A 144,179-nucleotide genomic window follows, 5' to 3' on the forward strand; every position below is an offset into this window, starting at 1 on the left:
AGTGTTGGACACGATACTCGATTAGCAGTATCATTCAAATCAGTTTTTTATTTATTTTAACGGTTTAAGTTACTCTTTAAGTATTTAATTGATAATTTAAATCACCAGAATTCATCATTCCAAAGATCTAAAAGAAGTATTGCACAGAGGTTTAATCTTTTGTACACTGAACGGAATATAATCTAAACAAATCGGTGCAGCGGTAGAGTTGCTGCCTTAGAGCGCCAGAGACCCTGGTTCCACCCTGACTACGAGTGTAAGGAGTCTGCACACTCTCCCTGTGACCTGCGTGGGTTTTCTCCGGGTGCTTCGGTTTCCTCCCACACTCCAAAGGCGTGCAAGTTTACAGGTCAATCGGCTTGGTATAATTGTAAATTGTCCTTACTACTACGTGTAGGATAGTGTTAGTGTGCGTGGATCGCTGGTTGGCATGGACTCGGTGGACTGAAGTCAAGTTCAAGTCAAGTCAAGTTTATTTGTCACATACATATACAAGATGTGCAGTGAAATGAAAGTGGCAATGCCTGCGGATTGTGCTAAACTACAAAACATATAACATATAACAACTACAGCATGGAAACAGGCCTGTCCGGCCCTACCAGTCCACGCCGACCATTCTCCCTGACCTAGTCTCATCTACCTGCACTCAGACCATAACCCTCCAATCCCCTCCTATCCATATACCTATCCAATTTACTCTTAAATAATAAAATCGAGCCAGCCTCCACCACTTCCACCGGAAGTCCATTCCATACAGCCACAACCCTCTGAGTAAAGAAATTCCCCCTCATGTTACCCCTAAACCTTTGTCCCTCAATTCTGAAGCTATGTCCCCTTGTTGGAATCTTCCCCACTCTCAAAGGGAAAAGCCTACCCACGTCAACTCTGTCCGTCCCTCTCAAAATTTTAAAAACCTCTATCAAGTCCCCCCTCAACCTTCTACGCTCCAAAGAATAAAGACCCAACCTGTTCAACCTGTTCAACCTCTCTCTGTAGCCTAAGTGCTGAAACCCAGGCAACATTCTAGTAAATCTCCTCTGTACCCTCTCCATTTTGTCGACAGAAGAGAAAACAGAAGAGAAAACAAAAATTTTAACACAAAAAATAAATGAATACAGTAAATTAAAGGTCCTGTTTCCGCACTGTATCTCTAAACTAAACTAATAGTAAAGAAAGCAAACTCATTGCTGGCATTTATTTCAAGAGGGCTTGTATACAAAAGAAAGATGTAATGCTGAGGCTCTACAAGGTGCTGGTAAAGCCGCATTTGGAATATTGGAGCAATTCTGGGCACCATATCTGAGGATGGATGTGCTGGCTCTGGAGAGGGTCTGGAGGAGGTTTACAAGAATGATCCCAGGAATAATTAGGTTAACATATGATGAGCGTTTGTCGGCACTGGGCCTGTACTCGCTGGAGTTTAGAAGGATGAGGGGGGACCTCATTGAAACGTACAGAATAGTGGAAGGCCTGGATAGAGTGGATCTGGAGAGGATGTTTCCACTAGTGGGAGAGTCTAGGTCTCGAGGTCATAGCGTCAGAATTAAAGGACGTTCTTTTAGGAAGGAGATGAGGAGAAATTTCATTAGTCAGAGGGTGGTGAATCTGTGGAATTCATTGCCACAGAAGGCAGTAGAGGTCATAGTCAATGTCTATTTTTAAGGCAGAGAGTTTTGATTAGTACAGGTGTCAGAGGTTACGGGGAGAAGGCAGGAGAATGGGGTTTAAAAAGAGGGAGAGATAGATCAGCCATGATTGAACAGCACAGTAGACATGATGGGCCGAATGGCCTAATTCTACTCCTATCACTAATGTCCTTATGACCTAAGAATCGCAGCCAATTCACGATCTTAACATTGTCTCCCTGGCACTTTTATAGAGTAAGGTTAACGAGCTGTGCAGTTCCGTTTGCTCTGCGTTTGTTAGTCGTTTACAAACTTCCTTCCAGAAAGGTTAATGCGACATGGGTGAGATATCTGTCTCAAAATTTATTTCTAATCATTGGCCTCAAAAGATCATACGGGCGCTGTCTGTACGGAGTTTGTACGTTCTCCCCGTGACCGAGTGGGCTTTCTCCGGGTGCTCCGGTTTCCTCCCACACGCCAACGACGTACAGGTTTGTAGGTTAATTGGCTTCGGTAAAAGATTGTAAATTGCCCCTAGTGAGTGTTGGATAGCGTTAGTGTAATGGTGTACGGGGATCGACGGTCAGCGCGGACTCGACGGACCGAAGGGCCTGTATCTGCGCTGTATCTCTAAACTGAACTAAACTAAACTCAATTAGCCAGGAGGTGTACCAGGCACGATGTCGAGTCGAGTCGAGTTGCGCAAATAAAGATTCAGCCACCATCTCCGTTTGTTCAAATGACTCTTGGTGTGTTCAAAACGGTGACAAGCAAAGGCTTAATGTCCTCAGGAAGTGGGTATGAAACATCTGTGCAGTTGGAAATGTTCTGTATGGCATCTTTGCAGTTAAGCCGCGTTAGAAAGCTTCACATTAACCGTGCAGAGTCCCTGGTGAGAAGTATTGACCTTTTTGCAGAGGAGCCTCATTTCATTATCACTGGATATCTTTGAGCACAGAACAATACTAATGTGAAAATCCTAACCTTATCCACCTGGGAACCCCCCATAATCAGATCTGTTGCCCATTTGTCACCCAGCCTGATGCTTTATTAAAATCAATTTTGGCGATGAATCAAAGGTAGACACAAAATGCTGGAGTAACTTAGAGGGGTCAGGCAGTAGTTTAGTTTAATTTAATTTAGAGACACAGCGCGGAAACAGGCCCTTTGCCCCACCGCGTTCGCGCCGACCAGCGATCCCTGCACATTAACACTACCCTAAGCACACACTAGGGACAATTTACACATACACCAATATACAAACACAAGCCAATTAACCTACATACTTGTACGTCTTTGGAGTGTGGGAGCAAACCGAAGATCTCAGCGGAAACCCGCGCAGGTCATGGGGAGAGCGTGCAAACTCCGTACAGGCAGCACCCGTAGTCAGGATCGAACCGGCAACTGTGGCCCTTCAAGTGCTGTAAGGCAGCAACTCTACCGCTGCGCCGTGTATCTCTGGAGAAAAAGAATAGGTGATGTTTCAGGTCGACATGCCACCTATTCTTTTAGGCCAGGGATGCTGCCTGACCCGGTGAATTAGGCTTAGAGTCATAGAGTCATGCAGCGTAGAAACAGGCCCGTTCGGCTCAGCTTGCCCACACCGGCCAAATTGTCCCAATTCTACATGACACAAAATACTCTAGCATTTTGTGTCCGTCTTCGGTATAAACCAGCATCTGCAGTTCCTTCCTAAGCATTGGGCGATATATTCCCATCTTTCAGGTTGTATGCTTTAAAATCTATTGTCCAGTCAGTAAAAGGGATTCTTTTATCTATTCATTGTTTTCATGCATGTGCGGCATCGGGGAATAAAAATCCCGACATTTTAATCCTGGCTATTCAAGCTCAGATCTGAACCAAACCCAGGAAAGGGTGAGATGGGTCTCGACGCAAAACGTCACGCCATTCTTTCTCTCCAGAGATGCTGCCTGTCCCGTTGAGTTACTCCAGCATTTTGTGCCTATCTTCGGTGTAAACCAGCATCTGCAGTTCCTTCCTACACAAAGGGTTAGAGTGGTTCAGTATATATTAAATCAGTTTTATTCCTAAAGCTTTCAGAGGAATAGGGGGGGGGGGGGTCAGTCATTCAGGGTCCATCGAAGGGTGACTATACATGCCTACAGGGAGAAAAAGAAAATGCTTATTATTTAGATTTCTTTAGGGTTTCTGCCGGACTCCCAAACTATACGAGGAATGAGGCACGGTGGCGCAGCGGTAGAGTTGCTGCCTTACAGCCCTTGCAGCGCCGGAGGCCCGGGTTCGGTCCCGACTACGGGCGCCGTCTGTACGGAGTTTGTACGTTCTCCCTGTGACCTGCGTGTGTTTTTATCCGACATAATAGACAATGGACAATAGGTGCAGGAGGAGGCTATTCGGCCCTTCGAGCCAGCACCACCATTCAATGTGATCATGGCTGATCATTCTCAATCAGTACCCCGTTCCTGCCTTCTCCCCATACCCCCTGACTCCACTATCCTTAAGCGCTCTATCTAGCTCTCTCTTGAGATCTTCGGTTTGCTCCCACCCTCCAAAGACGTACAGGTTTATAGGTTTAATTGGCTTGGGTTTGTATATTTGGGAAAAGTGTAAATTGTCCCTCGTGTGCGTGTGCTTGTGTTAGTGTGCGGGGAGCGCTGGTCGCTGCCGACTCGGTGGGCCGAAGGGCTTATTTCCACGCTGTATCTCTAAAACAAAAAAAAACTTATACTAAAAACCCTGGAAAAGAAGCCCAGTTCCATTCATGAAGTTGATCACAATCTCCTTTGTCTTGCTGACGTTGAGGGAAAGGTTGACACAAGTTGCTGGAGTAACTCAGAGGGTCAGGCAGCATCTCTGGAGAACAGGAATAGGTGACGTTTTGGGCCGCACCTGGTCACGAGGTTGTCAATCTCCTCTCGGGACTCCGTCTCATCGCTATTTGACAACCGGCCCGCTACGGTGGTGAGGTGTGCAAACTTGTATGGGGGATCGTTGGTCGGCGCGGACTCAATAGACAATAGACAATAGACAATAGGTGCAGGAGGAGGCCATTCGGCCCTTCGAGCCAGCACCGCCATTCAATGTGATCATGGCTGATCATTCTCAATCAGTACCCCGTTCCTGCCTTCTCCCCATACCCCTTGACTCCGCTACCCTTAAGATCCCTATCTAACTCTCTCTGAAGGCCCTGTTTCCACGCTGTATCTCTAAACTAAGTTAAACTATGCAGTGTTAGCATCGCAGTGCGTCGATGAGATGCACTGACCTCCAAGTAGGCTGGATTGAGCAACGAAGGACTGGAGACTGGTGAGCTGGAAACCACGGCTCCAAACTCCAGCGGTGGCCTGGACTGATAAACGTTGAATTTATTTTGCAAAAGAAAATCCATGTATGGATTGAATTGCATGGAATGCCTGGGAATATGCGAGGAATCTGAGGAATGTTTGGGCATTCCCCATCCTCGATCCGATCAGAGATCATTTGCTGAACAATGTGTGGATGGCCGGGGCAGGCCATGATTAGTGGCACCCACAGCAGAAGGCACACGCTGGTTCCAAGCCAGCTAGACAAATCCCCATGGGTCTCGCCACCTTCCCTGTGTCCATTCATGGAGGTCAGTGTGAGGCACCGTTCCCATCGTAAACCACAAATTCACTTTGAACGATACTCGGAAGTTCACAAGTGATAGGAGCAGAATTAGGCCATTCGGCCTATCCAGTCTACTCCGCCATTCAATGGTGGCTGATCTATCTCTCCCTCTCAACCCCATTCTCCCGCCTTCTCCCCATAACACCAGTACTAATCAAGAATCTATCTGTCTCCGCCTTAAAAATGTCCACTGACGATCTCCACAGCCTCCAGTGGCAAAGAATTCCACAGATTCACCACCCTCTGTCTAAAGAAATGATTCCTCATTTCCTTCCTAAAGGAACGTCCTTTAATTCTCTCTGGTCCTAGACTCTCCCACTAGTAGAAACATCCTCTCCACATCCACTCTATCTAGGCCTTTCACTGAATATTGGTCCTAGTTTAGTTGAGTTTAATTTATTGTCATGTGTACAGAGGAAAAGTGAAAAGCTTTTTGTTGCGTGCTATCCGGTCAACGAAACGGCTACACGTGATTACAATCGAGCCGTTCACAGTGTACAGATGCAGGATAAAGGGAATAACGTTTAGTGCAAGATAAAGTCCACTCATATCCGATTAAAGATAGTCCAAGGGTCTCCAATGAGGTAGGTGGTAGTTCAGGACTGCTCTGTAGTGGTGGTAGGATGGTTCAGTTGCCTGATAACAAGTGGGAAGAAACTGTCTCTGAAACTGGAGGTGTGCGTTTGCACGCTCAATTCTTCTGTCTGAAGAAGGGTTCTGACCCGAAGCATCGGTGCTGGCTCGAACGGCCAAATGGCCTCCTCCAAATGCACTTATTTTCTATTTTCTATCACCTTTCCATGTTCTATAGAGGTGCGGCTAGACTCGCTGAGTTTCTCCAGCGCTTTGTGTCTATTTTTGTTCTCTTCTCCATTTGTGCTTTCCATTCACATGAGGTGCTTCAGCTGAAGTAGGTGACTGCTGTAATTGAGCAAAGATGGCGGCAAATTGCAGGCAGCAGATTGCAACCAATTGCCATGCGATACGGGTCAGACACGTGCTGACATGCAGAATGTTTCCAGCCCTCTCCACCTTTTTTGCTTGAGTTCATGGCCAGGAGTGTTTTCGTGACGTTTGATGGATGAACATTGGCCAAGACCGAGGATGTTCTCACCACCTCTGAAGATGCTGATTGCCGGGGAGTGTAATGGGCATCAGATCTGCCATTCATTTCGTCTGGAAGATAGACACAAAAAGCTGGAGTAACTCAGCGGGACAGGCAGCATCTCTGGAGAGAAGGAGTGGGTGACGTTTTTGGTCGAGACTCTTCTTCAGTTCTATATCTCCCTGACTCTCGGTCTGAGGAAGGGTCTCAACCCAAAATATCACCCGTTCCTTCTGACCAGAGATGCTGCCTGTCCCACTCACTTACACCAGCATTTTGTGTCTATCTGTGGTATAAACCAGCATCTGCAGTTCCTTCCTGAACGTAACTAGGAATCTCTAGTTTGTAATTCTGATAATGACATTCAGTTCACCACATTGTACACCCTCTACGCTACACTTTTTTCCCTTGGACTTTGATTTCTCCTTTTCACACCTTACCCTTCCATATCTCTCTCTCTCTTTCTCTCCCTCAATAGACAATAGGTGCAGGAGGAAGCCATTCGGCCCTTCGAGCCATTCAATGTGATCATGGCTGATCATTCTCAGTCAGTACCCCGTTCCTGCCTCCCCTGACTCTCAGTCTGAAGAAGGGTCTCGACCAGAAACGTCACCCATTCCTTCTCTCCAGAGATGCTGCCTGACCCACTGAGTTTCTCTACCATTCTGTGTCTATCTTCGGTGTAAACCAGCATCTGCAGTTCCTTCCTACGTATGGTACACCCTTGTTCAATATTCCTTCTTACGTGCCAGCTGATTTTACATGTAAGGGAAAACCAAACGGTGGTCATTTAGATTGCTATTATCACCAGAGGTCAGTTGATTTTAAGCTGTGAACACCTTTGACAGCAATAGGACGAGATGGGATTCCCACTTGTAATTCACTGACTGAAGCCTAGCATGATATTCGATATTCGTGTAGAATAAATCATACAATATATTTTAATAACTAGCGTGAATGTAATCAGCTTAATGGGATCTCGGGTTTGGCTTTTGAATGACAAGATGCCCATAAAACAAAGACATTAAAAAAAAGGCAAACCTGTCGATGAAGAAAATAATGTGTCCATCTGCATAAAAAGACATTTTAAGTCGTGTTGAAATCTCAATTCGTGCTTTTCTTCCATTGGCAAGCGAAAGTGAAATAACAGTAGACAATTAAAAGTCAGTACTGAGGCAGAACTGGATTCTCATCCTCAAAGTAAAATTCTGGCCAATGCAAGGATCAATGGAATCGATGCTTCTCTGAATCTTTCAAAGTGAAAGGCAGCACACTTGCAGCGGCTGTTTCTACAGTTGGGATGCCCTTACTCACCGTCGGAAACACACACACACACACACACACACAGCCTTGCATCTGCCTCTGCCGACCCAACCCCTCCTCCCAACGGGAGAGGGAGATTGTGTTGCGTGTGTGTGAGGGAGAGAGGGAGGGAGAGAGAGAGAGAGAGAGAGAGAGAGGGAGGGAGAGAGAGGGAGAGAGGGAGAGAGGGAGGGAGAGAGAGGAAAAGGAGAGAGAGGGAGTGAGTGAGAGAGAGAGAGAGAGAGAGAGAGAGAGAGAGAGAGAGGGGAGAGAGAGGGGGAGAGATAGAGAGGGAGAGAGACTGAGGGAGAGAGACTGAGGGAGAGAGAGAGGAAGAGGAGAGAAATGCAGTGAGTGAGAGAGAGAGGGGGAGAGAGAGGGGAGAGAGGGAGGGAGTGAGAGAGAGAGGGAGAGAGAAAGGGAGAGAGAGATAGAGAGGGAGAGAGGGAGAGGAGGGAGAGAGAGAGAGGAAGAGAAGGTGAGAGAGGCAGTGAGTGAGTGAGAGAGGGGGAGAGAGGGAGGGAGAGAGGGAGAGAGAGAGAGAGAGAGAGAGAGAGAGAGAGAGAGAGAGAGAGAGAGAGAGAGAGGGGAGAGAGGGAGGGAGAGGCAGTGAGTGAGAGAGAGAGGGGAAGAGAGGGAGAGAGAGAGAGGGAGAGAGAGAGAGAGAGAGAGAGAGAGAGAGAGAGAGGAAGAGAAGGACAGAGAGGCAGTGAGTGAGAGAGGGGGAGAGAGGGAGGGGGAGAGAGAGAGAGAGAGAGAGAGAGAGAGAGAGAGAGAGAGAGAGCAAGCAAGCTGAACTGATCACACAGCGCCAGCCAGCAGACTATTTGAAATCTTAGCAGCTGCATCAGGAATCTTTTGCGACTTCTCCTCCCATTCCCAGCCAGCTCTGGGTGCCTGTGGCTGTCTGCCTGCAGATCTTGGATGTCTTTCATTTGAATTTATTATTTATCAAAAGGAAAGAGCTGCTCTCAGTGAAGAGTAACATAAGCAAACGACAAAGAGAGAGGCACACTCATTCACACACACACACACACACACTCTCACACCACACACTCACACACACACACACACACACACACACACACACACACTCACACACACTCTCTCACACCACACACTCACACTCACACACACACACACACACTCATACACACTTACACACACACACACATACACACACACACACCTACAGCCAAGAAGGACAGAGTCAGGTGTACTGGTGGACTCGTTGTTGAGAAGGACAAGGGGGAAAAAGCCAGACTTCAACACTTTTTGGGGGGCTGTTGTGTTGAAGCGAGGGGTGAACCCGGGACCTAGAACACACTGTGTTGCCAAGCCCGCCTGCCCTGGCCTGAGCTGTGATCACAGAGTCCCCTGCCAGCACTGCTTTGATCTGTCCATGTCAGCTTTGCAACCTGGAACACCCACAACTCACAGCTGAGCCATCTTTCAGGGCTGTCCCGTTTGATTCCGCACTCCCTTGCAACTGGACGTGGACCAGAAATGGATTAAGAAGATCATCAGGAAGATTTTTTTTTTTAAAAAAGAAGCTCAATTCACAGATTTCCCGAGGTACCATTTCAGACAGCAGCCAAGCTACAGCCTCGACTATCAACAACTTAACGCTAACAGGTACTGACATTTTTTCTTTTGTCCTTTATTGAAGCTTTTTCCCCCCTTGTCTTATTGTGCTGTGAAACTGCTTCTTCTGCCAACTACCAGAGATTGTTGCCGTGGTGATGGGAGTGTAGTTATTGGGTGACAAAGTTTACCCAAGTAAGATACATTATCTCCTCTTAACATAGGCATGCAGTCTGGCTGGGACGCTGCAAACTGTACAAGACACAGGCTCCGGGTAAATCTCTATCGCAGTTTGCTGTCTATTCTTCGTGGAATTTACATGACTGTCGCCTCAAACACCCATAGCCCCCTGTTTGGTGACACCTCAATCAGAGTTGCCTTGTCTGAAGTCTACAAATGGTGCCTGGTATGATGTGCTAATTGGTGGAGTCCTTGATTCCTGTCTACGTTTAGAATCTCTCTGTGCTTTTACAGAACTATCTCTCTCAGAGATGTAACATATGTGGGATGGGCTGGGTTCACTTTCTGTTGTTGTGTAGGTTTTGTATTCAGTGGCTTATAGTACGTTTAAAATCTGTTTTCTGTGCCTTATAAGACCCACAGAGGGGTGTCTAGTATGTGTAGGAAGGAACTGCAGATAGTTTGTTATTTTTACACCTTTCATTCATTTTTTCTTTATATCTTATCATATCCCTAGTTACCCTCTCCCCTGACTGTCAGTCTGAAGAAGGGTCTCGACCCGAAACGTCTCCTATTCCATCTCTCCAGAGATGCTGCCTGAATGCTGAGTTACTCCAGCATTTTGTGTGTAACTAATATTGGATGGATTTATACCCTGTTGCATTCGGAGAATATAAATTAACTCAATGCTCTTTACAAAGGATCGCATTTTTGATTTAAAGTGTAGTTAGAATTAGACATTGGATGTGAAGCACAAATAAAATCCATGGCTATTTGAGAGGGATGGAGGGGAAAGTCTGAAGAAGGGTCTCGACCCGAAACGCCACCCATTCCTTCTCTCCAGAGATGCAGTGTAAACCAGCATCTGCAGTTCCTTCCCACCCATGGGGAAAACAGATGCGTGTAGTGATGCAGGTTACATGAGGAGCAATCAAAGGAACCAAGTGGGTTGCTATGAAGCAGTTGGGGGGGGTTCTTCAGGTGGGGGGTTTAAGTGCTCTTTCTAGGAGTCAGAATGATGCTCAGTGTACCGCTTCACAAACTGGATTTAGTGTTTCCAATCTTCCAGATCTGACAACAATGTTGGAGGCGGGGACACTTTGGGAGAATACCCAGCCTGGTTTAAAACATCCTTCACCGCAGTGATCACTGAACGGAAATAATGCTCTTGAAAAACATGTTCAACAACAATCCCTTTTCAAGGCTCCCCCTGGGTCACATCTGGTGACCCGCACGTTATCATCAACGACTAACATGAGGGGAATAGATTGGGTAGACGCAACCGAGTCTCCTGCCCAGAGTAGGGGAATCGAGGACCAGACGACATAGGTTTAAGGTGAAGGGCAAAAGATTTCATAGGAATCTGAGGGGTAGCTTTTCACACAAAGGGCGGTGGGTGTATGGAACAAACTGCCAGAGGAGGTAGTTGAGGCAGGGACTATCCCAACGTTTAAGAAACAGTTCGACAAGTCTGAAGAAGGGTCTCAACCCAAAACGTCATCCATTCCCTCTCTCCAGAGACGCTGAGTTACTCCAGCATTTTGTATCTATCTTTGGTTTAAACCAGCATCTGCAGTTCCTTCATAGACAGGTACATGGATAGGACAGGCCTGGAGGGGTATGGAACAAACGCGGGCAGGTGGGACTGGTGTAGCTGGGACAAGTTGGCCGGTATGGGCAAGTTGGGCCGAAGGGCCTGTTTCCACGCCTTATCACTCCAAGACTCTATGATCCTATGACGGCAATTATGACTTAACAATGACTTAACAATTATTATTATGGAGTGCTGATCACTGCATTTAGAATGGAGGAGGACACTAACAGCTGCTCTCTTGATAAATGTCTAAATATTTCCTTTCACAACAGAAAGTTGAAGTAAATTGTAACTCCTCAATACTGCTAGACCACGTCCCATTTTCCTTGAACCTCATCCCCTTTGATCCCTCGTTTTCACACCTTGCACCCTACCATTCCATATCAATTCAACCCAGTCATTGGGGTTTATTTAGATAAGGTAGATGGTACGGTAGTAAGTAAGTCTTCTAAACCAGATATTATCATGATAGACACAAAAAGCTAGAGTAAATCAGCGTGTCAGGTAGCATCTCTGGAGAAAAGGGTGACATTTCGGGTCGAGACACTTCTTCGGACTCGACCCAAAACGTCACCCGTTCCTTCTCTCCAGAGATGCTGCCTGACCCGCTGAGTTACTCCAGCATTTTGTGTCTATCTTCGGTGTAAACTAGCATCTGCAGTTCCTTCCTGCACACCAGGTATTTTCATGACAGAAACAACTCCGGAACAGACAGCCAAGCAGAAGAATCTGAAGGTTTTGCCTGCACTGTGCTCAGGAAAATAGTCGCCATCTCCCAGCGCCGTTAGCAACCAGGCTGTCAATATTCAAGGTGAACCACTATAATCTAGCTCAGGAGGTGACCATCCATGCACTGCTATGAAAAATATATTGTCACCGCGAGATGTGAAACAAATGAGGCCGCCAATTGTGAGGAGACACGAGTTGGAACAACAAAGAACTTTGAGGGGAGCGAACTGATATTGTAAAAGAGACATTGGAAATCTGATCTTGTTTCACGTTTTTTTTGTACGATTGACTTGCGCTACACAAACCTGGTGATTGTTTATGCGGCAACACAGTGACGTAGCCCAGACCATCGCACAAGCCAACCTCCCTTCCATTGACTCCATCTACACCTCACGCTGCCTCGGCAAGGCCAGCAGCATAATCAAGGACCAGTCTTACCCCGGCCACTCCCTCTTCTCCCCTCTCCCATCGGGCAAAAGGTACAGAAGTGTGAAAACGCACACCCCCAGATTCAGGGACAGCTTCTTCCCAGCTGTTATCAGGCAACTGAACCATCCTACCACAACCAGAGAGCAGTCCTGAACTACTATCTACCTCTTTGGTGTCCCTCGGACTATCTTTGATCAGACTTTACTGGTTTTACCTTGCACTAAACATTATTCCCGTAACATGTATCTATACACTGTGAATGGCTCGATTGTAATCATGTATTGTCTTTCCGCTGACTGGTTAGCACGCAACAAAAGCTTTTCACTGTACCTCGGTGCACGTGACAATAAACTAAACTAAACATATCTCTATGTCTCCCTCATTCCTGACTCAGTCTGAAGAAGGGTCTCAACCCGAAATGTCAGCTGTTCCTTCTCTCCAGAGATGTTGCCTGTCCCGCTGAGTTACTCCAGCATTTTGTGTCTACACAATAAGATCTTCCAGAGTATAAGAGTTGTGCGATACCTGTACATATGAGTAACCATTACAAAATTAGCTTAATTAAATTACACAGGTGAGTGGGAAGGGAGTTGAGACAGAAGACTGGCTGAATTGTATGGAGAAGCTCAAAGGTTAAAGATTGTATCAAATACAAATCCAGTGTGCGGGGATCGCTGGGCGGCGCGGACTCGGTGGGCCGAAGGGCCTGTTTCCGCGCTGTATCTCTAAATCTAAAAATCTAGAAAAAAATGTAAATCAATCAGCATGAAAACTGTAAAGTTCCCAATCTTTTTAAAAAATACACTAAATAATCTTTCACTCAAAGTTCCTGATTCAAACTACAAAGTATATGGCAAAGAGGTATTCAAAGACACTGGAATATGTTTAAATGCTTCTGGGCTAAGCATTTGATTCAGGAATAGTTCAATTACATCTTTATTTTCATTATCACTTTACCCCATTTCCTTCATTATCATTGCTTTCCGCATATCTTTCATTCATTTGTCCGAAGTACCATCTATATCTCCCATTCACTTTTCCCCTGACTCTCAGTCTGAATGGATCGACTGGGCTTGTATTCACTGGAATTTAGGATGGGAGTGGATCTTATAGAAAGATATAAAATTCTTAAGGGTTTGGACAGGCTAGATGCAGAAAAAATGGTCCTCATGTTGGGGGGAGTCCAGAACCAGGCGTCACAGTTTACGAATAAGGGGTAGGCCATTTAGAACTGAGATGAGGAAAAACCTTTTCACCCAAAGAGTTGTAAATGTGTGGAATTCTCTGCCACAGAAGGCAGCGGAGGGCAATTCACTGGATGTTTTCAAGAGAGAGTTAGATTTAGCTCTTAGGGCTAACGGACTCAAGGGATACGAGGAGAAAGCAGGGGTGGGGTACTGATTTTGGATGATCAGCCATGATCATATTGAATGGCGGTGTTGGCTCAAAGGGCTGAATGGCCTACTCCTGCACCTATTTTCTATGTTTCTATGAAGAAGGGTCTTGACCCGAGACATCGCCTATCCCTTTTCCCCAGAGATGCTGCCTGTCCCGCTGAGTAACTAGAGCTTTTTGTGTCTAATATATTTGTTTTGTCAGTTTTAAAGATTATTAGTATGGAGAGTCAATAGTATTTTACTGTCATATGTCCCATATTGAACAATGAAATTCTTACTTGCAGCAGCACACCAGAATATGTAAACATAGTGCACTGTAAACAATGTAATAAAGGAGAGAAAAAAGTGTGTGTGTGTATATATGCACATGCTCAATAAACATATCTGTACACAGATAGATATATATATCTCTATATATTTTTATACACGCACACATAAAAACAAACCAACAATAATAGTACAATATTATAGTATAGATATTATAGTTACTAGTATTACTAGCATTGTATGCATTATATCCAATATAACTATCAATAGCCATCATAGTGAGCCTGCTGGCTTCAGTAACTGAGCTGTGGTTTTTACAAAATGTCTTCCTTGTATTCATGAGATGTGACCTAACAATGAGCTAATCAGTTCACAATGAACCGAAACAGTTTAATCCTCGATATCAATGCATTCCCATGATATGTAGAATAGCAGCCTGGAGTTTTAAAGACACCCCTTCTGCTTTCAGAAATTCAGAGTAGATGCAGAATGAACAGGATCGGGCCACCCCTGCCTAGCTCTGCAAGGATTCAATTGTAACTCCTCTCTTGCAGCCTACAGAGGGGAACGCAGTGATGTTGGGTCATCTAACTCAATAAGATCACTCTACACGACAAGCACACAAAAAGTTACTTCTTCACATTCGGCTTATTCTACACTGAGAATCAGCTTTAGACAATAGACAATAGGTGCAGGAGGAGGCCATTCGGCCCTTCGAGCCAGCACCACCATTCAATGTGATCATGGCTGATCATTCTCAATCAGTACCCCGTTCCTGCCTTCTCCCCATACCCCCTGACTCCGCTATCCTTAAGAGCTCTATCTAGCTCTCTCTTGAATGCATTTAGAGAATTGGCCTCCACTGCCTTCTGAGGCAGAGAATTCCACAGATTCACAACTCTCTGACTGAAAACGTTTTTCCTCATCTCCGTTCTAAATGGCCTACACCTTATTCTTAAACTGTGGCCCCTTGTTCTGGACTCCCCCAACTTTGGGAACATGTTTCCTGCCTCTAACGTGTCCAACCTCTTAATAATCTTATACGTTTCGTTTAGGGAGAGAGCACGGAAACAGGCCCTTCGGCCCACCGAGTCCGTGCCGACCAGCAATCACCCCGTACACTAGCACCATCCTACACACACACTAGGGACGATTTGCGATTTTTTTACCAAAGCCAATTAACCTCCAAAACTGCACGTCTTTGGAGTGTGGGAGGAAACCGGAGCAACCGGAGAAAACCCACGCAGGTCATGGGGAGAACATACAAACCCCGTACAGACAGCACCCGTAGTCAGGATCGAACCCGGGTCTCTGGCGCTGTGAGGCAGCAACTCTACCGCCGTGCCGCCTGAAAAAGTGCTGAGAATCTTAGAGTAGAAAGGAAGAACTGTAGATGCTGGCTTACAAAAAAAACCCCACACAAAGTGCTGGAGTAACTAAGGGGGTCAGGCAGCATCCCTGGAGAACATGGATAAGGTGATGTTTCGGGTCAGGGACCCTTCTTCAGAAGGTGGATCTTAACTTTTCCACAGAGGAAACCAACAGTCAATTTTTCTCCGAGATTACTATTCAAATTTGTGTTAATAAGAATGACACTGCCAGGATCAAGGTAAAATAAAGTGGGCCAAGTAGCTCCAGGGTGAGAGATGAATCCATCAACAAAATTATACTCTGCATTGTTCAGCAGTGAGTGAAACTCCGGGAATACAGAAGCAATGCACAACTATGAATTTAGTTTAGTTTAGGTCAGCTTAGAGATACAGCGCGGAAGCAGGCCCTTTGGCCCACCGAGTCCGCGCCGACCAGCGATCCCCGCACACGAACACTATCCCACACTCGCTGGCAACAATTTACAGTTTTACCAAAGCCAATTAACCTACAAACCTGCATGTCTTTCGAGTGTGGGGAGGAAACCGGAGCACCCGGAGAAAACCCACGCGGTCACGGGGAGAACGTACGAACTCCGTACGGACAGCACCCGCAGTCAGGATGGAACCCGGGTCTCTGGTGCTGTGAGGCAGCAACTCCACCGCTGTGCCACTGTGCCGCGTGAATGGCTCACGGTCTTGATATTTTCCCATATCCCTGCACCCAATGATGTTAATTCATAATATTTTTTATCGCGTCAAAATCCAGAGCTTTGTCCCATTAATTGCCAGCTTGTGGAAGCCGAGTAGTTGCCTCATTGTGTTGGAATGATAATCATATCATATCATATATATACAGCCGGAAACAGGCCTTTTCGGCCCTCCAAGTCCGTGCCGCCCATTGATCCCCGTACATTAACACTATCCTACACCCACTAGGGACAATTTTTTTTTACATTTACCCAGCCAATTAACCTACATACCTGTACGTCTTTGGAGTGTGGGAGGAAACCGAAGATCTTGGAGTAAACCCACGCAGGTCACGGGGAGAACGTACAAACTCCTTACAGTGCAGCACCCGTAGTCAGGATCGAACCTGAGTCTCCGGCGCTGCATTCGCTGTAAAGCAGCAACTCTACCGCTGCGCTACCGTGCCGACATAATGAGCTGACAAGGGAGATTTGTTGTGTTCGGTTTCAAGCGCTTTATAGTATTCTCTGGTAAAATGGTTTCCTGGGGAATTCTAAAGCGACGGTGTTGCAATGACTCACCCTGTAGCTTTATAACAGCCAGAAGCATGTGGTGCCTCAGTCACTGGTGATCACCTTGCTCCTTCAATAGAACATTTTTTATTCAACACGGAAGGCCAGCTGTTCTGTTTTAATGGAACGATGAGAAGTACATTACCATCAGGTCAGAAGGATTTGACCTTCCGTGGTCCATTGTCTCTCGTGTGTAGAATAGCGCTAGTGTACGGGGATCGCTGGTCGGCGCGGACTCGGAGGGCGGAAGGTCATAAGGCCATAAGGGATAGGAGCAGAATGAGGCCATTTGGCCCATCAAGTCTACTCCGCCGATCAATCATGGCTGATCTATCTCTCCCTCCTAAACCCATTCCCCTGCCTTCCCATAACCCCTGACACCCATGCTAATCAAGAATCTATCTATCTCGGCCTTAAAAATATCCATTGACCTGGCCTCCACAGCCTTCTGTGGCAATGAATTCCACAGATTCACCACCCCCTCCCCCCCCCACCTTACCTTGAAAAGGGACCACATGTAGAAGGCTTGATTGTCATCATGTATAGTTTTTCCGCTGACATAAAAGCTTTTTACTGTACCTCGGTTACGTGACAATAAACCAGCCTAAACTACCACTACGCCTGTGCTGCTGTGGTGGAGTAGCAGTTGTTCAGTCTTTTGTCATATGTACCGAACATTGAAGTTGCAAAAAGTAATGGGTGGCACGGTGGCGCAGCGGTAGAGTTGCTGCCTCACAGCGCCAGAGACCCAGGTTCAATCCTGACTATGGATGCTGTCTTTATAGAGTTTGCACATTCTCCCCGTGACCGGGTGGGTTTTCTCCGGGTGCTCTGGTTTCCTCCTACAATCTAAAGACGCACAGATTTGTAGGTTAATTGGCTTTGGTAAAATTGTAAATTGTCCCTAGTGTGTAGGATAGTGCTAATGTACTGGTCGGCACGGACTCAGTGGGCCGAAGGGCCTGTTTCCGCGCTGTATCTCCAAAGTCTAAAGTTTAAAGAGAAAACGATGGAGAGTCAGGAAATACAACCTCGTCGTGGGGAGGAAGGAACTGGTTTAAACAAAAGGTAGGCACAAACTGCTGGAGTAACTCAGCGGGTCAGGCAGCATCTCTGGAGAAAGAGAATAGGTGATGATTCGGATCGAGACCCTTCTCCAGACTGAGAATCAGGGGAAAGGAAAACGGGAGATATAGACGGTGATGTAGAGAGACATAGAACAAGGTCTGTCAGGCTTGACGCACACTTACCTAAGCTGAGAAGTCACAACGAAAGACCTTCCACCCCACATTTCTCTTCCCATGGATGTTGCCTGACTCACAGAATATTTTCCGCCATCTTCCCCTTGTATTTCTGATTTGTGCTACACCCAGGTCAACCTCAATTCTAGATGCACAGAGTCTCTTCCCCAGTGTAGGGGAACTGGGCACCAGACAAAGGTTTAAGGTGAAGTGGACAAGATTTAATAGGAATCTGAGGGGTAACGTTTTCACACCTGAGGGGTGGTGGGTGGATGGAACGAGCTGCCAGAGGATGGAGGTAGCCTGGGCAGCTTGCAGCCCAATGGTATGAACATTGACTTCTCCAACTTTAGATAGTTCCTCTGTCCCTCTATTCCCCTCCCCCTTCCCAGATCTCCCACTGTCTTCCTGTCTCCACCTATAATCCTTCCTTTGTCCTGACCCCCTGACGTCAGTCTGAAGAAGGGTCTCGACCTGAAACGTTGCCCATTCCTTCTCTCCTGAGATGCTGCCTGACCTGCTGAGTTACTCTAGCATTTTGTGAATAATGAGCTGCCAGAGGAGGTAGTTGAGGCTGGGACTATCCCAACGTTTAAGAAGCAGTTAGACAGGTACATGGATAGGACAGGTTTGGAGGGATATGGACCAAATGCAGGCAGGTGGGATGAGTGTAGCTGGGACATGATGGCCGGTGTGGGCAAGTTGGGCTGAAGGGCCTGTTTCCATGCTGTATCACTCCATCATAGAGAAATAGCAAGGCTTCTGTGGCTGATCGATGGTGACCAAAAGACAGTGGCTGAGGGCATAATCGCACTCAGCTGCCTGCCTTCAGGATTCAACACAATCAAAAATGAGAAGAAAAGAAAACTTCAAAGAGCGATGATGGTAGAGATCTGAGAGTCAGATTATACCAACATCAAATGGTCCCGTTTCTATCATCAGGACTCTTCATCAGACGGCAGTCAGGCACAATATATCTCAGTATTTAAAGTCTTTCAGGAGAGATCTCTTTGTCATTATTTCCGAATGTGCCTCTTATTCCATGAAGCCTGCAGATGCAATCAATCCTGGTGTTTTGTACGTGAGCGGGGACTATAGAAAGTGGCTACAGCGTGTGTAGGCAAGTGTTAGTGTGTGGGGATCGCTGGTCGGCTGTATCTGAACTATATGATTCTACGACTCTATAAACTTTACAGCCCAGTGGTATGAATATTGATTTCTCTCACTTCAGCTAGCCCCAGCATTCCCTCTCTCTCTATCCCTCTATCATCGTTACTTTTTTGTTTTTTATCTCTCTACATCGCCTATATCTCTCGTTTCCCTAATCCATAGCCAGTCTGAAGAAGGGTCTCGACCCGAAACGTCACCCATTCCTTCTCTCCAGAGATGCTGCCTGTCCCGCTGAGTTACTCCAGCCTTTTGAGTCTATCTTCGGTTTAGAAGCATAGAAACATAGGTACAGGAGTAGGCCATTCGGCCCTTCGAGCTGGCACCACCATTCAATGTGATCATGGCTGATCATCTAAAATCAGTACCCCGTTCCTGCTTTTCCCCCATATCCCTTGATTCCTTTAGCCCGAAGAGCTAAATTGAACTCTGCCTTGAAAACATCCAGTGAATTGGCCTCCACTGCCTTCTGTGGCAGTGAACTAAGTTGGAATTGGAACAGGAATTTAAAGTGACTTTGGGAATAAAGTGAGTTAATGGCACTACCTTTGACAGGGAGAGGGACAATTACTGAGGAGAAAGAACCATTTTCGGTACATCTTGCATGGAGGTGGCAGAATGGGGAGCTGATGTGGCCAGGAATTTACTGGGAATGTAATTGTGCCAAAGAATTTGGTGGGAATCATAGCAGATGAAATTAGAATGGGGAGGGAAGATTCAGGGACAGTTTCTTCCCAACTGTTTATCAGGCAACTGAGCCATCCTACCACAACCAGAGAGCCGTGCTGAACTACTATCTACCTCATTGGTGACCCTCGGACTATCCTTGATCGGACTTTGCCGGCTTTACCTTGTACTGAATGTTATTCCTTTATCAAGTCAGGCAGCATTTCAGGAGAGAAGGAATGGGTGACGTTTCGGGTCGAGACCCTTCTTCATTCTGAAAGAAACGTCACCCATTCCTTCTCTCCTGAGATGCTGCCTGACCTGCTGAGTTACTCCAGCATTTTGTGAATAAATACCTTCGATTTGTACCAGCATCTGCAGTTATTTTCTTATATTATTCCTTTATCGTGCACCTGTACACTGCAAATGGCTCGATTGTAATCGTGTATTGTCTTTCCGCTGGCTGGTTAGCACGCAACAAAAGCTTTTCACGGTACCTCGGTACACGTGGCAATAAACTGAACTGAACTGAGATGGGAAAGAAACTGGAGAGAGACATGTGGTGCTTTCTAGGTCAGGGACCCTGAGAGGAGGTTGTGAGGGAATGCTTTAGATAGACCATGTTGGCAAGCAAAGAGAAACTACTTTCATTATACATTCACAGCTCTGAAGTCGTAAAGGTAGCTGAATATTTCAGCTCTTGACTAGAAAGGCTGTGAATCTGATTCCCATGGGAAGCTGCCGCAAGAGTAGTTTGAGTGACGTTGCCATTTCTGTGACTTGGGTGTAAAATGCGTGAATAGGTGACATGTTTCATTCAAAGTAGGGAAGGGGGGAGAAAAGGGATTAGGACCCACTCATTATTTTTGTGCCTCTTGAAACTTCGTTTAGTTTAGGTTAGTTTAGAGACAGGCCCTTCGGCCCACCGAGTCCGCGCCGACCAGCGATCCCCGCACACTAACACTATCCTACACTCACGAGCCTAAGTTTAGTTTAGAGACACAGCGGGGAAGCAGGCCCTTCGGCCCACCGAATCCGCGCCGACCAGCGATCCCCGCACAGTAACACTATCCTACGCACACTAGGGATAATGTACAATTTTACCGAAGCCAATTAACCTGCAAACCTGCACGTCTTTCCAGAACAAGGGGCCGCAGTTTAAGAATAAGGGGTAGGCCATTTAGAACTGAGATGAGGAAAAGCTTTTTCAGTCAGAGAGTTGTGAATCTGTGGAATTCTCTGCCTCAGAAGGCAGTGGAGGCCAATTCTCTGAATGCATTCAAGAGAGAGCGAGATAGAGCTCTTAAGGATAGCGGAGTCAGGGGGTATGGGGAGAAGGCAGGAACGGGGTACTGATTGAGAATGATCAGCCCTGATCACATTGAATGGCCGTGCTGGCTCGAAGGGCCGAATGGCCTCCTCCTGCACCTATTGTCTATTGTCTATTGTCTATTGAGTGGGGGGAAACCGGAGCTCCCGGGGAAAACCCACGCAGGTCACGGGGAGAACGTACAAACTCCGTACAGACAGCGCCCGCAGTCAGGATCGAACCCGGGTCTCTGGCGCTGTAAGGCGGCAACTCTACCGCTGTGCCACCTGGAACGCTGGAAAGATCTGAGCACAATTCAGATGAAGTCTTTAATTCAAAGGCTGGCAAGGGCCAACATTGACATATACAATGCAGACACCCACTGGGCTGGGCTTTGGATGTTCCCTGTGTCTCTCCATGTCACAATCACGGCACAAAAACATTGCTGCTGACACTGAGCACAACAAGCCTTGGCTGATATCTCGAGTCAAACTCCCAGGCCACGAAACACAGCACAGAACGTGAATTAATTTAATTGCACAGTTTAATTTAGCTGTTAGAGTTACTTGAAATTTGTTTGCACTGAACAGGGACCTTGCAAATAACATTTTGTTCTTAAACAAGCTATTTGTGCATACATCATTTAAGACCTGGCGTGGTTTTTTTTAAGTATACAAAATACGGTTCATCGCATACAGAAGGTGAGAGCATTAGGAAACTGCTGGTCCACAAGTACATGACAGCCAAGCGGTATTAATATTAACCTTCTCCAACTTCAAGTAATGCTTGCCTTCCCTCTCTCTCTCCATCCCTCCCCCTTCCCACTTCTCCGACCAGTCTGACTGTGCCCGGTTACCTTTTATCTCAGTTTGCTTTGTTGTCACCTTCTAGAAACATAGATAGAAAATAGGTGCAGGAGGAGGCCATTTGGCCCTTCGAGCCAGCACCGCCAATCATTGTGATCATGGCTGATCATCCACAATCAGTCACCCGTGCCTGCCTTCTCCCCATATCCCTTGATTCCACTAGCCCCTAGAGCTCTATCTAACTCTTTTAAATCCATCCAGTGAATTGACCTCCACTGCCCTCTGTGGCAGAGAATTCCACAAATTCACAACTCTCCGGGTGAAAAGGTTTTTTTCTCACCTCAGTTTTTAAATGGCCTCCCCTTTATTCTAAGACTGTGGCCCCTGGTTCCGGACTCCCCCAACATTGGGAACATTTTTTTCTGCATCCAGCTTGTCCAGTCCTTCTCCTAGCCAACAATGATCTATTCACCATTTTCCTTAATCCGCATCTCTTTTGATGTCTCGTTTTCACACCTTACCCTTCCTTATCTCTGTGTCTCCCTCTCCCCAGACTCTGTCTGAAGAAGGGTCTCGACCCGAAAGGTCACCCATTCCTTCTCTCCAGAGATGCTGCCCGTCCTGCTGAGTTATTCCAGCACATTTGTGTCTGTCTTTGGTGTAAACCATCACTGCAGTTCCTTCCTACACATAAACGTGACATTTTTGTTCAGTATTCCCTCAGTGCGGTCTTGGCTCAGGATAATGGACTCCAACAATTATTCAAATCAGCACCTTCGATGTGAATTGTTCTGAAGGGTGTTTTTACAATCCTCTCATTTGATAGAGGCATGGAGCCAAAGATATCAGAGTCCCAGTGCTAAGTCTGCTCTGTGCTGAAGTAATCGATCAAAGAAGTTGTAGTGCGCCATGGTGGTGCAGTGGTAGAGTTGCTGCCTTACAGCCCTTACCGCACCTGAGGCCCGGGTTCTATCCCGACTACGGGTGCTGTCTGTACGGAGTTTGTACGTTCTCCCCGTGACCACGTGGGTGTTCCAATGTAATAGTGCCCCTAGTGTGTGTAGGATGGTGTAAGTGTGTGGGGATCGTTGGTCGGTGGGGTCTCAGTGGGCCGAAGGGCCTGTTCCACACTGACTCTCTAAACTAAACTATACTAAACTAAACTATGCTCGTCTAAATCTCCTCTCAGATCTGTCCATTCTCCAATCCCGAGACTGCCAGACCTACCACCCACCTCATTGGGAACCCTCGGACTATCTCTGATCAGACTTATCTGGCTTGATCTTGCACTAAACGTTATTCACGTTATTCCCTGTATCAGGTATCTGTACACTGTGAATGGCTCGATTGTGATCATGCATTGTCTTTCCGTTGACTGGTTAACACGCAATAAAAGCTTTTCACTGTACCTCAGCACACGTGACAATAAACTAAACTCAACAAGGAGGATGGCTATCTGGGTGGGTTCTTGAAATCATCCCAAAGTCACAAGAACCCTGTTCTGGTGGGGATCAGTTTAGTTTAGTTTATTATTGCCACATGTCCCGAGGTACAGTAGAAAGCTTTTCATTGCGTGCTACCCAGGTCAAAGAAAAGACGATACATGAATACAAACAAGCCTTCCAGAGTGAACAGGTAAAAAGTACATCAGTTAAAAGATATAACATTCAAGTCAGGTAAAGTTCAGATAACAGCCCCACCTCCTTCTGTCGTAGGGTAGACTGAGACTGACTCCCCCCACCCCCAATCTTTGCCCATCTCCAAATCCTTTGTGGGCCGGTATCTCGGCGGACTACGCGGAATGTTCCGGTACCGTTGGCCTCTTCTCGGAGGCCGTGACCTCTGTTGGTCCGGCAAATCGGATAATCCGGAAAGGCTCTGGAACCAAGGGTGCCGGAAAATCGGTGGTGGACCTGGATTATCCTTTCATTTATTCCAAAGTAATTCTAGAATGCCGGGACTGTCATATGTTGAAAGACTGGAGCGACTAGGCTTGTATACACTGGAATTTAGAAGGATGAGAGGAGATCTTATCGAAATGTACAAGATTATTAAGGGGTTGGACACGTTAGAGGCAGGAAACATGTTCCCAATGTTGGGGGAGACCAGAACAAGGGGCCACAGTTTAAGAATAAGGGGTCGGCTATTTAGAACTGAGATGAGGAAAAACTTTTTCAGTCAGAGAGTTGTAAATCTGTGGAATTTTCTGCCTCAGAAGGCAGTGGAGGCCAATTCTCCGAGTGCATTCAAGAGAGAGCTGGATAGAGCTCTTAAGGATAGCGGAGTCAGGGGTTATGGGGAGAAGGCAGGTACTGGTTGAGAATGATCAGCAATGATCACATTGAAGGGCGGTGCTGGCTCGAAGGGCTGAATGGCCTCCTCCTGCACCTATTGTCTATTGGAAATAATTTTGAGCTACGGACCTCCGCACGTCCAGCAGAGGCCAACAGCATGAGAAACATCAACCGTTTGCTGTCTGCACAATATCTACGTGAATTATTTGAACAAAATTCTAAGAATTGGATTGCAGAGCAACAGCACCGAGCTGGGTCACGTTAAACTAAAGATAGACACAAAAAGATAGACACAAAAAGCTGGCGTAACTCAGCGGGACAGGCAGCATCTGTGGAGAGAAGGAACGGGTGACGTTTCGGGTCGAGACTCTTCTTCGGAATGAGAGTCGGTGGGGGGAAGCAAAACGAGAGGCATAGATGATGAGGTAGAGAGAGATATAGAACAAATAAATGAAAGATATGCAAACTAAGTAACGATGATCTTCTCCTTCTTGCGTTTGAGGCAGCAGAAGTTATGAAGCTGCTTCTGCTTCTGCTGCCTCTGTTTGTTGTCGTTTGCCTGACCGAGGTCACTTGACAGGGCTCACCACGGGGAGGTCAACAACATGAGTCCCAGTAACGATGATAAAGGAAACAGACACAAAATGCTGGAGTAACTCAGCGAGACAGGCAGCATCTCTGCTATCAGACAATCAGTCTGAAGAAGGGCCTCGACCCTTAACATCACCCATTCCTTCTCTCCAGAGATGACGCCTGTCCCGCTGAGTTACTCCAGCATTTTGTGTCTATCTTCGGTTTAAACCAGCATCTGCAGTTCCTTCCAACACTTGAAGGAAACATATCATTGTTAGGTGTAGCTGGGTGAGGGAGAAAAGCCGGTGTGACTTGGGTGGTGGGGGGATGGAGAGAGAGGGAAACCACAGGTTACTTAAAGGTAGCGAAATCAATATTCATACCTCTGGGTTAAACTAAACTGCCAATTGTATAATCTTGAACGATACCGATTAGCCAGTATATGGATTGTAAACTGGTGATACAGGACACACTCTCTGAAGAAGGTGTTGTGACATAGCTTTGGGCTGTGCAAACAAATGAATTAAAAGCTGGAGGAGGCCACTCAGCCCCTCAAACCTATCCCACTATATTAATAAGATCAAAGCTGCTCCGCAACACAGAGTGTGACACTGAGTAATTGAAATTGAAACACTCCAAACTATTAATGGGTTTTGCATTAATCTAGATTATTCTGATTAATTTAAAAAGTCACAACTTATTTATACAATTCCTGATAATTGAATCCCTGTCAGAATAAATGGATCACGTTACTTTAGAGTGTATTTTTAGATCTATTGTCTATTGTCTATCTGCATTTAATCTCCAACGTAATCTCATTAAAGGCTTGACTGAACTATGATGTTATCTTCACCAACATTTCTACCACAGCTTCACAAGTTCACAAGTTATAGGAGTAGAATTAGGCCATTTGTCCCATCGAGTCCACTCCGCCATTCAATCATGGCTGATCTCTGCCTCCTAATCCCATTTTCCTGCCTTTTTCCCATAACCCTTGACGCCCGTTCTAATCAAGAATTTGTCTATCTCAGCCTTAAAAATATCCACTGACTTGGCCTCCACAGCCCTCTGTGGCAATGAGTTCCACAGATTAACCACCCTCTGACTAAAGAAGTTCCTCCTCACAGCGTTCTAAAAGAACGCCCTTTTATTCTGAGGCTATGACCTCTGGGCCCAGACTCTCCCACCAGTGGAAACATCCTCTCCACATCCATTCTATCCATGCCTTTCATTATTCTGTACGTTCCAATGAGGTCCCCCCTCAACCTACCCACCCGGGTGGTGAATCTGTGGGATTCTTTGCCACAGACGGCTGTGGAGGCCAAGTCATTGGATATTTTAAAAGCAGTGATAGATAGATTCTTGATTAGTACGGGTGTCAGGGGTTATAGGGAGAAGGCAGGAGAATGGGGTTAGGAGGGGGAAATCGATCAGCCAAGATTGAATGGTGGAATAGACTTGATGGGCCGAATGGCCTAATTCGGCTCCTACCACTTATGGCCTTGTGACCTTATGACTCTGTCTCTTGCAAAGATGCTATCCCCTACTCTCAATTCATCTGTCTCCCACGCATCTGCTCCCAAGATGAGGTTTTCCATACAAGGACAGAGGTTCACATGTACCTCCTCTAACCTCACCCACTGCATGCGGTACTCCTGAGGTGGGCTCCTGTACATCGGCGATACCAAGCGTAGACTCCGTACAGACAGCACCCGCAGTCGGGATCGAACCCGGGTCTCCGGCGCTGCAAGCGCTGTAAGGCAGCAACTCTACCGCTGCGCCACCGCGATCGCCCCGTTTGTCTGACACCCTTTCATTTCCTTTCCACCTCTAATCTTTGTCACTTTCCCCACCCATCTACCAATCAACCTCCCCCCCACCCCCCACCCATCTCTGGAGAGAATGAACGGGTGACGTTTTGGGTTGGGTCGAGGTCAGAAACGTGAAGGGTCTCGACCTGAAACGTCAACCACTCCTTCCATCCAGAGATGCTGCCTGTCCCACTGGGTTACTCCAGCACTTTGTGCCTGCTTTGCTTTTTGTCCAGACATTGAAATGTGAATAATTTATAACGCCAGCCTATAGCAATGACATTTTCTGCTGAAAATTTTGACCCACTGGCACATTTTATCTGCGAGCATTTGTCATCCGTTTGACCTGTGCCGATTTCTCCTCTTGTACTGACACAGCCTCAGAAAAACTTTCATCTGAGGGCCCTGGGAATTATTATGTTAAATAGTCCCGCCAAATATATATAGATATATATGCACAAAATAGGACATTAATTCAACAGATGGAGTAAGTGGAGCAAAAACCTTGAGGCAGAGGTTGAGGGGTTGGACAAGTTAGAGGCAGGAAACATGTTCCCAATGTTGGGGGAGTCCAGAACCAGGGGCCACAGTTTAAGAATAAGGGGTAGGCCATTTAGAACGGAGATGAGGAAAAACCTTTTCAGTCAGAGAGTTGTGAATCTGTGGAATTCTCTGCCTCAGAAGGCAGTGGAGGCCAATTCTCTGAATGCATTCAAGAGAGAGCTAGATAGAGCTCTTAAGGATAGCGGAGTCAGGGGGTATGGGGAGAAGGCAGGAACGGGGTACTGATTGAGAATGATCAGCCATGATCACATTGAATGGTGGTGCTGGATTGAAGGGCCGAATGGCCTACTCCTGCACCTATTGTCTATTGTCTATTGTCTAGAGAAATGGATCAGGAATTGTGTTTAGCACTTCCAGTGCGCTGCGAGCTGATGGAGATTGTACAGGAAGTTTGTGCTCAAGACTGCATTAACCTGATTACGGCAATCAGCCGGCGGAAATCAGACCAGCGTTGGGCTTAGTGCAGATGCACGCTCCTCTGTGTCTCAAGTGTCTAGCACCAGCTGGAGCTAGCCACAGTAATCAAACCCAGGCCGCTACACTTAAAGAGGATGTGATTGCAGGGGCGGATGGCTACAGAGGTTATTCCACAGATTCCAGTGTATTGAAGCATCAGGTGGCACTAGGACTGACCGTCTCAAATCTCAGACACCAGGGGCTGGCACGGGGAGTTGGTCGCCTCACAGCGCCAGAGACCCGGGTTCCATCCCGACCACGGGTGCTGTCTGTGCGGAGTTTGTACGTTCTCCCCGTGACCGCGTGGGTTTTTTACGGGTGTTCTGTAATTAATGACGCCCCCCCCCCCGGGCTGGGAGGCGGGTTGCTACGCACTCGAACACACTCGGCCCCGCTCCCCGAACACATTCCGTTAGCCTACACTGTCCAGACCTACAGAGGGCCCGGGCCTACAGTGCCTGGGTCTACACTGTCCAGCCAACAGCACCCCCGGGCCTAATATGGGACAAGGGCCAAACAAATGTAGCCCAAAATACGGGATGTCCTGGCTAAAATACAGGACAGTTGGCAACCCTATTGGTGACCCTCGGACTATCCCTGATCAGACTTTACTGGCTTTATCTTGTACTAAACGTTATTCCCTTATCATGTATCTATACACTGTGAATGGCTCGATTGTAATCATGTATTGTCTTTCTGCTGACTGGTTAGCTCGCAACAAAAGCTTTTCACTGTACCTCGGTACACGTGACAATAAACTAAACCAAACTAAGGGCCGCTGCCTCACAGCGCCAGAGACTCGGGTTTGATCCTGACCTCAGGTTCTGTCTGCGTGGAGTTTGGACGTTCTCCCTGGGACCACGTGGGTTTCCTCCAGGTGCTTCGGTTTTCACTCTTGACTAAAAGACGTGCGGGTTTGTAGGTTAATTGGCCCTCTTGTGAAAAAAAATCCCCTTACTGTGCGGGCAGTGGGATAGCGTAGAACTAGTGTGAACGGGTGATCGAAGGCCGAAGGACTCGGTGGACCGAAAGGCCTGTTTCAACGCTGTTTCTCAAAACTAAACCGAATGCTATTTGATAGGATCGGGAGATGTGTTTGGAGAAGAATGAAGGCCTGATGGCTTGCTTCTAATGTTCTTTTGCAAAAAAAGAGACAGATTTCTGATCTTTCTCAAGCTCTCTAAACTCGGTACACGTGACAATAAATTAAATTGAACTGAACTGAACTTCACACACTTCAAGGTCAGTGAAGCCAACTTCCTCTCCCTTCCCCTCGCCAATGTAACACTAACACACACTGCTCAATGCTCAATGCATTTGAGCAGTGCCCAGTCACACACCTCTCTGCAATCTCTGTCAAACATCTCTCGAAAATAACACTGATTTGATCCTCACACTCGCGCCCACACCTCACAGCTTTGTATGCAGCCAAATATGCTCGGCGGCCCAGCCAAACACATTGCACATTCTCCCCCACACTTCCCACAGTGATGTAGGACGGTGATGGAATGGCCAGCATGAAGGGCAGAGAGCCAGGGGCAGTGCACCAACCCAGTGCCCTGGAGAACACAGTCCTTCATAGTGTCTGCTAAATGCCAAGGCTGACAGGGCAAAGTTTAAAGGCACAGATAGGGTAGACAGTCTGCACCTTAAACAGGGGAACTCCGACGTGGAGACCAAGGGTGGGGGGGGATGGGCCACGGGGGAAGCTCCATGCTGAGACCAGGGGGGGAGCTCCGACGCGACCATGGGGGGAGATCTCCGTGCTGAGACCACGGTGGAAGCTCCATGCTGAGACCACAGGGGAAGCTCCATGCTGAGACCACGGCGGGAGCTTCGACGCCACCACGGGGGGAGATCTCCGTACTGAGACCACAGGTGGAGGTCCGATGTGGAGACCACTTTGGCGTCCGTGAATGGCTTAAAGAATTGCTTAGTTAAGTGCGAGCTTACCTAAGTTGGTGAGTGCCTGTATTTAAACAAAAAGGCACAACATGCTGGAGTAACTGCCTCTGAATGGTCGCTGTGCACTTAGCATTCAAGACAGAGCTAGATAGAGCTCTTAACTACTTAAGAGTAACTCAGCCGGACAGGCAGCATCTCCGGAGAGAAGGAGTGGGTGATTTTTCAGGTCAGAATATGTGCATAAATATGTGGATGTTCCCAATGTTGGGGGGAGTCCAGAACCAGGGGCCACAGTTTAAGAATAAGGGGTAGGCCATTTAGAACGGAGATGAGGAAAAACTTTTTCAGTCAGAGAGTTGTAAATCTGTGGAATTCACTGCCTCAGAAGGCAGTGGGGGCCAATTCTCTGAATGCATTCAAGAGAGAGCTGGATAGAGCTCTTAAGGATAGCGGAGTCAGGGGGGATGGGGAGAAGGCAGGAACGGGGTACTGATTGAGAATGATCAGCCATGATCACATTGAATGGTGGTGCTGGCTCGAAGGGCCGAATGGCCCACTCCTGCACCTGTTGTCTATTGTATTTACTACACAACAGCAGCGGTAAGCCATTGAAGGAAGGCTAGCGGTGGACGGTAAACAACATGTTGTCTTCCCCACCAGTCGCTGGCTGAGCTGCAGAACTCAGGCAGTGCCTTGGATACTCGCATCTATCCATGCATTTCCCTCTTGCGTGAAGGTAGGTGCACTGCCACTTCTCATTAAATAACTGTGAGCATCATTAGCTTCACTGCTATTTGTACAGCAGAGTCTGTTTTTCACTCCAAATCCTCATCCAGAAAATTTCCATTGCTTCCACAATTTTTGTTGAGCTAAGTTCAGGTTAGGCACGCGGCCCTTCGGCCCACCGAGCCCGTGCCGGCCAGCATTCCCCGCACACCAGCACTATCCCACACACACACACACACAATTGGGACAATTTACAATTTTACCAAAACAAATAATCTACAAATCATTACGTCTTTTGGAATTTGGGAGGAAACCGGAGATCTTGGAGAAAACCCACATAGGTCATGGAGAGAACGTACCCTCAGAAGGCAGTGGAGGCCAATTCTCTGAATGCATTCAAGAGAGAGCTAGACAGAGCTCTTAAGGATAGCGGAGTCAGGGGGTATGGGGAGCAGGGAGGAACGGGATACTGTTTGAGAATGATCAGCCATGATCACATTGAATGGTGGTGCTGGCTCGAAGGGCCGAATGGCCTCCTCCTGCACCTATTGTCTATTGTCTATTGTCCAAATTCCGCACAAACACAGCACCCGTAGTCGGGATCGAACCCGGGTCTCTCTCTGGCGCTGTAAGCTCTGTAAGGCAGCAACTCTACCGTGCCACCCCCTCACACCCTCTTCCCCTCAACTTCCATTCAAGGCACTTCTCGAGTGCAGCCTTTCAGTGTGCCATTCATTGTATGTTCGTTTCTTAGTACCTGAACTGATGTACAGCACTTTGGCCAACGTGGGTTGTTTTTAAATGTGCAATACAAATAAAATTGACTCGACTTGACTAATTGCACTTTAATGCTTCAGAATTTACCACTGTGGGGCGGCGCGGTGGCGCAGCGGTAGAGTTGCTGCCTCACAGCGCCAGAGACCCGGGTTCGATCCTGACTACGGGTGCTGTCTGTACGGAGTTTGTACGTTCTCGCCGTGACCTGCGTGGGTTTTCTCCGGGTGCTCCGCTTTCCTCCCACACTCCACAGACGTACAGGTTTGAAGGTCAATTGTCGTTGGTAAAGAATGCGTGAGATAGTGCTAATGGAGTGTAGGGGGATCGCAGCTGGTCGGTGCAGCAGACTCAGGGGGATGAAGGAAGGGCCTGTTTCGGCCATTGTCTCTCTAAACAAAACTAAACTTGTCATATCAGCAGTCACGGTCCAGACTTTTGCTTTGGTGTCCATCATCTACTACGTTTCAAATGTCACATCAATGAGTCTTCATCCGTCCTGAAAAGGACGCAAGCTTCCGGCGACAATCAGTAGTGGGAGCCATCACTTGTACAGTAGATGGCGGTGGTAGCAGAATTAGCTCAGGACACTTCCAGTTTCCAGCCCCGCCACATGGACACTTCTGCTATGGGGCCGGCGGTCACGGTGGCACAACGGTAGAGTTGCTGCCTTACAGCGCTTGCAGCGCCGGAGACCCGGGTTCGATCCCGACTACGGGTGCTGTCTGCACGGAGTTTGTACGTTCTCCCCGTGACCCGCTTGGGGTTTCTCCGATATCTCTGGTTTCCTCCCACACTCCAAAGACGTGCAGGTTTGTAAGGTTAATTGACTTGGTATAAATGTAAAATTGTCCCTAGTGTGTGTGTGTTGGATAGTGTTTAATGTGCGGGGATCGCTGGTCGGCGCGGACCCGGTGGGCCGAAACCAAGGCCTGTTTCCGCGCTGTATCTCTAAACTAAAACAAACTATCCTCTAACAAAGAGGGGTCCGTAGGCCGGGGCCTTACCTTCCGCGGCTTCAAGGTCATCTGCGGGAGGCACCCCTGGGACACCGTCCAGTGCTGAAGGTGGCCGGGCAAAGAGAGGAATGATAGGTTGCTGGACGATCAGACAAAGGCGATGGGCTTTTATGGCCAACTGCAGCTGGGACTATGAAAATGGCGCCAAAACCCAGCCTGTTTCTATACACCCTGTACCCGATCGGGGATTGTAAATATGTCTGTGTGGCAATAATCTTACTGATCTGTACGCAAACATGAATCTCACTGGACTCTTCAGTTTCCTCCCACACTCCAAAAACGTAGAGGTTTGTAGGTTAATTGGCTTTGTGGACGTGTAAATTGTCCCTAGTGTGTGTAGGATAGTGTTAATGTGCGGGGATCGCTGGACGGTGCAGACTCGGTGGTCTGAAGGGCCTGTTTCCGCGCTGTATCTATAAACTAAACTAAATTAAACTAAACTAAACTAAACTAGACCAAATGTGATAAAAGGACCATTGAAATAAAAGGACCATTGAATTTGCACCATTGAACTTTCTTAAAGGAACATTAGGCTTAACTTCATTCATTACATGCTATTCTTCCACCTACCCATTTGATGCAGGCAACAGGAGAGATGGCATGAATCAGGACCCGTGGTTCCCACTTTGCCAGTCCCAACATGCCTCCAATCACCAAACTTTTGAATTCCAACAAGGAGTCCCAGACGTGGAATGTTAACTCCGTTTCACTCCAAATGCTGCCTGACCCGCTGAATATTCCAGCAATGTCATAAGTTAATGAGTTGGAGGAGCAGAATTTGGCCAATCGGCCCATCAAGTGGATCATGGCTCAATCATGGCTGATCTATCTCTCCCTCCTAACCCCATTCTCCTGCCTTCTGGAATCTCCTTCCCGTATTAGAATCTATCTATCTATCAATAATCTATCGATCCCTTTGGACCAATCCATTAGCTTGGTCTCCACAGCCTTTGCTGGCAAAGAATTCCACAGATTCACCACCCTCTGACTAAAGGAAATCCTCCATCCTAAAGCAACGTCCTTTAATGCCTGATTTCAATTTTATTTCATATTTCCAGCAACTGTAGTGTTTTTTTTGATTTTCATGCCTCTAATCAAGACTGGTTTGATGTAATTATTTGTCATTTCTCATCTTGTGGTTGCTTTTGAAGGCAAAATTCATCAAAAGTGCCTTTGAAAGAATAAAGCTTCGTCTAGAACAAAGCATTCTCAATGTATAATCTTGCCAGAATTAACTGAAATGCATTAAATATATCCAGTTAAAATATACTTGAAGGAAAACATTTTCATTAGAGATTAGTTTTTTTTTAAAAAACAGTCTTGGTTTAATTTATTTTAGTTTAGTTTATTTTAGAGATACAGCTCGGAAACAGGCCATTCGGCCCACTGTGTCCGCGCTGACCAGCGATCCCCGAACACTAACACTATCCTACACACACTAGGGACAATTTACATTTATACCAAGCCAATTAACCAACAAACCTGTACGTCTTTGGAGTGTGGGAGGTAACCGAAGAACTTGGAGAAAACCCTCGCAGGTCACGAGGAGAACGTACAAACTCCATACAGACAGCACCCAAAGTCAGAATCGAACCCAGGACCTGGGTCTCTGGCGCTGTAAGGCGGCAACTCTACCGCTGTGCCACCGTAACGCCCAGATGTCCTTCTCTGATATCCTTCTTTATTCCAGTCTCTCAACAGCGTTTATTGTTTAAATTACTGCAATACATATTCATGACTTCAATCATTCAAGCTACATTTGCCAACAATTTATATCAATTTATCTTGCCTCAGCTTCCAATGTTTGTGTCACAATTTATATTACTTTTTATAAGGAATGCTAATCATGTTGCTTTATTCGGAAATATATTTTTAATTCCTTTCAAAGAATTTTTTTGGCATCTCGTGTTTTGTCATTATTTGGCATAAATTTGGACCCATTGGCATGCATTTTTATACACAAACTAGACCAAGTGGACCCGTTGGGCCCAAACCTCTCCTGCATTGGTGCAGCACCTCCACCTCCCCTCTCCCCCCTCCCCTTCCCCCCATCCCTCCCCATGTCTCCTCGCTCCCTCCCCCCCTCCCTCCACCCCCCCTTCCCTCCACTCCCCTTCCTCCCGCCCTCCCCCCTCCCTCCCTCCCTCCCTAGGACATAGATTTAAACTTTAAAATGTGAATAACTTTAAAAATATAACACCGATTTCAATGAAACTTCTTTCATTAGCACCAAAGGGACGACGGTGAGTAAGGTGGGCCTAAAATTGTCACGCCATCGTGTACCGTTTTGGCTGTAGTTCAGGAACAAACAAACAAACAAACAAGAGTTTTAGTATATAGATTGTATTAAAAATTTGTTTTGGGCATCTTAAATGTTGCTGGTTTCGTGTTGATTAGTAGCCGTTGGAAAATGGCTCCAGCCATTTCCAGGCAAATCTAACATTGGCACATCCAACATTCAGTTGGTAACAGTCACATGACTAATGAGGAGATACATGAACTGCAGATGATGGTTCACCAAAAAGACACAAAGTGCTGGAGTAAGACGTGGAGAGGATGTTCTGACTATTGGGAGGGTCTAAATCCAGAGGTCATCGCCTCGGAATAAAAGTACGTTCCTTTAGGAAGGAGGTGAGGAGGAATTTATTTTGTCAGAGGGTGGTGAATCAGTGGAATTCATTGCCACAGAAGGCTGTGGAGGCCAAGTCAATGGATATTTTTAAGGCCGAGACAGATAGATTCTAGATTAGTACGGGTGTCAGGGGTTATGGGGAGAAGGCAGGAGAATGGGGTTAGGAGGGAGAGGTAGATCAGCCATGATTGAATGGCAGAGTAGACTTGATGGGCCGAATGGCCTAATTCTGCTCCTATTACTTATGAACTTTATGAACTGAGCAGGTTAGGCAGCATCGCTGGAGAACATGGAAAGATTTAGATTTAGATTTAGATTTAGAGATACAGAGTGGAAACAGGCCCTCCGGCCCACCGAGTCCGCGCCGCTCAGCGATCCCCGCACATTAACACTATCCTACACACACTAGGGACAATTTTTACATTTACCCAGTCAATTAACCTACATACCTAGACGTCTTTGGAGTGTGGGAGGAAACCGAAGATCTCGGAGAAAACCCACGCAGGTCACGGGGAAAACGTACAAACTCCGTACAGACGGCGCCCGTAGTCAGGATCGAACCTGAGTCTCCGGCGCTGCATTTGCTGTAAGGCAGCAACTCTACCGCTGCGCCACCGTGCCGCCCCTCAAAAGGTGAGGCTTTGGGTTGGGAGAAGGGTCTCGATCTAAAGTGTCATCTCTCCGTGTTCACCAGAGATGCTGCCAGACCCGCTAGTCAGAGAGTTGTAAATCTGCGGAATTCTCTGCCTCAGAAGACAGTGGAGGCCAATTCTCTGAATGCATTCAAGAGAGAGCTAGATAGAGCTCTTAAGGATAGCGGAGTCAGGGGGTATGGGGAGAAGGCAGGAACGGGGTACTGATTGAGAATGATCAGCCATGATCACATTGAATGGCGGTGCTGGCTCAAAGGGCCGAATGGCCTCCTCCTGCACCTATTGTCTATTGTCTATTGTCTATTGTCTATGATGTTTTACACCTCTGTAAGGTCACCCCTCATCCTCCTGCGCTCCAAGTCCCAGCCTGCTCAACCTCTCCCTATAGCTTAGACCCTCTAGCCCTGAATACACTGGGTTTGAACATAACACCGGGTGAAATGCAAATGAAAGTTTTGCCGCGGAACCAAGATTTTTCACAATGGTAAGCCACACAAAAGGAAATTCATAAACAGTGACAATGAATAGGATATTAAAATATTACCAAGTCAATCAGACAAAATCTTCATCTCAAATATGTATCGCGATCAATAGCTTTTTAATAATGCAGGCCAATAATAAATTTGAGACCAATATATTTTAAATTGAAGATCGACACGAATGCTTGAGTAACTCAGCGGGACAGGCAGCATCTATGGAGAGAAGGAATGGGCGGCGTTTCAGGTCGAGACCCTTCTTCAGACTAATACTATGGTACTTGATATCGCAGTGGATATACTAGTAGAGGTTATTTTCTTTTTCCTGCACTTGCAAGTATATCAATAGTTGATGTCAAAATTCAATGTTAGAATTAGAATCTCCTTAAGTGTTTATTGGCCAAGGCAAATGCAACCACGTGAATAGAGAGCATGATTATTATAGTCAGGAAAGGCTGCATGTGAATTGTAAAAAATGAACACACAGCAGGAGGGGGAAAATGTATGTAGTAAATTAGGGCGGCACGGTGGCGCAGCGGTAGAGTTGCTGCCTTACAGCGCTAGCAGCACCGGAGGCCCGGGTTCGATCCCGACTACGGGTGCTGTCTGTGTGGAGTTTGTACGTTCTCCCCGTGACTTGCGTGGGTTTTCTCCGAGATCTTCGGTCTCCTCCCACACTCCAAAGACGTACAGGCTTGTAGGTTAATTGGCTTGGTATAAATGTAAAATTGTCCCTAGTGTGTGTGTAGGATAGTGTTGGTGTACGGGGTTGGTTGGTGGTTCATATGTTGAAAGACTGGAGCGACTAGGCACCGGAATTTAGAAGGATGAGAGGGGATCTTATCGAAACGTATAAGATTATTAAGGGGTTAGACACGTTAGAGGCAGGAAACATGTTCCCAATGTTGGGGGAGTCCAGAACAAGGGGCCACAGTTTAAGAATAAGGGGTAGGCCATTTAGAACAGAGATGAGGAAAAACTTTTTCAGTCAGAGAGTTGTGAATCTGTGGAATTCTCTGCAGAGGGCAGAGGAGGCCAATTCTCTGAATACATTCAAGAGAGAGCTAGATAGAGCTCTTAAGGATAGCGGAGTCAGTGGGTATGGGGAGAAGGCAGGAACGGGGTACTGATTGAGAATGATCAGCCATGATCACATTGAATGGCAGTGCTGGCTCGAAGGGCCGAATGGCCTACTCCTGCACCTATTGTCTATTGTCTATTGTTCCCTGGTTGGTGTGGACTCGGTGGTCGGGGCAGACTCGGTGGGATGGGATCTATTTCCACGCTGTTTCTCTAAACTAAACTCAACTAAAATGCTAAAAAGTGCATTAAGCTGCTGAAGACTTACCAAACTGAACAATAAATAACACAAAGAAATCATCTTTTGTTAAAACAAACAAAAGAGGAATATTAAAGGACTAGGTTTTTTACCGTTATTTTAAACCCAATCACTTCAATGTTGCATCTTGTACTAAATGTTGTTCGCTTTAGCTGTGACTGTGGATGGCTTGATTGTATTCATCATAGTCTTTTCTTTGACTGGATAGCATACATTTACTATATATACCTTGGTACACGTGAGAATAATACTAATCTTTAACTGAAACTATTCTTAAACTGTAAAACTGGTCTTTAAAAAATCATCAAAAATTTGGGAAGAAAGTTTTCAGTTTTTATCAATATTTTTTAATGGTAAATTCAAAACACTTAAATTGGCTTCTCTAACTTCAAGTAACCCTTGCTTTCCCTCTCTCCCCATCCGACCAGTCTGACTGTCCTCCTGGTTAAATTTTATCTTTGCATGCTTCCTTGTCACCTTCCCCTAGCAAACAAAGATCCATTCTACATTTTCCTTGACCTTCTTCCCCTTTGATGTCTCTCGTTTTCACACCTTGCCCTTCCAAATCTCTGTTTCTCCCTCTCCCCTGACTCTCAGTCTGAAGAAGGGTCTCGACCCAAAACGCCACCCATCCCTTCTATCCAGAGATGCTGCCTGTCCCACTGAGTCACTCCAGCTTTTTGTGTCTCTCTTCAGTGTAAACCAGCATCTGAAGTTCCTTCCTACACATAAGTAGGCTCGTCCTTCAACAGCCAACACCTTGCTATGGCTTGAGGCATGAGTCTTATTATTGAATTTTGACCGTGAAGTTAAATCCCTATTTATACTTTTTCGGTTGAGCAGGGTGTAAATCACTTGAGGTTGAAATTACTTCTGATGGTTAGACCTAAATGAACGTGGCAGATTCTTTCTGGCTGTTGTTAGACAATAGACAATAGACAATAGGTGCAGGAGGAGGCCATTCGGCCCTTCGAGCCAGCACCGCCATTCAATGTGATCATGGCTGATCATTCTCAATCAGTACCCCATTCCTGCCTTCTCCTCATACCCCCTGACTCCGCTATCCTTAAGAGCTCTATCTAGCTCTCTCTTGAATGCATTCAGAAAATTGGCCTCTACTGCCTTCTGAGGCAGAGAATTCCACAGATTCACAGCTCACAACTGAAAAGGTTTTTCCTCATCTCAGTTCTAAATGGCCTACCCCTTATTCTTAAACTGTAGCCCCTTGTTCTGGACTCCCACAACATTGGGAACATGTTTCCTGCCTCTAACGTGTCCAACCCCTTAATAATCTTATACGTTTCGATATTGTTTGACTATTGTTTGATATTGTTTGACTAATTTAAGCCAGCATTGAATAATGCACGGTCACTTGAACTCATTAAATCCAAGGCTAAGACTCTTCTAAACATCTTACACATGGGTCTCTTTAGCCTAAGACGAGATGTTTTACTGCAGAGATTAACTGGAGCACCAAAGTTCCCATTTTGAGTAGTTAGCGTTTTCTCAACAAAAGAGATTGGTGTGAGAACATATGTTAGCTTGCCTTTTCCTAGTCTTGATTTTTTTTCACTGCTATTTGATTGAATCACAAACACACTCTATCTGTAATTAAAACTGAAAAACTATAAATTATGCATGGGGATTTGCTCTGTAAACATACTCACGTAGTCAGGGTTTTTCTAATCGGGTAAAGATTTAATCTGCTCCAGAAGAGTATAAATCATAAGGAGATTTATGTCGACATCTGTAAACAAAAGCACTGAGCGATCTTCCGTCTTAAACAAAGGTTATAATTTCCTAAGTGATAGGAGCAGAATTAGGCCATTGGGCCCATCAGGTCTACTCCGACATTCAATCATGTCTGCCCGTCTACTCACCCACTCCCCGATCCGTGACCATATCACCCCCGTCCTTTACAAACTCCACTGGCTCCCCATCCCCCAGATAATCCAATACAAAATCCTCCTCATGACCTACAAAGCCCTCCATAACCTGGCCCCATCCTACCTGACTGACCTCCTCCACAGGCACACTCCCACCTGCACCCTCCGCTCTGCTGCTGCCAATCTCCTGTCCCCCCCCCCCCATCCGGACCAAACTCAGATCCTGGGGGGACAGGGCTTTCTCCATCGCTGCTCCCACCCTATGGAACTCACTACCCCAAACCGTCAGAGACTCCTCCTCACTCACCACATTCAAAACATCACTGAAGTCTCACCTCTTCAGCACTGCCTTCAACCACTGAAGGTCACCTCACCTTCTGTCTCCTTTCTCTGTTCGTTTACTTATTTATCTATTTATTCACTTCTCTATGTTCTAGAAATCCCTGTAAAGCGTCTTTGAGTGTTTGAAAAGCGCTATATAAATGTAATGCATTATTATTATTATTATTATCTATCTCTCCCTCACAACCCCATTCTCCTGCCTTCTCCCCATAACCCCTGACACCCGTACTAATCAAGAATCTATCTATCTCTGCCTATCTATGTCAGGTCATGCTTGAGGCAGCGAAATCAAATTCTACTACGGTGCAGGGCTCCCGATTCTGCTGCATTACCGAATCTTCAATATTAATTTCGTTTTAGTTTAGAGATGCAGCGCGGAAAACAGGCTGTTCGGCCCACCGGGTCCGCGCCGACCAGCGATCCCCGCACATTAACTCTATCTATATTATCACACTAGGGACATTTTTTATATTTACCAAGCCAATTAGCTTACAAACCTGCACGTCTTTGGAGTGTGGGAGGAAACCGAAGATCTCGGAGAAAATCCACGCAGGTCACGGGGAGAACGTACAAACTCCGTACGGACAGCACCTTTAGTCGGGATCGAACCTGGCTCTCCAGCGCTGCAAGCCTTGTAAGGCAGTAACTCTACCGTTTTGCCACCGTGCCGCCCCTGCCTGCAGTCTTGCCAACACACACCCAAAAGAAAGGCATTTTGAGACAAACTCGTGACAAAAGTACAATGATTGAATTATCGTACAATAATAATTACTGACTGCTATACAAAGGGAATGAGACTTGGCAGAACAGAAAATATAGCATTAAATAATACATGCAGAGTGGCACAGTGGTAGAGTCACTGCCTCACCGCGCTAGAGACCGGGCCTTGATCCTGACCTCGGGTGCTGCGTATGTGGAGTTTGCACGTTCTCCCTGTGACCTCGTGGGTTTCCTCCGGGTGTTCCGGTTTCATCCCGCACTCATGCTAGTTTGTAGGTTAATTGGCTTCTGTAATATTTCCCCTAGTTTGTAGGGAGTGGATGAGAAAGTGGGATAACATAGAACTAGTGTGAAGGAGTGAGCGATGGTCGGCATGGACTCAATGGGCCGAAGGGCCTGTTTCCATGCAGTATCTCTAAACTAAATGATAATTGGATAGTACTCTTACTTTTTAGGCACACTCAGCCTCTAACATAGAAACATAGAAACAGAAAATAGGTGCAGGAGGAGGCCATTTGGCCCTTTGAGCCAGCACCGCCACTCATTGTGATCATGGCTGATCATCCACAATCAGTAACCAGTGCCTGCCTTCTCCCCATATCCCTTGATTCCACTAGCCCCCAGAGCTCCATCTAACTCTCTTATATTTATCCAGTGAATTGGCCTCCACTGCCTTGTAACAACAATCTGATAGACTTGATAGAAGTAAACATTATCATTTTGTTACACCCAATGTTTCATCAGTCCTATTGTTACGTGCTCTTTATGGTTCATGGTAGACAAGACATGTTTAAAGTGTACCATAGATAGAGTCATAGAGTGATACAGCGTGGAAACAGGCCCTTCAGCCCAACTTGCTCACATCGCCCAACATGTCCGAGCTGCACTAGTCCTACCTGCCCACGTTTGGTCCTTATCCCTCCAAACCTGCCCTATCCATGTACTTGTCTGTTTCTTAAGCATTGGGATAGTCCCTGCCTCAACTACCTCCTCTGGCAGCTTGTTCCATACACCCACCACCTTTTGTGCGAAAAAGTTACCCCTCGGATTCCTGTTATATCTTTTCCCCTTTGCCTTAAACCCATGTCCTCTGGCCCTCGATTCACCAGCTCTGGGCAAGTGCATCTACCCGCTCTATTCCTCTCACGATTTTTGTACACCTCTATAAGAGATTAACTGAGCGAAATGCTCTGACGGGTCTCCTCTCCTTGAGTGAGGGTTTGGCTGACTTTTCCAAAGCAACAGCTAAACATGAGTTGGTGCAGAGATTACTGGCAGGAACCTGGAATGGTTCCAGCTGAGAGTAGCCCTCACGTTGATCTCCAACGCTCCAAAGATCTCCAAAGTTGCCAAAGTTACACTTGAAGTCCAAGATCGCAGCAAGGCTAGACCATGCACGTTGAGTGAAAAGCCTTCAACATGAAACATTAATTCGATTTGCCTTTTGAACAGAGGTTGCCTGACCTGCTGTTGAGGCCTTCCAACCATCGCTGTTTCTATTGCAATGAGACGACTGACCTTTCAGCAAGGACTATCACTTTTCTGACCACTGGAGTTGAAAATCAGAGTGGCCACAACCCTCAGTTCGGCACTACTGTTTCTTTCATTTGCAGGAGTCTTGCATTGCAAGAGATGCTTGCAAGAGGAAAATGTAAAGAAAGAAAAGTAAAAGAAAAATGTTAATCTGCAAGTCGAATCGGTAGTAAAGAAAGCAAATGCAAGCAAACTAGAGGTCAAAGCCTCAGAATTAAAGGACGTTCCTTGATTTTTTAGATTTTTTAGATTTAGAGATACAGCGCAGAAACAGGCCCTTCGGCCCACTGGGTCCGCGCCGCCCAGCGATCCCCGCACACTAACACTATCCTACACCCACTAGGGACAATTTTTACATTTGCCCAGCCAATTAACTTACATACCTGTACGCCTTTGGAGTGTGGGAGGAAACCGAAGATCTCGGAGAAAACCCACGCAGGTCACGGGGAGAACGTACAAACTCCGTACAGACGGCGCCCGTAGTCAGGATCGAACCTGAGTCTCCGGTGCTGCATTCGCTGTAAGGCGGCAACTCTACCGCTGCGCCACCATGAAGAAGGAGATGAGGAGGCATTTCTTTCATCCGAGGGTGGTGAATCTGTGGAATTCATTGCCACAGAAGACTGTGGAGGCCAAGTCAGTGGATATTTTTATGGCAGAGACAGATAGATTCTTGATTAGTACGGGTGTCTGGGGTTATGGGGAGAAGACAGGAGAATGGGGTTAGGAGGGAGAGATGTATCAGCCATGATTGAATGGCGGAGTAGACTTAATGGGCTGAATGGCCTAATTCTGCTCCTATCACGTATGACCGCTTAACAAATAAAGGCTAATTTCTCGATAGGAATTGGATAAACCAGAGACATGTGCAAAATGTACGACTCATTGAAAATACCTTTCAAATCAGGCCTTGTGTTTGGGATTGTCTAAAACTAAATTCCAGCCCCTTTGTTTTCAGATTTAGAGAAATGTGGAAAGGTGTTAACAGTCGACAGACACAAAAAGCTGGAGTAACTCAGCGGGACAGGCGGCATCTCTGGAGAGAAGGAACGGGTGACGTTTTGGGTCGAGACGCTACTTTGGTTTAAACCAGCATCTGCAGTTGCTTCCTACACAAGGAGTTAACAGTGCCTGTTCCATTATGGATGTAGTGACTAGGTGCTTTGTGATACCAGTACGGAATCAATGACCTTTGCGGATTCTCTATCTCTCTCGCTCTCACACTTGAAAAGAGAGCCTTAGGGGGAGAGAACCAAAGAACAGCAGATGTTGGTTTGTACCAGAAATAGACACATCGTGCTGGAGTAACTCTGCGGGACAGGCAGCATCTCTGGAGGTAAAGGATAGGTTGTGGCGGGTTGAGCCATTTTTTGCCTCGAACCGTCGTTTGTCGGGCTCGGACGCTCGCGTGGACCGGGCGTGATCTGGGCCTACTAATCACGCGGTCTGGGAGAACAAAGGAGTGGCAGTGAAAGGTTAACTCGGGTGTGCACAGGAGCGATGGCACGGTGGTAGTTAAATATTAACATGAACGTGAGCGCGTACCACGGAGCTGTATCAGTTAATTATTCAACGGAGAGTTTACACAACGCCTGGACCTCTACAAGGTGACATTCCGGGTTTGGGACCCACGGGGCCTGGCCTGAAACATTACTTATCCATTATTTTTTACTTTAGACTTTACTTTAGGTATACAGGGCAGAAAAAGGCCCTTCGGCCCACTGAGTCTGTGCTGATCGGTGATCACCCCATACAATAACACTATCCTACCCACACTAGCGACAATGTACAATTGCACCAAGCCAATTGACCTACAAACCTATACGTCTTTGGAGTGTGGGAGGACACTGGAGAAAACCCACGCGGTCACGGGGAGAACGTACAAACTCCGTACCGACGGCACCTGCAGTCAGGATCGAACCTGGATCTCTGGGGCTGTAAGGCAGCAACTCTACCGCTGCGCCACCGTGCCGCCCCGGAGATCTCGCGCTGAGTTACTCCTGCGCTTTGTGTCTATCTTTCAGATAATAATCCATCTGAATCTGAATCTGATTCTAATCTCCACCCCTCAATTACTCCTGGTGTTGCTTTGCAAAGCGCATTGATGAGGTGTACAAAGCAACAATAATTAGCTCTTCTTCCTTTCGTCTATTTCTTCCTGTGTAAGGGCTGATCAATGCTTCAAGATTTCAAGATCACGATCAATTTATTGTCACGTGTACCAATTAAGGTGCAGTGAAATTTGAGTTGCCATACAGCCATACGAAGTGAAAAGCAACAAGACACACAGCCACATAAAATAAAATTTAACATGAGCACCCATCATGCAAGCGATCTGGTTCACTGGCAGTGTTGTGTGGGATCAGCTTACTGTGTTCAGTCTCACGATTACAAACACACATCGCGCTTTCTCAGTACACACTTGTACATATCTGTGGAAAACTTTTACATTAATTACCGAGAAGAAACCTTGCTTAAAGGGTTAATTTCCTGGAAGATAAATGTTCATGAATCTTTTAAGTATATACGTTGATAGGAGCAGAATCAGGCCACTTGGCCCATCAAGCCTATTCCGCTCATGCCCCTGGCAATGTTTCAGGTCGGGACCTTCCTTCAGAAATAAAACGTACATTCGCTTGGAGTTGTTGTTGTTGTTGTTGTTGTTGTTGTTGTTGTTCGTCCTTCGGGTTCGAAGATGACCATGACTTCACTTTCAGTTGGGGGATTGGTGACTGTGGGTCCGGAAGTGACTTGTGAGGCCAATCCGGGCCCGGAAAGCACTCCCACACGTAGGACACAAGTGGATGGGTGCTGCAGTGGAAGTGGAGATAGCCCGGGCCTTGCGCGCGGTGCGTTTCCTCTGGGCCTCTGCAGTGCGTCTGTTCTCTGCTGCACGGGCTCCTGTGGTGAGCTTGCTACGCCAGGTTGGACGGTTCAGAGCAAGAGACTCCCAAGTGCTGAGGTTGATGTCCAAGTCTTTGAGGGACACTTGGAGTACAATGTGAGGGTTGGATCAGTCCATAGTGATGTAGGAAGCCTGAGATAAGTTCATGAGTTCACAAAGTTCCAGGAGCAGAATTAGGCCGTTCGGCCCATCGAGTCTACCCCACCATTCAATCATGGCTGATCTACCTTTCCCTCCTGACCCCATTCTCCTGCCTTCTCCCCACAACCTCCGAATAATCATCCTGTGCTACTAAATGTTATTTCTCTGTGGGCATCTTTCGTTGATTCACAAAATATTGGAAGCAGCCTCAGCAGCCGAGATCTTTCGATGTAACCCAATGAATTAGAAATACAGGAAGCACTAGTTAATAGACCCCCCCCCCCCCCCCCCGCTGATGGAATATTCATTTAAACTGAGTAGTTGTCCAATCGATTACTCACACCCTACACATCCTAATGGAGTACCTGCTGATTTGGAAGAATAATTTAGACTGGGAGACCTGGAAATATTGCAAATTGCCAATTTTGAAAATGTGGGCTTCGCTGTATTTGCTAGTCAGTTATCATGGGAGCTGATGTAGCTGAAATTTAATGTGCAATGGGAGCAAGATGATCTTTGGCCCAGCCTGCACTGTCCATCGTGTTGAGGATACCAAACCTCCTGAAAGTATGGAGAACATACGGATTCGTACCTCCATTTTTTTGCATTAGGATTTGCCAGCAGTGGTGACAATTAGGCCTCAGCAATTCAGCTGGTGCCATTTCTTCAAGTCCGGGGGCGGCACGGTGGCGCAGCGGTAGAGTTGCTGCCTCCTCACAGCGCCAGAGACACGGGTTCCATCCCGACCACGGGTGCTGCCTGTACGGAGTTTGTACGTTCTCCCTGTGAACCTGCGTGGGTTTTCTCCGGGGTCTCCGGTTTCCTCCCGCGCTCCAAAGACGTGCAGGGTTGTAGGTTGATTGGCTTGGTGTCACTGTAAATTGTCCCTGGTGTGTGTCGGATAGCGTTAGCGTGCGGGGATCGCTGGTCGGCATGGACTCGGTAGGCCGGAGGGCAGTGTTTCCACACTGTATCTCTAAACTAAACTAAACACTCTAAGAATCCAGCAGAGTCGAGGGATTTAGAAGGATCATCAAATGGTTGGTGTCTGATTGGAAGCAGAAGCAACTACGGTGAATTTGTGCTTTTGGCTCTGCGGAGAATGTGGCAGTTTCAGAAATGTTGAGAGAGTGATGCCATTGCACATTGACAGACCGAAAACCGTGTACACAAAACCAATTGACACAAAGTACTGGAGTCAGTCTGAAGTAGGGTCTCGACCCGAAACGTCACCCATTCCTTCTCTCCAGAGATGCTGCCTGTCCCGCTGAGTTACTCCAGCACTTTGTGTCTTTCTTCCCGTTTGAAACTAGCATCTGAAGTTCCTTCCTAAAAATGCACTTGGACTGTTTGCTTAAAAATTTAATCAAAATTAAAATTGATGTCATGTTATGATAATGCAAATGGAATGAAATGGTTTGTTTCCTGGAATGGCATGATATGAACGCATGGTATTATCGATATGTTGCAAACTTTATTAAGAAAGCAATATATTCGAGATGAAAAGGATATCCAGTTCTTAGTGCTGTGATCCTCAGCAAAGTCTGCTTCTCACACCAATCTATATACCTCAGGCAAAATCACGACTATTTAAAGGCAGTGGTTGAAAGCAGTATAAAGCTCTATACGTGCCTGAAATCACTAATTAACTCTGTTAAGCAACATCTCTGGAGAGAAGGAATGGATGACGTTTCGGGTCAAGACCCTCTTTCAGACTGAGAATCAGGGGAGGGGGAAACACAGAGATAAGGAAGGGTCAGATGTGAAAACGAGACATCAAAGGAGATGTGGGTCAAGGAAAATGTAGAATAGATCATTGCTAGCCAGCAGAAGAAGACAATGAATCAAACAGAGATAAAATACAATCAGGGGGACAGTCAGACTGGTCGGAGAACTGGGATGGGGGAGGGATGGAGAGAGAGGGAAAGCAATGGTTACTTGAAGTTAGAAAAGTCAATATTCAGTCTGAAGAAGGGTCTCGACCTGATACGTCACCCATTCCTTCTCTCCAGAGATGCTTCCTGCCCCGCTGAGTTACTCCAGCTTTTTGTGTCTATCTTCGGTGTAAACCAGCATCTGCAGTTCCTTCCTACACATTATACTACTGTTAGGAGCAGAAATGTAGAACCAACTAGAAGTGATGCTGAGTTGGGGATTAGGATACCCATTTCCTGTGACAAACCTGCAGTAGTTACAGACTTTAATATGTACCATTGACTTCCTTGATAACCGTCCCCTTTGATTTGTGTTTATACACCTTACCCTTCCACATCACTATGTCTCCCTCTCCCCTGACTCTCAGTCTGAAGAAGGGTCTCGACCCAAAACGTCATCCATTCCTTCCCTCCAGAGATGCTGCCTGGCCCGCTGAGTTACTCCAGCATTTTGTGTCTACCTTCCATGTTAAAGCAGTGTTGCCCAAATGGTGGTAATAATTCTCGGAAGCGCTTTCCGCACCCAATGCGGATGTTTCAAATGCCAATGAACCTCAAAGTAACTACGGCAACTGCCCTTAATCCCCTTATATGAGCAAGATATCACACCATTAACTCAGTCAACATAGAGACGTGGTGACTCATTGAGATTGTTTGAGCACTTCACAGCAGTCACAACAAAGATTAATCTTAAATCACGGATATCTAGGATAGGCAATATTACATTAATCTCCAGTAAAGAGTCTTAAATGGGTGTTTTGTCTTGGAGAGTTTTTCTCTCTCCACCCACCCCCCCGCGATGTAGGCCCAATATGAACCATCTTCTGCAGAAGCAGGGCGGCACGGTGGCGCAGCGTTAGAGCTGCTATCTTACAGTCCCATACACCCCGGGTTCGATCCTGACCACGGGTGCTGTCCGCACGGAGTTTGTACGCCATCCCTGTGACCGCGTGGGTTTTCTCCGGGCGTTCCGGTTTCCTCCCACACTCCAAAGACGTGCAGGTTTGCAGGTTAATTGGCTTTGGCAAAATAGTAACTTGTCCTTAGTGTGTGTGGGGTGGTGTTAGTGTGTGGGGGATCGCCGGCCGGCACGGACTCGGTGGGCTGAAGGGCCGGTTTTCCGCGCTGTATCTCTGAACTAAACTAACGTAGGCTCCTTCACCGGCACCTCCCTAAGCTAAGCCTTATTGTTCGACCACTACAGTGACATCTAGACTTTACGTACAATCCCTACAGTCCTGATATCTCTGCTCCATCTTCCTGCTTCGTGCCGTTTACGTGAGTGGCCAAAAGCAAGAAGGAATAAGGGGATTAATTGCAGACTTTCCCAGTGATTTCCACATCCTAAAACGAAGACCCCCCCCCCCCCCCCCACCGTTACTCCCCTCCCTCACACCCACCTGACACATTCAGCCCTCACCCCTCCACGCTCTCCGATCAGATCTGCTGAAGCTCTCCGATGCTTTGGAAGCTGCTTGGTCATCAGAAATCCAGGAACGAGCTGAGCTGCCCGAGGAGACAATAGAGGCAGGAAATATCCCAGCGTTTAAGAAACAGTTAGACAGGGACATGGATAGGACGGGTATGGAGGGATATGGACTACATGCGGGTAGGTGGGACGAGTGTAGCTGGGGCATGCTGTCCGCTGCGGGCAAGTTGGGCCGAAGGGCCTGTTTCCGCACTGTATCACTCTATGACTCTATGACTTCACAATGGCAAAGCACTCGGCTTTGATACCAACACTTCTGCTGAAGTTGTGGCATTTGTCCTTGTGGTTGAGAGTGGCTACCCGTTGTTTGGGTGGTTTCCAAGCAATGGACTCAACACTTCTTCCATCTTTTTTCTGCCTTGGCTCCATTTTCTTCTGGAGAAGTGAGGGATGAGTGAGGATGAATAGACAATAGACAATAGACAATAGGTGCAGGAGGAGGCCATTCGGCCCTTCGAGCCAGCACCACCATTCAATGTGATCATGGCTGATCATTCTCAATCAGTACCCCGTTCCTGCCTTCTCCCCATACCCCCTGACTCCGCTATCCTTAAGAGCTCCATCTAGCTCTCTCTTGAATGCATTCAGAGAACTGGCCTCCACTGCCTTCTGAGGCAGAGAATTCCACAGATTTACAACTCTCTGACTGAAAAAGTTTTTCCTCATCTCAGTTCTAAATGGCCTACCCCTTATTCTTAAACTGTGGCCCCTGGTTCTGGACTCCCCCAACATTGGGAACATGTTTCCTGCCTCTAACGCGTCCAACCCCTTAATAATCTTATACGTTTCGATAAGATCTCCTCTCATCCTTCTAAATTCCAGTGTGAAGTGAGCATTAAGTGAGCATTAAGTTTGGATAATAAGACTGTCACGGAGGTATGAGTGGCACACTAGTAAGCTGCAGTTCTGAGCTCTACAGCAGTGTTAAGTACAGTATGCACGACATAGCATGGGACAGTGGAGCGTCGGAATGTCAGGTCCATGTCTTGAGTGGTGAAGGTTCTTGGTGCCTCAGTGATGAGATGCCGTTTATTGTGCGCTTTACAAGGCTGGTGATGCTGACGGTAGGACTTTAGTTTAGTTTAGTTTAGAGATAGAGCGTGGAAACAGGCCCTTCGGCCCACCGGAGGAGGAGGAGGAGGAGGAGCCAGGGCTGCCCTGGCAGCTGCGGCTTGCCTGCAGTCCGTTGTCTTTTGTGTTTTTTGTTGTTTTTGTCTTAATTGTAGTTTAAATATGATGTAGTGTTTGTGGTTATGTGTTATGGGGGAGGGGGGGGGGTGGGAACTGTAACATTGTCTCTCCCGAGCGGAGACCCGACCTTTGTTTTCTGTGTGGTGTCTCCGTTCCCGCTGCGGCCTACCACCAGCCATGCACCTGGAGCTGGCGGCCTCCGGCTGGGACCACCTGCGCTCTGGTTCGCAGAGCCCGCAGCCCAGACTTACCACCTGCGGCGCTGGCTGCCTTCGGATGCTGTGGGAGCGGCTGCGACTCGTCTCCGGAGGCTTCGGCGCGGGCCACGTGGACATCGGAAGCCTGCAGGCCCCTGGGTGGGGGCCGACATCGGGAGCTCCGGCAGCGGCTTCGCCCGCCCCGAATCGCGGGGCTTGGGTCGGCCCGCCGCGGACCATTCACCATCCGGCGCGGCCTGAAATAGGCCGCGGGATTTTCTCCGCCCGGCGGGGGCTTCAATGTCGGGAGCACCGACCGCCCCGACGTGGCAACTTCAACAGCTTGACTGCGGGAGAAGACAGCAGGGAAGAGAAAAAGATATTCTGGCCTTCCATCACAGTGAGGAGGTGACTGGAGGAGACTCACTGTGATGGATGTTTCTTTTGTTTGGTTTTGGTTTATGATTGTATGTGTTATTGCATATTTTTATTGCTTATTTTTATTGGTCTTATTGTTGAACTGCGGGTAATTTTTCATTTCACTGCACATTTATGTGTATGTGACTAATAAATGGACTATTGACCGAGTCTCTGCGCTGACCAGCGATCCTCGCTCACTAACACTATCCGACACACGCCGCACAATTTTACATTTGTACCAAGCCAATTAATCTACAAACCTGTACGTGTTTGGAGTGCGGGAGGAAACCGGAAATCTCGGAGAGGACCCACGCAGGTCACGGGGAGAGCGGACAAACTCCGTACAGACAGCACCCGTGGTCAGTATGGAACCTGGGTCTCCGGCGCTGTGAGGCAGTAACTGTACCGCTGCGCCACCGTGCCGCCCTTTGAAGACGCGTTTGTCGAGCTTGACGGCACCTGTAAGGCCATTCAACCCCTTGTGGCATTACGGTGTGCGTCCAAAGGTCCAAGACCCTCGCTCCCCTCTCCCCCCCCCCCTCCATCTGTGTCTGAGGAAGGGTCTCGACCCGAAACGTCACCTATTCCTTTTCTCCAGGGATGCTGCCTGACCCGCTGAGTTACTCCAGCTTTTAGTGTCGATCTTCGGCCAAATTTCCCTTTAATTTGCCCAAATAGGTCACTTGCGTGTGTTCGGAGAGCAAAACACATAGTTTGCTGCAGTTCTTCAAGGCCTGGTCATCGAGGAGAAATGGAAAAGAGTGGGGTGCAGCATAGGTTTACTAGGTTAATCCCCGGAATGGCGGGACTGTCATATGTTGAAAGACTGAAGCGACTAGGCTTGTATACACTGGAATTTAGAAGGATGAGAGGAGATCTTACCAAAACATAAGATTATTAAGGGGTTGGACACGTTAGAGGCAGGAAACATGTTCCCAATGTTGGGGGAGTCCAGAACAAGGGGCCGCAGTTTAAGAATAAGGGGTAGGCCATTTAGAACTGAGACGAGGAAAAACTTTTTGAGTCAGAGAGTTGTAAATCTGTGGAATTCTCTGCCTCAGAAGGCAGTGGAGGCCAGTTCTCTGAATGCATTCAAGAGAGAGCTGGATAGAGCTCTTAAGGATAGCGGAGTCAGGAGGTATGGGGAGAAGGCAGGAACGGGGTACTGATTGGGAATAATCAGCCATGATCACAGTGAATGGCGGTGCTGGCTCGAAGAGCCGAATGGCCTCCTCCTGCACCTATTGTCTATTGTCTATTGAGAGCAGGATAAAAGTCTGATCAGAACATTTCCAGTATTACCTTGTCATTGGCTCCGCAGAGCCATCAAGCCCATGTCTGTGGGGATGTCAGCACTCCCGAGGCTCTCACACTTGCAGTGCTAATAGTCTAGGTTTAAAGGTTTACGTTACAGCACAATGTTTATGCCAGAAACGCAAGAGCTACTGCAGCTGTCCTTCACCGTTCTTTATCAATCTGCAGATTCCACTCGCAGTGCCAGGAGTGAAACTTCACGCAATGTTTTACCAGCTTCTAGAACGTTCTTCCCGTCAACATTACCACCTGGAACCTGTCTTAGCTTAGTCTGGTTTAGAGATACAGCGCGGAAACAGGCCCTTCGGCCCACCTGGTCCGCACCGACCAGCGATCCCCGCGCTTTAACGCTATCCTACACACGAGGGACAATTTACACACACATCAAACCAATTAACCTACGAACCTGTACGTCTTTGGAGTGTGGGGAGGAAACAGAAGATCTCGGAGAGAACCCACGCAGGTCACGGGGAGAACTCCGTACAGACAGCACCCGTAGTCGGGATCGAACCCGGGTCTCCGGCACTGCAAGCGCTGTAAGGCAGGAACTCTACCACTGCGCCATCATGGCCGCCCTCTGGAAACAGATACTTGAACGCGGATTAGATGTGTCGTGGAATTGGTTATTCTTTTAAAACCCTGATACGGTGAACTTGGTCCAGCAGTTTATAACTAGACCATAAAGTGAAATAATCAGGACGTGTATTAGATGCCAAACTCATTTATAACTATATGAAACAAACGTCGAGTTTATCTCAAGCTGATTGTGAAATCCTCAGTTTTATTTTTCACTCAATAACACTTGTACTATCAAAACTGCAAAAACAGAAAGTAATAGAGATACCATCTCCGGAAAACTCCCAATCTAATAAAAAGGAGCCACACATGCTGGTTCATACCAAAGATGGACACAAAATGCTAGAGTAACTCAGCGGGTCAGGCAGCATCTCTGGAGAAGATAGACACAAAAAGCTGGAGAACTCAGCGGGTCAGGCAGCATCTCTGGAGAAGATAGACACAAAATGCTAGAGTAACTCAGTGGGCATGGCAGCATCTCTGGAGAAGATAGACACAAAATGCTGGAGTAACTCAGTGGGTCAGGCAGCATCTCTGGAGAAGGTAGGCACAAAATGCTAGAGTAACTCAGTGGGTCAGGCAGCATCTCTGGAGAAGGTAGGCATAAAATGCTAGAGTAACTCAGTGGGTCAGGCAGCATCTCTGGAGAAGGTAGACACAAAATGCTAGAGTAACTCAGTGGGTCAGGCAGCATCTCTGGAAAAAAGGAATAGGTGGCGTTTCGGGTCGGGACCCTTCTTCAGACTCGCCCCGAAACGTCAGCCATTCCTTCTCTCCAGAGATGCTGTCTGACACGCAGAGTTACTCCAGCTTTTAGTGTCTATCTTTGGGAAGTTCCTCGCCAGGGCGGCCAGCCCAAACGTGGGATGTGGTGGCCTGTAACTCATCACATCTATATAACTCACAATCTACTTCCTGCAGCTGAAATACTCCCTTATTTCAAAGGAATTAATCTTCTGTAAGTACAACATCTCACAGCATTTCTGATTTATTTGAGCACAACATCTGCGTTTGACCTCGGACGCCAATTCCTTTACCCCACTTCCTCCCTTCCTTAGACCTAGTGCCAACCTTTGTCCTTGCATCACCACTCACTTTGAACAACTTCTCCTTCGACTCCACTTAATTTTCTCCAGTTCTCCAGAAGCATTACTGCAGGTCCAATTTAGCTTCCTCTTTTCAAGAGGGGCTTTTTTCCAGCCCCACCCAGGCTTCACATAAACCCTTCCTCACCAATTTATTTTTCCACTTTCTAGTTTAGTTTAGTTTAGTATAGTTTAGAGATGCAGCGCTGTGAAAGACCCTTCGACCCACCGAGTCCGTACCGACCAGCGATCCCCGCACATTACCACTACCCTACACACACACACACACTACGGACAATCTTTACATTTATGTCAAGCCCATTAGCCTACAAACCTGTATGTCTTTGGAGTGTGGGAGGAAACCGAAGATCTCAGAGAAATCCCACATGGTCGGTCACAACTTTTTCACCCAGAGAGTTGTGAATTTGTGGAATTCTCTGCCACAGAGGGCAGTGGAGGCCAATTCACTGGATGAATTTAAGAGAGAGTTAGATAGAGCTCTAGGGGCTAGCGGAATCTAGCGGGCTAAGGGATATGGGGAGAAGTTGGGCACAGGTTACTGATTGTGGATGATCAGCCATGATCACAATGAATGGCGGTGCTGGCTCAAAGGGCCGAATGGTCTCCTCCTGCACCTATTTTCTATGTTTGTATGTAAGGCAGCAACTCTATCGCTGTGCCACCGTGCCACCCTATTTCTGTCCAAATTGCAACAATTTCTGTTTTTAACCTTTCCTCTAACTTCACCTTGTCTATCTCTGACTCTTTCCCTCCCATTTCTTGGGATAGGTTTTCCACCAGAATGGTTCTGACTTAAAACGTCACCTAGTCTTTTTCTCCAGAGATGCTGCTTGACCCGCTGAGTTACTCCAGCATTTTGTGTCTATCTTCGGTACAAACCGGCATCTGCAGTTCCTTCCTACATATCTATTATAAACCCAACACTTCCAAAGACTCCCTTTACGAAAATGAATTCTGATCCATTTTTTCTAAGGGTCCTGTTCCATAATCTCGGATTCTATACTTGACATATACCTTAGGTTTTGGTCTAGTTTAGAGATACAGCGCAGAAACAGGCCCTTGGCCCACTGTATCCCCTCAGACCAGCGATCCCCGCACACTAGCACTATGACTGTCCTATGTTGAAAGACTGGAGCGACTAGGCTTGTATACACTGGAATTTAGAAGGATGAGAGGGGATCTTATCGAAACATATAAGATTATTAAGGGGTTGGACATGTTAGAGGCAGGAAACATGTTCCCAATGTTGGGGGAGTCCAGAACCAGGGGCCACAGTTTACGAATAAGGGGTAGGCCATTTAGAACGGAGATGAGGAAAAACATTTTCAGTCAGAGGGTTGTAAATCTGTGGAATTCTCTGCCTCAGAAGGCAGTGGAGGCCAATTCTCTGAATGCATTCAAGAGAGAGCGAGATAGAGCTTGTAAGGATAGCGGAGTCAGGGGGTATGGGGAGAAGGCAGGAACGGGGTACTGATTGAGAATGATCAGCCATGATCACATTGAATGGCGGTGCTGGCTCGAAGGGCCGAATAGCCTACTCCTGCACCTATTGTCTATTGTTTATTGTCTATTATCTATTGACTAGGGACAAATTACATTTTTTATACCAAGCCAATTAACCTACTAGCCTGTACGTCTGTGGGGTGTGGGAGGAAACCAAAGATCTCGGTGAAAACCCACGCAGGTCATGGGGAGAACGTACAAACTCCGTACAGACAGCGCCCGTAGTCAGGATCGAACTCGGGTCTCTGGCGCTGCAAGGAAGCAGTTGTGCCGCCCTGTTTGGCAAAAGCACTCCGCGGATGCACGAACTGACCATTTGTAATGATAAAAGCAGATTTCAGATCAATGATGGAGAAAAAAGCACTTTGAAGTTAGATAGGAGCTAGGTTTCTAAAAGTGTAATGACATACAGTAAAAGGGTTAGTAAAGGATTAAACAAATCACAAGTCATTCTTGTGATTATAACCGTTTTGTAAAAGGGCCGCACGGTGGCGCAGCGGTAGAGTTGCTGCCTCACTAGGCTGGAGGCCTGCGTTTGATCCTGACTACGGGCGCTGTCTGTATGGAGTTTGTACGTTCTCCCCGTGACCTGCAAGGTTTTTTCCCGGGTGCTCCGGTTTCCCTTCCACACTCCAAGGACGGACAGGGTTTGTAGGTTAATTGGCTTTGGTGAAATTGGAAATTGTTCCTAGGATAGTGTTAGTGTGCGGGGATCGCTGGTCGGTGTGGACTCGGTGGGATGAAGGGCCTGTTTCCACGCTGTATCTCTAAACTAAACTAAACAAGTGGCGGCAGATGGAAACGAATCCCACTCCATTCAATAGACAATAGACAATAGACAATAGGTGCAGGAGGCCATTCGGCCCTACGAGCCAGCACCGCCATTCAATGTGATCATGGCTGATCATTCTCAATCAGTACCCAGTCCTGCCTTCTCCCCATACCCTCTGACTCCGCTATCCTTAAGAGTTCTATCCAGCTCTCTCTTGAATGCATTCAGAGAATTGGCCTCCAATGCCTTCTGAGGCAGAGAATTCCACAGATTCACAACTCTCTGACTGAAAAAGTTTTTCCTCATCTCAGTTCTAAATGGCCTACCCCTTATTCTTAAACTGTGGCCCCTTGTTCTGGACTCCCCCAACATTGGGAACATGTTTCCTGCCTCTAACGTGTCCAACCCCTTAATAATCTTATACGTTTCGATAAGATCTCCTCTCATCCTTCTACCTCTGCCGACTGGGGTCTCCGTAACACTGGACTGACCTGGAAAAGCCGAGCGTCCTGGCACTAATTGTTATCTTTGGTCCAAAAGGACTTAAGACGTCTTCCAGTAGGCACTGAGATGCCCTTGAACCCAAGATTAATAGCAGAGGAAATTTCCTACTGACAAGCTAGAAAGCTAAATTTGAGCGTGTAACACTTTAAAAAATGCACAAGATAATGACATTTTTAAGCTTTGTTGTTTGTGGTTAACATGGGTGATGAACATGAAGAATAACATTTCATGAACCATTTTACTTTTCTAATTTAATATTGATGATATGTAATTGGTTTGGAGAGGCTTGATTAAAATGGTCTCGGAACACATAGTCTTGGGATATGCATTTAATCCCAATGTCATGTGAATTATATTCATAGAGTCATAGAGTCATAGAGTGATACAGTGTGGAAACCCAGACCCCTTGGCCCAACTTGCCCACACCGGCCAACAATGTCCCAGCTACACTTGTCCCACCTGCCATATCCCTCCAAACCTGTCCTATCCATGTACCTGTCTGTTTCTTAAACGTTGGGATAGTCCCTGCCTCAACTGCCTCCTCTGGCAGTTGTTCCACGCACCCACCCACCACCCATTGTGTGAAAAAGTTACCCCTCAGATTCCTATTAAATCTTTTCCCCTTCACCTTAAACTTATGTCCTCTGGTCATAGAGTCGTAGATTGATACAGAGTAGAAACAGGCCCTTCGGCCCAACTTGCCCACACCGGCCAACATGTCCCATCTATACTAGTCCCACTTGCCTGCGTTTGGTCCATATCCCTCCAAACTTGTCCAATCCATGGTCCTCGATTCACCTACACTGGGCAAGAGACTCTGTGCACCTACCGGATCTATTCCTCTCATTTTCGATGAGCTTGCCTCACTCCTCCATGTTCTTAGTTTTAATAAGCGTTAGCTTGGTAATTAGTAAGAATGTTGGACAAGATTTATGCCCAGGATACGTTTATATGCTGATGTAGGATCATGAGATATACTCCTCACACACCTGATTTAACCCTTGGGCTAGTACAATGCCTCACACGCCTGATTTAGCCCTTGGGCTAGTACAATGCCTCACACGCCTGATTTAGCCCTTGGGCTAGTACAATGCCTGAGCTCTCGTGACTAGCAAGCGGATCATTATTCCAATTCTGTCACTTTACCACATCATCGGGAAACAAAAAAATATCAAAAGAATCGCTTCAGTTTCCCCCTGATAGCAAGAGCTCAGTTAGGTACTTCTAACAGGAAAATCAACATCTTCTTCTTCTTGCGTTTGAGGCAGCAGAAGTTATGAAGCTGCTTCTGCGTCTGCTGCCTCTGTTTGTTGTCGTTCGCCTGACTGAGGTCGGTTCACAGGGCTCACCACGGGGAGGTCAACAACGTGAGCCCCGAAAATCAACATCAGTACATGTTGGAGCACTGGAATTTAGAAGGATGAGAGGAGATCTTATCGAAACGTATAAGATTATTAAGGGGTTGGACACGTTAGAGGCAGGAAACATGTTCCCAATGTTGGGGGAGTCCAGAACAAGGGGCCACAGTTTAAGAATAAGGGGTAGGCCATTTAGAACTGAGATGAGGAAAAACTTTTTCAGTCAGAGAGTTGTGAATCTGTGGAATTCTCTGCCTCAGAAGGCAGTGGAGGCCAATTTTCTGAATGCATTCAAGAGAGAGCTAGACAGAACTCTTAAGGATAGCGGAGTCAAGGGGTATGGGGAGAAGGCAGGAACGGGGTACTGAATTAAGAATGATCAGCCATGATCACATTGAATGGCGGTGCTGGCTCGTAGGGCCGAATGGCCTCCTGCACCTATTGTCTATTGTCTATTGTCTATTGAATGGAGTGGGATTCGTTTCCATCAGCCGCCACTTGTTTAGTTTAGTTTAGAGATACAGCGCAGAAACAGGCCCTTCGTCCCACCGATCCCCGTACACTAACACTATCCTAGGGGAGAAGGCAGGAACGGGGTACTGATTGAGAATGATCAGCCATGATCACATTGAATGGAGGTGCTGGCTCGTTGGGCCGAATGGCCTCCTCCTGCACCTATTGTCTATTGTCTATAGCAGCTCAGTGGGACAGGCAGCATCTCTAGAGAGAAGGAATGGGTGACGTTTCGGATCGAGACCCTTCTTCAGACTAGTTCAGTTCAGTTTATTGTCACGCGTATCGGGGTACAGTGAAAAGCTTTTGTTGCGTGCTAACCAGCCAGCGGAAAGACAATGCATGGTTACAATCGAGCCATTTACAGTGTACATATTCATGATAAGGGAATAACGTTTAGTGCAAGGTAAAGCCAGCAAAGTCCGATCAAGGAGAGTTCGAGGGTCACCAAAGGGGTGAATAGTAGTTCAGCACTGCTCTCTGGTTGTGGTGGGATGTTTCAGTTTCAGTTTCAGTAGGTTGGTTAGAGTCAGGCTGTACTGGGCAGGGCAGGGCCGCTATGAGATTGGAGGATTGGAGGGGAAGTCAGCGGAGATGGTGAGATTGGTGATGGCCTGGCTTTGGTCCGTGGGGGTCATGGTCAAGGGGTAGGCACAGTGAAGTAAAACATGACAGTTTGTGGGAATAAATAACCACACTTAATTTAATTTACAAACTTTGCTTCAAGAGAATGAGACAGCCTGTGACCTCATTCCTGTGTTTATTTCTAACCAGCCAAATGCTACCAGCCCGGCCTAATCTGCCCCAAGTCAAAAGAACATTTACTTGTTTTCCAAAAAACAATCTAATCCAAAAATCACAAGGCTTATTGATTGGGCTGTGGTGGGTTCTGATCTAATTAGTGCCACGACCAATGTGATCAAAGGGTTAATATAGATACCTGGGCACTATTGCAAAGAGATGGCGGCACGGTGGCGCAGTGGCAGAGTTGCTGCCACACAGCGCCAGAGACCCGGGTTCGATTCTGACTGCGGGTGCTGTCCGTAGGGAGTTTGTACGTTCTCCCTGTGACTGCGTGGGTTTTCTTCTACACTCCAAAGACGTGCACGTTTGTAGGTTAATTGCGGCTGAAATTCTCATCCTGCTTTGGTTACCTCAGACACAAAAAGCTGGAGTAACTCAGCGGGTCAGGCAGCATCTCGGGAGAGAAAGAATGGGTAACGTTTCGGGTCAAGACCCTTCTTCAGACTACCTCTGAGCTGGTGAATGCTGGTGCTTTTTTGACTGGTTTCCATTTGTTATCCTACATCCAAATAAGCTCATGAAAACCTCTGTTGGTCATAGCCCATCTCGATCATCTTTGAGCTCAGTCACCTAAACTCACTGTTAATTTACCAACCGAGTTACCAAAGCACTTCCTATCAGTGAATATGTTTTCAGTTTATGTCTTCAATAAATCAATTCATTGCCACAGACGGCTGTGGAGGCCAAGCCATTGGGTATTTTATAAAGGGGAACTTGATAGGTTCTTGATTGGTAAGGGCGTCAAAGGTTACGGGGAGAAGGCAGGAGAATGGGGTTGAGTGGGAAAGATAGATCAGCCATGATCGAATGGCGGAGCAGACTTGATGGGCTGAATGGCCTAATCCTGCTCCAAAGACGTACAGGGTGTAAGCTAATTGGCTTGGTAAAATTGTAAGTCGGCCCTAGTGTGTGTGGGATAGTGTTAATGTGCGGGGACCGCAGGTCGGCGCGGACACGGTGGGCCGAAGGGCCTAATTCTGTTCCAATGTCTTCTGTTATTAAGGAATACAGTGTTCCTGGCTGACCTATGCTGGAGACTCAGGGACACAACTCACTCTGCGGTATTTTAGGAAGCTACTAGACCAAGTCGACCCGTTGGGCCCAAACCTCTCCTGCATTGGTGCAGCACCCTCTCCTCCCCCCCTCCCCTCTCTCCTCAACCCCCCCCCCTCTCCCTTCTCCCCCACTTCCCCCTCCCTCCCTCCTCCCCTCCCCCCCTCCCCCCCTCCTTTTGAAATGTGGATAACTTAAAAAATATAACACCGATTTCAATAAAACTGCTTGCCTTATCATTAAAGTGACAATGGTGAGTAAGGTGGGCCTAAAGTTGTCGCGCTGTCGTGTACCGTTTTGGCTGAAGTTCAGTCACAAACAAGATAACAAATTAGAGTTTTAGTATACAGATGTTGGTGTGCACTGTGGACAGCTAACTACCTCAACATTAACATTTTCATGCGTTCAAATCTTACCATGTTCTTCACAAGTTCACAAGTGATAGGAGCAGAATTAGGCCATTCGGCACATCAAGTCTACTCCGCCATTCAATCATGGCTGATCTATCTCTCCCTCCTAACCCCATTCCCCTACCTTCTCCCCATAACCCCTGACACCCGCACTAATCAAGAGCCTTCCGTGACAATGAATTCCACAGATTCACCACCCTCTCCCCTCCCTAACTCTAGATCCTGCTCCAACCACACTTCCCATAGCAACTCCCCTTCGCCAGTCCAGGCTCCCGATCAGTCCTCATATTCCCGCAACACATAATCCCAGGCCATGCATTCTACGATACGATACGATAGAACTTTATTTATCCCAGGAGGGAAATTGATCTGCCAACAGCCATAAAAAACCCACAAAATACATGAAACATGAAATTAAAGTGATGATTAGAAAGGCTTGGGGGATGTGCAAAGACTGGGGGGGGGGTCAATCTCAGTCTCAGTCTACCCCACAACAGAAGGGGGAGGGGCTGTACAGTTTGGTAGCCACAGGGAAGGAGGATCTCCTGTGGTGTTCTGTGTTGCATCTTGGTGGAACCAGTCTGTTGTTGAAGGTGCTCCTCAGGTTGACCAGTGTGTCACGGAGGGGGTGAGCTGTATTACCCAGGATGCTCTGCAGTTTGAGGAGCATCCTTCCCTCCGAGACCACCTCCCGTGAATCCAACTCCAACTCTACCCCCAGGACGGAGCCAGCCTTCCCGATGTTTGTTGATCCGATTGGCGTCCGCGGCCTTCGCCCTGCTGCCCCAGCACACGGCAGCGAAGGAGATGGAGCTGGCTACCACCACTGGCTACCATCTCACTGCAGACGCTGGAGCAGAGCCTTCTCAAAATGTACAGGCGGCTCTGTCCCTTCTTGTAACAGGGCCTCAGCGTTCCTGGACCAGTCCAGTTTATTGTCCAGGTACACCCCCAGGTATTTGTACCCCCTGGTAAACTGCACACCCACACCATTGATGGAGACAGGGGACAGGGGTGTTCCTCTCCTCCTAAAGCCCACCACCAACTCCTTAGTCTTGTCGGTGTTGAGCCCACACCACTCAACAAAGTCGTTGACTGCACCTCTATGTTCAGCTTCCCTCCCCTCACTGATGCAGCCCACAATTCCAGAGTCGTCTGAAAGCTTCTGCAGGTGGCAGGAGACGGAGTGATATCTGAAGTCCGAGGTGTGGATGGTAAACAGGAAGGGAGAGAGGACCGTCCCCTGTGGGGCCCCTGTGTTGCTCACCACCATGTCCGAGACACAGTTCTGCAGCCTGACATACTGTGGTCGTCCAGTCAGGTAGTTGGTGATCCAGGACACCAATGGAGCATTCACACGCACCTTCGTCAGTTTGCTCCCGAGCAGTGCAGGCCGGATAGTGTTAAAAGCACTGGGGAAGTCAAGAAGAATGACTCTCACAATGCTTCCCGGCTTATCCAGGTGAGCGTAGGAACGATGGAGCAGGTGGATGGTGGGCTCCTCAACCGCCATCTTTGTTTGGTAAGCTCCTGAACCTCAAGCCGAAGGATTCCGTTTCCAAACCTCCTCATTTCCCTCTCTCCCTTTTGAAAAACTCATCCAACTTACGCCTAACCAAGCTGCTCGCTTGGCTGGAGTCATCTGGCTTAATATCTTCATCATATCATCATATCATATATATACAGCCGGAAACAGGCCTTTTCGGCCCTCCAAGTCCGTGCCGCCCAGTGATCCCCACACATTAACACTATCCTACACCCACTAGGGACAATTTTTACATTTACCCAGCCAATTAACCTACATACCTGTACGTCTTTGGAGTGTGGGAGGAAACCGAAGATCTCGGAGAAAACCCACGCAGGTCACGGGGAGAACGTACAAACTCCTTACAGTGCAGCACCCGTAGTCAGGATCGAACCTGAGTCTCCGGCGCTGCATTCGCTGTAAAGCAGCAACTCTACCGCTGCGCTACCGTGCCGCCCGTCAGCAGCTTCATGTCAGATTTGGTCTGATAAGTCTCCTGTGGTAGATTAATTATGTTGAAGGTGCCACATAAACACAAGATGTTAATGTGGATTAATGGGATATCAGCAGCAATCTACATGGAGCAGTGTAAGAGCAGAGCATTGTACCCTTTAACCTGTATCTGTACACTATGGACAGCTTGATTGGAATCAGTTCCAGTTGCATTTATTGTCACGTTCACCGAGGTACAATGACAAGCTTTTGTTTTGAGCTAACCAGTGCCAATCATGTATAGTCTTTTCACTGACTGGTTAGCACGCAACAAAAAAACTTTTCACTGTACCTCGCTCGGTACATGTGACAATAAACTAAACCAAAATAATCAATGGCTTTAAAAAAATAGTTTCCAATGTTCACTAATGTTCAAGGCGGCACGGTGGCTCAGCGGTAGAGTTGCTGCCTCACAGCGCCAGAGAACCAGGTTCGATCCTGACTACGGGCGCTGTCTGCACGGAGTTTGTACGTTCTCCCCGTGACCTGCGTGGGTATTCCCCAGGTGCTCCGGCTTCCTCCCACACCCGAAAGACGTGCGAGTTTGCAGGTTAATAGCTTTCGGTAGAATTGTATATCGTCCCTAGTGTGTGTGTGTGTGTAGAATAGTGTTAGTGTTAGGGCTCGGTGGGCCACGCTATATCTCTAAACTAAAATAAACTAAGCTAAACTAAACAAGACAATGATTCCAGCAATGGAATAAGATTCCCATTCTATTCCTGGCTCACCACTGTAGCTTTGACTTTGTCTGACGGGAAGTTTTTGTGATTTTTCAGTTTTGTAAGTTTTTTTTGTAATATTTTCTTCTATGAGCTCCTCCACTGATAGGGTGTCATTCAACATCCTTGTTTGAAAATTCAGAGAATTTAAATGAGCTTCCCCACTGCCTTCCTGCCTTCCCTGCTGACAGTCTCCTGCCACCAACACAGTATCATGCTCCGCCATTTCTCGCATATCCAGAAATTGAATACATATTCATGATGTCCAGATATTTTTTTAAGTGAAAGAAATGAGTGGAGAAGATCCGCTCGGGGCTCTGATTCGTATGCATTTTACCCGCTGTCAGCCCGAATAATCATTTGCCAGGCAGGCTACTAATGGGAAAGACTGATTGTTAGTCAGCATGCGCAGGAAGGAACTGCAGATGCTGGTTTAAACCGAAGATAGACACAAAATGCTGGAGTAACTCAGCGGGACAGGCAGCATCTCCGGGATAGAAGGAATGGGTGACGTTTTGGGTCGAGTCTGAAGAAGAGTCTCGACCTGAAACGTCACCCATTCCTTCTCTCCAGAGATGCTGCCTGTCCCGCTGAGTTACTCCATCTAGAAGCAAGGTGAGATTACTAATGCTAGAGTGTAGATGCACACTCTTCTGACTTCACCCACAGAGCAATGACTGAATGCAAAAGCTTGTTCTTATAAGTTTAGTTTAGTTTAGAGATACTGCGCGGAAACGGGGCCTTTGGTCCACCGAGTCCAGCGTTCCTGCACATTAATATCACCCTACACACACTAGGGACAATTTTACATTTACCAAGCCAATTAACCTACAAATCTGTACGCCTTTGGAGTGTGGGAGGAAACTGAAGATGTCGGAGAAAACCCACGCAGGTCACGGGGGGAACATACAAACTCCGTACAGACAAGCCCCTGTAGCCAGGATCGAACCCGAGTCTCTGGCGCTGTGAGGCCTCAACTCTATTGCTGCACCAGCATGCATCCCATCAGAAACAAGATCTGACACTGGAATAGTAATTACCGTGAAGAGCTTTGTACAAAATCTTCCTTTTTAACAAGCCTTAGAGATAACGACTCTCTGAAACATAACATCCTTGAATCTTATCCTTCTGTTTCATGTGTATTTGTTGAGAATTTCACACGTCATTAATGTTCTCAACAAATGTCTATGTATGGAAAACCTACTGAGAGAAAGGTTACCCAGAGGAATCTTCCCACTCAGCCTATCTACTCCATTTGGTCAAAAATGTGAATTATAGATCATGCCATTTTTTCCCCCTGAAGTCAGGGTGTACACTTAATGTGTTAGACCACTTAGAAGGATGTTTTATTGGGAATGTTATCTAAAGAAGTCACCAACCACAAAATACTCCCTGCAAGAATCAAAACCACTTCAGAAGCAATAGTTGAAGGCGGCACGGTGGCGCAGCGGTAGAGTTGCCGCCTTACAGCGCCAGAGACCCGGGTTTGATCCTGACTACGTTGTGCTGTCCGTATGGAGTTTGTACGTTCTCCCTGTGACTTGCGTGGGTTTTCCCCGGGTGCTCCGGTTTCCTCCCACACTCCAAAGACGTACAGGTTTGTGGATCAATTGCCGTAGTACAAATGTAGAATTGTCCCCAGTGTGTGTAGGGAAGTGTTAGTGTGCGGGGATCGCTGGTCGGTGCGGACTCGGTGGGCTGAAGGGCCTGTTTCCGCGCTGCATCTGTAAACTAAATACACTTAAACTAACGACTTGAAAAGCAACAGAATTGCCAGATGCCATCTCTTGTTTGGATAATCTAGAAGTTCTCATTGGCAACATATTTTGGATTCAGGGTCATACATTTTATGAGATTCTACCAGCCATAACAAACTTTGTCATCCGCAGATTTACTGTCTGCGATGGTCTGAAGGAGTTCCATGTTTAGTTTAGTTTAGAGATACAGCGCAGAATGGTGTGATGGTCTCAAACAAAGGGACACAGTTACAAAATAAGGGACCACTCATTTTAAAACTGAGATGCAGGGAAATCTCTTCTTTTGGTGTGAGTGAATCTCTAGGATTTTCTGGCTCCAAGAGATGGTGGAGGCTGGATCATTAGATATTTTTAAATGGGTGTAGGTAAATATTTGAAAGACTGAGGAATTAAAGTTTATTTAGTTTTTCGTTTTAGAGATACAGCGCAAAAACAGGCCCTTCGGCCCACCGAGTGTGCACCGACCAGCGATCCCTGCACAAACATAGCAACATAGAAACATAGAAAGTAGGTGCAGGAGTAGGCCATTCGGCCCTTCGAGCCTGCACCGCCATTCAATATCATCATGGCTGATCATCCAACTCAGTATCCTGTACCTGCCTTCTCTCCATACCTCCTGATCCCTTTAGCCACAAGGGCCACATCTAACTCCCTCTTAAATATAGCCAATGAACTGGCCTCAACTACCTTCTGTGGCAGAGTATTCCACAGACTCGCCACTCTCTGTGTGAAAAAAAACTTCCTCATCTCGGTCCTAAAAGACTCCCCCCTTATCCTTAAACTGTGACCCCTTGTTCTGGACTTCCCCAACATCGGGAACAATCTTCCTGCATCTAGCCTGTCCAACCCCTTAAGAATTTTGTAAGTTTCTATAAGATCCCCCCTCAATCTTCTAAATTCCAGAGAGTACAAGCCGAGTCTATCCAGTCTTTCTTCATATGAAAGTCCTGCAGCACGATCCTACACACACTAGGGGTAATTTTAACATTTATATAAGAAGCCAATTAACCTACAAACCTGTACGTCTTTGGAGTGTGGGAGGAAACAGAAGAAAACCCACACAGTCACGGGGAGAACGTACAAACTCCGTACAGACAGCGCTCGTAGTCGGGATCGAACCCGGGTCTCTGGCGCGGTAAATGCTGTAAGGCATTAACTCTCCTGGTGCGCCACCGTGCTGCCCTGCTCTTGTCTCTGCTCTTGCCTTGGGATATAATATTCAAGTTGCAAGATCTGAAAAGGATTTTGTTTTACCACTGACGCAACTGATGCTGACAGGAAATTTTGAACGTGAAGCTTGATAAATTTTTAATTACCAATCTGGAGAAAATCGCACGCATCCATGTTATGTCTTTGAAAGAGGTTATCTGCTAGCTGGCACACACCTCGAGAAAATCTTGTACTGTTTTTTTCTGATTAAAGAAAACCACATTTCCTTGCACCCTCTCCCTTAGCTGTGTTTTATCACGTGCACAGCTGCTGAGACTTTTACAACGAGAACACAACGCATTTAAAAATTAGATCAAGATAACTGATGTCAGAAGCAGGCAAGGCTTAAAACAACATCTAAATCTTTCAATCAGCAAGTTAATCAGAGCCACCAAGCTCTTTTCTGTTGCTCTTTGCAAAGGAACAACAGGCAGTGTTGTTAATGGAACATCACTTATTGAGCACTAGAACACTCCATTTGCAGCAGTATGGTACAGCAGCACTGCATCAAAGTTATACTATGTGGGAATAGATTCGTTTTTTCATTTCGAGACTCAGCACGGATACAGGCCCTTCGGCCCTCCGAGTCCGTGCCGACCAGCGATCCCCGCACACTAACACTATCATACACACACTAGGGACAATCTACATTTGCACCGGCCCGCTTGTAGTCAAATTGAATTTACAACTGCATATTATTAGAACTAGGCGTGTATCATTTTATAAATGTAGTGTAAAAAAATAACTGCAGATGCTGGTACAAATCGAAGGTATTTATTCACAAAATGCTGGAGTAACTCAGCGGGTCAGGCAGCATCTCGGGACAGAAGGAATGGGTGACGTTTCGGGTCGAGACCCTTCTTCAGACTGATGTCAGGGGGGGGCGCTGTGACATCCCGCCCTGCTGACATCAGTCTGAAGAAGGGTCTCGACCCGAAACGTCACCCATTCCTTCTCTCCTGAGATGCTGCCTGACCTGCTGAGTTACTCCAGCATTTTGTGAATTTTATAAATGTAAGTCGTTAATAGATTGCAAAGATTTACTCTTGTGTATAGGAAGCAATGTGATGTGTTTATGTGCATGTGTATCTTTAAGATTGTGGCATGGTGGCGCAGCGGTAGAGTTGCTGCCTTACAGCGCCAGAGACCCGGGTTCGACCCTGACCACAGGTCCTGTCTGTATGGATTTTGTATGTTCTCCCCGTGACCTGTGTGGGTTTTCTCCGGGTGTTCTGGTTTCCTCCCACACTCCAAAGATGTACAGGTTTGTCGGTTAATTGGCTTGGTGTAAAAATGTGCAAATGTGAAATTGTCCCTAGTGTGTCTGGACTACCGGTGCTGTTTGTACAGGGAAATAACTGCAGATGCTGGTTCAAGTCGAAGGTATCACAAAATGCTGGAGTAACTCAGCGGGTCAGGCAGCATCTCAGGAGAGAAGGAATAGGTGCCCATTCCTTCTCTCCTGAGATGCTGCCTGACCCGCTGAGTTACTCCAGCATTTTGTGATACCTTTAGTGCTGTTTGTACATTCTCCCTGTGACCTGTGTGGGTTTCCTCCGGGATCTTTGGTTTGTAGTTTGGTCTTTTAGTTTGCTATAACTGCAGATTGTCCCTAGTGTGTGTAGGATAGTGTTAATGTGCTGGGATCGCTGGTCGGCGCGGACTCGGTGGGCCGAAGGGCCTGTTTCCGCGCTGTATCTCTAAACTAAACTCAATAAAGATGTTTAATCACTTGGTCTCTCCATTCACTGAACTCTTCAGTACGAGCTGCATTTGACAGAGTGAAGTTATTGAAACAGAAACTAGGGTTCTGAACCTGAACAAAGGAATCAATGGCATCATGAAGCATGAATTACCTGAGAGAACTTTATGAAAAGTGCTAACAGTGGATCGGCGGTGAAAAATATTAAAAGAATGTATGCGTGGATTACAATGAAGTCATTTCTGTCTGACACAAAAATAAGTCAAAATGGTTCCAGTGTGACTTCCAAAGAAAATTAGGAAGAGTGTTATGTCCCAAGGCATATAAAATTACCAGAGAAAGCGGCAGGCTGAGGATTGGGAACAGTTTAAAATTTAACAGAGGAAGGTATATTGAGAGGAAGAAAGTAGGCTAACAGAGAGGGATCTCATAAACATCTGTGAAAGTCTCATTGGGCTACACAGACCAGATGCAGGAAGGAGGTTCCAACATCTTTGCCAAGCACTTTAACTCCCCTCCCCAATCCCACACTGACCTTTCTGTCCTCCTAGGCCTCCTCCATTGTCAGAGTGAGGCCAGACACATATTGGAGGAACAGCATCTCTTATTTCGCTTAGGTAACTTGCAACCCGGTAGTTTGACTCTTGCATTCCCTCTCTCTGGAGCGATGCTGGCTCGAAGGGCCGAATGGCCTACTCCTGCACCTATTGTCAATTGTCTATTGTCTCTCCATCCCCTCCCCACCCAAGTCGCACCAGCTTAAAAGTCGTCTAGTTGAGTCTCATTGTCTGTACTCGTTCTCACTTAGGCCACAGCTAACAATGGCCTGTTTCCTTTATCATCCTCACTTTTTTGCAGATCTTTCAATCATTTGTTCTATATCTCTCTCTCTACTTCTCCCGTTTCCCTTTCCCCTGACTCTCAGTCCGAAGAAGGGTCTCGACCCGAAATGTCACCTGTTCCTTTTCTCCAGAGATGCTGCCTGACCCGCTGAGTTACTCCAGCATTTTGTGTCCATCTCCAACATCTCAAACGTCTGTGACCCTTTCACCAGAATATTCCCTTCCTATTCTCGCCGATGTCCACGTTCCTTGTTTTCTTTCCTCCCTGTGACCTCAATGACACCACTCATTGCCAGACAAATAATTCACCCATTCAATTGACACAGTCAGTATAAACCATTACGTTCTACTTGTAGGTGAGAAATTCACTGACACGCTGGCTGTGTGAATGATATTAATATGAATGGGTCAATACATTTGCCTGAAGAGTTAAATCATGTCATGCAATCATACAATGCATAAATAGGCCCATCGGCCCACCACAGTGCACTGACCATGAAACCCCCATCTACATCTCATAGGTTGCGCGGTGGTAGAGCCCTGGGTCCCGGCTTCAATCCCGACTACGGGTGCTGTCCGTCCGGAGTTTGTACGTTCTCCCCGTGACCGCGTGGGTTTTCTCTGTGATCATTGGTTTCCTCCCACACTCCAAAGACGTGCAGGTTTGTAAGTTAACTGGCTTAGTACAAATATAAATTGTCCCCAGCATGTCTAGGGTAGTGTTAATGTGCGGGGATCGCTGGTCGGCGCAGACTCGGTGGGCCGAAGAGCCTTTTTCCGCGCTGTATCTCGAAACCAAACTAAACAAGTCCATTGACCATGAAACGCCCATCTACATCCCATAACTGGTCCGGCATATCGAGTCTCAAGAAGGGTTCCATCCCGAAACGTCACCTATTCCTTTTCTTCAGAGATGCTGCCTGTCCTGCTGGGTTACTCCAGCATTTTGTGACTATCTTTGATATAAACTAGCATCTGCAGTTCCTTCCATCTCTTTGGGACTGGGTTTTCTCCGGGTACTTTCCGTTTTTCCTCCCACACTCCAAAGATGTGCAGATTTGTGAGTTAATTGGTTTTGTTAGTGTACGGGGTGATCGCTGGTCAGCGTGGACTCGATGGGCCGAAGGGCCTGTTTCCGAGCCGTTCCTCTACTTCAGAGATCTAATAAGTCTAATTCTTTACCATAAGTCTAATTCTTACCACAGTTCTCATTTAGAATGGGAAAGAATTGAAATGGAGACCAAATAAAATGCTCTTACAGTGTAAAATCTATCATGCAAAATAAATCCATTTTTAGTTTCAGCGGTTTATATGCTGCCTCTGTAAAACTTCAGAATAACTGGAGAGTTGCAGGGAATTTTACACTCCACTAGATATTAATGACTAGCTGGAGCTGCTCTGGTATTTATTCTCAGTGAAACTGGTTAAGCCCAAAACTGCATATTACTCAGCTGCAATGATAAATCTGGCTGTCAAATGTGTTTAACTTTCTGATATGTGAGAAAAGCAGATCCTATCATCTCTAATAGCCCCTTGTGCAAATGAGTCACTGGACGTGTCGAGGATAACTACAGTTGTTGAGCAAATCTTTGACAGCCAAGTCTCCGGGTTTAGTTTAGTTGAGTTTCGTTTAGAGATACGGCGCAGAAACTGGCCCTTCGGCCCAACGAGTCCGCACTGACCAGTGATCCCCTACACACACGAGGGACAATTTTACATTCATACCGAAGCCAATTAACCTACAAACCTGCACGTCTGCGGAGAGTGGGAGGAAACCTGAGATCTCGGAGAAAACCCACACGGGTCACGGGAGAACGTACAAACTCTGTACAGACAGCGCCCGTAGTCAAAACAGGAAACAGGACAAATGGCATGGAGATCAAGGAAAGTGCAGAATAGATCATTGTTAGCTGGGAGAAGGTAACAACAAAACAAACTGAGATAAAATGTAGTCGGAGGCAGTAAGACTGGTCGGAGAACTGGGAAGGGGGAGGGATATTCCACTGGGTATTCACAATGTTTTTCAGGATCCACTGAAACACTCTGGTTAGAGATGAACAGTGCTGCCCTTCTATCCTGACTCTGGATGAGAGCAGCAGGGAGATTGTCAGCGTGGTAGCAGACTGTCTAAGAGATGCAATCATTATACTTACACCTTGTCTATGTCACAGCTTGGAGCATTTGAAGGGCCAGAATCAATAGACTCTTGGTTGCGAGACATCGATGGGCACATTACTAATAAACCATTCCATTTCTATCATTGCACTGTTTAGATTAGTTTTTTTTTTAGTTCAGCGTTGGAAACAGGCCCTTCGGCCCACCGGGTCCGTGCCGACCATCGATCCCCGCACATTAACACTACCCCACACATTTACACATTTATACGAAGCCAATTAACATACAAACCTGCACGTCTTAGGAGTGTGGGAGGGAAACCGAAGACCTCGGAGAAAACCCAGGCGGTCACGAGGAGAACGTACAAGCTCCGCACAGACAGCACCCGTAGTCGGGATCAAACCCGGGTCTCTGGCGCTGCAAGGCAGCAACTCTACCACCGCGCCACCGTGCCACACTGTTCTGTTGGCCTTTGTTTTGCTTTCAGACATCTGTTGGTAACTCAAACAGCAAGGATACTCTATTAAATAGAAGCAATGGTTATTTTGTCAGGACAACATAGGTTTCCTACCTTGAGGCACACGGATTCTCCAGTGAGTTGAACACCAAGCTTAACACTATGTTGAGGGAAGTTGGTCACATAAACAGTAATAGGGATGGAACAATACCGACTCGAGGGTCTGAGCTATAGGGAGAGGTCGAGCAGGCAGGGACTCTTTGAGCACAGGAGGACGAGGGGTGATCTTATTAGGGTTGCCAACTTCCTCACTCCAAAACACGGGACAAGGTGACGTCACCGCCCCACGTGACCTCACCCAGCCTGCGGCCACGTGCTCCCGCTCCACCAATGGCGGCCGCCATTGGTGGAGCGGGGGCACGTGGCCGCTGGCTGAGTGAGGTCACGTGGGGGCGCGGGGAGGTGACGTCACCCTATGTCCCTTATTTTGGAGTGAGGAAGTTGGCAACCCTACTAGATTTAGATTTAGATTTAGAGATACAGCGCGGAAACAGGCCCTTCGGCCCACCGGGTCCGCGCCGCCCAGCGATCCCCGCACATTAACACTATCCTACACCCTAGGGACAATTTTTACATTTGCCCAGCCAATTAACCGACATACCTGTACGTCTTTGGAGTGTGGGAGGAAACCGAAGATCTCGGAGAAAACCCACGCAGGTCACGGGGAGAACGTACAAACTCCGTACAGACGGCGCCCGTAGTCAGGATCGAACCTGTGTCTCCGGCGCTGCATTCGCTGTAAGGCAGCAACTCTACCGCTGCGCCACCGTGCCGCCCTAATACGGGGCAAGGGAGGTCCCGTGCGGGACAAACCAATTTAGCCCAAAATACGGGATGTCCCGGCTAATAGGGGACAGTTGGCAACCCTAGGTCTTAAGGAAGAGTATAAAATCGTGCAAACTCCACACAGACTGCGCTCGGGGTCAGGATGGAACCCGGGTCTTTGGCGCCGGTTAGCAGCGGCTCTGGCCACTGTGTCACAATCTGTTCTGTGGCGGCCTGGTGGCGCAGCGGTAGAGTTGCGGATGAGCAAAATAACATTTACGAATGGAACTTCCGTGGAAGATAAGGTCGACCCCACACACAATTACCAATTCCCTTTCCCGCAGCAGCCCGTCATATTCAGTATTACTGCGGGGTTTCAATCAGCCAGCTTCACCGACAGACAGCGGCAATTAAAATGTACACGCGTGGAATTATTCAGAGTTTGACAACTGATCAGTTGGCATCCGACAGACACATCACGACATGCACCAGTAACACAGAAAAAGCAAATGTGTATCAGCGATTGTCAAAAATATGTTTGACATGTTTAAATCCCTGTGCATCATCCACATTCCCAGGATCATTTGTCATTAATGATAGAAACATAGAAACATAGAAAATAGGTACAGGAGGAGGCCATTCGGCCCTTCGAGCCAACACCGCCATTCATTGTGATCATGGCTGATCATCCACAATCAGTAACCCGTGCCTGCCTTCTCCCCATATCCCTTGATTCCACTAGCCCCTAGAGCTCTATCTAACTCTCTCTTAAATCCATCCAGTGATTTGGCCTCCACTGCCCTCTGTGGCGGAGAATTCCACAAATTCACAACTCTCTGGGTGAAAGAGTACCTTCTCACCTGGGGCAGGTTTGGAGGGATATGTACCAAATGTAGGCAGGTGGGTCTAGTGTAGCTGGGACATTGTTGGCCGGTGTGGGCAAGTTGGGCCAAAGGGCCTGTTTCCACACTGTATCACTCTATGACTCTATTAGAATCCTCAACCGTGGAGATGCAACCAGGTATTGTCCAGGTATTGTATTCACCTTCCTCTAGCTAACACAAAATGCTGGAGTAACCCAGCGGGGCAGGCAGCATCTCTGGAGAAAAGGAATGGGTGACGTTTCGGGTTGAGACCCTTCTTCAGACTGATGTTGGGGGGGGGGGGGGGGGGGGACAAGGAAAGGATGTAGTTGGAGACAGGAAGGCAGTGGGAGAACTGGGCAGGGGGAGGGGAAGAGAGGGACAGAGGAGCTATCTAAAGTTGGAGAAGTTGTACCAGCATCTGCAGTTATTTTCCTACTTCCCCTCGCTAACAATCATCTGTTCTACCTGTTGCTGCCTCACAGCGCCAGAGACCCGGGTTCAATCCCGACTACGGGTGCTGTCTGCATTGAGTTTGCACGTTCTCCCCGTGACCTGCGTGGGTTTTCTCCGGGATCTCTGGTTTCCTCCCACAGTCCAAGGGCGTACAGCTTTGTCGGCTAATTGGCGTGGTACAATTGTAAAACAATCATCTGTTCTACATTCTCCTTGATCTCGTCTCCTTTGATTTCTCGTTTCCCCTCTCCCCTGACTCTCAGCCTAAAGAAGGGTCTCAATCGGAAATGTCACCCATTCCTTCTCTCCAGAGATGTTGTCTGTCCCGCTGAGTTACTCCAGCATTTTATGTCTATCTTCGGTGTAAACCAGCATCTGCAGTTCCTTCCTACACATAATGCTATTCATACATTCTACACAATTACTACATATAACTGTGCGGGGGTTGTTTATGGTGTAAAGATCGTTTATGTTTCAGGTCAATCAATCTCACTTCTTTCTGTGCAATATATTACTGAGGGACAATTAACTCTGTGATACGATGAATATTATCAGAAGTTCTCTATTAAATCTATTTGTATTTATAACCTGGACTAAGTTAGGCTGATTAGAACGCGGACACGTATCTGATCAACTGTGCAAGATGCCGAACAGTCTCAATTACTGTCTGCAGAATGTTTTCACCAATATCAATCTCTATCCTTGAAATTATTCAATAGAAACTGATGCACCCTATTAAATGTGTAACTCTGCACTGAATATACATACAGCAAGACAATACCAGCGTTGAAATATTGCAGATAGACACAAAATGCTGGAGGAACTCAGCGGGACAGGCAGCACATCTGGATAGGAAGAATGGGTGACGTTTCCGGTCGAGACCCTTCTTCAGAAGATTGTAGTTGAGCACAACTTATGCATGTTAAATACGGAGATTTGGTAATTCCTTATACTGGTATCAAGCAAAAGAGTAGGAAATTCATGTTTAATAAATTATTTAAAAACTTGAATGAACAGTGGATAAAATATTCTAACATTAATGTTCTTCAAGAAGGGAAACAAGTTCATAAGTGATAGAAGCATAATTAGGCCATTCGGTCCATCAAGTCTACTCCGCCATTCAATCATGGCTGATCTATCTCTCCCTCCTAACCCCATTCTCCTGCCTTCTCCCCATAACCTCTGACACCCGCACCAATGGAAAATCCATGGAGACAGCACCCGTCGTCAGGATTGAACCAGGGAGTATGGTGCTGTGAGGCAGCGACTCTACCACCATGTCATCCTATCAATCCACCTTGTGTAGAATCACACTATTGGGCCTGCTAAAAAGGGGCTTTCGAGCCCACTGAGTTCATGTCAGCTTTTTGTGGTGTCATTTAGTCTGTCTCGATCATTCTTGTTAAATGGCTGCCCAGTCTCCTTTTGAAAGCCCTGATTGATTGCAGGATTTCATTATTATAAGAAAATAACTGCAGATGCTGGTACAAATCGAAGGTATTTATTCACAAAATGCTGGAGTAACTCAGCAGGTCAGGCAGCATCTCAGGAGAGAAGGAATGGGTGACGTTTCGGGTCGGGACCCTTCTTCAGACTGAAGAAGGGTCCCGACCCGAAACGTCACCCATTCCTTCTCTCCTGAGATGCTGCCTGACCTGCTGAGGATTTCATTATTCATCGCAAATGGCCTTTAAACCATAACCACTCTGGAGAAAGCAAAATGTACCATCCTGCTATATCCTTTGTTCATCGTCTTAAGTTTTTTTTTTCTGGTCCTTGACTAATCTTTCTTTATTTACCGTATCTAAAACAGTCATAATACCATACCTCTATCAATATAGACACAAAATGGTGGAGTAACTCAGCAGGACAGGCAGCGTCTCTGGAGAGAAGGAATGGGTGACGTTTCAGGTCGAGACCCTTCTTCAGACTATTCTACATTTTCTTGGAGCTCCCTCCCCTTTGATGTCTCGTTTCCACGCCTTACCCCTCCATATCTCCGTGTCTCCCTCTCCCCTGACTCTCAGCCTGAAGAAGTGTCTCGACCCGAAACGTCACCCATTTCTTCTCTCCAGAGACGCTGCCTGGCCCGCTGAGTTACTCCAGCATTTTGTGTCTGTAATCAAATAAACAGTTTGTGCTTGGTCAAGGAATGTTGGTTAGCTATTCTTATCTGAATGGTGGCCGATTAGGAAAAGGGGAGATGCAACGAGACCTGGGTATCGTGATACACCAGTCATTGAAAGTAGGCATGCAGGTGCAGCAGGCAGTGAAGAAAGCGAATGGTATGTTGGCATTCATAACGAGGGGATTTGAGTATAGGAGCAGGGAGGTTCTGCTGCAGTTGTACAAGGCTTGGTGAGACCACACCTGGAGTATTGCGTACAGTTTTGGTCTCCTAATCTAAGGAAAGACATTTTGCCATAGAGGGAGTACAGAGAAGGTTCACCAGATTGATTCCTGGGATGGCAGGACTTTCATATGAAGAAAGACTGGATAGACTCGGCTTGTACTCGCTGGAATTTAGAAGATTGAGGGGGGATCTTATAGAAACGTACAAAATTCTTAAGGGGTTGGACAGGCTAGATGCAGGAAGATTGTTCCCGATGTTGGGGAAGTCCAGAACAAGGGGTCACAGTTTAAGGATAAGGGGGAAGTCTTTTAGGACCGAGATGAGAAATTTTTTTTCACACAGAGTGGTGAATCTGTGGAATTCTCTGCCACAGAAGGTAGTTGAGGCCAGTTCATTGGCTATATTTAAGAGGGAGTTAGATGTGGCCCTTGTGGCTAAAGGGATCAAGGGGTATGGAGAGAAGGCAGGTACAGGATGCTGAGTTGGATGATCAGCCATGATCATATTGAATGGCGGTGCAGGCTCGAAGGGCCGAATGGCCTACTCCTGCACCTATTTTCTATGTTTCTATGTTTCTATTCAAACGTAGAGAAATCATTGCAGTGTCTAATATTCACATTGTTCCATATTTACTCATCTGCACTGTTTGTTCATTAAGGGTGGTATTCAGAATGATAATTCTGGCACGTTCTAATCCATTGGTAACATGCAAGGTGCTGTAAAAGCCTGGACCAGTTAACAACATCAATAACAGTTTTTGAAAGTAGGGTAAAGCTTGATACTGATGCCCTTTGCATTGATGAATGAACAAGGGACATTTAACAAAAACAGGTCATTCTGTGAACGACACAGTTACCGGAATAGGGACCAATCATGTTCCCTTATAATTCGGTGATATTGAGCTTGGAGGAGCTGCACAGGGTCACTTGAATTAATGACAGACGAACCATAGTTCCACAAAGGTGTGCTCAGCAATCTGCAGTCACGACATACAATAGCTGTAGCCAGCAGAAGTCTCTGTTAATCAACTCTACACAGCTGCGGGCTAGACTGCCTGGAATGACCTGATGGCTGTTAATCGTGCAGTGTGAGCATTTCCAGACAAGATCATTCACCAACATCGACCTCTGAGTAAAATCAGCCGTAAGCTGAATAAAACCCCAACAGAAAAGAAAATCAATATGAAGCTGAATAAAGGCAAGTGTCCTCGGGTGAATTCAAACTTATATCTTAACATGCAATACAATACAATACAATATATCTTTATTGTCATTGTACAGGGGTACAATGAGATTGGAATGCACCTTCCATACGATGCAATAAATTAATTAGCTAGTCAGTATTAATTTATACAACCCAATGAAACAAATGAGAACAGTTTTAAACAGAATAAAGTGCAAGTAGGTCTGTGCCGGCCGGTTCACTGTGCGATGTGACCATCCGGCTCAGCAGGACCGGTTCATGGCAGCTATGGCCCTGGGGATGAAGCTGTTCCTGAGTCTGGAGGTGTGGGCGTAGAAGGCCTTGTATCGTCTGCCCGATGGTAGAAGTCCGAACAGACTGTTGCAGGGGTGTGAGGAGTCTTTGTGGATGCTGGTGGCTTTTCTGAGGCATCGTGTGTTGTAGATGCCCTCCAAGGTGTGGCGGTAGAGCTAGGGCCTTACAACGCCAGAGACGCAGGTGTTGTTTGTACGTTATCCCCGTGACCTGCGTGGGTTTCCTCCGAGATCTTTGGTTTGTAGTTTGGTCTTTTAGTTTGATCTTTTAGTTTAGTATAACTGTAGATTGTCCCTGTAGTGTGTGTAGGATGTGCGGGGATCGCTGGTCGGTGCGGACTCGGTGGGCCGAATGGCCTGTTTCCGCACTGTAAGTCTCAACTAAGATAAATTAAATTTGGGCAGTTCTGATGGGTTACAGTGTTATCTGAATCACAATTTTTTATTCATCTTCACTGAAAATATTATATTCCTTCCATCAATTGATTTTTGATTATCACTCAGTTTATACCATGGTATTTCAAAGTGACACTTACCATTGGAAAAACAAGGGACCTAAACATCCTCTAATCTCCTAACCACCAGAGCAGAATTAGAACTACAGATTATATGAAAAATTCCAATACAAATGTTATGGTTATTGCATTAATTATCCAGTAATCTTTAAGCAATCGATAACGAGTATCCATTACATTAGTATAATTATGCTTACCCTCCATTTATTGTTAGAGTAAGCTTGATATTCTTCAAACCAGTTCTCTATTTTAAATGAAATATAAATGTGTCCATTACATTAATGAAACCATCTTATTCCTTTGCACTTCTATCTCTACGCAGAGTAGCTTAGGAAAGAACTGCAGATGCTGGTTTAAATCGAAGGTAGACACAAAGTGCTGGCGTAACTCAGTGGGACAGGCAGCATCTCTGGAGAGAAGGAATGGGTGACGTTTCGGGTCGAGACCCTTCTTCAGACCCCAGAATAGTTCAATTTGGTTTAGAGATAACTCTAGTGGGGAAACAGGCCCTTCGGCTCACCGAGTCCGCGCCGACCAGCGATCACCCCGTACACTAGCACTGTCACACACGCACTAGGGACAATTTACAACTTTACCGAAGCCAATTAACCTACAAACCTGTACGCCGTTGGAGTGTGGGAGGAAACCGGAGCACCCGGAGAAAACCCACGCAGGTCACGGGGAGAACGTACGATCTATGTACAGACAGCGCCCGTAGTCAGAATCGAACCTGGGGTCCCTGGCGCAGTGAGGCAGAAACTCTACCGCTGCGCCACCATTCTTCAGTTTAGTTCTCAAACTTCTCCGTCCATCCCGATATTAAGTGTGGACCGCGCCTCGAGTATCATTAAGCTTCACCTCAGTTCCAGGTACTAGATGAGATAGTCAAACTCTCCACCAACATGGTAAAAAGATTTAGGGATATACCAGTATACCAATCTCATGCTATATGTATAATGTAAAATCCTTAGGATTCTTGGAGTCTCATGATCAAACAATGCAATTTAAGTAATGAGATCAGCCACGCAAGGAATGGTCTGCATGTCTATATCTAATATAGTCATTCTCAAAGCTTTTTGCTGTCTGTGAAATCTCCACATAAAGACTATATGTATATAGGGCAGTGGGCAAGACCTAAATGGGACTGGTATGGGAGTTGGACGATCCCGCCTCCACGATGTCTCCACTGTCTTGTGTGCATGCCACGTGTACAGTCGGCAAGTCGTTGGTTCCAGCGGCCTAGGGCTTGTCTACCTAGCATGTGAGGCCTGGGTTCGGCGGATTGGGCGGAGGAAACCACCAGAAGGTTCAACGGGCAGAAAGACGATCCCAGCAAAGCATCGTGGAGCGCAAACAGGGCAGAGTGAGATACGTAGGACACTTCTGACCATCCACTGCATCCTGACCTGTCCCCAGCCATCCTGACTATGTCTTGCTGCTGGAACCCGATAGGCCGGGACGAGAGAGTGAGGCCGACGATCAGCGCAACTCCCCCTCACTTAAATCCAAGTCAAGCGCAAGTCATGACTTCAATGAAGTCATGGTCATCTTCGAACCCGAAGGACGAACAACAACATATATATATATATATATATATATATATATATTTGTACAAATTACATTCATGCTGTGGAACTGCTCTCATGCGGAGTATGTAGCCTCTCCAAGGCCATTGGCATTGTCCAACATAAAACAAATGAATCTTCTAATCCCATCATGTTACAAAAGCAGTTCTTCAGATTCAGATGAAATGTTATCCATTTTTTATGTTGCTGGATCCTTTTCTTTCTTTAATCATCTATGGGTCTCCATCATTAAAAAGCTTTTGATAAATATTTGCTCAAAATGATATCTGAAACAGTTCTTCACTTAATTCTGTACCTCTCCACACTCAATTCTATCGCTGTTACATGACTATGCACAAGAATAAGGTAGTGTTTGAAAGACTGATCCTATCAATTCTGTGCAAGAATATGAAACATTTAATGGAGTTTCATATATACCCAAAAGTGCATTTAGTGGAAAGCAATGGATACCATAGGATATGTATTTAATTGCACTTTCAACACGCCTGCAATGCTGAATTTTACTTTCTGCTAACTATTCAAACAATTGCACCACACTGCATCCCTTGCATTTGAACGTAAATGCACTACAAGCTGCGGCAACCACAGATCCACAATAATGCGTGACTGCAAATATTAGTTTAGTTTAGTTTAGTTTAGAGATACAGCGCAGAAACAGGCACTTTCGGCCCACTGGGTCTGCGCCGACCAGCGATCCCCGAACATTAACACTATCCTACACCCACTAAGGACAATTTTTTATATTTACCAAACCAATTAACCTACAAACCTGCACGTTTTTGGAGTGTGGGAGGAAACCGAAGATCTCGGAGAAAACCCACGCAGGTCACGGGGAGAACGTACAAACTCCGTTCAGACAGCACCCATAGTCAGGATCGAACCTGGGTCTCCGGCGCTGCATTCGCTTTAAGGCAGCAACTCTACCGCTGCGCCACCGTGACCGCCCAATTGTTGGAAGTGCAAACAAATTCAGGAGAGGATAAATATTTAGAGGCGGGTGAAATGATAAGCTAATGTAGAACCTCCATTCAAAAACATTTCTGAATAAAATATTGGTTTGTATTACTGGAATTTTATGTTAAGTTTGTACCATCCAAAGTGGTTAAAAATACAGTCATCTTTCACTGATGTGTAGGAAGGAATTGCAGATGCTGGTTTAAACCGAAGATAAAGCTGGAGTAACTCAGCGGGTCAGGCAGCATCTCCGGAGAAAAGGAATAGGTGACGTTTGGGGTGGAGACCCTTCTTCAGACTGAGAGTCAGGGGAAAGGGAAACGAGAGATATAGACGGTGATGAAGGGAGATATAGAACAAATGAATGAAAGATATGCAGAAAAAGTAACGATGATAAAGGAAACAGTAATTGTTTAGCTGTGGGCTAGGTGAAAACGAGTTACAGATAATGAGACTCAACAAAACGACTTTGAAACTCATACGACTTGGGTGGGGGAAGGATGGGGAGAGTAGAGGGGATGCATGGGTTCCTTGAAGTTAGAGAAATCAATATTCAGACCGCTGAGTTGTAATCTTTCACTAATATTGCTCTTCAGAGCTTCAGGGTCCGCGAGGCTCAGAATATTATTAACGACTTCAATAATTCTTTGAAAATGAACATGCAATCAGCGTAAGCTCCCATTGCAAAGTTAATGAAACAAAGTGCTGGAAGTAATTGCTCTGTTATCTTATAATTTCTAAATTACTTCTTGGGGAAGCTTTGAAGTAGCTCCCTTTATTTTGTAAATTAACTTCTTTCATCTCATTACTCCTGTTTTAGAAGGAGGACATGTTTGAGTTCAGAAGTAACAAAATGTATCTGGGATAGGACAGGTTACGTGAATGGGGCAGGTTTGGAGGGATGTGGACCAAACGCAGGCAGGTGGGACTAGTGTAGCTGGGACGTGTTGGCCGGTGTGGGCAATTTGCGCCGAAGGGCCTGTTTTCACACTGTATCACTCCATGACTCTATCAGTCGAAAGGACGGGATGGATGGTGCATAGGTGGTGAAGATCGCACAGTAATACATTGTGTCAGTTGGGGGCAGAAAGGAAATGTAGAAGGACGTAGGAAGGAACTGCAGATGCTGGTTTAAACCGAAGATAGACACAAAATGCTGGAGTAACTCAGCGGGACAGGCAGTATCTCTGGAGAGAAGGAATGGGTGACGTTTCGGGTCTGAAGAAGGGTCTCGACCCAAAACATCACCCATTCCTTCTATCCAGAGATGCTGCCTGTCCCGCTGAGTCACGCCAGTATTTTGTGTCTATCTAAAGGAATGTGAGAGCAGGTATTGAGGGGGGTTGTTCTGGGACCCCAGAACTAAGTGTTGAGTCTTCCCGAGGTGTCATGGGCCTAACTCGATGAAACACAGTGAAGGGAGGTGCCCACTTGATAACCTCAATGATAGAGTGGCATTTACATGATGGTTTTTTAATTGCTTGTTAACATGCAGGTAGCTGATTATTGCATATGGCATTCCATATGGCATTGGTAAATGTCCTTAGCATGAGTTTGTATAAGTCGTTTAGGTACTACTTTGGCTATGGGCTTGGTTTTCTTGGTTGAGAGCTTATCCAGGTGTTATAGCACAAGCACTTTGTGTTTTAATTGTATTTCATAGGAAAGTTTCACCTTTCCTTATAAAAAAATAAGCCAAATGCTCCATATGTGAACCTGTGGAATTCTTTGCCACAGAAGGCTGTGGAGGCCAAGTCAGTGGATATTTTTAAGGCAGAGATAGATAGATTCTTGATTAGAACAGGTGTCAGGGGTCAATGGGGAGAAGGCAGGAGAATGAGGTTGCGATCAGCCATGATTGAATGGCGGAGTAGACTTGATGGGCCGAATGGCCTAATTCTGCTCCTGTCACATACGTTGGCCTAGTAAACCTCTCCATAATGCTTCCAAAGCATCGTTGTACCAAAATTCCATTCGGTGAGAAATAACAGGAGTAATAAAATGTAATAACCTCAAATAATAATTAAACCTCATACTATTTCTTATATATCAGGAACTCAGCTTCTTTACATCAAAATACATTTCACTATCCCCAAGTGGAAAAAGTGCACGCCAGTGATTTTGAAGTTTTGCTTCTCAAAGATGGAACGGATGCGCTGTTATTAAATGAACACACTGGTTGCCAGTCACTGCGGTTCCACATCAGTTTCATTTCCCCAGGAGATGGGCCTGTTGTGCCCCCGGTGGACAGACATAAAAGACTCCATCTGCTGTTTGTTCTGTTGCTGTGGGCGGCACGGTGGCGCAGTGGTAGAGTTGCTGCCTCACAGCGCCAGAGACCCGGGTTCCATCCTGACTACGGGCGCCGTCTGCATGGAGTTTGTACTTTCTCCCCGTGACCTGCGATGGGTTTTCTCCGAGATCTTCGGTTTCCTCCCACACTCCAAAGACGTGCAGGTTTGTAGGTTAATTGGCTTGGTGTAAATGTAAAAATTGTCCGTAGCGTGTGTAGGGTTGTGTTAATGTGCGGGGATCGCTGGTCGGCGCGGACTCGGTGGGCCGAAGGGGCTGTTTCCCTGCTGTGTCTCTAAGACTAAAACTAAAACCTACAGTACCCCATGCATATATATGTTTTAAGATGATTCTAGGCTTTTTAGAGTCATTGTGTCATATAGCACAGAAACAGGGCATTTGGGCCCAACCTGTCCATACCGACCAAGATGCCCCATCAATGCTGGTCCCATGCTTGGCTCATATCCCTCTAAACCTTTCCTATCCGTATAGCTGTTCAAATGTCTTTTAAAATTTCCCCATGCTGATCTCTGAAAGTTCGCTCAGTTCGCCTTGTATCCTGTACACAATAACATTTCCTGTTGGTGATCCTAAAACTAAACTAAACTGTTCCTCGTGGATTAGCGAGTTCTTCACATGCACACGTCACAGCGGCAGGCCACAGTTTTCAACTTAGTTTAATTTAGTTTAGAGGTACAACGCGGAGACAGGCCCATCGGGCCACCGAGTCCGCGCCGCCCAGCGATCCCCGCACACTAACACCATCCTACACATGCACCAAGCCAATTAACCTACAATCCTGTACGTCTTTGGAGTGTGGGAGGAAACCCATGCGGGTCACGGGGAGAACGTACAAACTCCGTACAGACAGCACCCGTAGTCGGGATCGAACCCGGGTCTCCGGCGCTGCAAGCGCTGTAGGGCTGCGACTCTACCGCTGCGCCACCGTGCCTCCCGTTAGACAGCCATCTTCACAAATGAAAGCCATGGAGGATGACATCAATGTTCAGCTCACCATGCACTGCATTAGAGGGCCACTAATATCAGCAGAATCAACCAGTTGTGACTTCAATGTATGAATGTTTTCCCAGCTCATCACGTCAACAGTACAACACAATTGGAAACGCGTTACAATGCCCCTCGTCCACCAAAAATAAAGGGATTGATGGCCACAATATTCTTAGGTTAGACCTCGAAGTTTAAACGATAATAATATTCTCACTAGCAGTCATGTCACAAGAGAAATGCACTAAGTTGAAGCGAAGATAAGGAAATAGCGATTGTGTCTAACACCTCATTATATCCAGTCGAGGTATTCGTACCACTTTCAACAGGTCAACAGGGACCTGCACTGTAGGTGATCATTATTTATGCCTTGTCTACAGAATGGTTGCTAGTGCCAGCAGAAGCAAAACAAAGTCACACAACGGGAGCTGATAAATAGAAAAAAATAATGCACCACAAATGTCAACTCAGCAAAATCTCACATATCAGTAAAGATCTTGATCAGAATACGTAGGAGCAGAAATAGGCCATTCGGCCCATTGAGTCTGCTCCAGTTTCAGCCCAAATCAGGGCTTATCAGTTTTTCCCTCTCAAACCCAATCTCCTGCCTTCTCCCCGTAACCCTGTCATATGAACCTGTTAATCTCCACTTTAAAAATACCCAATGACCTGGCCTCCACGCCCGTCTGTGGCAATGAATTCCACAGAGTCACCACCCCTCTGTCTAAGGAAATTCCTCCTCATCTCCATTCTAAAGGTACGTCATCCTTTAAATCGGAGGATTCCGCGCCCTCTGGTCCTAGACTCTCCCACCACTAGAAACATCCTCTCCACATCCACTCTATCGAGGCCTTTTCACCATTCCTGATATCATATCAACAATTATCCAGGATGAATTTCAAACAATCGTGCCGCCCTTTGCTTTCCAATGCTGATAAGAGATGGGACAGAAAGATGTAGATGGCAGATAGACACAGAAAGATGTAGATGGCAGATAGACACAAAAAGCTGGAGTAACTCAGCGGGACAGGCAGACTGGAGAAGGGTTTAGTTTAGTTTAGTTTAGAGATACAGCGCGGAAGCAGGCTCTTTCGGCCCACCGGGACCGCGCCGACCAGCGATCCCCGCACATTAACACTATCCTATACCCACTAAGGACAATTTTTTTACATTTACCAAACCAATTAACCTACAAACCTGCACGTCTTTGGTCTGTGGGAGGAAACCGAAGATCTCAGAGAAAACTCACGCAGGTCACGTACAAATTCCGTACAGACAGCACCCATAGTCGGGATCGAACCCGGGTCTCCGGCGCTGCATTCGCTGTAAGGCAGCAACTCTACCGCTGCGCCACCATGCCACCCTAAGAGTCTCGACCTGAAACGTCACCCATTCCTTCTCTCCAGAGAGGCCGCCTGTCCCGCTGAGTTACTCCATCATTTTGTGTCTATCTTCGGTTTAAACCAGCATCTGCAGTTCCTTTCTACACAAGATGTAGATGGCTCCTGGAATCACACTATAGGTGTTAAAAGTGTCAAATGATATGTCGAGTGGATAAGCTAATGGATGGAAGATGATGACAAGAACCTTATCATAGTGCTATGTGGAAGAATACTACGAAAAATAGCTCTAGATAGAGCTCTTAAGGATAGCGGACTAGATAGAGCTCTTAAGGATAGCGGAGTCAGGGGGTATGGGGAGAAGGCAGGAACGGGGTACTGATTGAGAATGATCAGCCATGGTCACATTGAATGGCGGTGCTGGCTCGAAGGGCCGAATGGCCTCCTCCTGCACCTATTGTCTATTGTCTATTGAAAATGCCTGGTAAATATGGATTTGTTAATAAATAAGCATTTTCAATCATACCTGTAAGCTGAATGAAAACATTTCTCTGCATTAATACATATATAACATCAAGGAGCTGGTAGTCTCGGGTTGAGAACGAGGTCGGGAAGCTCCAAAGGCCGCACGAAGTTCAACAAGTCCCGACCCGGGGTAGATTGCCCGGCAAGGGGGAGCTGAGACTCCCTCCCCCCGATGCAGGAGCTTGATCGCCCCGATGAGGAAGGCCCGATCACCGGCTACGGGAGTAAGATCGTCACGTCAACGGAAGGGTTCGAGGCCCCCGACTGCCGGAGGACAAAGAAGGGGAAGAGATTGAACTTTTTTTTGCCTTCCATCACAGTGAGGAACGCGGAGGAGTCTCTGTGGTGGATGTTCATGTTAAAATGTATTCTGTGTGTCCTGTTGCTTTTTCTTGTTATGACTGTATGGCAAATGAAGTTCCTCGTATGTTGCAAAACACACTTGGCTGATAAAGTATGATTATGATTTTGATTACGATTACGATATAAATAGAATAACAATGTCGAAGATTAAATTTTTTTAAAATACCAATTGGAAGTCATTTTACTTACACCATAAAATATTGAGCAGCAACACTGGCTTTATCAAGCAGTTAAGTGCTAAAGTGCTACCAATTAGAAGTGAAAAGTGAATTATAACTGTGCAATTATCATTTTTAATAAATCATCTGATGTGCTTAGGGTTAATAAAGTTGTCTAGCATGTTCGACACTAGATTAAAAAATAAATATGTGAAGTGTCAGTGATGGGGAAAGGTTAATCAGCCCATGGATTTTGTCCTACCAGGAAGGTAGCTGCCATATAAACTCTGGTCCTGCATCTATTTGCCCAGAGTAGGGGAATCGAGGACCAGAGGACATAGGTTCAAGGTGAAGAGGCCAAGATTGAATAGGAATCTGAGGGGTAACTTTTTCACACAGAGGGTGGTGGGTGTATTGAACAAGCTGCCAGATGAGGTAGTTGAGGCTGGGAACTATCTCAAACGTTGAAGAAACAGTTAGACAGGTACATGGATAGGACAGGTTTGGAGGGATATGGACCAAGCGCGGGCAGGTGGAACTAGTGCAGCTGGGACATTGTTGGCCGAGTGTGGGCAAGTTGGGCCGAAGGGCCTGTTTCCACGCCGTATCACTCTATGACTCTATGATTCTGTTGACATTAGAATCAAACTGACCAAGGCAAAGCAACATATTTTCCAACAATGTTATAAGAAAATATAAGAAAATAACTGCAGATGCTGGTACAAATCGAAGGTATTTATTCACAAAATGCTGGAGTAACTCAGCAGGTCAGGCAACATCTCAGGAGAGAAGGAATGGGTGACTGATGTCAGGGGGGCAGGACAAAGGAAGGATATAGGTGGAGACAGGAAGACAGTGGAAGATCTGGGAAGGGGGAGGGGAAGAGAGGGACAGAGGAACTATCTAAAGTTGGAGAAGTCAATGTTCATACCGCTGGGCTGCAAGCTGCCCAGGCAAAATATGAGGTGCTGTTCCTCCAATTTCCGATGGGACTCACTATGGCACTGGAGGAGGCCCATGACAGAAAGGTCAGACTGGGAGTGGGAGGGGGAGTTGAAGTGCTCGGCCACCGGGAGATCAGATTGGTTAACGTGGACCGAGCGCAGGTGTTGAGCGAACCGATCGCCGAGCCTGCGTTTGGTTTCGCCGATGTAAATAAGTTGACATCTGGAGCAGCGGATGCAATAGATGAGGTTGGAGGAGGTGCAGGTGAACCTTTGTCTCACCTGGAAAGACTGTTTGGGTCCTTGGATGGAGTTGAGGGGGGAGGTAAAGGGACAGGTGTTGCATCTCGTGCGGTTGCAGGGGAAAGTGCCCGGGGATGGGGTGGTTTAGTATCTCTAAACACATACTAGTCAGCCAGAATCAATTTAAACCGAAAATCTCATCAACCAATTAAAAATGATGTGATAAAGTATGCTGCGATATTGAGCAGAACAGCTTCCAATTTATCATAATGTGAACAAAAATGTATTTTCAATTATTACAACCCTTTCCCTCCAGTATCTGTATTATTAAGATTTAAATTGTACCTAGGATTTTGCTAGGAGAACATTCTATGAAATTAAATCTCAGTAATTTTTAATTCACACCTCTTGGCTCTACTTCCGTGGCATAATTGCTGGTAATAATATTTTATATTTTTCATTTCTTTCCCCCCAGACAATGTCATTTAAGCTTCAATAATCTTTACTTAAAACAGGTTCCAATTGCACTCGAGGATATCTGTCGTGCAGATGTTTTTAGCAATGTGATGTAAAGATGGGGAGTAGGAACTGCCATGAAATTAATGTTGGTTTATTTTCAGTTTAGAGAAACAGGCCCTTCGGCCCACCGAGTCCGCACCGACCAGCGATCCCAGCACACTGACACTATCCTACACACACCAGGGACAATTTTCCATTTGTACCAAGCCTGTACGTCTTTGGAGTGTGGGAGGAAAGCGAAGATCTCGGAGAAAACCCACGCAGGTCACGGGGAGAACGTACAAACTCCGTACAGTCCCTCTGCCTCAGAAGGCAGTGGAGGCCAATTCTCTGAATGCATTCAAGAGAGAACTAGATAGAGCTCTTAAGGATAGCGGAGTCAGGGGGTATGGGGAGAAGGCAGGAACGGGGTACTGATTGAGAATGATCAGCCATGATCACATTGAATGGTGGTGCTGGCTCGAAGGGCCGAATGGCCTACTCCTGCACCTTTTGTCTATTGTCTATTGTCTAACCCTAACCCTAACCCTAACGCTGGTGGTCAGGATCAAACCCGGGTCTCCGGCGCTGTAAGGCAGCAACTCTACCGCTGCGCCAGCGTGCTGCCCTTGATTATTTTGGCAAATTTGGAAGGGTATAAAGTGAATTATTCTGGTAAATGCCAGCATTCTTAAATTTGATGTCAGAATTGTCACCTGTTTTAAATGAATTGAATGCGATCTGTCTGATATTTTATCTTCGGGGCCAGAAATCTTCACGCGTTATTGCAGTTGTGCCACTGTGTATCTGTTAAATGTGAGATGTTCTCAGAGGTCAATTAAACCTAATGTACACGTATGAGCTCATTGAAGAATCTGCAGGCATGATTTTTCTATTTTACAATTTGTTTGCGTGTACAACTCACGGCACGGTGGCGCAGCGGTAGAGTTGCTGCCTTACAGCGCCAGGGACCCGGGTTCAATCCTGACTACGGGGGCTGTCTGTACGGTTCCCGTGCACATCCCAAACACGTGCGGATTTGTAGGTTAATTGGCCTCTAAATTCCCCCAAGCATGCAGGGAGTGGATGAGAAAGTGGGATAACATTGAAGTAATGTGTGTACAGGTGACCGATTGATGGCCAGTGTGGACTCAGTGGGCCAATGGGTCTGTTTCCGCAGTATATATCTAAACTCAACATACAGGCTGCTTTGAAATCGTTTCTCACCCATTGATTCCCCTGTTTCTGGGAAGGGTAACCAGTGCTGAATGCTACGATGAGCTGTGCAGGAAGGAATTGCAGATGCTGGTTTCAACCGAAGATAGACACAGAAAGCTGGAGTAACTCAGCGGGTCAGACAACATCTCTGGAGAAAATGACCAGGTGATGTTTCGGCTCGAGACCTTTCTTCAGACTGGTTCCGGTCGAGACCCTTCTTCAGGCTGCCGAAGGGACTCGTCCCTTTTCTCCAGAGATGCTGCCTGTCCGGCTGAGTTACTCCGCCTTTTTGTGTGTGTCTTTGATGAGCTGGTTGGATTTGGATGCCATCTTACATCATTGGTCAACGTGACGTATGGTGTCAGCTTCTCATGACCAATATATTACATTTCAGGAGCATTCAAGAGTTCTATTGTTACAGCTCCAGCCAAAATTACAATGTAACTTTCAGATGGAATATTTTCAGTGAGTGAACAAATGCCTTTAAACAAAGTTTTAGGTTAAATTATGTGTGGAATTCTGAAAATAGAATAATTCCGTGGACAGAAGGAAAAGATTTGCCTAAAGTGAATCATGTGTCGTCTTTCCGCTGACTGGTTAGCACGCAACAAAAGCTTTTCACTGTACCTCGGTACACATGACAATATGCTAAACTGAACTAAACTGATTTATGATTAACGGTTATGATTCTGCTTCCCAAATATTCTGTACCCTTTCTGATACATCAGCTCACAATGGACAGGGTACAGGGTGCATGCAAGAATTAGGATGCACTGCAAATGTTCCTAATCTAGACTGAGACTGACTCCCCCCCCTTCCCCCCCCTCCCCCCCTCCACCCCTCCCCCCCTCCCCCCCACCCCCCCCCCCCCCCCCGCCCTCCCCCCATCTCCCCAATCTTTGCACATCACCAATCCTTTCCACTCTTCATTTTAATTTCATGTTTCATGTACTCTGTGTACTTTGTGTTTTTATGACTGTTGGCAGATCAATTTCCCTCCTGGGTTGAATAGAGTTCTATCGTATCGTAATTTTCCCTGAGATTTCACAAGAATCTCCAGAGTAAATGGACATTGACCAGATCCAGGCAATGATCCAATATATATTCATCAATTTTTAAAAAAAACCAAGATTAATCTCCCAATCCCACTGAATGCAAAGTCCACAAAACCGACAGAAATATTGCCTTCTAATTTTAAACCTCATATCAGTGACGGATTGGCTGCCTGTCTTTGGTGAAGTGTCGAGTGAACTCGACAAGCGATCAATACTCCTCTTTCTACCGCACCACTCTTTCTCCGAAATATAATTGTAAATCATTTCTTCTGCCGCAGTAACCAGGTGAAATTATCATTGCCCAAAGACAGAGAAGTGTTACGCAGGCATTTTGTCCGCTCATTCAAATCCCCCTCATTTAAAGTCGAGAGTCCAGAGTGTTTTATTGTCGTGTGTCCCAGATAGAACAATGAAATCCTTACTTGTTGTAGCACAACAGGATATGTAAACATCGTACAAACAATAAAATAAACGAGAAAAAGTTCAGTGCGTTTTCTATGTACACATACACCCACACACGCACACACACATATATATATGTATTTATATACACCTCTCCCTCCCCTCTCCCTCCCCCCTCCCCCCCTTCCCCCTCCCCTCCCCCCCTCCCCTCCCCCCCTCCCTCCCCCTCCCCTCCTCCCTCCCTCCCCCTTCCCCCCACTCCCCTCCCGGTTACAATGGAAACCCTACGAGGACGGGCCCAACGGGCACACTTGTGCTAGTATATATATATATATATATATACACATATATGTATGTATGTATCAAATATATATATATATATATATACTAGACCAAGTGGACTCGTTGGGCCCAAACCTCTCCTGCATTGGTGCAGCACCCTGTCCTCCCCCCTCCCCTCTCTCCTCAACCCCCCCCTCCCCTCTCCCTTCTCCCCCACTCCCCCCTTCCCCCTCCCCTCCTTTTAAACTTAAAAATGTGAATAACTTAAAAAATATAACACCAATTTCAATAAAACTACTTGCATTATCACTAGAGTGACAATGGTGAGTAAGGTGGGCTTAAAATTGTCGCGCTGTCGGGTACCGTTTTGGCTGAAGTTCAGTCACAAACAAGATAACAAACGAGAGTTTTAGTATATAGATGTATAAACACATAAACATACGCACACGCTCACATATGTACACATAAAAAACCAAATAAACAATACTAGTGTAATAATAACAATAATAGTCTATTGTAGTTCAGAGCTTATTGGAGGTTGTAGTGTTTAACAGCCTGATGGATGTAGGGAAGAAGCTGTTGCTGAACCTGGACATTAAACTTTTCAGGCTCCTGAAACTTCTTCCCGATGGCAGGGGTGAAATGAGTGTGTGAGTCTCTGATGATGCTGGCTGCCATTTTGAGGCAGCAACTCCAATAAATCCCTTTGATTAATGAATGAATTAATTAATTGACACCACTACCAAATGCAGCGTCTCATGCTTTCAATGAACCACAATGAACATTGAGATCAGTTTAGTTTATTGTCACGTGTAACGAGGTACAGTGAATAGCTTTTGTTGCGTGCTAACCAGCCAGCGGAAAAGACAATGCATGATTGCAATCAAGCCCAAGGGAATAACGTGAATAACGTATAGTGCAAGATAAAGCCAGTAAAGTCCGATCAAAGATAGTCCGAGGGTCACCAATGAGGTAGATAGTAGTTCGGGACTGCTCTCTAGTTGTGTTAGGATGGTTCAGTTGCCTGATAACAGCTGGGAAGAAACTGTCCCTGAACCAGAATTGACTACACTAAGATATTGTGTGGAAGAAGATGTCAGGATCTATATCTGGTCTGCATTGAGTTAATTGATCGCAACAGAGCCAACCTACCTTTGGATACCTAGTGTGAAAATTTCCAGCATTTTTACCCCTGGCTTTCATCCTGTAATCCTTGTTGGAAGGAGTCTTTCACCACAGACTTGGAGCAAGATCAGGCCCAGCTTTTGCTCTCAACGGCGGGCACTAAATGTTGGAGTAACTCAGCGGGACAGGCAGCATCTCTGGAGAGAAGAAATGGGTGATGTTTCGGGTCGAGACCCTTCTTCAGACTGAGAGTCGGGGGGGGGGGGGGACACTAGAGATATGGTACGGTTCAAATTTAAGGTGTGAAAAGGACAGATCAAAGCAGACGGTGAACAAGGAAGTGGAGAATGGCTCGTTGTTGGCTGAGGGGGTGACAACGAGCCACACAAACAATAAAATTAATCAGGAGGACAGTGAAACCAGTCGAGTACACGTAACAATAAAGGACCATTGAACCATTGAACCATTGAGGGTGGGGGAGGGAGGGAGAGAGAGGGAAAGCAAGGGTCACTTGAAGTTAGAGAAATCAATATTCATACCGCTGGGGTGTAAGCTGCCCAAGCGAAATATGAGGTTTAGTTTGGTTTAGTTTAGAGATACAGTGCAGAAACAGGCCCTTCGACCCACCGAGTCCTCACCGACCAGCGATTCCTGCACATTACCACTATCCTACACACACTAGGGACAATTTGCACATACACCAAGCCAATTAACCTACATATCTGTACATTTTTGAAGTGTGGGAGGAAACCGAAGGTCTTGGAGAAAACCCACGTGGTCAAGGGGAGAACATTCACACTCCGTTCAGACAGCACCCATAGTCGGGATCGAACCTGGGTCTCCGGCGCTGCAAGCGCTGTAAGGCAGCAACTCTACCGCTGCGCCACCATGACCACCCATAAATATGCTGCAAAAATGAAACCCAGCTGTGATATCCTTCAGTTTGAGGAAGTCTCTGAGACTCACGGATAAGATTAGTGACTCGGGCAAAGTACCCAATCGAAGCTAAAGGCATTAGCAAATAACTTCTTACTCCAATATTCCTGATCCATTAAGTTGCCATTTAAATATAATGCAACTTCCCAATCTGCTTCAGGCACTTATATTTGATACTCAGTGGGTCCAATTTGTTTTTGACACAGTTCTGCAGCATCTTTGAAAAGCATGTCATGACACACTTCGGTAGATTGCGCATTAAAGATCAAAAACAGGACGAAAACAATCTTAATCGTTAAAAGATAATCGCGCATCAATTCAACATCTTATTCCGATAAGCTTAAGTGTTCTTAAGCTTAAGCCTTTAGCTTCTATTGGGTACTTTGCCCGAGTCACTAATCTTATCCGTGAGTCTCAGAGACTTCCTCAAACTGAAGGATATCACAGCTGGGCCTCATTTTTACAGCATATTTATGGGTGGTCACGGTGGCGCAGCGGTAGAGTTGCTGCCTTACAGCCCTTGCAGCGCCAGAGACCCAGGTTCGATCCCGACTATGGGTGCTGTCTGTACGGAGTATGAAAGTTCCCCCCTTGACCACGTGGGTTTTCTCCAAGATCTTCGGTTTCCTCCCACACTTCAAAAATGTACAGGTATGTAGGTTAATTGGCTTGGGGTATGTGCAAATTGTCCCTAGTGTGTGTAGGATAGTGGTAATGTGCAGGAATCGCTGGTCGGTGCAGACTCGGTGGGCCGAAGGGCCTGTTTCTGCACTGTATCTCTAAACTGAACCAAACTAAACCTCATATTTTTAAGTGTTCTTTAGCTTAAGAACACTTATCCGAGTCGACCAGAAACATCAGCCATTCCTTCTCTCCAGAGATGCTGCCTGTCCCGCTGAGCTACTCCAGCTTCTTGTGTCTATCTTTGCATTAGAGGTGAGCACCTTATTGATAAGACGTTTCCATGTAACACCAGTGGGTAACTGTATTTTTTATTTAATCTAGGGCTTATAACATTCGAACAATCTCATAAAATAATCCAGAGACAGTTCTTTGTCATACGTGCACGTCTTCTCTCTTCTCGGAGCTTGTCAAAAAATAAGTAGTTACATTTTTATGCAGAGTTTAATTTTGCAAAAAACGTCCACAGCGAGCTCTGAAACATCATTTGATGTATGTGAGCTATAAAAAGCTTGGTTAACGTGATCGGCATTACAGAGCATTCATTGCACAATATGTGATGGAGGTATAAGTCTGAATTCCAGATGTTTGGCTCAGGCATTGATTGGTAGACAACAAGAACGGGAGGAGAAGAGGAAGAACCTGGGTAGGAAGGAACTGCAGACGCTGGTTTAAATCGAAGATAGACACAAAATGCTGGAGGAACTCAGCGGGACAGGCAGCATCTCTGGAGAGAAGGAACGGGTGATGTTTCCGGTCAAGGCCCTCCTTCGGACTGATCAAAGAAGGGTCTCGACCCGAAACGCCACCCATTGCTTCACCCCGCAGATGCTGCCTGTCCCGCTGAGTTACTCCAGCATTTTGTGTCGAGGGAGGTGCTCCTTGCAGCTTCAAAGAATTTCAAATGAGCTAGTAGTTTCAAATGTGCGGTGAGAGTTCAGGCTTGGAGGATTAACTTCATAAAATGATTCCACCCCTGTGAGTGGCCATGAAGCAACGAATGGCTTGACTGCATCTTGTAAGGCTTGGATGTGGAGAGGATGTTTCCACTAGTGGGAGAGTCTAGGACTGGACGTCACAGCCTCAGAATTAAAGGACGTTTCTTTCGGAAGGAGACGAGGAGGAATTTCTTTAGTCAGAGGGTGGTGAATCTATGGAATTCATTGCCACAGAAGGCTGTGGAGGCCATCAATGGATATTTGTAAGGCAGAGATAGATGGATTCTTGTTTAGTACGGGTGTCAGGGGTTATGGGGAGAAGGCAGGAGAATGGGGTTGGGAGGGAGAGATAGATCAGCCATGATTGAATGGCGGAGTAGATGTGATGGGCTGAATGGCCCAATTTTTCTCCTATCACTTATGACCTTATGGATCTCAGGATGCAGTCAGGACTTAGAATTTTGGGACAGATTGGTGAACACAGTAAGTGTAGGAAAATAACTGCAGATGCTGATACAAATCGAAGGTATTTATTCACAAAAAGCTGGAGTAACTCAGCAGGTCAGGCATCATCTCAGGAGAGAAGGAATGGGTGACGTTTCGGGTCGAGACCCTTCTTCAGACTGATGTCAGGAGGGCGGGACAAAGGAAGGATATAGGTGGAGACAGGAAGATAGAGGGAGATCTGGGAAGGGGGAGGGGAAGAGAGGGACAGAGGAACTATCTAAAGTTGGAGAAGTCAATGTTCATACCGCTGGGCTGCAAGCTGCCCAAGCAAAATATGAGGTGCTGTTCCTCCAATTTCCGGTGTGTTCCGGTGAACACAGTACGGCGGCATAAGGTGCGGCACGGTGGCGCAGCGGTAGAGATGCTGCCTTACAGCACCAGAGACCCAGGTTCGATCCTGACTACGGGTGCTTGTCTGTGCGGAGTTTGTATGTTCTCCCCGTGACCTGCGTGGGTTTTCTCCGGGATATTCGGTTTCCCCTCACACTCCAAAGACGTGCAGGTTTGTTGGCTGATTGGCTTGATAGAAGTGTAAATTGTCCGCAGTGTGTGTCGGACTAGCGTGAGCGTGCGGGGATCGCTGGTTGGCGCGGTCTCGGTGGTCTGAAGGGCTTGTTTCCGCGCTGTCCCCTTAAACTAAACTGAACTACGCAATACGTTTTTATTGGGGAAGTCTCAACATCCTGCATTGTGCAACATAATTATGTTTTTATCTTAAAAAAATGGAAAATTTCTTTAAATGGAATATTCTAAACTCTGGTTTGCAAGGACGACCCAGTTTGTGGATGATTACAAATTGCTGCTTTCTATAATTATTTAATTGTATGCACACTTTGTGCAAACGGTATTAAAATGAAATGATGCTGACCTTCAACAGTTCAGACAGCACAGCTAGATCTGCTGTGGCATAAAATATAGTTTTCCTGTCTTAGACAGGCGCAGAAATAAGACTGAAAATAATACGGCTTGTTTACCACACAGAGAATTAACATTTGCTTTTGTTGTTCATCCCCTAGCCTCGGTTGCTACGGAAACTTCATTAATTATAATTGGGTTACTGTGGCAGATGATTATTCTTCTCACTGTTAATCCACTCGGCCGAGCATCGAGTGCAGGCAAATCCTAATCCAGCAAAACTATCTCAAATATTCCAATTTTACTTTTGGTACAGAAACTGACCTCACGTATCTTCCTTACAACCCCCTTTTCACTTTCCAGCCTGACCCTTCCAACATGTCGTCATGCGGGAAAGAGGACAAAGGAGATTTACAGGGACGCTGCCAGAGCTGGAGGGTCTGAGCTATAGGGAGAGGTTGAGTAGGCTGGGACTGTATTCCTTGGAGCGCAGGAGGATGAGGGTTGATCTTATTGCGGTGTGTAAAATGACGAGTAGAATAGTTGGGGTAAGATGCACACAGTCTCTAGCCCAGAGTAGGTGAATCGAGGACCAGAGGACATAGGTTTAAGGTGAAGGGGAAAAGATTGAAAAGGAATCTGAGGGGTAACTTTTTCACATAAAGGGTGGTGGGTGTACGGAACGAGCTGCCAGAGGAGGTAGTTGAGGCAGGGAGTATCCCAACATTTAAGAAACAGTTAGACAGGTACATGGATAGGACAGGTTTGGAGGTAATGAACCAAACATGGGCAGGTGGGACTAGTGCAGCTGGGACATGTTGGTCGGTGTGAGCGAGTTGGGCTGAAGGGCCTGTTTCCGCACTGTATCACTCTATGACTCTGGTTGTGAATATTGTTATGGGCCCTTTTAAAGTAGGTTTCTTTAAAGACTCCTTGACTCTATAACATAACCGCACCCTGGACTTTTTCTTCTTGTTCATTGTGCTGTTTACAGAGTACTACAGTATGTTTATATAAAAAGAAGATAGACACAAAAAGCTGGAGTGACTCCGTGGGTCAGACACTATCTCTGGAGAAAAGGAATAGGTGACATTTCGGGTAGAGTCTCTTCTTTAGACCCTGTTTTACATATTCTGTGAAGTAAGAATGTTATTGTTCCATCTGGGACATATGACAATGAAACACTCATAACTCGTAACCCTCTGTTCTATATTGACTTCCACTCCTCTGATCTTATTCATACCCTTCCGGTAAAAATCCACTCAGTGCGTGAAGTTCTTGACCAATATTCTCATTTACTACTGTTGTACTATTGAGTCCCAGTGGTGCATTCCCAGGCGTGCCATCAGGTGACTGACAATCTCCAAGACTCTCTGAAGCTGCTACACAAATTCTCAAGTAACACTAACAGCTCCTCATTGTCACTTCACCTTACCACAACAGATCATATCCAGAGTAAAGCAAACCAAAACGTGTTGCCAGGGCGTGCAGCGTAGCTTTACTAGGTTAATTCCCTGAATGGCGGGACTGTCATATGTTGAAAGACTGGAGCGACTAGGCTTGTATACACTGGAATTTAGAAGGATGAGAGGAGATCTTATCGAAACGTATAAGATTATTAAGGGGTTGGACACGTTAGAGGCAGGAAACATGTTCCCAATGTTGGGGGAATCCAGAACAAGGGGCCACAGTTTAAGAATAAGGGGTAGGCCATTTAGAACTGAGACGAGGAAAAACTTTTTCAGTCAGAGAGTTGTGAATCTGTGGAATTCGCTGCCTCAGAAGGCCGTGGAGGCCAATTCTCTGAATGCATTCAAGAGAGAGCTGGATAGAGCTCTTAAGGATAGCGGAGTTAGGGGGTATGGGGAGAAGGCAGGAATGGGGTACTGATTGAGAATGATCAGCCATGATCACATTGAATGGCGGTGCTGGCTCGAAGGGCCGAATGGCCTCCTCCTGCACCTATTGTCTATTGTCTATTGTCTAAAACTGGTCAGTATCAGTGTGACCAGAAATTGTAAAGTGTTTTTTTTTCAGTGTTATACTTGTAAGTTTATTTATTTTTTGCCACTGACAATGGGGGGGGGGGGGAAAGATCTTCAAACCGATTTTAGTTTAGTTTAGAGGTACAGTGTGGAAACTGGCCCTTCGGCCCACCGAGTCCGCGCCGACCTGCGATCCCCGCACACTATAACTCGATCCTACACACACTAGGGACAATTTACCATTTTTCACCGAACCCAATTAACTTACAAACCTGCACGCCTTTGGAGTGTGGGAGGAAACCGGAAATCCCGAAGAAATCCCACGCAGGTCACGGGGAGAACGTACAAACTCCGTGGAGACAGCAGCCGTTGTCAGGATCGAACCTGGGTCTCTGGTGCTGTAAGGTAATAACTCTACCGCTGCGCCACCGTGTCGCCCTGTGTTGTAAAGCAAGATGAAAACACACAGTACCCACAAACAATATGACCTTCAAAACATAATTAGATCACAGACAGAGGTAGATAGTAGTTCAGCACTGCTCTTTGGTTGTGGTGGGATGATTCAGTTGCCTGATAACAGCTGGGAAGAAACTGTCCCTGAATCTGGGGGTGTTGCTGCCTTACGGCACTTGCAACACCAGAGACCCGGGTTCGATTCTGACTACGGGTGCTGTCTGTACAGAGTTTGTATGTCATGCCCGTGACCTGCGTGCGTTTTCTCCGAGATCTTTGGTTTCCTCCCACACTCCAAAGACGTACAAGTTTGTAGGTTCATTGAATTGGCGTAAGCGTAAATTGTCCCGAGTGTGTGCAGGGTAGTAGACAATAGACGATAGGTGCAGGAGTAGGCCATTCGGCCCTTCTAGCCAGCACCACCATTCAATGTGATCATGGCTGATCATTCTCAATCAGTACCCCGTTCCTGCCTTCTCCCCATACTCCCTGACTCCACTATCCTTAAGAGCTCTATCTAGCTCGCTCTTGAATGCATTCAGAGAATTGGCCTCCACTGCCTTCTGAGGCAGAGAATTCCACAGAGTTTTTCCTCGTCTCAGTTCTAAATGGCCTACCCCTTATTCTTAAACTGTGGCCCCTGGTTCTGGACTCCCCCAACATTGGGAACATGTTTCCTGCCTCTAATTAGTGTTAATGTGCGGGGATCGATGGTCGGTGTGGACTCGATGGCACGAAGGGCCTGTACCCACGCGGTATCTCGAAACTAAACTAAACTAATTAGTAGGAGAATAAAGGAGGTGTGGTAAGATGAGAGGTAGTGGAGGAAAAATAAACATATAGAGTGACTAAAAATACTGATGGGATGCAGGATTACAGTTTCAGAATGGCAGCTGGAGATTGCATCCAAAATAGGGTGTCTGGTGTCAGGCTCATTACTATAAAATATAGATATGAAGATTTCAAAATCAACAAAGATCAAAACCAATGATCTGACTATATCTGAGGAAGGACGTGCTGGCTCTGGAGAAGGTCCAGAGGAGGTTTACAAGAATGATCCCAGGAATGAGTGGGTTAACATTGATGAGCGTTTGTTGGCACTGGGCCTGTACGCACTGGAGTTTAGAAGAATTTTGGGGGGGACCTCATTGAAATAGTGAAAGGCTTAGGTAGAATGGATGTGCAGAGGATGTTTCCACTAGTGGGAGAGTCTAGGACTAGAGGTCATAGCCTCAGAATTAAAGGACGTTCTTTTAGGAAGGAGATGAGTAGAAAGTTCTCTAATCAGAGGGTGGTGAATCTGTGGAATTCTTTGCCACAGAAGGCAGTGGAGGCCAAGTCAGTGGATATTTTTAAGGCAGAGATTGATTCTTGATAAGTAAGGGTGTCAGGTCACGGGGAGAAGGCAGGAGAATGGGGTTAGGAGGGAGAGATAGATCAGCCACGATTGAATGGCGTAGACTTGATGGGCTGAATGGCCTAATTTGACTCCTATTTCTTATGACTTTATGACCTGATGACTAGAAATTGTTATGAGTCATGTAGTCACACAGCACAGAAAATGCTATGTTGGCCCATAGAATCTGCACCAGTCGTCAAGTATCCAGACTAATGCCCTGATAACCAGTCTGTTTTTGATCCAACTATTATCTTGTCAAATTCCACCTTTGTTCAAATGTTGATGGATAATGGCTATGCAGTAATACAAAGAAATGTACCAGGTGAATACTCTCTATCCAGTCTGTGTTCAAACATTTGATGCTCATATCCAAACAGAATTCTGTGCAATCTGACATGCAATAAGTGAACTACCTGATATCTCTTTTTCTTAAATAATTTACTTGCCTTTTTACGGTGAATGCTGAGAGAGAATGCAGGTTTTGGAGGCAAGAGAGAAAATATAATTATAGTTTAGTTTAGTCTAGAGATACAGCGCGGAAACAAGCCCTTCGGCCCACCGAGTCCGCGCCGACCAGCGATCCCCGCACACTAATCCTAACCTACACACACTAGGGATAATTTTACATTTACACCAAGCCAATTAACCTACAAACCTGCACGGCTTTAGAGAGCGGGAGGAAACTGAAGATCCCGTAGAAAGCCCACGCAGGTCACGGGGAGAACGTGCAAACTCCATACAGACAGCACCCGTAATCAGGATCGAACCCGGGTCTCTGGCAGTGTAAGGCAGCAACTCTACCGCCGTGCCACCGTGCAGTATTGAAAATTATCCCTAGGATCTATCTCTCCCTCCTAACCCCATTCTCCTGCCTTCTCCCCACAACCCCTGACACCCGTACTAATCAAGAATCTTTCTACCTCCGCCTAAAGACATTCCTCCTCACCTCCTTCCTAAAGGAACATCTTTTAATTGTGAGGCTGTGACCTCTGGTCCTAGACTCTCCCACTAGTGGAAACATCCTCTCCACATCCACTCTATTCAAGGCCTTTCACTGTTCGGTGAGTTTCAATGAGGTCCCCCCCTCTTGGTTGTTGGAGGACACCAAGCGAAGAAGATATTTCTGAAAATTGCAGAGGTAGTACGCAAAGACCACGCAAAAGCCAGTCCTACTTTTCTGTTTGCCGGCCCTCTGTGACAATACCACTGCTTTATTTTACGGCAAATATCAGTGCAACCATCCAGACAGATCATAAAGAAGATGATAGAGGACAGGACTTAATGATAAAATTATCATGTGCTATCGTTTGATAGCTCGTGAAAAATAGCTCAAGATATGCACCCAGGTGGTGAAGAGACAAAGATGGAAATCTGTGAGCAGATTGTGTGACCGTGAATCACTGCTCTCACTGCAATAAACAACAGGGTCCACACAGAGAGAAGTTTGCATCAATAATGCCAATCACACTATAAACAGGATCTGATCACAACTGTGCTGTTGAACGCTGTACCTTGCAGACACCAAGCTTCTGTTAATCAATGCCGGCCAATATTCAGGTTCACAACCTGAACTGCCCGTCCCATTCCCACACTGACCTTTCTGTCCTGGGCCTTGCCAGTCTGAAGAAGGGTCTCGACCCGAAACGTCACCCATTCCTTCTCTCCCGAGATGCTGCCTGACCTGCTGAGTTACTCCAGCATTTTGTGAATAAATACCTTCGATTTGTATCAGCATCTGCAGTTATTTTCTTATACTTTCTGTCCTGGGCCTTGCCCCGCTGTCAGAGTGAGGCCCAGCGCAAATTAGAGGAGCAGCACCTCAACATAAGATCATAAGTGATAGGAGCAGAATTAGGCCATTCGGCCCATCAAGTCTACTCCGCCATTCAATTGTGGCGGATCTATCTCTCCCTCCTATCCCCATTCTTCTGCCTTCTCCCCATAACCCCTGGTTTAGGGAGCTGCCATTTTCATATTGACTGGCCGACATGTGACTCCTACACACACCCACGTGAAGGAAATGACATTAGGCCTGGTCATCAGGCGTGAGTAGGGTTGCCAACTGTCCCATATTAGCCGGGACATCCCGTATTTTGAGCTAAATTGGTTTGTCTCGTAAGCGGCCACTGTTGTCCCGTATTAGACCCGGGCAGGACTGTAGACCTCGACACTGTAGGCCCGGACCCTGCATGCCCGGATACTGTAGGCCTGGACACTGTAGGCCTGGACACTGTAGGCCCGGACACTGTAGCCTGCGGGCCACAGCAGTCCTGGACAGTGTAGGCCCGGGCGCCGCCTAACGGAGGTTGCGTAGCAACCTACCTCCCGGCCCGAGCGGCCGGCATTGGTGGAGCGGGAGCACGTGGCCGTTGGCTGAGTGAGGTCACCTTGTTCCTTATTTGGGAGTGAGGAAGTTGGCAACCCTCCAAGTGAGATACATTCGAACAATCAGCTGGTGGGCAGGTTTGCGGCTGAAACTCAAAATACATCAGCAAAACCACAAGAGAAACAAATTAGGACAGGCACCATCTCTGGGGAGAAGGAATGGGTGACGTTTCAGGTCGAGAACCGAAACGTCACCCATTCCTTCTCTCCAGAAATGCTGCCTGCCCCGCTGAGTTACTCCAGCATTTTGTGTCTATCTTCGGTTTAAAGCAGCATCTGCAGTTCCTTCCTGCACAGAGAAACAAATTGAACAGTTTAAGAACACCTGTAGATAGACACATCTCTGGAGTGAAGGAATGGGTGACGTTTCAGGTCGAAACCCTTCTTCAGACTTCCTGCAGATTCCCAATGATTTAACTAAAGACATAAGCCTAATTGCCAGTGTAATCAGTGTAAATTGTTGAGAGTTTACTCTTGATTATATACTCGGTTTTAGAAAAAACAATTTGCATCTTTCTCGCTGTGCTGCACATGCAGTGAGATTACCTGGGTTTCACAGTTATAGTGACAGAGAAACTATTAGTATTTGCCAACCTCAAGAGTACAGTTAACGGTGACATTCCAGAAATTGTTCTCACCGGCTCTGCCTTCATTCATAAGGTCATAAGTGATGGAAGTAGAATTAGGCCATTCGGCCCATCAAGTCTACTCACCATTCAATCATGGCTGATCTATCTCACCCATTCTCCCTTCCTTCTCCCCGTAACCTCTGACACCCGTACTAATCTAAAATCTATCTATCTCTGCCTTAAACATATCCACTGACTTGGCCTCCACAGCCGTCTGTGGCAATGAATTCCACATATTCACCACCCTCTGACTAAAGAAATTCCTCCCCATCCCCTTTCTAAAGGTACGTCCTTTTATTCTGAGGCTGTGACCTCTAGTCCTAGACTCTCCCACTAGTGGAAACATCCTCTCCACATCCAGTTGATCCAGGCCTTTCACTATTCTGTATGTTTCAATGAGGTTATAGGTTCATATGTTGTAGTTTGCAGGTATCACCAGCTCCGACCCCAAAGTCAGTAATTTAACAAATATGCTGATATTTTCTCTTGTTTTCCCCACTGTAAAATGCCCTGAAAGTATTATGGACAACGTCACCTGTCCAAGTTCTCGAGAAATATTGAGATACTCCAGCACTTTGTGTCTTTTTATGGTCAACTGTATGTTGGCTAAATGAGTCTTCAATGTCTTAATAGTTGAATTCCTACTTTCAATAGTCAATAGTCAATAGTCAATACTCGTTTATTTGTCACATACACATAAATGTGTAGTGAAATTAAACATTACCCGCAGTTCAACAATAAGACCAATAAGAATAATCAATAAAAATGCAATAACACATACAATCATAAACTAACACCAAACAAAAGAAACATCCATCACAGTGAGTCTCCTCCAGTCCCTCCTCACTGTGATGGAAGGCCAGAATGTCTTTTTCTCTTCCCCTGCCGTCTTCTCCCGCGGTCAGGCTGTTGAAGTTGCCCCGTCGGGGCGGTCGGGGCTCCCGACATTGAAGCCCCCTGCCGGGCGGAACTAAAGTAGTACTTTGTATGTGTTGGGTTCAAGGTTCAATGTCAAGGTTTCAAGATCAGGTTATTGTCACGTGTACCAGTTAAGGTACAGTGAAATTTGAGTTACCATACGGCCATACTAAGTGAACAGCACCAAGACACACAACCACATAAAAGTTAACATAAACATCCACCACAGTGGATTCCGCATCCCTCACTGCGATGGAAGGCAATAAAGTTCAATCTTCTTGTTCTCCCGCGGTCGGGGCAGTCAAACCATCCGCAGTCGAGGTGATCAAAGCCCCCAAGGCCGGCGGTCGAAGCCCCCGTCGGGGTGATCGAAACCCCCGCGTTGGGGCGGTTGAAACTCTCTCCGCGGCATGGAGCTCCCGAGTCGGCCTCTTCTCACCAGAGACCGCGGACTTCGCGACGTTGAAGTCCACAGGCCCCGCGGTTGGAGCCTCGATCCCCGGCAAAGGGAAACGCAAGCTCCGCCATGTTAAAGTCCCGCAGACTCCCGCGGCTTGGAGCGCCGGGCCGGCCTCCAGGAAAGGCCGTCAACTCCACGATGTTAGGCCGCAGTGGGGACGGAGATACGATACGGAAACACATCGCATCTCTGTCGAGGTAAGAGATTGAAAAAAAGGTCCTGTTTCTGCGCTGCATCTCGAAACTAAACTCATCGAAACTAAACTGAGCAATAGAGGAAATAATCCAGATTGACTGACAATGTCAAGGGTCCTTGTGGGGAAGTGTGCCATACCAAGACAAATAAATTACTGATGGCAACGACATCTCGCTCTGTGATTGAGTTATTGTGTGAGCAAACAGAACCTACTTATCCTCAGACAGCCACCCTTGCAAAAAACTGTTAACCTTATCTGGTTGTGCACAGCTGCCAACTTACCCAGTTTTTTTGGGACAGATTTTGAGCGTATTGTTGACAGAATCCAATGATGTTTATCCGTCACGAACAACTTGGCAGGCAGTGTGTAAAACTGTTGTAGTTTTAAAAGTAAAATACTTAATTATAGTGCCGAAAGAGCAACAATTTCAGCCTCATTCCCACAAAGGGAAAAGCTGAGGAGTCTAACTCAGTTTTCTCAGTGACATATATATATAACATATATATATATATATATATATATATAACATATATATGTTGTACTAAAATGTTTATGACTTACTCTGCGAAGAATTTTCTTTATCAAATGTAAGAAATTAGTGCAGTTTCATGATACCTTTTATGTTCCCTAGGTTTCACTAAATGCTTTACAGGCAATTACAGTAATTACTTTAAAACTAAACTCAACCGTTTTAAGGTAGAAAATGTGGCAGATTCTTTGGGTGGCACGGTGGTGCAGCGGTAGAGTTGCTGCCTTACAGCGCCAGAGACCCGGGTCTGATCCTGACTATGGGGGCTGTCTGTACAGAGTTTGTACGTTCTCCCCGTGACCGCGAGGGTTTTCTCCGGGATCTCTGGTTTCCTGCCACACTCCAAAAGACCTGTAGGTTTGGTAGGTGAATTGGCTCGGTACAATTGTACATTGTCCATCGAGGGATAGTACTAGTGTGCGGGGAATCGCTGGTCGCCGTGGACTCGGAGGGCCGAAGGGCCTGTTTCTGTTGAACTACACTGAACTAAAAGAGATTTGCTCATGAATAGGTCCACAAAACATCAGTAAGATGTTGATCAGACAACCTGCTTTAGTTACACTAGATGTAACTAAATTCAGTGAATTCACTGAACTAGATTCAGTGTTAGATCTCTACACTGAACCAAAAGAGACTTGCTCATGAATAGGTCTGCAAAGCATCAGTAAGATGTTGATCGGACAACCTGCTTTTAGTTAAGCTGGTGGTGGATGGATATAGGCCAGGATTCCCCTGCAATTTTATGAAATTCTGCCATGGAATGGTTCATGTTTGGTTTAGTTTAGTTTAGTTTAGAGTGGCCCACCGAGTCCACACCGACCAGCGATCCCCGCACACTAACACCATTCAACACACACTAGGGACAATTTGCACATACACCAAGCCAATTAACCGATAAACCTGTACCTCTTTGGATTGTGGGAGGAAACCGAAGATCTCGGCCCACGCGGTCACGGGGAGAACGTACAAACTCCATGCAAACAGCACCCGTAGTCGGGATCGAACCTGGGTCTCCGGCACTGCCAGCACAGTAAGGCAGCAACTCTACCGCTGCGCCACCGTGACCGCCCTCATTTACACCTGAGAGGCAAACAATTTAACAAAACAAGAATGCAGCATACCTCAGTGTTGCATAGAAGCGATGCCAACATTTACAACTTAAGTCTCCTATGGGTTTTTAACTTCAGGCAAAAATGCTCATGATCATAAGTGATAGGAGTAGAATTAGGCCATTCGGCCCATCAAGTCTACTCCGCCATTCAATCATGGCTGATCGATCTCTCCCTCCTAACCCCACTCTCCCGCCTTCTCCCCATAACCCCTGACACCCGTACTAATCAAGAATCTATCTATCTCTGCCTTAAAAATATCCACCGACACGGCCTCCACAGCCTTCTGTGACAAAGAATTCCACAGATTCACCACCCTCTGACTAAAGAAACTCCTCCTCATCTCCTTCCTAAAAGAATGTCCTTTAATTCTGAGGCTATGACCTCTAGTCCTAGACTCTCCCACTAGTGGAAACATCCTCTCCACATCCACTCTATCCAGGCCTTTCACTATTCTGTACATTTCAATGAGGTCGCTCCCCCTCATTCTACTAAACTCCAGCGAGTACAGGCCCAGTGCCGACAAACGCACTGAACCATAACCATCACCAGAAATCAGACAGAGAAACCAGAAGTAGCAGCATACAATTAAGTCCCTCATATCTGTTCTACTCTCCTGAACTATTACCCGATTCCTCGAGTAACCAAAATTCTACTTAACTTATGGAAGCCAGCAGATATAAACGTTGAAACTCAAGCGTGGGGGAGTGTGATAAATCTTAAGTGTGATAAATCTTTGCCGAATATGTAATTCAATATTCACTTAAAAATGTGCTGATTAGTAATAGACACACCACTGATTTTAACACAATTTAGAAATAGCTAAGTGGATCGGCATTTCACAGTTCAACAGCCAGAGAGATTGGCAGAGATACAAGGTACAGTCGAGGCTGGAATCTTGAGCAAAAAAGATGAGCAATTGGTTAATGTGGCATTGATGTTAAAGAATTTAAAAATGGTGGTGCCACGGTAGAGTTGCTTCCCACACGGCGCCAGAGACCCGGGTTCGATCCTCACGACTGGTGCTCTCTGTACTTTCTCTCCCTGCGTGGGTTCTCTCTGGGATTTCCAGTTTCCTCCCACACTCCAAAGACGTACAGGTTTGTAGGCTAATTGGCTTGGTAATAAAATGTAAATTGTCCCTAGTGTGTGTGGGATAGTGTTAATGTGCAGCGATTGCTGGTGGGTGCGGACTCGATAGGCCGAAGAGCATGTTTCTGCACAGTATCTCTAAACTAAACTAAAACTAAAATCATGAGATTTTCTTTCTTTTAGAGATTAAGATTTAGCACTTAGGGCTAAAGGAATCAAGGGAGATGGGGGAAAGCAGGTACTGCTTTGGATGATCAGCCATGATCATATTGAATGGCGGTGTTGGCTCAAAGGGCCAAATGGCCTACTCCTGTACCTGTTTTCTATGTTTCTCTTCCGATGCTGCCTAGACTGTTGACTATTTTACAGCAATTTCTGGTTTTATTTCTTGAACTAAGCTCTCTTGTTTCCTTGAAGATAAATTTGGAATTGAGGTATTATCACAAACGTTTTCTCTTTCCAGTGTCCTCTCGGTGATGTACAAGGCAACCAGCAGGAGAGGCAGTCGGCCATCTTGACAAACTTTGTTGAGGAGACAACTCTCTAGTAGTCACATGACAGCAACCTGAAAAATGATCAGCTTTTGCCCGCAGTCCATTACCGTGGCAACAGTTGTCTTCCTGTTGCTAACATCAGCAGGTAGGAAGCTTAACGCAAATCATGAACTTATAATAAAATAAACGGAATAAATAAATAAACGGAATTGAGGGATAAGGGGGGAAAGCAGGCACTGATTTTGGATGATCAGCCATGATCATATTGAATGGCGGTGCTGGCTCGAAGGGCTGAATCGCCTACTCCCGCACCTATTTTCAATGTTTCTATGTTTCTAAATAGTTTCAGCCTCATCTCTGAAGAACATAGAGTAGGGAGATGGAAGAAAAGTTCAACAACTCACAAAAGTTTAGGTTAGTTTAGTTTATTATGGTCATGTGCACTGAGATACAGTGAAAAGCTTTTTTGTTTTCCTGTTATCCAGTCAAAAAGACTGTACATGATTACAATCAAGCTGTCCACAGTGCACAGATAAAGAATAAAGGGTACCATGTGTAGGAAGGAACTGCAGATGCTGGTTTAAACCGAAGATAGACACAAGATGCTGGAGTAACTCAGCGGGTCAGGCAGCATCTCTGGAGAGAAGGAATGGGTGACGTTTCGGGTCGAGACCCTTCTTCAAACATTTAGTGCAAGATAAAGTTATCACAGTCTTGACAAAAAGTTAAACATTTGCGAAAGTATGGTGCTTTTAATAACTTGGAATAAAAGATGGGACAGGGTACAAGAACGTCGCAGATGCAGGTGTAGGACATCAGGCCCCTCAAGCCTAGTAATCATTCAATATGTCATGGTTGATCTCACTTCCTATTTGTTCCAGTTCCCCATAACCTTAGGGCAGCACGGTGGCACCGCGCTAGAGTTGCTGCTCTACAGCGTTTTGAACCCCAGAGACCCGTGTTCGATCCCGACTATGGGTGCTTGTCTGTACGGAGTTTGTACGTTCTCTCCCCGTGACCTGCATGGGATTTCTCCGAGATCTTCCATTTCCTCCCACACTCCAAAGACGTGCAGGTTTGTAGGTTAATTGGTTTCTTGTAAATGTTAAAATCGTCCCTAGTGTGTGTAGGATAGTGTTAATGTGCGAGGATCGCTGGTCGGTGCGGGCTTAGTCGACCAGTGATACCCGCACTCTAACTCTATCCTACACACACTGGAGACAATTTACAATTTTACCGAACCTTTGGACTGTGGGAGGAAACTGGAAGTCCCGGAGAAAACCCACGTAGCTCACGGGGAGAATGTACAAACTCCGTACAGACTGCACCCGTTTGTCAGGATCGAACCCGGGTCTCTGGAGCATTAAGGCAGCAACTCTACCGCTGCGCCACCGCGCCGTCCTGCTATTAGTGTCTTCAATGATAGCATCTAATATTCTCTCTGAGAGATGTTAAACCATCTTGTGGTATTCTCCTTCCCATTTTGACTAAAGAAGTTTTACATTTGCAAATTACGTATATACAAATGGCTTTAATTTCCATCGCATTCATTATGTGTTAATTATGATTAATTGGCTGTCCTTCTTTAAATAGGCTTCCTAAACCTGTGGCGCTCTGAGACAGGCACAAAAGTACAATGACTTCAGCATAATGTGGCATATTCATAAAGGGTTCTTTATGAATATGCCTTATTATGCTGGAGGAAGTAATTGTTAATAATTTCAGTAGTAGGTGTGCCAAGATTACTAATAATTGTCAGGAGTAGAATATTGACAACGTTGTTCAATGAGAATTATAAATGCTTTAAAGAAATCTGCGCAAGAATCTTCAGTTTGATGCTTGTTAGGATGTCACGTTTCAGTGTATTTTTACCATTTTTCCACAGAGATTCTAAAAAATACATAATTTTAAAGTTTCTATTTGAAAGCACAGTATTACTGTGGAAGGGTTTTTTTTTAAGGCTCCCGTATATGACAAGATATAATACATTAGCTTTTATGGTATTCCTTGTAGACTGTGTACAATAAATGATTCATTACTTTGTCCTGGCATGTGATAAGCAAACGGCTTCTGGGGAAAAATATCATGGAAGGACAAATGAATGATGAATAAGACAATAGTCTAATGGGACAGGAGAAGGCCAATCCTCCTCTTGTTCCTGCTCTGCCATTTAATCGTGGCCTGGACTATCTTGGCCTGAACACAACCATTCCACTTTAGTTAGTTTAGTTTAGTTTAGTTTAGTTTAGTTTAGTTTAGTTTAGTTTAGTTTAGTTTAGTTTAGTTTAGTTTAGTTTAGTTTTATTAGTTTAGTTTAGTTTAATTAGTTTAGTTTAATTAATTTAGTTTAGTTTAATTAGTTTAGTTTAGTTTAGTTTAATTAGTTTAGTTTAATTAGTTTAGTTTAGTTTAGTTTAGTTTAGTTTAATTAGTTTAGTTTAGTTTAGTTTAGTTTAGTTTAGTTTAATTAGTTTAGTTTAGTTTAGTTTAGTTTAATTAGTTTAGTTTAGTTTAGTTTAGTTTAGTTTAGTTTAATTAGTTTAGTTTAGTTTAGTTTAGTTTAGTTTAGTTTAGTTTAGTTTAGTTTAGTTTAGTTTAGTTTAGTTTAGTTTAGTTTAGTTTAGTTTAGTTTAGTTTAGTTTAGAGAGTCCGTGCCGACCAGCGATCCCCGTGCACTAACAATACCCTCCACGCACTGGGGACAATGTTTACACCACACCAAGCATATTAGCCTACAAACCTGTACGTCTTTGGAGTGTGGGAGGGAACCGAAGATCTCAGAGAAAACCCACGCAGGTCACGGGGAGAACGTACAAACTCCGTACAGACAGCGCCCGTAGTCGGGATTGAACCCGAGTCTCAGGCGCCGCAAGCGCTGTAAGGCAGCAACTCTACCGCTGCACCACCGTGCCGCCCTCTCCACATACCACATCACACAGCGCAGTCTCTGCAGTGAATCTACTCAGTAACTTCACTCACCTCCACAGCTCACTGCCGCAAAAAATCCCAAACAGGCATGACCCTGAGACAAAATTATTTCTTATCTCCATGGCGGTCCCCCCACGTCAGGTCCCCATTGTCCATTGTTCATCCACCCCCTCCCCCCACGCCGGGTCCTCCATTGTCCATTGTTCTTCCCCCCCTCCCCCACGACGGTCCCCCACGTCAGGTCCCCCACGTCAGGTCCCCCACGTCAGGTCCCCCACGTCAGGTCCCCCACGTCAGGTCCCCCACGTCAGGTCCCCCAGGTCAGGTCCCCATTGTCCATTGTTCATCCCCCCCTCCCCCACGGCGGTCCCCCACGTCAGGTCCCCATTGTCCATTGTTCATCCCCCCCCCTCCCCCACAATGGTTCCCCCCATGGCGGTTCCTCCATTGATAACGATAATAGATGAGTGATAAATCAATAATGATATGGAGTGCTCTGCTTTCTTTGAACAGTGATCTCAGCACATTTCCGCGTTTGTGAGCCTTATGCTGACGTCAAGGGGCGCTACCACTTTGGTTTCCACTGCCCGCGTCTGTCCGACACCAAGAGCTACATGTTATGCTGTCACCATAACAGCTCGACCTTCAAGTACTGCTGCAACGAGACGGAGTTTCAAGTAGTCATGCAGATGAACATGACGGGACAGGCAGATGGATACATGCAGAAGTAAGTGCGCACGAACGCCCATCCCGGCTCGACTTGCAAACTCGACTTGAAAACATGCTGTCAATTATTCATGCTGAGGAACTGTGTCTTGCCAATCCCCGCACACGAAGCAGCGAACACTGGCCTCGAGGTTGTTCGGTTTAGTTTAAAGATACAGCGCGGAAACAGGCCCTTCGGCCCACCGAGTCCGCGCCGACCAGAGATCCCCGCGCACTAACAATACCCTCCACGCACTGGGGACAATGTTTACACCACACCAAGCATATTAGCCTACAAACCTGTACGTCTTTGGAGTGTGGGAGGGAACCGAAGATCTCAGAGAAAACCCACGCAGGTCACGGGGAGAATGTACAAACTCTGTACAGACAGCGCCCGGAGTCGGGATCGAACCCGAGTCTCAGGTGCCGCAAGCGCTGTAAGGCAGCAACTCTACCGCTGCGCCACCGTGCCGCCCTCTCCACATACCACATCGGCCCAGCGATCCCCGCACACGAGGAACAATTTACAATTTTACCAAAACTAAATTGTACTTCCTGATACTTACTTTACCAGACGTAAGTGCACAAGAACTCGAGTCCTGTCAGCTTCTTTGAAACTCGATTTGAAAACATGCTCTCAATTATTCATGCTAAGGAACTGTGTTTTGCCAATGCCGCAGATGAAGCAGTGAACACTGGCCTTGAAGTTGTTTAGTTTAGTTTAGTTTAGTTTAGTTTAGTTTTGAGTTACTGCACGGATGTAGGCCCTACAGCCCACCCAGTCCGCACCGGCCAGCGATCCCCGCACACCAACACAATCCCACGCACACTAGGGACAATATATACCATCCCGACTATGAACGCCATCTATATGGAAACTGTACCTTCTCCTCGTGACCGCGTGGGTTTCCTCCGGGTGCTCCGGTTTCCTCCCACGTTCCACAGACACGCAGGCCCGTAGGTTAATTGGGTTCTGTAAATTATCCCTAGTGTGTAGGATAGGTCTAATGTATGTACGATCTTTGGTCGGCATGGACTCCGCGGGCCGAAGGGCCTGTTTCCATGCTGTAAACTAGCCTTGCCCTCATGAATCTTCTTGATTGCTTCTTCAAAAGAAAAACAATTTAATTTGTGAGACACAATCTCCCACGCACAAAACCGTGCTGACTATTGCTATCGACCCTTGTATTTCCAAATCCATGTATATCTTAATCCTTCAGAATCCTCAGCATTAACTTTCCAACAAGGGAAGTTGGACTTACTGTCTATAATTTCCCAGCTTTTGTTTTGCAGCCCCTCGTAAGTAGAGGCACATTAGCCAACTTCCAGTCTTCTGGCTCCACACCCATGTCAAATAATGATTCATGCTGTATATCAGTGGGAATCTGGATTTCTTTTAGAAAGGAGGTGAGGAGGAACTTCTCTAGTCAGACGGTAGTTAATCTGTGGACCTCTTTGCCACAGAGGGCTGTGGAGGCCAAATCAGTGGATAGTTTTAAGGCAGAGATGGACAAATTCTTGATTAGAATGGGTGTTAAGGGTTGTGGGGAGAAGGCAGGAAAATGGGATTGGGAGGCAGAGGTCAGCCATGATTGAATGGCGGAGTGGACTCGATGAAGTTCTACTCCTATAACTTGTGAACTTGGGAACTTAGCGGGCCAGGCATCAACTGTGGTAGGAATGGACAAGATGACGTTTCGGGTCAGTGAGGACAATTCGGGGCTCAGTCTGGGGAAGAGTCCCAACAATGGGGTAGAAAATGGTTAGGCTGGCACTCTGCGAGGAGAAAGGGAAGCATGGCAAAGATTAGTGGGGGAACTTGAATCATAATAAGAAGAAGAATTTGGCGAGCTCAGTTCAGTTTAGTTTATTGTCAGGTGTACCGACGTACAGTGAAAAGCTTTTTTGTTGCTGGCTAACCAGTCAGCAGAAAGACAATACGTGAATACAATCGATCGATCCATTTACAGTGTGTAGATACATGAGAAGGGAATAACGTTTAGTGCAAGGTTAAGCCTGCAAAGTCCGATCAAGGATAGTCCGAGGGTCACCAAAGAGGTAGATTGTAGTTCAGCACTGTTCTCTGGTTGTGGCAGAACATATTCCAAAATATTGATGTGCAGGTGTTAAGACTAATTGCAATTAAATCACTGGTGTAAAAACAAAAACGACTCCATCCGAGAAACACTGAAGCAAAGAAAATAGGTGCAGGAGTCGGCCATTCGGCCCTTCGAGCCAGGACTGCCATTCAATATGATTATGACTGATCAGAGTTCCTCTGTCAGGTATCACAAAATGCTGGAGTAACTCAGCGGGTCAGGCAGCATCTCTGGAGAAAAGGAATGGGTGACGTTTTGGGTCGAGACCCTTCTTCGGTCTGAAGAAGGGTCTCGACCCGAAACGTCACCCATTCCTTCTCTCCCGAGATGCTGCCTGACCCCGCTGAGTTACTCCAGCATTTTTGTGTCTACCTCCAAGATGGCTGGCTCGAAGGGCCGAATGGCCTACTACCGCAACTATTTTCTATGTATCTATGAATCCTATATAAAATGTCCTCATAGGTAAAATTCTGCACATTATTCAGTAACAGTAGGGAGGGAAAAATACAATAAAGATTCTAAACTCTGTACCAGCATGTCCTCTCTGTATATGCGAGTAATGCACTCTTAAGGCATAATGATATTGCTTGCAATATGTTAGTACATCAATAAAATCTCTGCGTAGATGGAAATTGTATAGTGGGCAAATTTTGCTGAACACAGGAACGGTAATCAGAGTGCTGCATGAAAATGGGAGCTTGATAATACATGGCTGCAGGCAGCTTCAATCAACCACTGGCCACTGTTGGTGGCAATGTCTGTCAGTCCATGGGGACTCCACCAGCAAGCAGTGAAGGCAACTGCAGCGAGGTTTATGGATGGTGAAATTCAGCATACAATCATCCGTAGGACATCATTGTTCCTTGTCTACAGATTAAACTGCAAAATTGATTCACCACAAGCAGTCTGCTGAAATGTCCAACGGCTCAATGGAACTCTGAGATGTTAACTCTGAGGCAAATAAATTGTAACCCAATTTCCCACAAGGAAATTTCCCAGTTTGATGAAGGGTCTCGTCACTCATTCGTTCTCTCCAGAGATGCTGCCTGTCCCGCTGAGTTTGTGTCTATCTTCCCACAAGGAATTCTTTTGTTTTGTCACTTATTTGAAAAACTGTCTTGAACTAAAACATAATCTGTGAGAAAAGATTAGATCTGCATCATTTCCTAATGCGCAGATTACAGTTTAGTTTAGTTTAGTTTAGATTAGAGATACAGCGCAGAAACAGGCCCTTCGGCCCACCGAGTCCGTGCTAAACAGCGATCCCCGCACACTTAACATTATCCTACACACTGGGGACAATTTACAATTATACCAAGCCAATTAGCCTACAAACCTGTACATCTTTGGGGGCAAATAAAATCACTCAAGCTTTCAATTTACACCTGACCCCCTCCACCACCCCCACCCCACCCCCCCCTCCTGTGCAGTCAAGAGTTGACTTGACTCAAGTTAGGGCCCAAGCTGTAGGGAGAGGTCGAGTAGGGTAGGACTCTAATCCTTGGAACGCAGGAGGATGAGGGGTGATCTTGTAGAGAGGAACGGACCGGGTAGATGCCCAGAGCCTCTTGCCCAGAGTTGGGGAATCTTGAACCAGAGGACCAAGGTTTAAAGATGAGGGGGGAAAGATCTAATAGGAACCAGAGGGGTAACCATTTCACACAAAGAGTAGTGGGTGTATGGAACGAGCTGCCGGAGGAGGTAGTTGAGGCCGGTACTATCACGTTTAAGAAACATTTAGACATGTACGTGGATAGAGACATTTAGAGGGATAAGGTTTAGAGGGATATGGGTTAAATGCAGGCAGGTGGGACATGTAGAATACAGAATACAGAATACAGAGCTTTATTTGTCATTCGGTACCGAGGTACCGAACGAAATTACGCAAGTTGGGCCAGAGGGCCTGTTTCCACACTTTATGACATAAATTAATCTTCTCTCCTGAGCTGGTGTCAAAGACACATATCCATAGGTGATAGGATAATGTGTGCTAGAAGTCCCAGGTTTGAAATGGTGGCGAGTTTCTTGCCATGCCTACACAGTGGAGATTGGATCGTAGTTAGAACGGCCTTAAGTTAAAGTCACAACCTGGTGCAGGTGAGGAAATCCATAGCACTTTCCTAAGCTTTTCTACCTCCCAATCTCAGGTCACCCACAAGCCGGCAAATTCATACCACATCCTGCCAACATTCTGCTTTGAAGACGTGTCTTTCACATAAGCCCGTGGGTGTCTCTTTCTGCTGCAGGAGGTTGACATAAAATGACATTTATACACATCTTGCAAAACAGGCATCTCGTTAAAATTGGGACAAGTGTGATGAGAACACTCTCATTCTCCAGGTACGGAAATGTTAATAAACGCAGGAAAATGGAATGGAAGGCAGGGTAAGGCTGATGATGAAGGTTGAGATATAGGCAGGAGATTGATAGATTCTTGATTGGTTCGGGTGTCAGGGGTTACGGGGAGAAGGCAGGAGAATGAGGAGGAATTTCTTTAGTCAGAAGGCGGTGAATCTGTGGAATTCATTGCCACAGAAGGCTGTGGAGGCCTTCAATGGATATTTTTATGGCAGAGATAGATAGATTCTTAATTAGAACGGGTGTCGGGGGTTATGAGGCGAAGGCAGGAGAATGGGGTTAGGAGGGAGAGATAGAACAGCCATGATTGAATGGTGGAGTAGACTTGATGGGCCGAATGGCCTAATTCTGTTCCGAGAACCTACGTAGGTTTACAGCTTAGAAAATCAAGACAAGGAATCAGTATGGCCAGGATAGAGAAATGAAAATGGCAGGAGGCCTGGCATGAGTAATTTATAGGCCTTTCATAGTGATCATAAATCAGAGATTCAGAGAAGCATGTAAAATACATAATAGACAATAGACAATAGACAATAGGTGCAGGAGGAGGCCATTCAGCCCTTCGAGCCAGCACCGCCATTCAATGCGATCATGGCTGATCACTCTCAATCAGTACCCCGTTCCTGCCTTCTCCCCATACCCCCTCACTCCGCTATCCTTAAGAGCTCTATCCAGCTCTCTCTTGAAAGCATCCAACGAACTGGCCTCCACTGCCTTCTGAGGCAGAGAATTCCACACCTTCACCACTCTCTGACTGAAAAAGTTCTTCCTCATCTCCGTTCTAAATGGCCTACCCCTTATTCTTAAACTGTAGTAATTCAGCACAATGTTAATCTTCACAGAGGCTGGGCATACTTAATTAGAAAAAAATATCTTAGAGCAAGAATTCATGGATTACGTAGCTCGAATAATATGTTATGGAACCAACTAGGGAATAAGTTATCTCAGATCTAGAAATTATCTAATAAGACAGGGTTAATTAGTAATCTTAAAGTGAAGGGTTCTCTGGGGAAGAGCAATCTTAATATAACAGAATCTCATATTAAGTTTTAGAGCATTGTGCTTTTGAGTGTTAAATATAAACAATACGCGTTGCAGAAAGAATGGGTGAAAGAATGGTTGCCTGAGGAAGTTTAGAAATTGACATTTAGCAAATGATAAATTAGAAATTAAGTATTGAAGTCATGACTAACATTTAAAAATATAATTCATAATTCTTAATAAATAAGAATTCCCTTGATCATTAAAAACGCAATTATAAAATGGCAACTATCAACTGGGGAAATTAAAGATCGTTTTAGATTAAAAGAAGAAATAAACCTCAGTAGGTCTGATGCTGGAGCGGGTTTAAACACTCGACAAATAACGACCATGAAATCAGAATGGTGATGCTAACGAGTGAAATGCCTTGAATCCAACTTACTCACGAACTATCTTAACAAGTTCGGTCAGGGAATCGAATAACGTTATTCACGTAATTCCCTTTACCATGTATCTGCACACTGTGGGCAGCTCGATTGTAACCATGTACTGTCTCACCGCTAACCAGTTAGCACACATCAAAAGCTTTTCCCTGTACCATTGTCAATGTACACGTGACAACAAACTAATCTCAAACTCCTGGTAAAACCACATGCTCATAGTTCACTAAATCCTTGGCCATTCAGTGATGATGGTATTTTTGCACTGCAAGTTGGTGGATGTGTCTTCTGTGAAACTCACAGCAGCATAAGCCAGTGGTACAGGTAACAAAGACTATTTTTATTATTCACAGCTGAATCCGAACCATCAATTTGATGCTGAAACTGTGGGATGCAATCAGGCTGATAATAATAGTGTAGTCTACTATTTTGGCAGTGTTCCATTCCCCAATACCTTACTACAGTTCTCCTACATAAACTTCCAGGGCTAGTCAATAGATCTGATTGACTGATTGATTGACTGATGGATTGACTGATAGATTGACTGATCGATCGACTGATCGATCGATTGATCGATTGATTGATTGATTGATTGATTGTTTAGTTTATTGTCACGTGTAACGAGGTACAGTGAAAAAATATTGTTGTGTATTAACCAGTCAATGAAAAGACAATACATGATTACAATCAATTAATTTCCAGTGTACAGATACATGATAAGGGAATAACGTTTAGTGCAGGGTAAAGCCAGTAATGTCCGCTCAAAGATAATCCGAGGGTCACCAATGAGGTGGATAGTAGTTTAACACTGCTCTCCGGTTGTGGTAGGATGATTCAGTTACCTGATAACAGCTGGGAAGAAGCTGTCGCTGAACCTAGAGGTGTGCGTTTTCACACTTCTATACCTTTTGCCTGATGGGAGAGGGGAGAAGAGGGAGTGGCCAGGGTGCGACTCGTCCTTGATTATGCTGCTGGCCTTGTCGAGGCAGCGTGAGGTGTAAATTGAGTAAATGGAAGGGAGGTCGGTTTGTGTGATGTTGAGGAATTTAGCAGGTCAGGCATCATCTATGGTGGGATTGGACAGACGATGTTTCGGGTTGAAACCCCTCTTCAGAATGATTGACGACGTCGGTTTATTTCAGATAGACACAAAATGCTGGAGTAACTCAGCGGGACAGGCAGCATCTCTGGAGAGAAGGAATGGGCGATGTTTAGTTTAGTTTAGTTTAGTTTAGTTTAGTTTAGTTTAGAGATACAGCATAGAAACCAGCCCTTCAGCCCATTGAGTCCATGCCAACCATCAATCGACCGTTCACACTGGTTCTATGTTGTCCCACTTTCTTATCCGCTAGGGGGCAACCTTAAAGTGGTCAGTTAACCTACAAACCTGCACGGTCTTTGGATTGTGGGAAGAAACCAGAGCACCCGGAGGAAACCCACACAGTCACAGGGAGAATGTGGAAACTCCACACATACAGCACCCGAAGTCAGGATGGAACCCGGGTCCCTGGCGCTGTGATGCAGCAACTCTACCGCTGGGCCACCCTTGCTTTAGCAGCCTTCATTACCAAATTTGTCAAGAGATGTGGAAGCATCATGGTAAACAGTTTCCAAGCAGTGAATATTCATTGGCATTTTCCCATATTTAATTTATATTTTCATCAACTAGAGTCTGGTCTTGACCTCCCGTCTACCTCATTGGAGACCTTTGGATTATTTTTTAATCAGACTTCAATGTTAGATCCCGCACTAAATATTTTACCCTCTACATTTCATATGTGCACTGCGGAGGGCAAGACTGTAATCGCGTATGGTCTTTTCTCTGTCAGCATAGCACGCAAACAAAAGCCTTTCACTGTACCTCGGTACACATGACAATAATAGACTAAACTAAAATATATTGCAGGTAGACACAAATTGCTGGAGTAACTCAGCAGGACAGGCAGCGTCTGGAGAAGGGTCTCGACCTGAAACGTCACCCATCCCTTCTCTCCAGAGATGCTGCCTGTCCCGCTGAGTTACTCCATGATTACTAGGCTTGAGGGGCCTGATGTCCTACACCTGATTCTGCGACGTTCTTGTACCCTGTCCCATCTTTTATTCCAAGTTATTAAAAGCACCATACTTTCGCAAATGTTTAACTTTTTGTCGAGACTGTGATAACTTTATCTTGCACTAAATGTTTGAAGAAGGGTCTCGACCCGAAACGTCACCCATTCCTTCTCTCCAGAAATGCTGCCTGACCCGCTGAGTTACTCCAGCATCTTGTGCCTATCGTCGGTATAAACCAGCATCTGCAGTTCCTTCCTACACATGAAAATATATTGCGTGTTTATATTCCAGGCGGCGGTTGGCAGGTGTAAGACTGTGTTGTTTCTATCCTCACCCTTGTGCGATTGTGTTTTTGTTTCAGTAACTACAGTGCACTGGTTGGGGTATGGATCTATGGCTTCTTTGTCCTGGTTCTGCTTGTACTGGACCTTCTCTACTACTCTGCCATGAACTATGAGATCTGTAAGTTCTACTTGTCGAAATGGGGAATCCGGGGCAGCTGGCTGAACCAGGATGAGGGTCAATGGAGCGATTCTACTCAAGGACAGGCCCAGGCCCAGAGCCAGGCCCAGGCCCAGGCCCAGAGCCAGGCCCAGAGCCAGGCCCAGGCCCAGGCCCAGGCCCAGTCATTACAGACTATACAAACACTGAAGCCTGACGCTCAGACCCCAGCACTGATGTCTTTTCAAACTTCAACTGCTTGGTGAGTACACTCGGTGTACGTGTGTTTTACGGGCTGCAATACCATACGATACCATACGATAAAACTTTATTTATCCCTGGAGGGAAATTGGTCTGCTGACAGTCACAACACGGAGTGATCTCATAGAGGTGATCATGAGAGGAATAGATCGGGTAGATGCACAGAGTCTCTTGCCCAGAGTAGGGGAATCGAGGACAGGAGGACCTAGGTTCAAGGTGAAGGGGAAAAGATTTAATAGGAATCCGAGGGGTAACTTTTTCACACAAAGGGTGGTGGGTGTATGGAACGAGCTGCCAGAGGAGGCAGTTGAGGCTGGGACTATCCCATCGTTTAAGAAACAGTTAGGCAGGTACATGGATAGGACATGTTTGGAGGGATACGGACCAAGCGCAGGCAGATGGGACTAGTGTAGCTGGGACATTGTTGGCCGGTGTGGGCAAGTTGGGCCGAAGGGCCTGTTTCCACACTGTCACACCAATGGAATGTTGGCCTTCGTAACAAGAGGAGTTGAGTATAGGAGCAAAGAGGTCCTTCTACAGTTGTACCGGGCCCTGGTGAGACCGCACCTGGAGTACTGTGTGCAGTTTTGGTCTCCAAATTTGAGGAAGGATATTCTTGCTATGGAGGGCGTGCAGCGTAGGTTCACTAGATTAATTCCCGGAATGGCGGGACTGTCGTATGTTGAAAGGCTGGAGCGATTGGGCTTGTATACACTGGAATTTAGAAGGATGAGGGGGGATCTTATTGAAACATATAAGATAATTAGGGGATTGGACACATTAGAGGCAGATAACATGTTCCCAATGTTGGGGGAGTCCAGAACAAGGGGCCACAGTTTGAGAATAAGGGGTAGGCCATTTAGAACGGAGATGAGGAAGAACTTTTTCAGTCAGAGGGTGGTGAAGGTGTGGAATTCTCTGCCTCAGAAGGCAGTGGAGGCCAGTTCGTTGGATGCTTTCAAGAGAGAGCTGGATAGAGCTCTTAAGGATAGCGGAGTGAGGGGGTATGGGGAGAAGGCAGGAACGGGGTACTGATTGATAGTGATCAGCCATGATCGCATTGAATGGCGGTGCTGGCTCGAAGGGCTGAATGGCCTACTCCTGCACCTATTGTCTATTGTCTATTGTCTATTGTCTATGACCCTATGACTCTAGGTGTAAATTGTGTCAATGGAAGGGAGGTTGGTTTGTGTGATGGTCTGGACTGGGTCCACAATTTGTTGCAATTTCTTGCTGTAGAGTTGCTGCCTCACAGCGCCGGAGACCCAGGTTCAATCCTGACCACGCGCGCTACCTGTACGGAGTTTGTACGTTCTCCCTGTGACCACATAGGTTTTCTCCAGGTGATCTGGTTTCCTCCCATATTCCAAAGACGTACGGGTTTGTAGGTTAATTGACTTTGGTAAAATTGTAAATTGTCCCCAGTGTGTTGGATAGAACTAGTGTGCAGGTGATGGAGGGTCAGTGTGGACTCAGTGTGCCTAAGGGTCTGTTTCCGTGCTGTATCTCTAAACTAAACTAAACTAGCCAGATTATAAAATATGTTTAATCCAAACAGCATTTGCTCTGGCTATCCTGGACGATTCCATCTGCCCTCATTATCCGATGTACGTTAACACCAATTTAAAAAAAAACTTGTACATCATGTCTATCATGTATAAGAAAATAACTGCAGATGCTGCTACAAATCGAAGGCATTTATTCACAAAATGCTGGAGCAACTCAGCAGGTCAGGCAGCATCTCAGGAGAGAAGGAATGGGTGACGTTTCGGGTCGAGACCCTTCTTCAGACTGATGTCAGGGGGACGGGACAAAGGAAGGATATAGGTGGAGACAGGAAGATAGAGGGAGATCTGGGAAGGAGGAGGGGAAGAGAGGGACAGAGGAACTATCTAAAGTTGGAGATGTCTATCATGTATCTGTACACTGTAAATGGCTGGATTGCAATCACGTATTGTCTTTCCGTTGACTGGATAGAACGCAACAAAAGCTTTTCACAGAACCTCGACACACGAGACAATAAACTGAACTGTACAATTGTACATTGGATCGCCAAAACGTAAATCAAAGTTGAGTTCCGAATAACCCCTGGAGAAGACAATGCCATTAACTGGCGGTACAGGTCACAATTACATTTACAAGAATACACCTCCTCTGCTTAGTTTTAACACCTTCCATGAAGTGCCGTGAGACCCGGGTTCGATCCCGACCACGGGTGCTGTCTGTGCAGAGTTTGTGACCTGCGGGGGTTTTCTCCGAGATTTCTTCGATTTCCTCCCATACTCCAAGAACGTACAGGTTTGTAGGTTAATTGGCTTCGGTACAAGTGTAAATTGTCCCCAGTGTGCGTGGGATAGTGTTAATGAGTGGGGATCGCTGGTCAGCATGGGCTCGGCGGGCCGAAGGGCCTGTTTCCGCGCCATATCTCTAAACTAAACTCAACTAAACACAGCCGTCAGCCTCAAGATCGCAGCCAAATAGTTTCTGATGAGGTGGAATTAGGTACGGTCTCTGAGTGCTATCATTATGCTGCCCTAGTGCTGAGCTAATGCGTTGTCTCTTGGACCGTAAAGGGACATTGTCACAACACAGCAGCTCTGTGAGGTGTTAACATATCTCACATTTTATTTCTATATGAATGGGACACGTGGCATTTAATTCCAGGTATTCATTTGGAATAAAAATAAATTGAGCATTAATCACACGTAAAAACGTTGCGCTAATTTGCACTTGCGCTAATTTGATCGTGGCCTATAAAAGCACTCGTCAATATTCTGATAGGACATTCTGTGGTGCTGCTGCACGTAAGAATTTCATTGTTCAATCCGGGACACATGACGCTATGTCTACCTACCTCAATGGTGACCCTCGCACTATCCTTGATCAGACTTGGCTGGCTTCACCTTGCACTAAACGTTATTCCCTTATCATGCATCTTTTACACTGTAAATGGCTCAATTGTAACCATGTGTCGTCTTTCCGCCGGCTGGTTAGCACGCAGCAAAAGCTTTTCACTGTACCTCGGTACAGGCGACAATAAACTAAACTGAACTGAATAAAACACTCTTGACTCTTGACTAAAGCTGTAGGAACAATGGCTTACAGAAGTGGAAATTGGCTGCTGCCTTTCCTACACTGCGGCACAAATTACTCTGGAAAATGCTGTTTGTCTTCGAAGCTCTCCGAGAAGGGCTGAGATTATCGAATAGTATATATATATATATATATAGAATTCAACAGCATTTAGACAGAAACAGGCCCTTCAGCCCATCAAGTCCGCGCAGAACAGTGATCATCCCATACACTAGCATTATCCGATACAGGGCGTGGTGGTGGTGCAGCAGTAGAGTTGCTGCCTTACAGCACTTAAAGCGCCAGAGACTGGGTTTGATCCTGACTACAGGTGCTGCCTGTATGGAGATTCTACCTTGTCCCCGTGACCACATGGGTTTTCTCCGAGATCAACAGAAAATAGACAATAGGTGCAGGAGTAGGCCATTCGGCCCTTCGAGCCAGCACCGCCACTCAATGTGATCATGGCTGATCATTCTCAATCAGTACCCCGTTCCTGCTTTCTCCCCATACCCCCTGACTCCGCTATCCTTAAGAGCTCTATCTAGCTCTCTCTTGAATGTATTCAGAGAATTGGCCTCCACTGCCCTCTGAGGCAGAGAATTCCACAGATTCACAACTCTCTGACTGCAAAAGTTTTTCCTCATCTCTGTTCTAAATGGATCTTCGGTTTCCTCCCACACCCCAAACACAGACAGGTTTGTAGGTTAATTGGCTTGGTATAAATGTAAAAATTGTCTCTAGTGTGTGTCTCTAGCATTAATATGCGGGGATCGCTGGTCGGCGCGGACCCGGTGGGCCGAGGGGCCTGTTTACGCGTTGTATCTCTGAACTAAACTAAACTAAACTAAACATTGTCCTTCAAAACACCATAGTTAACATGCACACCCCCCCCCCTCACAAAAAGAGAAGCAAAACTGTGTGAGAAGCAACGTCACGGATACAATTAATCTCCCCGTCTCTAGCCCGAGTGTACCTTTCATTACTACACACCAGGAAAATTTAACATGGAACTAAGAAAAATGTATTGCATTAATAAAACAGAGTAAATTCCTAGTGCAGTTTTGCTGTTGTTTTGCTGTGATAAAAAAATTGGTTCGTCACATGTAAAATTGTCCCGAGAAATTTAAGCTGACAGCTTCACTTAAGATAGAAAGGAATCCCTATTAACCATGACAGCATTAGAAGGAAGTTGTGCAACTTAAACTAATTGGCCGAGGCTGATTCTACTGAACAACCTGGCACAATGCCAACTTTACCCATGTGGTACAAATAGAGGCTCTTCATCTCCACACTTTGCTGGCAATTGGTGGAATCATTTATTTAACAAAGAAAATTGTTTCATTTAGAATTAATACCTGTTCTGGGGAAAAAATAACACACCCAACTGAAGACAAATATCGGAATCTGTGGAATTCTTTGCCACAGAAGGCTGTGGAGACCAAGTCAGTGGATATATTTAAGGCAGGGATGGATAGATTTTTGATTAGTACGGGTGTCGGGGGTTATGGGAAGAAGGCAGGAGAATGGGGTTAGGAGGATGAGATAGATCAGCCGTGATTGAATGGCGGAGTAGACTTGATGGGCCGAATGGCCTAATTCTGGCCTAATTCTGTTCTCCTATCTCTCATGATCTTATGACAAATACCGGAATTTGCATTTAATTCAATGGAGGGAAATTAATTCCAGCCCTCATGTCTCCTCCCGAATCCATCCCACTGTGAAAATATAATACATACCAACGTCTGTAACTTACATAGAGAACTTGGTTGCTGTTAGACTTAAGAATAGTGAAAGGCTTGGATAGAGTGGATGTGGAGAGGATGTTTCCACTAGTCTAGGACTAAAGGTCATAGCCTCAGAATTAAAGGACGGTCTTTTAAGAAGGAGATGAGGAGAAATTTCTTTAGTCAGAGGGTGGTGAATCTATGGAATTCTTTGCCACAGAAGGTTGTGGAGGCCAAGTCAAAGGCAGTGATAGATAGATTCTTGATTAGTAAGGGTGTCAGAGGTTATGGGGAGAAGGCGGGAGAATGGAGTTAGGAAGGAGAGATAGATCGGCCATGATTGAATGGCGGAGCAGACTTGATGGGCCGAATGGCCTAATTCTACTCTTATCACTTATGACCTTATGACTTCTCCTCAGACATTGAAGCATAAATGAATAGCAATCTATTTCTATAGTTTACCCCACCAGGTTAAGCCCGGCCAGATTAGTTGACTGTCAGGCCCCTAACACCATTCGAAGTTGGAGGGTACAGAGATGATTGGGTTTGGGAACAGCCCCGTCCAAGTCCGCAAGAAATTGCAACCAATTGTGGACGCAGCCCAGACCATCACAGAAACCAACCTCTCTTCCACTGACTCCATTTGCACCTCACGCTGCCTCGGCAAGGCCAGCAGCATAATCAAGGACCAGTCACACCCTGGCCACTCCCTCTTCTCCCCTCTCCCATCGGGCAAAAGGTGCAGACGTGTGAAAACGCACAGCTCCAGATTCAGGGACAGTTTCTCCCCAGCAGTTGTCAGCCAACTGAACCATCCCACCACAACCAGCGAGCAGTGCTGAACTACTATCTACTTCATTGGTGACCCTCGTCTATCCTTGATTGGACTTTGATGGCTTTACCTTGCACTAAACGTGATTCCCTTGTCATGTATCTATACACTGTCAATAGCTGGATTGTAATCATGTATTGTCTTTCCGCTGGCTGGATCACACGCAACAAAAGCTCTTCACTGCAGCGTGACAATAAACTGAACTGTAAAACTGTAAATGGAAGTATGAAGTTATTTGTGATGTTAAACATCAATACTTTTCAAATGTAAATATTTCACTTGGTGAGACCACAAAGTTGCATTTTCAATATCATTCATAGAAACATAGAAACATAGAAAATAGGTGCAGGAGTAGGCCATTCGACCCTCCCTCTTAAATATAGCCAATGAACTGGCCTCAACTACCTTCTGTGGCAGAGAATTACACAGATTCACCACTATCTGTGTGAAAAAAACCTTTCTCATCTCGGTCCTAAAAGACTCCCCCCTTATCCTTAAACTGTGACCCCTTGTTCTGGACTTCCCCAACATCGGGAACAATCTTCCTGCATCTAGCCTGTCCAACCCCTTAAGAATTTGTAAGTTTCTATAAGATCCCCCCTCAATCTTCTAAATTCCAGCGAGTACAAGCCGAGTCTATCCAGTCTTTCTTCATATGAAAGTCCTGCCGTCCCAGGAATCAATCTGGGAAGATTATGGAAGGTGATTTATCATCGGGAGCGTTATAGATTGAGAGAATTTGTGAGTGGCACAATAGCTTAGTTGGTAGAGCTGCTGCCTCACAGCGCCAGAGACCCGGGCTTGTTCCAGACCTCTTTAGCTTTCTGTGCGGAGTTTGCACGTTCTACCCCATGACCGTGTGGGTTTCCTCCGGGTGCTCTGGTATTCCTCCGACATCCCAAACACGTGTGGGTTTTATAGGTTCATTGGCATCTGCCAAAATCGCCCCTCATGGAAGCAAAAGCGGGATAACATAGAACTAGTGTGAACGGGTGATCGACGGTCCACATGGACTCGGTGGGCCGAAGGGCCTGTTTCCCTGCTGTATCTTTAAACTTAACTAAACTAAAGCATTAATGCCAAGTTTAAAAGTTGTCAAAACAAGCTACTGAGATATTACGTATCTCAGTTATAAGACAATAGATGTTATAAGACAATAGATAGAAACAAAATGCTGGAGTAACTCAGCGGGACAGGCAGCATCTCTGGAGAGAAGGAATGGTAACGTTTTGGGTCGAGACCCTTCTTCAGACTGATGTCAGGGGAGAGGGAGATACATAGATATGAAGTGTAAGGTGTGAAAACAGGATTAAGGGCATGGAGATCAAGGATAATGTAGAATAGATCTTTGCTAGCTGGGAGAAGTTAACAACACAGCAAACAGTGATAATATGTAGCCGGAGACAGTGGTGGGAGAACTGGGAAGAGGGGAGGGGATGGAGAGAGAGGGAAGTAAGGGTCACTTGAAGTGAGAGAAGTCAATGTTCATGCCGCTGGGGTGTAAGGTGCCCAAGTGAAATATGAGGTGCTGTTCCTCCAATTTGCGCTGGGCCTCACTCTGACAATGGAGGAGGCCCAGGACAGATAAGACAATGTCGTGTTTTCCCAAGCGCAAACTCGGGTAACATCGTCCTTTAATGTTTCCCTGAGGAGTCAACTTGTCTTTTGCAGATGCAGAATAGTGCCTGGATATTGAGAGAAGACAAAGGAAGAGGCAAGCATTGAACTGCATCACGTCGGCAACACATCTCTGGAGTGGAGCAGCCGACAATGGGCCTACGGTGCTTGACCCTGGTCCTGACTATACAGATATTCACAGTGGACTGAACGTGTAGCTCCTGTGGTCAGTCGAGTGTCTGGTAGCCAAGTCCAATGTTAGGAAAACGTGTTTACTCCAACTGAATGTAACGTGTAAGCAATAGTCTTCATGTAGAACAAACACAATATACCGCCTGGAGTCCAGAATATTCAGCATCACCTGCTCATTCATGTTCCCCAAGGCTGCGCACAGTTACAATTCTCAACCCCCCCATCATCTCTTACTGACAGACACAAAGTGCTGGAGTAACTCAGCGGGACAGGCAGCATCTCTGGAGTGAAGGGATGGGTGACGTTTCAGGTCGAGACCCTTCTTCAGACTGGATATAACTGTTATAGTAACAGTTAACTGTTCTAGTTAACTGTAACTAGATAACTATAACTGTTATAGTTATCTAGTTACCTGGGCTTGTGGACTTGAGATATAGGGAGAGGTGAGATAGACTGTGACTTATTTAGTTTAGTTTAGTTTAGTGTGAAAATGACAACAGACAATAGGTGCAGGAGGAGGCCATTCGGCCCTTTGAGCCAGCACCACCATTCAATGTGATCATGGCTGATCATTCTCAATCAGTACCCCGTTCCTGCCTTCTCCCCATACCCCCTAACTCCGCTATCCTTAAGAGCTCTATCTAGCTCTCTCTTGAATGCATTCAGAGAATTGGCCTCCACTGCCTTCTGAGGCAGAGAATTCCACAGATTCACAACTCTCTGACTGAAAAAGTTTTTCCTCATCTCAGTTCTAAATGGCCTATCCCTTATTCTTAAACTGTGGCCCCTTGTTCTGGACTCCCCCAACATTGGGAACATGTTTCCTGCCTCTAACGTGTCCAACCCCTTAATAATCTTATACGTTTCGATAAGATCTCCTCTCATCCTTCTAATTTCCAGTGCAAACAAGCCTAGTCGCTCCAGTCTTTCAACATATGACAGTCCCACAATTTCGGGAATTAACCTAGTAAACCTACGCTGCACGCCCTCAATAGCAAGAATATCCTTCCTCAAATTTGGAGACCAAAACTGCACACAGTACTCCAGGTGCGGTCTCACTAGGGCCCTGCATCGTCAGAGCAGACGATGGTCAAGGAAATGTAGAATGGTTCATTGTTGTCAGACCAGATCTGTCCTTTTCTCACCTTACATTCCTTTGTCCCCTTCCATTCCTCTCGTCTCTTTCTCCGCTGACTGAGTTTGACGAAGGGTCCTGACTCGAAACGTCACCCATTCCTTCCCTCCAGAGATGCTGCCTGTCCCGCTGAGTTACTCCAGCATTTTGTGTCTATATTCGGTGTACCTTATGGATAGGACAGGTTTGGAGAGATAAGGACCAAAAGCGGGCAGGTGGGACTGGTGTGGCTAGGACATGTCGGCCGGTGTGGGGCCGAAGGGCCTGTTGCCACACTGTACCACTCTATGACTCTATGGAAACCAACATCTGCAATTCCTGCCTATATATCATCTCTTGCTGATTGATTTTCAGCACAAATGCATCACCTGGCCCAGGCAAAGTCAGTCTTTTGCTCACGCAGGTCCATGATTCAGGACAGCACCTGTTGAAATATCTCTGTTTAAATCATCTCTAACTTGCTATTTAGTTTAGTTTAGTTTATTTAGTTTAGAGATACAGCGCGGAAATAGGCCCTTCGGCCCGCCGGGTCCGCGCCGACCAGCGATCCCCGCACATTAACACTATCCTACACCTACTAGGGATATTTTTTACATTTACCAACCAATTAACCTACAAACCTGTACGTCTTTGGAGTGTGGGAGGAAACCGAAGATCTCGGAGAAACCTCACGCAGGTCACGGGGAGAACGTGCAAACTCCGTACAGACAGACCCGTAGTCGGGATCGAACCCGGGTCTCCGGCGCTGCATTCGCTGTAAGGCAGCAACTCTACCGCTGCGCCCAAAAAGCAGCATTATTACAAAGCAAAATCCATTTGGAGCTTCGCCATTCAATTATGTTTCCCATCAGCACCACTGTTAAAGGGCTGAGACTTTGTGAATGGAACCCCAGGCAATGGTACATGTCTACAAATAATGTACGACTAGAAAAAAAGTTTGAACATATTCAGGAAATATAGAGAGAGGGCATTTACTGAAATATGATGCCCTCTGGCTTACAGAAATGCATTGGCCCTAGAGACCAAAGTTGAAGTGAAGAATGTTGTCTTGTATTGGTTATGTCCACCAGGCAATTAATCTGATTTACATGTGTAGGGAAGAACTGCAGATGCTGGTTTAAATCGAAGGTCTGCACGAAATGCTGGAGTAACTCAGCGGGACGGGCAGCATCTCTGGAGAGAAGGAATGGGTGACGTTTCGGGTCGAGATCCTTCTTCAGACTGAGACTCAAGGGAGAGGGAGACACGGAGATAAGGAAGGGGAAGGTGTGAAAAGGAGACATCAAAAGAGATGGGGGATCGAGGAAAATGTAGAATAAATCAGTGTAAGCTAGGAGAAGGTGACCACAAAGCAGAGATAGAATGTAATCGGGGACAGTTAGACTGGTCGGAGGACTGGGAAGGAGGGAGGGATGGAGAGAGAGAGAGGGAAAGGAAGTGTCACTTGAAGTTAGAGAAGTCAATGTTCATACCGCTGGGGTGTAAGCTGCCCGGGCCAAGCTGCTCGCTCCAAACATATCCAGACGGATACAGATTTGATGGATAGGTTCTCCATTGCGAGTGAAATAGAACCCGTGGAGGTTAACGTTTCTTCACTGGACTCCAGGAAAATGAGGAGACCGCGGTCAAATCTCCAGCGATCATCCATTCCAAAGGTTGGGATCTCCACGGTGAATGTTCACCGGGAACATTCACCGTGGGAACGCTGGAGGACGGCCACCGTTACAAAGCTAAATGTCAGAAGGTCCACGTGGAACATCCGACGATGCAGCAGACACTGTGGGCCAGCTCCCCCAACAACTATTAGTTCCCCGCTTTGCCCTTACACGAGTCAAGTCACCCATTATCACCACAACAATATTCTCTGCCGCAGAAGGCAGCGGAGACCAATTCGCTGGATGTTTTCACGAGAGGGTTAGATCTACAGTAGCACTTAGGGCTAACGGAATCAAGGGGTATGGGGAGAAAGCAGGAACGGGGTACTGATTCTGGATGACCAGCCATGATCATATTGAATGGTGGCGCTGGCTCGAAGGGCCTACTCCTACGTTTCTAACACTTCCCCCTGGCTGATCTCATGAATGTCATTTGCCGAGTTTCCTGCACATATTCTGCAAAGCTTTTCCAAACTGCCTTTTGTTCTCCCAGGCTGTACCTGTCCAATCTGTACACGTTCTCCCTCTGCTCCCATCTCTCTCTCTCTCTCTCTTCCAAGTCTCACTGTTCCTCCTTTCCCATCTGTCGCTAAATGCTAATGCCAACATCGTCACCTACCTCATCACATAAAACGATGTACAGCATTAATCACTTACACCCCAGCGGTATGAATATTGGTTTCTCTAACTTCAAGTAACCCTTGCATCCCTACTCTCTCGACCCGAAACGTCACCCATTCCTTCTCTCCCGAGATGCTGCCTGACCCGCTGAGTTACTCCAGCATTTTGTGTCTACCTTCTTTCATTCATTTGTTCTATATCTCTACATCACCTTCCATATCTCTCGTTTCCCTTTCTCCCAACTCCCAATGTGAAGAAGTGTCTCGACCTGAAACGTCACCCATTCCTTCTCTCCAGAGATGGATGCTGCCTGACCCGCTGAGTTACTCCAGCACTTTGTGCTGATGTTCCATTTAAAGCAGCATCTGCAGTTCCTTCCTCCACATGAAGTCACTTTCTATTCTCAACACATTGTGGAATAGTCCAATTACGGTTATTTCATTAGATATGGGGGGGGGGGGGGGTTGAGCAAGGAAGGCATTTAATGGAAAATGTATGGACCACCCGTCCCTGCATCCTCCACCAAAGTCTTTGAGAAGACTGAATATAATTAGGGTGGCACGGTGGCGCAGCGGTAGAGTTGCTGCCTCACAGCGCCAGGGACCCGGGTTCCATCCTGACTACGGGCGCTGTCTGCACGGAGTTTGTACGTTCTCCCCGTGACCTGCGTGGGTTTTCTCCGAGATCTTCAGTTTCCTCCCACACTCCAAGGACGTGCGGGTTTGTAGGTCAATTGGCTTGTCATAAATGTAAAATTGTCCACAGTTTGTGTGTAGGATGGGTGTTAGTGTGCGGGGATCGCTGGTCGGCGCAGACTCGGTGGGCCAAAGGGCCTGTTTCCGTGCTGTATCTCTAAACTAAGCTAAACTAAACACAGCTGTCTGCCTGAAGATAGCGGCCAAATTGTTTCTGATTTGGGTGTAATCAGGTACGGGCCTGTTTCCGCGCTGGGTCTCGAAAACCAAAGCTCTGCGCAGCCTCCCAAGTGGGAACGATTGAGCAAAAGGGTTGAAAATGTGTCACGCCTGCCTTCTCACGCTCAGTATTTTGTGAAGTCGTCTGTGAGCTTTAAGCTGTGCTCACCGGATGCACCACACCGTGCTTTGGGCCACACTGTGTTGCTTTCACTAAGTATTGTGGTCGTGGCGGCCATGAATGTACAAATACTCAGTAATGGTACAGTGTTAGGCGTAAGAACTGGGTTCTATTAGATTTCTACTGGTCTGAGATATTACGGTGTATGTGATATTGTATCTCTCATGTGTACAGACATCATGACCTGTAAAAAGACACGGGACATAACTTCGCCCCGACACAAGATGTCTTGAATTAGATTATTTATTCGTGAGTACGTGTTGCCTTTGTCAAACTCGCAGTTTTAGTGGGAAACACAACCATCGTACACAAAACAATCTGTGTGTTAGACTGCTTAATTAAATGCATTAAGTTAGCGTATCTATTAAAGTGACAATATATTATAAACCTCAATCGATTTTCTGTGTGTTCCCTTTCATTCATTTCTGTAATTGCTGTTGGAATCATACATTCAAAAGTGATAGGAGCAGAATTAGGCCATTCGGCCCATCAAGACGACTCTGCCATTCAATCGTGGCTGATCTATCTTTCCCTCTCAACTCCATTCTCCTGCATTCTCCCCATAAGCCCTCTGACACCCGTACTAATCAAGAATCTATCTACCGCTGAGGGCGTGCAGCGTAGGTTTACTAGGTTAATTCCCGGAATGGCGGGACTGTCATATGTTGAAAGACAGGAGCGACTAGGCTTGTACACACTGGAATTTAGAAGGATGAGAGGAGATCTTATCGAAACGTATAAGATTATTAAGGGGTTGGACACGTTAGAGGCAGGAAACATGTTCCCAATGTTGGGGGAGTCCAGAACAAGGGGCCACAGTTTAAGAATAAGGGGTAGGCCATTTAGAACTGAGATGAGGAAAAACTTTTTCAGTCAGAGAGTTGTGAATCTGTGGAATTCTCTGCCTCAGAAGGCAGTGGAGGCCAATTCTCTGAATGCATTCAAGAGAGAGCTAAATAGAGCTCTTAAGGATAGCGGAGTCAGGGGGTATGGGGAGAGGGCAGGAACGGGGTACTGATTGAGAATGATCAGCCATGATCACATTGAATGGCGGTGCTGGCTCGAAGGGCCGAATGGCCTCCTCCTGCACCTATTGTCTATTGTCTATTGTCTGCCTCAAAAATAATCCATTGGTGTGGCCTCCACAGCCTTCTGTGGCAATGAATCCCACAGATTCACCACCCTCTGACTAAAGAAATTCCTTCTCATCTCCTACTAGAGGTACAAATCCATGTTTTCTTTTCCATTAGTATTTATTTCTCAATTATTTTTCCGTTTATGGGCAGGTTGCGTTCTTTATAAATCATTCATCTGTTTAGTCCATTACTCCCCACGCTGAACACCTGCACTCTATCCCCTTGCACCATCAGTCAGTTGCAACCTCACCTTACTTAATTACCACCTGCTCATCCACCTTGATCATGAGTCCTGCTCTATTGAACCCAAACCACTGTTCCCAACTGGGCGGCAATAGCGGAGACCAGACACTCATGGTGTTCCATACTTTGAACGGGAATAAAGAAATCTCTTCCCATGACGTCTTTCAGAACGTTCAAAAGCATTTTAATTCCAGTGAAGGAAGTCTCGGATGTAATCACCAATTAGGAAATTGGGCCGCACAGCAACGCAGCGGTAGAGTTGCTGCCTTACAGCGCCAGAGACCCGGGTTTGATCCTGACAACGGGTGCTGTCTGTACGGAGTTTGTACGTTCTCCCCGTGACCCACGAAACCCATGTTTCTGCACTTTGTCTCTAAAGTCTAAACTAAAAACTCTAAACTGAACATTGGTCCTTGAGGTAACTCACTGGTTAAAATAAAGCACAAAGCCAAAGAACTCACTTTCTGTCTTAGGGTCGATCCAATATTAATTCAAACAATGTGTAAAATTGTTTATGGTTCAATGGATAACCGTTCCAACATCAGCTGCACATTTATCTTAACATGTTTTCAACAAATACCAGTAAGGGCGCCGCGGTGGCGCAGCGGTAGAGTTGCTGCCTTACAGCGAATGCAGCGTCGGAGACTCGGGTTCGATCCTGACTACGGGCGCCGTCTGTACGGAGTTTGTACGTTCTCCCCGTGACCTGCGTGGGTTTTCTCCGAGATCTTCGGTTTCCTCCCACACTCCAAAGACGTACAGGTATGTAGGTTAATTGGCTGGGCAAATGTAAAAAATGTCCCTAGTGGGTATAGGATAGTGTTAGTGTGCGGGGATCGCTTGTCAGCGCGGACCCGGTGGGCAGAAGGGCCTGTTTCTGCGCTGTATCTCTAAATCTAAATCTAAATCTACATGGTCCAGTTGAAAACCTGGTTTAGTCACGTTATTCAAGTAACACAGTAGCCAATATATTCCTTTTACTGGTCAGGAATGAATAGGTTAACCTATGATGAGCGTTTGTCGGCACTGGGCCTGTACTCGCTGAAGAATGAGGGGGGACCTCATTGAAAAATACCGAACTGTGAAAGGCTTGGATAGAGTGGATGTGGAGAGGAGTGTTTCCACCAGTGGGAGGAGAGTGTAGGACCAGAGGTCACGGACTCAGAATTAAAGCACGTTCTCTGGCAGCATTTTGAAAAGGAGAAAGAGTCATTTCTAATGACCAAATCAATATTTATTCCTCAATCAACATTGTAAGCACATGAATAGGTTATCTGGTTATCATCATAATTCTATTTGTGAGGAATATTCATATAAAAGTTGGCTCCTGGATTTAGTATATAGTTTAGTTTATGTTTAGCGTAGAGAGATACAGCATGGAAACAGGCCCTTAGGCCTACCGAGTCCACACCGCCCAACCATCATGCCTTACACTAGTTCTACCCTACACACTGAGAAAACATTTCTTCACACAGAGAGTGGTGAGTCTGGGGAATTCTCTGCCACAGAAGGTAGTTGAGGCCAGTTCATTGGCTATATTTAAGAGGGAGTTAGATGTGGCCCTTGTGGCTAAAGGGATCAGGGGGTATGGAGAGAAGGCAGGTACAGGTTACTGAGCTGGATGATCAGCCATGATCATATTGAATGGCGGTGCAGGCTCGAAGGTCCGAATGGCCTACTCCTGCACCTATTTTCTATGTTTCTATGTTTCTACACTAGGGCCCATTTACAGAAGCCAATTAACCTACAAGCCTGTACCTCTTTGGAGTGTGGGAGGAAACCTGATCACCCGTAGAAAACCCACGCAGGTCACAGGGAGAACGTACAAACTCCATACAGACAGCACCCGTAGTCAGGATCGAACCCGGGTCTCTGGCGCTGTGAGGCAGCAACTCTACCGCTGCGTTGCTGTGTCGCCCAATTTCCTAATTGGTGATTACACCCGAGACTTCCTTCGCTGGTGTTAAAATGCTGTTGAATGTTCTGAAAGACTTAAGGGCCTGTCCCACTTTAGGCGATTTTAAGGCGACTGCCGGCGACTAGGCTGTCGCCAACAGTTCGCCGGGGTGTCGCGGGCATGATCGTGAGGAGTCTTCCAAGAATCATAGTGGATCTCAGCGCGTCGCTGAGAAATCGTCCGGAGTGAAATCTCTCGGCGACAGCTGGCTTGTCGCCAGGTATCGTTGCTTATTGTGGGCGCTGTCGCATGCTGTCCCCAGGGTTGCTAGTTTCTCTTAGATGTATTTAGAAGCACATTATATTAAAATAAGTAAAGTCATTTCAAGATACCATAAAATACTTGTGTTTAACCAATTTATTTACCGTCGGGACATTTGACAGGTAGATTGGAGGCGACAGTTTGACAATCAGGTAAGTGTGGGAATTTTCACAATGTTTATGGCCATCAGCGATTACATTTAAAGTGGGCTCCCAACCCAGATATGCAACCCAGAAAACAGATATGCATCTTCAAAGAATGCCCACACACTTTTCACAAAAATCCATTTAACCACTTTTAAAATTAAATTTCTTAATACTGCAATTAGTAAACTGGAAGTCAATCCAGTTTATGCCTTGTTACCGTGAAGCTTGGTTTTTAAGTAACCCGGGCAAGATGTTATAGTTCAAAACTCTCAAGTACTTACCGACTTGTCAGTGATTTCAGCGAAAATTAGGACACCGGAGAAGCATTGACAGCGTGGGAATTTCGCGATGTTTCCAAAGACGCTGCAATCTCGACCTGACTCGTGGTCATTGTCGTCGGGTAAAAGAAAACTACGGCGATCTGCTGCGACTTTGACAGTCGCCTAAAGAATCGCCTAAGTGGGACAGGCCCTTTAATGGGAAGAGATTTCTTTATTCCCGTTCGAAGTATGGAGCACCATGAGTGTCTGTCTGGTCTCCACTCTTGTTCTGACTGCGATGGACTTGTGTGTGGAGAAAATGTAGTTCACTTTCATCAGCAATGAAGCTATTTCCTATCTGCAATCAGAGGAGACCGTGCCTGCTCCACTGGGTGGAAGGTTAAATGTAGAATGCGATCAATTATTCATTTTACTTGTCACTGCCAAACGAACCACCCACGGTTCTACTTCAGCTTGGAAACAGAAATTATTAATTAAAACAGAATTATTAATTCATAACAGTGAAGAAAATCTGTGGGAAGCATTTACAATACACTTGGGGATGAGGAAACCAATAATTGCACACACCTAAGGCAGACACAAAAATGCTGGAGGAACTCAGCGGGTCAGGCAGCATCTCTGGAGAGAAGGAATGGGTGACATTTCGGGTCGAGGCCCTTCTTCAGACTGAGAGTCAGGGGAAAGGAAAACGAGAGATATGGGCGGTGATGTAGAGAGATGTAGAATTGATGAGTGCAAGGTATGCAAAATAAGTAACGATGATAAAGGAAAGCAGGCCATTGTTCGCTGTGGGCAGGCTGAAAATGAGTTATACAGACAATGAAACTCAGCAGGACAACAATGAAACTAGCACAACGACTAGGATGGGGGAGGGTCAGAGGGAGAGAGAGGATGCAAGGATTACTTGAAGTTAGAGAAATCACAAATCATACCGCTGGGTTGGAAGCTGCCTAAATGAAATATGAGGTGCTGTTCCCACACACCTAATTATGCATCGCATAGATGACTTGAAATGCTCCCAGCTCTGAGTCGTTCCTCCCCTATTGTTTACACAGGGTGTGCTTACAATGGCTTTCCCGTCCAGTTGCTAATGGGGTCAGAAAAATCTTAATGTCACTAGAAACAATTAGGCCATGACCAATAACTGCCTTGTGTTTCAGTCAGATTGCTGTTTTCCTACTTAAAGTACAGTTACCGTCAATAAAAGTACAGTTACCGTCAATAAAAGTACAGTTACCGTCAATAAAAGTACAGTTACCGTCAATAAAAGTGCAGTTACCGTCAATAAAAGTACAGTTACCGTCAATAAAAGTCAGGCTCGAAAAATGTTAAATATCACACAAGATAATATCTATCTATCTATCTATCTATCTATCTATCTATCTATCTATCTATCTATCTATCTATCTATCTATCTATCTATCTATCTATCTATCTGTCTGTCTGTCTGTCTGTCTGTCTGTCTGTCTGTCTGTCTGTCTGTCTGTCTGTCTGTCTGTCTGTCTGTCTGTCTGTCTGTCTGTCTGTCTGTCTGTCTGTCTGTCTGTCTGTCTGTCTGTCTGTCTGTCTGTCTGTCTGTCTATCTATCTATCTATCTATCTATCTATCTATCTATCTATCTATCTATCTATCTATCTATCTATCTATCTATCTATCTTAATAATATCCCATCATTTAAGAAACAGTTGGGCAGGTACATGGATAGGACAGATTTGGAGGGTTATGGACCAAGCGCAGGCAGGTGGGACTAGGTTGGCTGGGACATTGTTGGCTGGCATGGGCAAGTTGGGCTGAAGGGCCTGTTTCCACACTGCATCACACTATGACTCCAAGACTTTATGATAAACAAGATCACATATCAAAGCAAGAAAATGGCGCAAAAAAGTTAGAATGTCGGGCATTGTTATTTTCAGAAACCCAATACCAAGCAGAGATTGCCGCATTGTCTGCCATTCTTGGCCAAGACCGCAGATCTGTGTATACCCCTGTGTCAAATTAGTCACATCTTTACCACTGAAGGTCTCACATCTAGACGCTCGTTAGAGCAGCACAAGTCTTCAGTCTGGCAGAGGAGCAATAGGTGAAATCAGCAGGGTTGCAAAGTGTATTAAAGGTGATGCTGCACCGACAATAACAGGAGGGACCTTGGTTCAGCTTGGCCCAATGACCCCAATTTACTAATCTTGGATCTGCAGCACAACCTCCCAGGGCTGTGGGATTTTACCAGCTGAGCCCAGAACTTATTAAACAATTCAAAATGTACAAGAAAGTGAAACTTTTTAGAAGTATTCATTTATGTGCACACTCGCGCAGAAAGAAAATAGAAAACCTTTGTTCTTTGATGAAAAGTTTAATTATCCTATGGGGCAGCGCAGTGATAGAGTTGCTACCTCACAAGTGCCAGAGGGGGTACAAAAGGGTCTAGTTTAGAGGGGGTATCTTGGTGTTGGGCCGAAGGGCCTGTTTGCCTGCTGTATGACTCCACGACTCTCTCATCTTGCTCACTAATTATGATCAATACTTCCTTCTCGCCCACCCAGGGCGGCACGGTGGCGCAGCGCTAGAGTTGCTGCCTCACAGCGGTGGATGCCCAGGTTCGATCCCGACCATGGGTGCTGTCTGTACAGAGTTTGTACGTTCTCCCCGTGACCTGCGTGGATTTTCCCCGAGATATTCGGTTTCCTCCCACACTCTAAAGACGTACAGGTTTGTAGGTTAATTGGCTTGGTGTAAATGTAAATTGTCCCTAGTGTGTGTGGGAGAGTGTTAATGTGCTGGGATCGCTGGTCGGCGTGTGGGCCGAACGGCTTGTGGCCAAGCTGTATCTCCAAACTAAACTAAATCTACATATCAGCATCTCCCATTTTCAATACATCAAGGAATAATTACCAGCTCTTGCTTCTAAGTCAGTATCCATGTGTTCCATGGGGTCCAATTACAACTTTTACCTGTTCACACAAAATAGAGGTGTATAAGATCACGAGAGGAATAGATCGGGTGGATGCACAAAGTCCCTTGCCCAGAGTAGGTGAATCGAGGACCAGAGGACATGGGTTTAAGGTGAAGGGAAAAAGATTGAACAGGAATCTGAGGGGTAACTTTTTCACACAAAGGGTGGTGGGTGTATGGAACAAGCTGCCAGAGGAGGTACAGTAGTTGAGGCAGGGACTATTCCACCATTTAAGAGACAGTTAGACTTGGTACATGGATAGGGCAGGTTTGGAGGGATATGGAACAAATACGGGCAGGTGGGACTAGTGTAGCTGGGACATGTTGGCCGGTGTGGGCAAGTTGGGTCGAAGGGCCTGTTTCCTCACTGTGTCACTCTATGACTCTCGATGACTAAAATGGCGACAGAATCTCTACAAAATCATGCAATCCACAATGATCCTGCAAGTGTGTGACTTAATATTTTTAATTAAAGCGAAAACGGACTGAACTACCGTGATATTGTTTCATACCCTCGGTCCTTGTTAGATTTTTTTTTTTAATTGTAAAGTTGCAAAAATGGTTGCAATCCCTGAAGGCATTGCCGGACATTTTTTGTTCCATAGAGTGGGCAGGCTTTCAAATGCAAATAACTACTAAACAACAGTGGGAGAAAACGAATGTATTTTTTTCCTACCCCATTTTATTAATCAAATGCTTTGAAACAAACGCTGACAACATGAAAACACAATTGAATGTCGTGTGTTAAATATGTCCCCCCCCTTGACCTAGTTCTTTTAAATCTTCTGTTTGCCTGTTTGGAAGTTGTTGTCAATTCAAAACCATGTTTTAATAAACCAAGTTGGGGCTTGCAAACATGCATTGAGACCCCATGCATTGAGAACCTGCTGTAGTGCTACAGGTCCAATGATTCACCTGTAGGCGTTACAATTATTTTAAAATATATTTCACTATTAGAACTGTGCCAATGGGTATATTTAGGGAGTGCAGGAAGGAACTGCAGGTGCTGGTTTAAATCGAAGATAGAAAACAAAAAGCTGGAGTAACTCAGCGGGTCAGGTAGCATCTCTGGAGAGAAGGAATGGTTGACGTTTCGAGTTGAGTCTTCAGTCTGAAGAAGGGTCTATATGTTGAAAGACTGGAGCGACTAGGCTTGTATACACTGGAACTTAGAAGGATGAAAGGAGATCTTATCGAAACGTATAAGATTATTAAGGGGTTGGACACGTTAGAGGCAGGAAACATGTTCCCAATGTTGGGGGAGTCCAGAACCAGGGGCCACAGTTTAAGAATAAGGGGTAGGCCATTTAGAACTGAGATGAGGAAAAACTTTTTCAGTCAGAGAGTTGTGAATCTGTGGAATTCTCTGCCTCAGAAGACAGTGGAGGCCAATTCTCTGAATGCATTCAAGAGAGAGCTAGATAGAGCTCTTAAGGATAGCGGAGTCAGGGGGTATGGGGAGAAGGCAGGAACGGGGTACTGATTGAGAATGATCAGCCATGATCACATTGAATGGTGGTGCTGGCTTGAAGGGCCGAATGGCCTCCTCCGCACCTATTGTCTATTGACCCAAAACGTCGCCCATTCCTTCTTTCCAGAGATGCTGCCTGGCCCGTTGAGTTAGTCCAGCTTTTTGTGTCTATCTTGGTATATTTAAGAAGGTATCAAAATGTAGAAATGTTAACTGCATGCCAATAAACAACCACTAAAAGGATTATTTCAGTTTTGGATCAGTTAACTGGTGCCGTTAAAGATGCTCCAATCATGTACCCCTCTTCGTATTTTTCCCTCCAAAGAAGGCTTTTGATATATCGGCCATCATCAGGCAGGGTATTGAGGGTAGAAACTGGGCCGTTCTGTTGCCGTTGCACAAGACGTTGGAGAGGCCGCATTTGGAGTATTGGAGATAGACACAAAATGCTGGAGTAACTCAGCGTGTCCAAGCTGCCCTCGGGCAGCACGATGGCGCAGCGGTAGAGCTACTGCCTTACAGCGCCAGAGACCCGGGATCGATCCTGACTAAGGGTGCTGTCCATACGGAGTTTGTACGTTCTTCCCGTGACCCGCGTGGGTCTTCTCCAGGGAGCTCCGGTTTCCTCCCACACTCCAAGGACGTACAGGTTTGAAGGTTAATTGGCTTGGTACAAGTGTAAATTGTCCCTAGCACGCGTAGGATAGTGTTTGTGTGCGGGGATCGGTGAGAACTCAGTGGGCCGAAGGGCCTGTTTCCGCGCTGTATCTCTAAACTAAACTAAACTAAATTAAATGTCTAGGAAGGAACTGCAGATGCTGGTTTACACTGAAGATAGACACAAAATGCTGGAGTAACTCAGCGGGTCAGGCAGCATCTCTGGAGAGAAGGAATGGGTGACGTTTCGGTTCGAGACCCTTCTTCAGACTGAACCAAATGTTTCTCGTTCCATAGACCTGCTGATTGTTTTTCACCTTTTTCAGTTTTTAAAATTCTATTTTAAACCTGGAAATCATTTGAGATGTCCGGAAATTATGAAAAAAGCTTTATAAATGCAACTGGGTTCTTACTGCTTCAGCAGTGAAGCAGTTCAGTTCAGTTGCAATCTCCCTGATCGAGATCAAAATGATTTTGTGATCTGGATGTGCGGCAAGTGAAGTTTTTTGTGTACAAAAAAGAAAAATAAATTGGCTGCTGGCTGATTAACTTCAATGGAAACGCTTGCAAAGCCTTCTGGGCTGTGCTTGGTGGTCTATACAAAGGACGGACTCGTCACCATGGAAACCTCCACAACTGGATAAGGAGACTGTGTGTAAGAAGGGGCTGCAGATGCTGGTTCAAACCAAAGATAAACACAGAACGCTGGAGTAACTCAGCGGGACAGGCAGCATCTCTGGAGAGAAGGAATGGGCAACGTTTCGGGTCGAGACCCTTCTTCGGACTTAGAGTTAGAGGAGAGGGGAACACAGAGAGAAGGATGGGCAAGGAGTGAAAACGAGACATCAAAAGAGATGCGGGTGACAACAAAATGCTGGAGTAACTCAGCGGGACTGTTCCTGTTTGCCGTCCTCGTTAGCACCTTCCCCTCAGCCAACAATGGGCCATTCTACATTCCCTTGAACATGGTCTGCTTTGATCTGCCCTCTTCACAACCTTAAATTCACTTTGTACTCTTCCATTTCCCTAGTTTCCCCCCCCCCCCCCCCCCCCCCCTTGACTCTCAGTTTGAAGAAGGGTCTCGACCCGAAACGTCACCCATTCCTTCTCTCCAGCGATGCTGCGTTACTCCAGCTTTTTGTGTCTACTTTCTGGATAGACTGTCAATCAATCCCTGGACTTTAATTCAAAGAAGGTAACAGCGGAAGCAAACTCTGCTCTTCAAAGTTTGAGGAAATGATACTGAGATCGTTTAACATTATCCCGCAAGCTGTAAACAATTCCACAAAAGTTGTGGCTAAAAATATCTTGGAGAATTGAACAGTATAAAGTATAAAGACTCTTACAAACAGTATAATGTTCCCGCCCCGATAGTTTAGTTTAGTTCGGTTTAGTTTAGAGATACAGCGCGGAAACAGGCCCTTCGGCCCACCGAGTCCGCGCCGACCAGCGATCCCCGCACATTAACACTATCCTACACACACTAGGGACATTTTTACATTTATACCAAGCCAATTAACCTACAAACATGTACGTCTTTGGAGTGTGGGAGGAAACCGAAGATATCGGAGAAATCCCACGCAGGTCACGGGGAGAGAACGTACAAACTCCAAACAGACAGTACCCACTCTTTCCACCCTTCCTGTAATGGGGCATGAAAACTGCACACAATACCCCAGATGCACACAATACTCCAGATGCCCACAATACTCCAGATGCCCACAATACTCCAGATGCCCACAATACTCCAGATGCCTACAATACTCCAGATACACACAATACTCCAGATACACACAATACTCCAGATGCCCACAATACTCCAGATGCCTACAATACTCCACATGCACACAATACTCCAGATGCACACAATACTCCAGATGCCCACAATACTCCAGATGCCTACAATACTCCAGATGCCTACAATACTCCACATGCACACAATACTCCAGATGCCCACAATACTCCAGATGCCCACAATACTCCAGATGCACACAATACTCCAGATACACACAATACTCCAGATACCCACAATACTCCAGATACACACAATACTCCAGATGCCCACAATACTCCAGATGCCTACAATACTCCACATGCACACAATACTCCAGATGCCCACAATACTCCAGATGCCCACAATACTCCAGATGCACACAATGCTCTAAACATGTCCTACAAAGCTGCAACATGACTTCCCAACTCTCGACTCATTTCTACTAATCCAACAACCAGGCTTAACCTGACAGCGTCATCAAGGTCTCAACCAACTTCAAACCTTGAACTAACTATAAGCACAGCTTATTTCCTGGCATTAGTCTTTTCTTTCTAAACGCTAAGCATTTTGGAGCTAGCAGGCTTCTGTAAAGCAATTATAGTTATCTTAAATTCCCCTTTGAGTCCCAGTAGTGCATGGTCTCCAGATATCATTAAATTCTACGTCCCCATTTTTTTGATGCCTAGAAAACGAGTTTTTTTAACATCTCATTGCTGAGGCCTGGAGCTTATTGGAACAAAAAGTCTATTTGAATAAATATAGACCTTCAATTGTATGGAATAAAAAGCTGCTTCTCTATATTAAGAACAAATTATATTGTGCCTTTTTGTCCCAGCCAGATGCGCGGATTGCTCATGAATCAGAAGTAAAGATCGGGACATATTTTTGTGTTAATAACTGTGTATTAGCCAAATGCCACAATCGAGCTCTGAACTGATTCAGAGAGGAATTAGGTCACATTGTTCCCAAATCTGTACACACGCCAAACATGTCAACGTCTTTAAACACATTTATCAGCTTGCAAATGCGTCACGAGGAAAACAAAAAGTGCTTTTATCATTGGAACAGGGCCTGTCGGTATCAAACCATCACATCTATCGGAAAGCAGAACAGAAGCTTACCAAAATTAATCAGCCCGGTTTCCCCCCCCCCCCTCAACACGAACACAAAGATATTAGCACAAAAGGTTTGAAGATAGCCTGATGGACTCTGAGCAGAACTGTTGTGGGTGCACTTGGTATTAATTCCCCAAATGTTTCTCTGTAGTGAATGCTGACCACAATGCAGTTTTTAAAACCTTATTTCATTTCCACAAAGGAGACATTCTGCGGTTCACTCCATTGTTAATGCAAGTTTTATTTACCTCAGCTTTGATAACCGGATTATTAAAAATAAAAATGAGGAAACTTCATGCATTATCTATACTTTCATTGGAGTAATCATAGAGTCAGTGTGGAAACAGGCCCTTCGGTCTAACTTGCCCATACCAGACATCATGTCTAGTACCACCTGCCTGCGTTTGGCCCATATCTGTCTAAACCTGTGATAGACCCAAAATGCTGGAGTAACTCAACGGGACAGGCAGCATCTGTGGATAGAAGGAATGAGTGACATTTTGGGTCGAGACCCTTCTTCAGAAACGTCACCCATTCCTTCTATCCAGAGATGCTGCCTGAACTACTCCAGCATTTTGTGTCGACAATAGGTGCAGGAGTAGGCCATTCGGCCCTTCGAGCCAGCACCACCATTCAATGTGATCATGGCTGATCATTCTCAATCAGTACCCCGTTCCTGCCTTCTCCCCAAACCCCCTGACTCCGCTATCTTTAAGATTCTCTATCTAGCTCTCTCTTGAATGTATTCAGAGAATTGGCCTCCACTGCCCTCTGAGGCGGAGAATTCCACAGATTCACAACTCTCTGACTGAAAAAGTTTTTCTTCATCTCTGTTCTAAATGGCCTACCCCTTATTCTTAAACTGTGGCCCCTTGTTCTGGACTCCCCCAACATTGGGAACATGTTTCCTGCCTCTAATGTGTCCAACCCCTTAATAATCTTATACGTTTCGATAAGATCTCCTCTCATCTTTCTAAATTCCAGTGTATACAAGCCTAGTCGCTCCAGTCTTTCAACATATGACAGTCTTCAGTGTAAACCAGCATCTGTAATTCCTTCCTGTACATTCTCTCTACACTATCCTATCTATGTGCCTGTCTAAATGTTTCTTAAACGTAGCGGTAGTAAACATGATTCTGGTAGTTCAGGAAATGCAGGCATGTTAAAACAAAAGTCAGGTTTGAAAATGGCCTTATTTCAAAGAATAAGTGTATTGTGGAGGCATAAGTTCAATGGGTCAGGTATTAATGCTAAACTGTTTTAGTTGAATAAATACTAAAGAATTGGTACACATGGAGCCTGAAACTGAACTCAATGTAATAAACAAGTAGTGAAAGAAATTGGAAGTCATTTAATGCTGCAAGAACCCTACAAACTTGATATTGTTTTTGGCCAACATTACATTGTAGAAGCACCCTAGAAATTGTTGTTGTTTTGAAGGGTTTTACAGAAGGACCAAGCGCAGGCAGGTGGGACGAGTGTAGCTGGGACATGTTGGTCAGTGTGGGCAAGTTGGGCCGAAGGGCCTGTTTCCACATTGTAT

At 46.1% G+C, this 144,179-nt stretch overlaps 1 protein-coding gene across 1 annotated transcript; it reads left to right on the forward strand.

Moving 5' to 3' along the window:
* The first annotated feature begins 8,421 nt into the window (after window positions 1-8,421).
* On the forward strand, window positions 8,422-118,705 carry LOC144603538 (protein shisa-like-1). The gene is given in 6 exon segments (XM_078416891.1): window positions 8,422-9,297; window positions 106,405-106,580; window positions 109,877-110,090; window positions 118,360-118,526; window positions 118,565-118,616; window positions 118,618-118,705. Coding segments are annotated over 5 exon segments (588 nt in total). The 5' UTR covers window positions 8,422-9,297; window positions 106,405-106,513.
* Window positions 118,706-144,179: the final 25,474 nt, after the last annotated feature.

The sequence above is a fragment of the Rhinoraja longicauda genome, chromosome 20, assembly GCF_053455715.1.
Source record: "Rhinoraja longicauda isolate Sanriku21f chromosome 20, sRhiLon1.1, whole genome shotgun sequence".
NCBI lineage: Eukaryota > Metazoa > Chordata > Chondrichthyes > Rajiformes > Arhynchobatidae > Rhinoraja > Rhinoraja longicauda.